Raw genomic sequence first — 126,376 nt, 5'->3', positions numbered from 1 at the left:
TGTTTCAAGAAGGTTTTGTTGTTGTTGCTGTTGTTGTTATCGTTATCGTTGTTGAATGTTTTATGTATTTTTGTCACCAAAGCTAAACAATAAGAATCTTGTTTCCAGAGTAGTGTAACTAGTCTTCACTGGTAGAACATACTTGTATGCTATAACATTTTTTTTCTAGTTTTTGTCAGGGTCATATCATGGTCAGCATTGATGTCTATTTAACAACTGAGATATTCCATTACCAAAACAAGTTCAGTTTTACTATATATATGTTTTAAGTTGAGTATGTGTAGATATCGGGACGGGGCTATTTGGCCATAGAAGATAAAAAATTGTCTCTGATTTAACTTTAATGACAGGATTTTGCCAAATTCAAACTTATTTGACTAATATGTTTATTTGCAATGCATTTGTATTTATAACTCGGTGGGTAAATGAAACAGGGATTTAGCCTCGGTGATTAAGTTTGCCTTTTCCTCCCCTGGCAACTGGCAGTATGCACCTAGAATCACCACATTTTTATATCATGTGATATGGCTTTCTCCTTGTATTTTATGGTGAAATGCCAAATAAACAAATAATAATAAAATAGTGCATTAATGATGTGGACTCTCTTACCCTCTCTGATTTCTCACACCAGCCTGATGTTATTTCTATTGAAGAAGTTTATTGCTGTTCATGTAACAGGTGCACTTTATCATGTGGTGTATCCTGCATTTACATGTGAGATGACACCTGTGTGATTAATCCAAAATCCTGATGGCTTATGTAATCAAATCTCACTGGTTTTACTTTGGCCTAGATATTGTAGGGTCTACTCACATTGTTGGACTGTATTTCAAGCACTGGTGTCATTTTCAGTTCCTGTGCAAATTTTTCCCACTTAATTGCATGGTACTGTCCTTTTCAGCTTCATTTTGGGCGAAATGATTTTGTTTCAGAATGCGCTCAGTAATACATACAAGAATCTTGTTACTTCAAACATAAAGACCCATTGAGAGTGTAGTCTTTGCCAGAAGTGGAAATAACTAATCCGAAGTGGCAGAAGATATTGCAACCATGCATATTAACAAAATTGGAAGGTAGCCAAGATTTTGTTTGTTTCCTTATTTGATGTAAAGCATATTGCCTACACATTTCTTCAAAATGAAATCTTGAAGAGACAGAACCTACAGCAGAGGAATTCAAACTAGGGTAGTCAAACTTCTTCCTTTGTTGTAGTGAATTGACAAATTTTGTATAATTTCAGCATATACTCTAACCTTAGGCTGCCTGAATTCTCCACTCCCAATAAATCTTTGGTAAATACGCTTATTTGACTGTACATCTTGAAATGCTTTTGATTGTGACTGTACATCTTCTCTTCACCCTTCAAGCTAGGTTTGTGTTTACATGACAATTTGCCCCCATGTGGGTAATTTATACGGCATGAGTCAAGTGAAAGTGAAGCCATGTGCGAGTGACAAGTTAGAGTCATTTCATTCTCAAAACCCATTGAAGAAACGAACCTTTATTAACTCCTGTCTGCCGGCAAGGCTGTCCCTGTATCAACTTCATTAAAAATGTCGACAATGAACACAATAAGCCGTTTGGATTGTGTGCGTTTCCCCATTCAAGGAATACCAGCGTGCAATGTGCAGTGTCTGAAATGCTGAGTACTGGTAAGGGTGGGATTTCACGGAGCACGCGAACGATTTGCGAAGGACGCGAATGACAAAATCCAACATTCGGAAAAGTTTTTCTCCGAATGTGTTCCGACAATGAAGCCGAAAACTATTCTTGCGCAATTTGTGCGAAGTTTCCACGACGTATGTGCGAATGTCGTGTGTATCATTGCTAAAGTACAGCATGTTACGTACACGAAGAACACGCGACGGAAATGCGAACAACGAAAAATGTTCAATAATCATAGGAGAAAATGTACCCAAGGAGAGGTGGAAGCTGTCTTGAGTTGATTTTTTTTTCTTTCCTCTATTTCTCCTTTCTTTTTCTCTCATTTCTCTATCGTGTGCTTGCCTACATTTTTTTCCTAGGACGTATCTCCACTAGTAGAGCATTTGATTTTTTTTTTTTGCAGTTCCTCCAACACATAATCTCTATAGTTCAAATGAAATTTTACATACTTTAGATTAATTTTAAGTGTTTTCTGCGATTTTTTTTTGTATATCAAACATTTCTTTCTCTTTGCTAGTCTTTAATTTCTTTTGTTAGTATAGTTGTTAATAATTGTTTGATGTTTAGATGTATGCTACGATTTTTATTTGTAGAAAACGTACAGGTCATACATCCCCCAAACGTGCGCTAAACGTTCGCGAGAATGTCTCAAAAGGTACGCGAACAGTTTGCGATTACGTCGTAAAATGATCGGAAAAACTTCGCAGATTTCGCGTAACATACGCGAGACATTCTCCAAAGTTTCGGAGTCTGTTTGGGGTTTCACGAACATTTTGCGAACATCGCGCGTGTCTTGCGAAGGTCTTGCGCATATGACGAGGCTTTAAAGACACTTTCGAGAACAATTCACGAGCAAATCACGACCAAGAGTGCGGAAAAGGTTCGCCAAAAATTTCAAACTTTTTTGAAATTCTCGCCGAAGTAAAAACGACATTCGCGAACAATTGACGACGCTTCCGAACCCTCACGTTCGTTTGGCGAACTTTTGCAGACTAAAATACGAATGCTGGATTTTGCCATTCGCGTCCTTCGCAAATCGTTCGCGTGCCCCGTGAAATCCCACCCTAAGTCTTACTTTGTTGTGATCTGTGAAGACTCTCTATCTACTGGCTCTGTTAATAGTGGGATTTGCTAAAATGCTTCATAAAAGATAACGAGTCTAAAAGCATGGGACTTTTAAGTAGTGGTTGGTAAGCAGAACTTGTGTTAGTGATAGTGTTTCATTCCACAATATAAAGTAATGTATTATTTTTCAATGATATTTAAACCAGGAAAAGATGTGTGTGTGTGTGTGTGTGTGTGTGTGTGTTTGCGTATGCATAATTATGCGATTTCACTCTTTCTCTCTCTCTCTCTTCGCTCTGAGACCACCAATTATACATTGTACGACCCCTTTGGATCAGCTGTGATGTTACTGGTTCACGTGGATTGCATCGTATGTACTGGTGTAAATAAAATAATAAGCGATATCAATTATATTCTGCTGTATGCTCCACACATTCTACCTCTCAGGTTTAATGCTGTTTTCATGAATTCATCTCGTGTGTATGTTTTTGTTTTTGTTTTGTTCTGTTTGTTTGTTTTTGGTTTTTTTCTTCGTGTGTGTGTGTGTGTGTGTGTGTGCGCGCACTTGCTTATGTGTTTGTACGCATGACCTTGTTCCATCATTTTTAGTGTAATCATTCTTTTGGATGTGCTGGGGGGGGGGGGTAGCTTTCCTGAGAGTAAAAAGTTGCATGTCTCGGGAACGTTGATGTGTTTTGTTTGTTCGTTTGTTTGTTTGTTTGTTTGTTTGTTTATTGGTGTGTGTGTTGTTGTCGTTGTTTTTAGGTTTTTGGAGGGCTGCATAGCCGGTTAGAAGTAGTCATGTCGCGATGGTTTTTCAGGTAGGATATGACAGGGTGTGTCCCATTTTACCAGAGCTTCCCCGAAATCAGTTATAACTCTCCCAAATCAATTATAAGTCCATAAATCAATCATACCTTATAAATTGATTATAAGTCAGTTTTATCAAAAGACTTATTGTTGAAATCAATTAAAACTTCAAATCAATTAAAACTTCAAATCAATTATAAGTCTCTTCGTAAAACGGAAACCCATGCTTGATTGAAAGTTATAATCGATTGTAAGTTGGTCAGAGTTATCATTCATTTCACTATCAGTCATATCTCCCGCTTTATAAAACAGGGCCTTGAGTTTTAACTCGCGCTTTCTCTCCCCTTTGAATGTTTGTCTGGTGTTTTGTTTTGTTTTTACGAAATGGATACCAATACAAGAATGTACACATGAAGTAATGCAATGTAATGCATGTGCGACACCTATATCTTTGACTTTCTCTCTCTCTCTCTCCCTCTCACGCACACACGCCCTCCCGCACACACACACTCACACACACACACACACACCTCTTTCAGTAATCTTTATTTGATTTCTGTATAATTTTACATGACAAAACATTAATCTTGAATGTATGCAACAGTATTTAGTCAACAGTGATTGATCAAACGAAAAACAATACATAATAACCCGAGAATCATAACATACATTACATCTTAACTTTGCCATCTAAAATACATTCTTACTCGTACGCACACACAAAAGAAAAAGGAAAAGAAAAAAAAAAAACACCTGACCTATCCCTTCCACCCCCTGTAGTTCTAGGGTATACCCGTTCACATCCCAACCCTATTATACACTTCAATAAATTACCTTTTATCGTAAAATTCCGTAATAATATTCATCCTACGTAGCCCTGTACTAATCAATGTAATCACAAATCATAGGCGCTAACAACGGAGAAGAAGAAGAAGAAAGTGTTAACAATAAGCCACAGAGAAAAATAAAAACCAAACTTACATTTGAACCACTACTATCTCCTTACAAAACCCCAGCCGCTCTCTCCCATTCAAATACATAAACTTTTAAACACTTTTTTCGCTAATTTTTTTTCTTCAAATATTCCAATTAATTGATAAATTAACATATTCCCACTTTATTAGATGCACACCTAATTTCCCTCTCGCAATTGCCAATATCATTTCCTCTTCAATACTTGCTAGTACTCTTTTCTGAATTGCGTTCAGAAGATGGTAAAATGCCAGTATTTCTTGACTTATAAATAATATATTTCAACAAAATAATTAACACACACACACACACACACACACACGCGCGCACACACACACACAACACATTTTATCTCTGTAATGAGCAATAACTTGGTGTCATTTCATACTTAAAGGGGAAATCCAGTCCAAATATAAATTAGTCTGATTAAAAAGAGTAAAATCTTACAAATTCAACAGTAGATATTTGACTGAAATCAGATGAAAAATAAGGAGGTTATGACATTTTGGAGTTTTGCTAATTTCTGCGAAACAGTTCTTATACAGTGGATACTCTCTTTAAAAAACCGAGTGAAAATTTTCACTCTTAAAGGAGTGAATACAAAAAAAGAGTGAACTTAGAGTGAAATTGGAGTGAATTTTGAGTGAAATTGTTCATTTTCACTCGTTTTAGAGTGACGTCAGGGATCACTCCAAAATCTTCGAGTGATCCCTGAGGTCACTCCAAAATGAGTGAATATGAATTTTTTCACTCGAAATTCACTCCAATTTCACTCTAAATTCACTTTTTTTGTATTCACTCCTTTTAAGAGTGAATATTTTCACTCGATTTTTTTAGAGAGTATGAATATGCAAATGAGTGAGCTATAACATGTCATAACCTCGCAATTTTCCATTGATCGTGTACAAAAAAAAAGTGACGAAAATTCAATTGTTCTGTCATTGAAGTCTGAAACATGATGTTATTCCTGGTTGAATAACTTCAGAACAGTGATCAGTTAGATATACATTTACATGTACCACGATTTGACTCTCAGGCATAATTGTGTTTGAATGAAAAACTGGAAATTTCAAACTTTTATGTACAAACTATATGGCAAGTTGTGAGGGGATGACATGCTCATTCTGCCATTTGCATATTCATATTGACCGTTCAAGAACTGTTTCATGAAAAATTAGCAAAACTTCAAATTGTCATAACTTTCTTATTTTTCACCCGATTTCGATCAGAATTCTAACGTTAAACTCGTAATATTCTACTCTTTCTTTTCAAACTAACTTATATTTGGATTGGATTTCCCCTTTAAAGCTGATCCACTACCTTCCGACGCCCGATCACAGTAAGGCAACCCGAGGCGCTGTGATGTAAACACATCCAAGTCATGACGTCACATGTGGCACCGAGTTTGAGTTTGAGTTCACGACCTCTCGACGATCCCCAGTCTAGGAACATCGCCAAGTGACCTATCACGCTTCTCTTTATTATATCGATGTAGCTGTCCTGAATAAGGAAAGGAGTATCACTCTGGGAATCCAAGGATTATACTAACGTAGATGAGAACAGAAGATCGGGTTCAGCGATACAGGTCGGGAAAGTTACAAAACAAGAACAAATTTATGGAAAGAGGGCGGAAGAGAAAGAGAAAAAAAAAAGATAGAGGGAGAGACAGGCAGAGCGAGGGAGAGAGATGGATGAAGACCTTATTTCATGTTCGAATTAAGGAACCTTCAGAATAAGAAACCGCATTTCATTTTCGACTCAACTAACCTTCAGAACATCGAACCTTCGAAATAAAGGCACAAAAAGTTCAGATTAACGAACCCTATTCATTTTCGGATTTACAACGAACCTTCAGAAAAACGAACCTTCGCAATAATCCAACAAAAATGCTCAGCTTAACGACCCTCTATAGGCAAAGGAAATTGTATGTTTCGGAATATCGAACCTTCGAATTGACGAACTTTATCTCCCTGTGTTTTTTGTTTTTTTCTCATTAACGAACCTTCATAATAACAAACATCACCCGCATGTAGTGATTGTACAGTAGCCGTGTCTGAGAGGCCATAGGCAAGCTTTACAAAGATGGTGTAAGCGGAAATATATTCGAAATGGTGTTGGCAAGCCCGGCACTGCGACGATATTTGAGAAATAGGTCCACGTACTGGCAGAAAAGGTCTGTCAATACGTCATACTGTGGTCCAAGCCGCATAATAAACGATGAGGGCTCTCGTGAGAACTCCTCCCCTACATCTCCCTGCTGCAATAGTCATCGATGTCACCCTATAGCAAACCACCCCTACCCCATTACCAATGCCTCCACAACTGGAAAAGTCTCCAAAGCAAACAGAAAAGGACCCTAACCGCCTGGATGGAGACATTGAGGCTGGGTTGTCAACCCCTCTTCCACCCCATTCTCCACTCCCCCCCCCCCCCCATAAAATGATCAACGAGCAGAAATCTCAGAATTAATAATGAATATTATTGTGCATCGTTCTCCTCACAATACAATATGACAGAACGCCAGCATAAGTATCAGACGAGCAAGCATTTAAGATATAAAGAAAGCCAGAGCAATGGATACATGCATTCATGTTGGAAATAAATATTGTAATAAGTGTAACTTGTTTTTATCTTGTTATCCACATAATACAGCTAGTATGTGACCATGGGTGATTAGTCATTTAGATAAAATTCAGCCAGGATCTGTTGAAAAAAAATCTTTATTAGATCAATGGACGATCTCTGAAACCGTGACTATTGGGGAGATGATAATGGGGTGACGACGACGATGATGATGATGATGACGAAGACGATGATTATTGATGGGTGAGTAGTGCTCAGAATTAAAGAAGAAATCCACTCTAAAATTTTATTGATTTCATAAAAAAGAGAACAATATTTCCTCCAGAACAGTGCAAATATAATGTGCTGTTCGCGCTGAATTGTTTTTGCAATTTCGGCTTCTCATACGTAGGCTAGTGTTAGCGCATCAAATGCAGCGATGATTGTGTGTCAAATGTATGCGCGCGCGCAATATATAGTAGTGTGATTTTCGGCCTTCCATAATGGGCTAGAAAGATGGCGCACGAACCGACGGTTTGCTCGTTCGTGAGTCTAGCCAAAATGCAGAAAATGTGTAAGATTATCTCACGATAGTCACAGAATTCCGGGTGGAAGTTCTTCCTCTGATGGTTCTGCGTAAGTTTACAATTATTACGTTGTTCACAGTTCTTGATAAAAGAGAATCTTAATGCTTTTTGCGTGTCCGGATATCATGAACGGTCTAGCGTAAGTGACGCTAGTGTAGGTTATGTACGGTGCATATTGATATAGCGTAGGATTGACAGCTTCGCATTGTGCATTGTACGTTGCGTGTAGAGTTACTGTAGTTGTAGCGTCGTAGATTCGCATTGGCTCTTTGTGTTATCACTTGGCCGTGAGCTGATATGATGTGTAGAGCAGTATTCAGAACTTGGTTTATATGGTGGTAATACATTCAGAATTAATTCACAACTCCTGTAAGACAGAATTTGATTTATACAGTTAAGCAACTCAGTTTGTTGAGTAATATTTCCAGGTGAAGATTCAAAAGTAGATATGAGGTTGGATTCGATATCAGTAATGATGAAGATTAGTGATAATTTTGCTGTGTGGACAGTTTCAGTCTAAATAATGCATTTGGACGTCAGGATGAATAAAAGACTGTCTTTTGTGTTTTTGTGTTTTGACATACGTGCTTTACGTATTACATTCATAAGTATGTGGTTTGATGTATGGTAGCGTACAGGCTGAAATATTACATTTTCATGTGATATGAAGTGTACGTTGTTAAGGCATCTTAAGCAGCTCTGGCTTAAGGGAAAGTATAATTTGCCTTGCTTAAATGTATGAAGGCAAGCGTAGTGCCACACATGTAGGCATATAATAGGTGATGTAAGTTATTTTGCATTTTCCATACAATTCTTTGCAACTTGCTGTATTATTTCACAGCTTGGGACAGGATCGCAATCAGAATGCATCCAGAAGGGCTAAGCTTCTAGGCTTGGAAGATCACAAGTCTGTAAGTCTGGTATAGGGTCTTTACATGCATATCACGGCCTCTAAATATTATTTTTCTTGTAGACATTGCAATAGAACATGAATATTGCTACAGTGTCACCTATAAAGTGTAATAACATTGATACAGTGTGACAGTGGATGGATAATGACATTATAAAGCTGCCATTTTATGATGTGTAGTGAATGCATGCATGCCGATACAAAATGTGTATGTATAATGATGCAGTACAAGATAGTGTACTATTGTTTGTTCACAAGAAGCAAACCTTTTTGTGTGTTAATGGAGCATTATATCCATATACATTCAATTTATTGTGATCCAAAGAAATGTATGTTTGATATATTCATACAGTGTATCATTCATTGTTTCATTTGCAGTTTTACCGTTCGTTCGTTCATCACATACATGCGCATACGCATTTGGGCTTGCGCATGCACAGCAAGAAGGAGAATTCAATAAAGACAAGAGTGCAACGTTCGACTCGACTGTCTGCAATTTTATTCTTGTTGTACATTGTGTGTACGGCGGTTAGCTGACTGGATAGGATCTAGTGCTACCGGTACCTAGAAATCTGAGGCCAGCATATATAATCAAAAGCGGAGAAGAAACAAGAAAGTTACGACATTTTGACATACCAACCTTTTTCGGAAAGCGCTTCTTGACCAGTCGTTATGAATATTCAACTCAGCAAGTTCTCATGTTCTCACAATTTCTTATATTGATTTCATATACTGAAATAAGAAAAATCTCATATTTCTGCTGTATAAATATAATACTTGCCGTAAAACCATCCAAAATAAAAAAAAACATTAATGTTAACTCTATATATTTTGGTATTGAAATATGCTTTTACCTGTACATGTATTAGCTAAAAATAACATTTGTTCCCGAATTTCATATATAACATACACGAAAAATTATGAGGGCATGACATCATCAACTTGCTTACTTGAATATTCATAAGGACTGGTCAAGAAATATTTTCCGAAGAAATGTGAAATTTCAAAATGTCATATCTTCCTTATTACAATTTTTATCCGATTTTTGTCGTTTCTGGAATGTTCTGGATTTTTCCTCTTACTTTTAGAGTTTATATACTTTGGGGCGGATTCCCTCTTTAAAGGACAGCACAATGATTGCAGGTGTATTTTGTTGCGAGAACTTTTGAATGTACACCGCATTTTATACACAACAAGTGGACGTGTTTAATGCCTTGTCCCGACATTCCTGTCTGAGGTTGACAGTGTCTCGGGTCATTTCCTTTTTATCTCCCTCTTTTCTTTGTCTGCAGGCCACACAGTGGGCATCCGTTATTGTCTATCAAACTGACAATTAAGTCACAGAGAGGCGAATAAGGTTAACTCCTGTATGTCTCCCAAAACAAAAACGAAACATGCGTGTACATGGGCGTCACCAGGGGGGGGTGCGTTGGGTGCGAACGCACCCCCTTCAGACTAAAAAAAAAAAAAAAAAAAAAAAAAAACTTCAGTCTGCGAGCGACCTCAACGCCGGACACTAAATGATTATTATTTTTTCTTATATTGTTTTTTTTTTTTGGTTGACATTTTTGCATCGGGGACAAAAAAAAAAAAAAAAAAAAAATCGTGGGCAAAAGCAATTCGCACCCCTGGTTCTGGCAGCACTGATTTTATACATAATTATCTACTAGTACAAGTGTATTCTATACAGTGTTGACTATATACATAGATTTTGGACATCCTTCCCATACTTGGTCACTTCGACGCCACCTCGCTGGTCATACCTCCCCCAGTCATGAACATAAACCGACACCCTTGACTACCAGTGGCGGATCCAGGGGGAGGGGCGCACCGGGCGTCCCCGCCCTCTCTTAATTTCCAAAGCGAAAAAGTATAGCTAATACAAATGGCAGTTTTTGGACTGTAAAATGTCAAAATTTTCAATCTCGCTCGCTGGCATTTAGTCGTAATGCCATTCTCCTGCCAGTAATTGCCGGCAGTTCCACCCGGTGCGCCCCCCCCCCCTTACTGCAAAGAATATAGCTACAAACGGCAGTTTTGAGTCTGTAAAATGTCACAATTTTCAAGCTCGCTCGCTCCGCTCGCTCGCATTTAAATTCTCCTAATATTGGTGCCAGTAATTGCCAGCAGTTGCGCCCGGTGCGCCCCCTCAATTTCGAAAGCAAAATAAAAAATATAGCATCAAACGGCAGTTTTTCTACTGTAAAATGTCAAAATTTTCAAGCCCGCTCTCTTCGCTCGCTCGCATTGAATCGTTATGCAATTCACCTGATGTTGCTGCCAGTAATTGCCAGCAGTTCCGCCCGGTGCGCCCCCTCCCTTTATTTCCAAAGCGAAAAAATATGGCTAAGAACGGCAGTTTTTGGACTGTAAAATGTAAAATTTTCAAGCTCACTCTCTTCGCTCACTCGCATTTAATCTTTATGCAATTCCCCTGATGTTACTGCCAGTAATTGTCTGCAGTTGCGCCCGGCGCACCCCCCCCCCCTTAATTTCCAAAGCAAAAAAATGGTTACAAACGGCAGTTTTTCTACTGTAAAATGTCAAAATTTTCAAGCTCGCTCTCTTCGCTCGCTCGCATTGAATCATTATGCAATTCACCTGTTGTTGCTGCCAGTAATTGCCAGCAGTTGCGCCCGGTGGCATGCGCTCCACCCCCCCTTAATTTCCAAAGCGAAATGATATGGCTAAGAACGGCAGTTTTTGGACTGTAAAATGTAAAATTTTCAAGCTCGCTCGCATTTAATCGTTATGCAATTCACCTGATGTTGCTGCCAGTAATTGCCAGCAGTTCCGCCCGGTGCGCCCCTCCCTTAATTTCCAAAGCGAAAAAATATGGCTAAGAACGGCAGTTTTTGGACTGTAAAATGTAAAATTTTCAAGCTCGCTCTCTTCGCTAGAGCGCATTTAATCTTTATGCAATTCCCCTGATGTTACTGTCAGTAATTGTCTGCAGTTGCGCCCGGTGCCCCCCCCCCCCTTAATTTCCAAAGCGAAAAAATATAGCTACAAACGGCAGTTTTTCTACTGTAAAATGTCAAAATTTTCAAGCTCGCTCTCTTCGCTCGCTCGCATTGAATCGTCATGCAATTCACCTGATGTTGCTGCCAGTAATTGCCAGCAGTTCCGCCGGTGGCATGCGCTCCACCCCCCCTTAATTTCCAAAGCGAAAAAAATATGGCTAAGAACGACAGTTTTTGGACTGTTAAATGTAAAATTTTCAAGCTCGCTCGCATTTAATCGTTATGCAATTCACTTGATGTTGCTGCCAGTAACTGCCAGCAGTTCCGCCCGATGCGCCCCCCTCCCTTGATTTCCAAAGCGAAAAAATATGGCTAAGAACGGCAGCTTTTGGACTGTAAAATGTACAATTTTCAAGCTCGCTCGCATTTAATCGTTATGCAGTTCACCTGATGTTACTGCCAGTAATTGCCAGCAGTTCCGCCCGGTGCCCCTCATCCCTTAATTTCCAAGAAGAAAATATATGGCTAAGAACGGCAGTTTTTGGACTGTAAAATGTAAAATTTTCAAGCTCGCTCGTTCCGCTCGCTCGAATGTAATCATTATGCTCTCCTGATATTGCTGCCATTATTTGCCAGCAGTTGCGCCCGATGCGCCCCCTTAAATTCTAAAGCGAAGAAATATAGCTACAAACGGCAGTTTGTTTGTTTTTTACTGTAAAATGTCAAAATTTTCAAGCTCGCTCGCTCGCTCGCATTTAATTGTTACGCAATTCTCCTGATGTTGCTGCCAGTAATTGCCAGCAGTTAGGCCCGGTGCGCCCCCCTCCCTTTATTTCCAAAGCGAAATAATATAGCAACAAACGGCAGGTTTTTTTTTTTTTTTTTTTTTTTACTGTAAAATGTCAAAATATTCAAGCTCGCACGCTCCGCTCGCTCGCATTTAATTGTTATGCCTTTCTCCTGATGTTGCTGCCAGTAATTGCCGGCAGTTGCGCCCGGTGTGCCCTCCCCCCCCCCCCTTTGTTTCCAAAGCGAAAAAATATAGCTCCAAGTGGTAGTTTTTCTACTGTAAAAGATGAAATCCTAGCTACGCCGGTGCCCTTTCCCCACTTGGTTTCCCTCAACAACAGTAAAAGTCTAGGGATTGAGAGCTTCCTATATTCCAAATGTCGGTCCAAAAAAAAAATCTCGTTACATTAGGGTCAAAACGCACCCCCCTTGAAAAAAAGCTGGTGACGCCCCTGAAGTGGTAGGTGACGCTGGTCGCTATTACTGTAGCATTTCATCATAGTAGATTGTTTTGAGGCAGATAAGATTGAACAGAAAGTATTTTCCAAAAAGAGATAGGAACTTGGAATTTGGCACAAATTTTTCCAATGTGTAATATTTTGCGATAAAAATAGTATACACACAAAATTCAAGATGGCGGTAATTAATCGAGGTTGTCGTTCAAGGCATTATTTACCACTAGTGCACGTAAAACAAAAACCCAGCTTTACTTAATTCCTCAAGCTAGTTCTGAACTGTGAGTTAGGGATAGAACAACTAATGTACAAACTTAAATCAGTATATTTAATGCTAAATATTGTTAGATGTACTAAATAGATCTGATAAGAATGTTTTTTTTTATATAATTCAAATTCAAATTCAAATTCAAATTCAAATACTAAATTGTTAACAGTTATCATGGTTATGGTTTCCTTGAAAAGAAATGGTGATATCTCCGTAATGTTTTAGGCTTTATTATGATTTTTTTACATGGTAGAATGTTTTGTAATACAACTAACGTGCACATACAAATCGAATTTGATATAGTGTGATATATATTTTTAATCTTCTTATCTCTCTGTCTATTACATGTAATGTTTCTATACATCCGAACGATATTGTACTAGTGTAAACCATATTGAGGGTTTTTTTTTTTTTTTTTGGGGGGGGGGGGGAAGCTCATTCCAGTGTTTGGGTAAGGCCCAATCTTTGATAAAAAAAGAAATGCTTCTGTATCAAAGATACTATATGCTTTTTTACTTGTATGTTACTCTGCTGTTGCAGAAACGTGAATGATGATGGTATATGTGTAATAATGTCTGATCCGTAGATGTCCTTGAAAGCCCTTCTGATCCGAACACCCCCCCCCCCCCAAAAAAAAAAAAAAAAAATCCGACCTGGCGGCAATTTCTCAACTTTGCTCTTAAATGTGTTGTGCGAAATTATTTTTCAGTATATTGTTCGAATAAAATTGTCCAAATTGATTATTCGTGCTGTATATTCACATTTACAAATAAGCATGCTGAAACTGTATTTACTGTTATCAGATTTTTCTTACATTGTTTTTGGGCTGATTTCATGTGGGTTATAGTGTCACAATTGATCTGAACTTATGCCATTGGTAGATGCTTTCCCATATTAGATATCAGGATTACTCGAGAGTGAAAATGTTCATTTTCATTTCTTTTAGAGTGACCTCGGGGATCACTCGAAGAGTAACGAGTGATCCCTAAGGCAGGGCTCGATACTTACGTTGGTCCGGTGGCCCGGGGCCACCAAAAACGCACGTCGGGCCACCAAAATGTCAGAAATGAAGAATTTGGTGGCCTGATCGGGCCACCAAAAATTGGTCGGATATTTGCCTTTGGGCCACCAAAAATAAAAGTTAGTGTGGAGCTCTGCCTAAGGTCACTCTAAAATGAGTGAAAATGAACATTTTCACTCATGAACATATGAACATGAAAATGAACATTTTCACTCAAAAGTCACTCCAATTTCACTCTAAATTCACCGTTTTCTGTTATTCACTCCTCACATCAAAAGTAAAAACTTCCACTCGATTTGTTTTTTGTTTTTCGGAGAGTAGAATGTCACTGGTTTTAAAAAATGTGTCCATAAAAACCTAAGACGGTTTAAGATATCATAGTAGACAAAATTGTATCAAAATCGAAATGATGCATTTAATTTGGCGCAATACACTATGTCAACTTTGATGGCTGTCATCTTGATTTTTTTTTTTGAGCGGTTGATCTAAATTGTGTCTTAAACTATCTATAACAAGATTGGTGCCAAGTTTCAAGCTACTACCTCTATTTGATTTTTTTTTTGCTTCATCTCATCTGCTTCAGAACAATCTTCTTTGAAATAATAGCGATCAGTATCACCTGAGCTACCACTTGATATGAAAAGTTAGTTTGCGGGCACAAACCCTTGTTTGTCAAAGAAAAAGTCTGCATTTGCCAAGACTACTACACACGCACTACTGGCGCTGCTACCAGCGCCAGTACCAGTGGTGCGTGTAGTAGTCTTGGCACGCGCAGACTTTTTTTATGACCAACAAGGTCTTGGTCACAACTAAAGTGGCCATTCTTACGTAGTGAGTTTTCAAGTTTGAGACATTATAAGTCCTGAACCAAAAATGGTACTGACCCCTAATTTTCTTCAAATATTAATTATATGTCAAACAAAATTCTTGAAACGTTTCAAGATAATCCTTTAGTCTTTCTCTGATTTATGCTGAATCAAGCATTTTCATGATTTTCCTTTTTTCAGAAAAATATCAAAAAATTAGTGTTTTTTCCTTAAAATCTCAATCCAGTTATCACAATAACCCACAAAAATGGTATCAACTTGTAGAAAATTTTATTCTCTTTCATATGACATCATATTTGTTGAAATCTGATGTTTCTATCAAATTCTATCATTTAAATAACAAATTCAGTAAATATGGCGGCCATCTTGGACGCCATCTTGGATTTGGAGGCTTTCGCAACAAATTTTTTGAGGTAGACCAGTGGAATGTTGTTTGTTACAATAAAAACTTGAAAATAAGCATGGTCTACTTAGTTTGTAGAGAGAGTGCAACTCGACCTCTGTTTTTAGCTTTTGGCCCCCCGGTTAACGTACAAGTATATCTTTATCTCTTATCTCAAGTGCTTCCACTTTTGCTGCGCCAACGTTTCCCCTTTGTATGAAATTCCATGTCTTCCTGTTTATATCATCCTTTGTATATTTCGTCGGCAGCAGATAAATTTTGGAGTAGCAAACCCGCGTGTAGTAAGCATGTTTCCATGCTCAAAATTTAACACAAACAGGGGGGGGGGGGGGGGAGTAATATTGATTAGAAAGAGTATGAGCTGTAGCATGCCTCACAAAGGAACTGCAGCATATATGTACACTTTGTCTATCTTATTTATCTATTTCTTTTTGTAGGCGCTTGAAAAGAGTGTTATATAATTATGTCGGGATCGGTAAGAGGGGGACAAGTCTTATATTCATAACCGTTGTAACTTCACGCTTAATAAGGCGAGTAAAAGTCAAGTTGCTCAACACCATGGAAGTCGCACATGAACTTTAACCACCGGCAAATATCATAATGATGAGGTGGGGAAATAATCATAGGACGGCTGATGAAAGATTAGAGCCCTATAGGACCCCTTTCCAGGAGGACGAAAACCATACTGGCAAAATATCTTAACAATCTCCAAGACCCCCCGAAAAAAAAAAAAAATCATGTTGATACGTTCTATAAGATCCTTGAGGACTGATACAGGGACCAAAAATTCTTCCCGATCTCTTATTATTAGCCCCTCTGTATCGTAGAGCACGGTCTCCAAAATGATTTCTAAGCAATTTCACTGACTTTTCTCGCTTTTTCACCGCTCTTTAGATGATCTCCCTCTCATTATTATTACTACCACTATAGGGCAGACAATAATTCTTCCAAATTGTTGCGTTTGATGAGGAATAACATGTTGAGAGATCATTGAAAGACTGGTGAGAGGCTTGAGCGCTTGTTGAGATACCACCGAGTATTCACTTGTAGTCAGCTTCCCTCACAAACCACAAAGTGACGGTCAGAATATGATGAATACCATTCTAATCATAAAAGCATTTCACTGAGAGATCATTGGGAACCACGAAAGACCTTGAAGATCACCGAGTAATGGTCTTTGAGAGATATCTAGAAATTTTTGTGGTCTCATAACAGTCTGCGTCTGTAGAAGAGGAGGGGAGGGGTAGGAACCTAGGTGTGGTTGTGCTGAAGGCTATGGTGGACCCGACATGTGAAACTGCTCGGTTGAAATGAGAAATTCATTAAGTCTTGGCATACATTTAGATTCAGGTTTAAAGGAACATATTCAACCGTTACTGAAATAGCGAATACAACGGACGACCGTACTTTCAAGTCCAGTGATTGCCTACATTTCTCTTATGAGGCTTATATTGTAGTATAGATGATCTGTTACAACATGCTGAAGCACGTCGGTTGTCTCGTCACATGACCCTTTTGTACTGCTTTATTTTGTTTGCTCGGATTTGCATGGATGTTTCTGTATCTCTGTGCGTGTGTGCGTGTGTGTGTGTGTGCGCGCGCGCGCGTCATCTTGTCCCATTGCTTTACTTGGACCTCTTCCTCTTATTTCTTCTGAATCGGAGTGCCCATTCGTTTACTTAAACTTACGTATGCAACTATTTTTTAGTTTACCTGAGCCGAAGAATCAAGTGAGCTATTGCCATCACTCTTCGATCGTCCGGCGCCCGTCATGCGTCGTGCGTCGTGCGTCGTGCGTCGTGCGTCGTGCGTAAACATTTTACATAATTATTCATTGTCTCGGAAACCCCACGACCGATTTTCACCAAACTTGGCAGGTAGCATACAGGTATAGCATTTTCATATTAAATGTGAAATTCTTACCAGGCATCACATACGCACTGAATAGGGCAAATTATTCACGAAGAATGGTAACTTTTAATAGGCTTCTGTTCTCATGTATAAGCTTGCGCTTCAAAGGCTTGCCTGACTTGGCAGGCATCACATAACCACTGAAGAGGGCAGACATGGGGCTCCTCAGTTTATTCAGCAATCTTTCTTGGTGAGAAAGTGCCTGATCTCAAGGCAGTGTGAGAGACGTCTTTTAAAATGCTTTCAGCGATGTTTAACAGACGTCAGGTGTACATTTTGGCCAACTGTGTATAAAAACTTTAGTAAGTACCGCAGAACAGGAACGAGCCACGACTTCATAAAAGGACGTCCAAGAAGTTGAAGATCAGTCTCCCTCTCTCTCTCTCTCTCTCTCTCTGTGTGTGTGCGCGCTCGCGCGTGTGCTTTTTGTGTGTGTGATTGACTGAGTGCGACTATGTGTGTATTTTGATATGGTTGTGGGGCATGATTAATTTTGTCTAGGACTGTCATTTGGATCTGCAAAGACCGAACTAAAAACACCAAGATTCCAACTGTTTTATCAAAACATCACATGAGCATTACTATACTTTAGCACAAGTTGGTTTTTGCACTCTCTTAAACAATATCTCCTGTTTATCTAAGCGTGAACATATACCACGCAAAAGTGATACCGAATGATTCAGGATGGCAGAACATGTATGATAAACCTTTTTTTGTTCCTGGGCTGGTTTTTAAATAAATGGAAAGTTTTTAAGTGTAAACTTTTTTGACTCACCTTGTATATTGCTTGATATTTATTTATTGTACGTATTTGGATTTACTTCCTTGTACCATACTAAGATATGCACCAATATGCTACTTCACACTCTTGTACAAATCATCATTGTTATTTTGTAATAATTTTGTTATTACTTTGATATAGAAAAACACTGATATGAAATAGAATGAACGATGAAGTTGTGTCCGGGATATGATCGAGTGCTATCGACTAACAGTCAAATAGTGAGCGAGTTTGGTCAAGTAGTGGTCAAAAGCAGTCGAGTTGTTCATCAAAACAAATCGAACCTGGATCAAGTTAATCGGGAACCAGTCGTGTCGTAGTCGAGTGTAAATCGGGTTGATCGGGAACTGATCCGCAGAAAAAAAAAAATCCATCCCGACAAACTAGATCTTTGTACGATCGTTTCTCCTTGGCGTTTCCCAATCACCTCGACCTCTACTCGATCAATACCCCCGATCGCTGTTCGATTGCTTGCCTTTTCGACCCGTACACAATTTGTTTTGACATGTCAAAAATTATTGTGTAAATAGGAAGCTGGGCCTGACGACAAAGGTTGATCGACTCCGATCGCCCTTGACGAGCGAGAATGGAGAGGGCAAATCCCGCTCTAGATACCACAACGGATTGAAGGTTGAGGTGGGCGGGAAGATACAAAGACTTCCCCTCCAAGGAGCACACAAGCAACACATTTTATTCATATTGTCTTTTACATGTCATCTGTATACATGTATTGTGTTAAAAGGTTGTTTGTAATTCATTCGCCTAGAAAATGTGTACATAAGATTCTGATATCAAAGACATTGTGATAAGAAATGTCAATGCTTCTGTGTTTCCTATCAAACTTATTTGTTAGTGGGGAAAAGAAAAAAAAAAAGGGTCTCGCTTCATGAGAAATGTTAAGGGTAACAATAGGGATGGAGGATCCCGCTCTATACAACAACGGATGGCAAGGTTGAGGTGGGCAGGAAGTACAAAGACCTCCCCTCCAAGGAGCAGAAATAATTGTATACTATTGTCTTTTTAATGCCATCTGCAAAGATGTATTTTGTTGAGAAGTTTTTGTTAATTCATTCCGAGATAAAGGTATACATACGAATTCCGACAATAATAAAGCATCGTGACAAGAAATGTGAACAGTATGTGTGCGAATATTGTTTCCTAATAAATTTATTAGTTAGTGGGGAAAAGAAAAAGTCTCCCTTCATGGGGGTTACATGATATTTGCTCCTGAGACAATTGCTCCCATGAAATATCTGCACGCTGAGCCAAACATAAACTCTACCTACAAATACAACCCTAACCCTAATCCTCACATCACCTAAACCTAAAACCCTATCACAACCCGAACCTTAACTCTAAGAGACCGGAGGAATTGCCGCAGGAGCCAATGTCGTGTCACCCTTCATGGGAGACGTCAAGGGTGACAATGGGGAGGGAAGGTCCCGCTCCATAGCACAACACTGTTGTTATTTGCGTTAAAAAAGTGTGTTTTTCTGTTTGTATGGCGGCATCGGCTGATGATATCTTATAGCATTGATTTGAAAGTCAATCAATAAAGATTATTGAAAGAAAAGTGTGCATGTGTTTGTGTGAATGACTGAGTGCGACTATGAGTGTATTTTGATATGGTTGTGGGCAACGGCGTAAATCCGTACTGAGGAGTGGGGGGATGGTCACCATCACGATTACAAGCCCATAACCGGACCGGCGCAGCCTTGGGGGGGGGGGGGGGGGGGAGAGAGCTTGGTGCCCCCCCCCCCCCCCACACACACACACGCACACTTTACAAGGATCGGATGTCCCACTCTTTTGCATAAAAAATATGAAGACTTTTTGTTCTTGTTGTTGCTTTTTTTCTTTTTTGTCACATGACTTGCGGCGGAAAATCAGACCTTAAAAGTATGAAGACATTTTTGTTTTTGAAATATCTGTGAGAGAGAGCGGAGCGACCGGGTTAACGGGGGGAGGGTGTGTATGGGGGGGGGGGTGTATCCCTCTCCCACACGAGGAAGATTTTGCATTTTCAGACCTGAAATTCAGCGATCTGGTGCACACTTTTGGTGAAATTTCTGTTTGTTTTTTCTTTAAAAAAGCAATAGAAAATGAAATATTCACAATATATTATTGAATGACTAAATCGTGGTATTTCAGCTCTTGCTCCGCCTGTGCGACATCACTGCGAAGGCCTACTAAATAGTGGGGCCTATCACCGGCGTATTTATATACAGGATTTGATCTTGGGGGAGCGGTTATGAGATCGTGAGGGAGCGAAGCAAGCGAGGGGGGGGGGGGAGGGTATGGTAGGGGGGTTTCTCCCTCCCACGGTGAAATCTTTTTACATTGAAAATTTTGACATTTTACAGTCCAAAAACTGCCGTTTGTAGCTATATTCTTCGCTTTGGAAATTAAGGGGGGGCACACCGTGCGCAACTGCTGTCAATCACTGGCAGCAACATCAGGAGAATGGCATAGCGATTAAATGCGAGCGAGCGGAGCGAGCGAGCTTGACAATTTTGACATAATGCTTTTACATGTTAAAAACTGCCGTTTGTAGCTATTCGCTTTGGAAATCAAGGGGGGCCGCACCGGGCGCAACTGCTGTCAATCACTGGCAGCAACATCAGGAGAATGGTATAGCGATTAAATGTGAGCGAGCGGAGCGAGCGAGCTTGAAAATTTTGACATTTTACAGTCCAAAAACTGCTGTTTGTGGCTGTATTTTTTTGCTTCGGAAATTAAGGGGGGGGGCGCACCGGGTGCAACTGCTGGCAAATACTGGCAGCAACATCAGGAGAATGGCATAACAATTAAATGCGAGCGAGTGAAGCGAGCGAGCTTGAAAATTTGACATTTTACAGTCCCAAAAACTGCAGCTTTTGGCTGTATTTTTTCGCTTTGGAAATTAAGGGGGGCGCACCGGGCGCAACTACTGGCAGTTACTAGTACTGGCAGAAACATCAGGGGAATGGCATAATGATTGAATACGAGCGAGCGAAGCGAGTGAGCTTGAAAATTTTGACTTTTTACAGTCCCAAAACTGTCGTTTGTAGCTGTATTTTTCGCTTTGGAAATTAAGGGGGGGGGGGGGTGCGCACCGGGCACAACTGCTGGCAATTACTGGCAGCATGCAACATCAGGAGAATGGCATAAGGATTAAACGAAAGCGAGCGAGTTTGAAAATGTTGACATTTTATATACAGTCCCCAAACTGTCGTATGTGGCTGTATTTTTTCGCTTTGGAAATTAAGGGGGGGGGGGGGACACACCGGGCGCAACTGCCGGCAATTACTGGCAGTAACATCAGGAGAATGGCATAATGATTAAATGCGAGCGAGCGAAGCGAGTGAGCTTGAAAATTTTGACATTTTACAGTCCCAAAACTGCCGTTTGTAGCTATATTTTCGCTTTGGAAATTAAGGGGGGCGCATCGGGCGAAAACTGCTGGCAATTACTAGCTGTAACATCAGGAGAATGGCATAATTATTAAATGCGAGCGAGCGAAGCGAGAGAGCTTCAAAATTTTGACATTGTACAGTCCAAACACTGCCGTTTGTAGCTATATTTTTCGCTTTGGAAATTAAGGGGGGCGCGCCGGGCGCAACTGCTGCCATTCACTGGCAGCAGCATCAGGAGAATGGCATAGCGATTAAATGCGAGCGAGCGGAGCGAGCGAGCTTGAAAATTTGAACATTTTACACTCCAAACACTACCGTTTGTAGCTATATTTTTCGCTTTTGTTTGTCCCACTTTTATGGGGAACCCCCCCCCCCCCCTCCATCGACGCCTCTGCATATGAAAGGGATCCTGTATAGCGGAGCTTTTGCATGTTTATGATTGCAATACAACGATCTGGTGCGTAGTTCTGGCGATATTTCGACAATTTTCCATTAAGAAAGTTCGAGATTTGTCCTCATCTCGGGAATTGCTTGGGGGATGAATGATTTGTCTGCCTAAACACTTCCGTAGGGGCGGGGCAAATGCCCCTTTGCACCCCCTCCCCCCCCCCCCCCCCGATAGATTCGACGCCCCTGATCTTCCCTGGGTATGCTCATAGATGTATCCTGACTGAGTCACCAGTCACTGTCGTTTCTCAGGAATGATTCAGGAAATGGAGGGGGTTCAATTATGGCGATATAGTTTTTGTTATTGTTTGTTTGTTTGTTTGTTTGTTTTCGTACATATTTTGCAGATGGTCCCCAGTTACTCGCGTCATAGCATGTTTACATATTGGCCTATACTATTTGACGTTGTCAACGTCTGAGCCATACTCCTTACAGTGTATGTCGATGTTACTTTCTTCGCGAGCGAGCGAAGCGAGCGAGCGCTTGAGAGAATTATGTATATATTTTCCTACAAGATAGAATACTGTTCAGCTCTGTTACCTGTCTGAAGGCCGGCGTACAAACGTCATGCAATATGCCAAAATTTATACAATCACATTTCTGCTTCCTCCATTTTTTTTTTCAAAATTCAGGGGGGGGGGGGGGATGATTGTACAGGCCATCCCCCCCTCCTCCATTTCAGGGGGGGGGGGATATATCCCCCCCATCCCCCCCCCCCCGGGATTTACGCCCATGGTTGTGGGGCATGATTATTTTGTCTAGGACTGTCATTTGGATCTGCAAAGACTGAACTAAAAACACCAAGATTCCAACTGTTTTATCAAAACATCACATACTGTATTTTAGCGCAAGTCAATTTTTGCACTCTCTTGAACAACGTCTCCTGTTTATCTAAGCGTGAACATATACAACACAAAAATGATACCGAATAATTCAGGATAAACCACTCTCAGAACAAGCCGTTGGTTCATGGCTGTTTTTTTAATAAATAGCACGATTTCAAGTGTAAACCTTTCTTTTTTGACACACCTTTTATATTGTTTGATATTCATTTATTGTACGTATTTGGATTTACTTCATTGTCCCATACTATAATAATATGCACCAATATGCTACTTCACATTCTTGTACAAATCGTCATTGCCATTTTATAATCATTTTGTATTATTCGGATATGGAAAATAACTGATATAAAAGGAAATGATCTCTGAAGTTGTGCCCAGTATGTGATCGAGTATGTGAACTAGTAAGCGAGATTGGTCAAGCAGTGGTCAAAAGCAGTCGCGTAGCGATCGTCAGTCGAGTTGTTCATCAAAAGAGATCGAACCTGGATCGAGTTAATCGGGAACCAGTCGAGTATAGATCGGATTGATCGGGAGCTGATCAGTAGAAACAAAAAATCCATCCCGACCCAACTAGATCTTTGTACGATGGTTTCCCCTTGGCGTTTCACAATCAGCTCGACCTCTTCTTGATCAATACCCGATCGCTGTTCGATTGTTTGCCTTCTCAACCCCTACACAATGTTTTTGTTAGTTTGTTTTGTTGGGGGTTTTTTCTACATGCAAATTGTTGTGTAGGAAGCTGGACCTGCCGATCAAGGTTGATCGACTCCGATCGCCCTTGCCGAGCGAGAATAGAGAGGGCGAATCCCGCTCTTACAACGGATTGAAGGTCGAGAAGATACAAAGACTCCCTCTCCAAGGAGTAGACAATCACACATTTTTTATTTTCTATTGTCTTCTTCATGTTATCTGTAAACACGTGCTGTGTTGAAAGGTTGTTGGTAATTCATTCGCCTGGAAAATGTGGACATAAAATTCTAACATCAAAGACATCGTGATTGGAAATGTCAATACCTCTGTGTTTCCTATCAAACTTATTTGTTAGTGGGGAAAAGAAAAAAAAAGTCTCGCTTCATGAGAAATGTTTAGGGTGACAATAGAGATGGAGGATCCTGCTCTATACAACAACAGATGGCAAGGTTGAGGTGGGCGGGAAGTACAAAGACCTCCCCTCCAAGGAGCAGAAATAATTGTTTACTATTGTCTTTTCAATGCCATCTGCAAATATGTATTTTGTTGAGAAGTTTTTGTTAATTCATTCCGAGATAAAGGTATACATACGAATTCCGACAATTAAAAGCATCGTGATAAGATATGTAAGCAGTCTGACAGTATGTGCGAATGTTGTTTCCTACTAAACTTATATTAGTTAGTGGGGAAAAGAAATGTCACCCTTCATGGGGGTTCCATGATATTTGCTCCTGAGACAATTGTTCCCATAAAATATCTGCACACTAATCCAAACATAAACTCTACCCACAAACATAACCCTAACCTTAATCCCCCTATCAGGCTAAACCTAAAACCCTATCACGACCCTAATTCTAATCCTACTCCTCACATCAAACTAAACCTAAAACCCTATCCCAAACCTAATCCTAATCCTCACACCAAGCTAAACCTAAACCCTATCACAACCCTAACCCTAAAACCAAGTCCTTGGAGAAAATAAGACTGGAGGAATTGTCGCAGCAGCCAATGTCGTGTCATCCTTCATGGGAGACGTCAAGGGTGACAATGGGGAGGAAAGATCAAAACTCGATACCGTAACGGATACCAAGGTCGAGGTGAACGGGAAGTACAAAGACCTCAAGGAGTAGACAAACATTATTTTCTATTGTGTTTTCCATGCCGGTTACAAACATGTATTGTGCTGAAATGTTGTTGTTACTTCATTCGGAGATAAAGGTGCATAATAAAGATTCCGACGTTCAAAGCATCAGTCTGAGAAATGTAAACAGTATGTGTGAATGCTTATGTTTCCTGTTAAACTTGTTTGTAAGTGGGGAAAAGAAAAGAGAAGTTTCGCTTCATGGGAGACGTCAAGGGTGACAATAGGGAAGGAAGATCCCGCTTCATAGCACAACGGATGGCAAGGTTGAGGTGGGCGGGAAGTACAAAGACTCCTCTCGATCCAAGGAGCAGAAAGACACACATTATAAGTTTCTATGGTCTTTTTCGTGCCATCTTGATACAGTATCTGAAAAACGATTTATTCTTTTTCCTCGGTCAACCATACCTTCGGTATTTGGCAGTGTAGTACACCGTACCTCGCTCGACCTTTACATTGTAATTGACACAGACGTTTGATTTTGACGTATGTAATTTCTTGTTTGTTTGTTTTTTGTGTTTTGTTCTTTACCCCTCCCCCCCCCCCCTTCAAGGAGCAGACAAACACACATAGTAATTTTCTATTGTCTTTTTCTTATGCCATGCATCTGTAAACATGTATTGTGTTGAAGAAAAGTTGGTAACTTATTCGCAGGTAAAATGTGTACATAGAAATTCTGAAATTAGAAACACCAGTTTGAGAAATGTAAACAGTATGTACGAATGCTTCTGTTTCCTACAAAATGTATTTGTTAGTGGGGAAAAGAAAAGAAAAGAAAAGAAAGGTCTTTCGAAAAATATTAGGGTGACAATGGGGAGGGAAGATCTTGCTCTAGACAACAAGGGATAACAAGGTCGAGGTGGGCGGGAAGAACAAAGACCTCCCCTCCAAGGGGCAGACAATCACACATAATTATTTCTATTATCTTTTTCACGCCATGTGTAAAAATGTATTGTGTTTAAATGTTGTTGTTAGTTCATTCCCTAGGTAAAATGTATACAAAAATTCCGACGTTAAAAGAATCAGTTTGATAAAAGTAAACAGTATGTGCCAATGCTTCGATGTTCCTGTTAAACTTATTTGTTAGTGGGAAAAGAAAAGAAAAGTCTCGCTTCATTATAGGAGACGTCAGGGGTGACAATGGGGGGGGGGGGGGGAGATCCTGCTCTATACCACAGGATGTCGAGGTCGAGGTGGGCGGGAAGTACAAAGACCTCCCCTTCAAGGAGCAGACAATCACATGATTATTTTATATTGTCTTTTTCATGCCGTCTTCATATCTACAAAGTTTTCCTCGGTCAACAATACCTTTTGTACTTGGCATTCTAGTGCAATGTAGGCCTACCTACAGACCTCGTTTTACCTTTACATTGTAATTAAAAACAGGCGTTTGACTTTGACGCATGCAAATTCGTATACTGCTGGACGATCATTGCAATAGCATTCCGTGCTGCTACTTTGGACTTGCTCAGTAAGAAGACAGCACAAATCTACCACTTGCAGATGAAACAAAAACACAGCTATAGTGCTTCAAAATAGTTCTAAAATGTGAGTTAAGGATTGAAATAACCAGTATAAAAAAACTTAATCAGTATAATCAATGTTAAGTACTGTTGAATATACAAAATGTGAACAATAGCTATGATAAAGTTGGCTCTAGACTAAACCGTCTACAGTTATGGTTTATTTAAAAAATAGCGATATTTCCTTATATTTTAGGCTTCATCGCAATTTTTTTATGTGGTAGGATGTACATATGCATCAAATGTGACAACTCGAACATTTTTAAATCACTGTTCCCAGTGGTAAAAAGTACCTTTAAACTCTTATTCTTTGATTTTTTTTTTTTCGTTTATATGTTAGCAGAAAGAAACGAAGGCAAACTCCACAACCTCAGGATTTTGCTTTCATGTAGTACTCAAAACACGCACAATTAATGTAACACCACACACATCACATAATTTTTTTTTTACATCCAAGAGTATTTTACGATAACACCCAAACACTTGTTGTTTCCACCACTGGGTAGGCCTACTCTCAGTTCTCGTTGTAGTTGTAAATATACTCTCGAATAAATGGTGATTGTGAACAAGACAGAATTTTCAATCGTGTGAGCTGCGATCGCCAGTACTTCTGCCCGCTACGTGCTAACAAAAAGAAAAAAAATAAAATAAATGAGTCATTCCCGAAAGTGCGAAATGTGGACCGTTGGGAGAAAGTCGACGGTCATCTGTAGGACCTAATAATTGTTCGTCTGCATTGATGTCTTTCTGTGTCTACAGATGGTGCTGACCCTTTTCACGGCCAATAACTTGCCGTTTTTTAATCTTTTAATACCTAGGAATGTTTCGTGTTTTATCAGGGATGATACATACTGGGACCTCGTACTTGTTTATCACGCGTCTGTGCTCCACCCACAAGATGTATTCAGCTTCTTCTGGTTGGCAGCGATTCGGTCACAATTATTGCACTGACAATGAGCCATAGGCATAAAATTAGCAATTGTTCGCAAGCAAAAGCTTTTGCCAGCAAGCACAAGCAACTGCTTGCTGCCAGAAAATAGTTGCTTACAGATGCAGTATTTGCTAAAAAAACATGCAGAGAACAAACCTTTTACTTGTTATTGCTAGCAGTTGCTCACGTTGTTGTTGTTGTTGTTTTAAAAACTCTGTTATACCAGCTTAAGCTTTTGCTTAACTGGGGCATTTGCATTAAAGCTTCATTTTATATGTTTGAAAGAGAAAAACCAAAGATGTACAGGAGTAGAATGAATGAAACAGAATCATATATTGTTCAAGAATCGTATCGGGAATGATTTCGATTCAACAAGGAACAAGAAGAACCATTAGTTGTTGGCACACAAAAAGAGAAGGATGTCGGTGGAGAGCATGATGAAGTCTACAACCCATGACCTGGCGGATCCGGGCTCCCAAGTCAGCCAGTGTGTGTGTGTGTGTGTGTGTGTGTGTGTGTGTGTGCATGTGTGTGTGTGCGTGCGTGTGTGCGTGTTTGCGTGTGTGTGTTTGAATTTTTGTTTGTATGAATGCCTTGATGATTTTAACGAAAATTGTAATATTTCGGTCAAGAGTAGAAAATAACTTGTCCTCGAGGGAAAAGATACAGAAAATTTTTTGGATTTTATAGGAGAGGAAAAGAAAATTGCGGTAAAATCAGGCAAGCTTGGGTTTCATTTGCAAAAATGGGAACTGAAGATCTTTTTAGAGATAGGTTAATTCAACGATTTTTATTCCCATGGTTGGTAGGGATAGATGTACAGATTGCTGGTCTGAATTATATATTTTGATTATCATTTTCATTTTTTTTTCCCACGTCAGACGTACGGCCAGTTTCGGCTTCTGGTGTAAGTCTATGAATGAGGCAACCATAATTATCATGGTTATAACTTTTATTTTTTTTCAACTTTTCAAATTTTCATACTTTCCATAAAGTGGTAGCCTGAGAATCCAAGGTTTGACCAATCACAACTCCGTCTTTACCTTAATGGTATATATCGACAAGCACATGTCGACAAGCAGAAGCATGAGCTGTAAATTTTCTGATGTGCTTGCAATACTTAGCATTATATCCCCCAAGAAGGATAGGTTGTCAAAGGAGCGCCTACAAGCACAAGTGATCTGTCAACTTTCAGAGATATCCGTGTAAGGACCGCAAAGGGACCCAGTTGCCTCCGTACTCTTCCTTGATGTCCGTGTTAGCTCCGTATACGATTCCGGTGTGTTGGTCCGCGGTGCTATCTTGTCTGATCGTGTCGACACCGTACTTGTCCGTGTAGACTCCGTATTATTTTGTCCGCATGGACACCCAGTTGGGATCGTATCTGTTGTAATAGTGGACAGATTCAATGATGAACAAATATACAGTTGTTTAAAGATAAATTTGTAACAACTTTAATCCACAATTAATAACGAACGTCATGGTAATGACTGCTGCTCTGACCGTATCACTCAATAATAGAATACATATCATATACATACATTTTTGATAAAATATGTAGTGCGCTCATTATACAACAGTTTTTACACCGGCATCGAGAGGAAAGTCGTGATGTCACACCTCAGAACACCAAAGATTACGATCCGTGATGATCCGTAAAGCGATCCCTGGAAGTGTAAGGGGCTTTACCAGTAAGCAATTTATGACCAGCTATGCACCCTCGCCCCCCCCCCCCCCTCCTCCCCACATAAATGCAAAGCAAAGCAAAACAAAACAAACATAACGCCGAAAAGGTCTGGCCTTATCGCCATCGTATAACACACAGCCTGCATTTGTAGAGGCTGGCCTATTCATTTGGCCATTTTCATTGAAGATCTCATCATTTCAGGGAGACATTCAATGTTCCTTCATGTTGCACTCAAACTTGGAAAAAGTGCGATCTGTCATAGTGATCTTTAAAGTTCATGTGCTCAGTCATGAATGACATTTGTCTACATAATTAGGTACCAATGGAAAAAGGAAGAGCTCCTTTCCTCAAAACCAACATTGAGCTCTCCATAGCTAACAGATATGAAATAGCAGCCCTCCAAAGTTAGATCCCCCTTTTTTAAACGCGCTGTTGTTATCCATCTGTGCATTATGTATCAGTATAATGTACTAATGGCAGTTGAATACGACATCCACCCCAAAAGTAAATAAACTTCAAAGAGAAAGATATTCCCTACAGAATGATACTAAAGTGACAAAAATCAGGTACGAAATAAAGGAAGTTATGACATTTCGAAATTTCACATTTTTTTTCCCGGAAAACATTTCTTGACCAGTTTTATGAATATTCAAATGAGCGAGTTGATGATGTCATGCCCTAACAATTTTTCATGTATGATATATACGAAATTCGGAAAATTTGTCATTTTTAGCTGATACAAGTAAAAGCATGTTCCCATACAAAGATATATATCACAGTTTACATTGTTCTTTTTTCTTTTGGGTGGTTGTTAAGACGAGTTTTATACTTATACAGCTGAAATATGTGATTTTTGTCATTTCTGTATTTGATATGAATAAGAAACTGTGAGAGCATGACATCGTCAACATGCTGCATGGGCGTCACCAGGGGGGGTGCGTTGGGTGCGAACGCACCCCCTTCAGACTAAAAAAAAAAAAAAAAAAAAAAAAAAAACTTCAGTCTGCGAGCGACCTCAACGCCGGACACTAAATGATTATTATTTTTTCTTATATTGTTTTTTTTTTTTGGTTGACATTTTTGCATCGGGGACAAAAAAAAAAAAAAAAAAAATCGTGGGCAAAAGCAATTCGCACCCCTGGTTCTGGCAGCACTGATTTTATACATAATTATCTACTAGTACAAGTGTATTCTATACAGTGTTGACTATATACATAGATTTTGGACATCCTTCCCATACTTGGTCACTTCGACGCCACCTCGCTGGTCATACCTCCCCCAGTCATGAACATAAACCGACACCCTTGACTACCAGTGGCGGATCCAGGGGGAGGGGCGCACCGGGCGTCCCCGCCCTCTCTTAATTTCCAAAGCGAAAAAGTATAGCTAATACAAATGGCAGTTTTTGGACTGTAAAATGTCAAAATTTTCAATCTCGCTCGCTGGCATTTAGTCGTAATGCCATTCTCCTGCCAGTAATTGCCGGCAGTTCCACCCGGTGCGCCCCCCCCCCCTTACTGCAAAGAATATAGCTACAAACGGCAGTTTTGAGTCTGTAAAATGTCACAATTTTCAAGCTCGCTCGCTCCGCTCGCTCGCATTTAAATTCTCCTAATATTGGTGCCAGTAATTGCCAGCAGTTGCGCCCGGTGCGCCCCCTCAATTTCGAAAGCAAAATAAAAAATATAGCATCAAACGGCAGTTTTTCTACTGTAAAATGTCAAAATTTTCAAGCCCGCTCTCTTCGCTCGCTCGCATTGAATCGTTATGCAATTCACCTGATGTTGCTGCCAGTAATTGCCAGCAGTTCCGCCCGGTGCGCCCCCTCCCTTTATTTCCAAAGCGAAAAAATATGGCTAAGAACGGCAGTTTTTGGACTGTAAAATGTAAAATTTTCAAGCTCACTCTCTTCGCTCACTCGCATTTAATCTTTATGCAATTCCCCTGATGTTACTGCCAGTAATTGTCTGCAGTTGCGCCCGGCGCACCCCCCCCCCTTAATTTCCAAAGCAAAAAAATGGTTACAAACGGCAGTTTTTCTACTGTAAAATGTCAAAATTTTCAAGCTCGCTCTCTTCGCTCGCTCGCATTGAATCATTATGCAATTCACCTGTTGTTGCTGCCAGTAATTGCCAGCAGTTGCGCCCGGTGGCATGCGCTCCACCCCCCCTTAATTTCCAAAGCGAAATGATATGGCTAAGAACGGCAGTTTTTGGACTGTAAAATGTAAAATTTTCAAGCTCGCTCGCATTTAATCGTTATGCAATTCACCTGATGTTGCTGCCAGTAATTGCCAGCAGTTCCGCCCGGTGCGCCCCTCCCTTAATTTCCAAAGCGAAAAAATATGGCTAAGAACGGCAGTTTTTGGACTGTAAAATGTAAAATTTTCAAGCTCGCTCTCTTCGCTAGAGCGCATTTAATCTTTATGCAATTCCCCTGATGTTACTGTCAGTAATTGTCTGCAGTTGCGCCCGGTGCCCCCCCCCCTTAATTTCCAAAGCGAAAAAATATAGCTACAAACGGCAGTTTTTCTACTGTAAAATGTCAAAATTTTCAAGCTCGCTCTCTTCGCTCGCTCGCATTGAATCGTCATGCAATTCACCTGATGTTGCTGCCAGTAATTGCCAGCAGTTCCGCCGGTGGCATGCGCTCCACCCCCCCCCCTTAATTTCCAAAGCGAAAAAAATATGGCTAAGAACGACAGTTTTTGGACTGTTAAATGTAAAATTTTCAAGCTCGCTCGCATTTAATCGTTATGCAATTCACTTGATGTTGCTGCCAGTAACTGCCAGCAGTTCCGCCCGATGCGCCCCCCTCCCTTGATTTCCAAAGCGAAAAAATATGGCTAAGAACGGCAGCTTTTGGACTGTAAAATGTACAATTTTCAAGCTCGCTCGCATTTAATCGTTATGCAGTTCACCTGATGTTACTGCCAGTAATTGCCAGCAGTTCCGCCCGGTGCCCCTCATCCCTTAATTTCCAAGAAGAAAATATATGGCTAAGAACGGCAGTTTTTGGACTGTAAAATGTAAAATTTTCAAGCTCGCTCGTTCCGCTCGCTCGAATGTAATCATTATGCTCTCCTGATATTGCTGCCATTATTTGCCAGCAGTTGCGCCCGATGCGCCCCCTTAAATTCTAAAGCGAAGAAATATAGCTACAAACGGCAGTTTGTTTGTTTTTTACTGTAAAATGTCAAAATTTTCAAGCTCGCTCGCTCGCTCGCATTTAATTGTTACGCAATTCTCCTGATGTTGCTGCCAGTAATTGCCAGCAGTTAGGCCCGGTGCGCCCCCCTCCCTTTATTTCCAAAGCGAAATAATATAGCAACAAACGGCAGGTTTGTTTGTTTTTTTTTTTTTTACTGTAAAATGTCAAAATATTCAAGCTCGCACGCTCCGCTCGCTCGCATTTAATTGTTATGCCTTTCTCCTGATGTTGCTGCCAGTAATTGCCGGCAGTTGCGCCCGGTGTGCCCTCCCCCCCCCCCCCCTTTGTTTCCAAAGCGAAAAAATATAGCTCCAAGTGGTAGTTTTTCTACTGTAAAAGATGAAATCCTAGCTACGCCGGTGCCCTTTCCCCACTTGGTTTCCCTCAACAACAGTAAAAGTCTAGGGATTGAGAGCTTCCTATATTCCAAATGTCGGTCCAAAAAAAAAAATCTCGTTACATTAGGGTCAAAACGCACCCACCTTGAAAAAAAGCTGGTGACGCCCCTGTGCTGATTTGAATATTCATAAGGACTGGTCAAAATGTTTTCCGAAAAAATTGCGAAATTTCAAAATGTCATAATTCTAATCCAATTTTTGTCATTTTTATATCGTTCCGTAGGGTATACTTTTCTCTTTCTTTTTATTTATCTATTTATTTATTTTTGGGAGGATTTTCCCTTTAAATGTACAACGTCTTCAATGGTATTAGTCGTTTGCTTCTAAATGTTGCATACTCTAATCTAACCCTTATCTAACCCTTATCCGGATATCTCCATTATCCGTAAGCGATCTCGCCGTGATTTTTTTTTTCCAATCTAATAATTACGGGGAAAAGGGGGATTCTAAACTCAGACAAAATTTCAGCACGAACTCCCATGAATTACATATTATTCCCAATATAATTAACTTACATTCACATCAAATCTTTATCTAAATAACATGCATTCAGACATTTACCACAACCAAATTACAGCAAGAACATGGACAGAAAACTTTTCATTAAATCAGGGCACGGTACAAGCGATCGTTCATTCAGCAAATTATCAGACAATTCTAAACGCAGACGATGTGATAAGGATGTGACATGTTCACTCAAAATTGATACATGCATGCATGTAGTTATACCATTGGGTATGCAGCTGCGTGTATTAAACATTGAGTCTTCCATATCCGGCCAAATCCCTTATCCGGATGAGTGGCCGGTCCCGACATGTCCGGATAGGAGAGGACGGACTGTATTAGGCATCGATGAAATGAAAGTATCGTTAAAGAGAGGATCCCAGTAATCTTTTTCATGAAATTGTATCAAGCTCAAATTCACCTTCTCTTATCCTTGTCTCTGTCCCTGTAATTGCTCCTCCAGTTGAACATCATAATATTATAGGACGTCATTTGTCCTTCGTCATCATTTCGTCATCATCTCATCCACTGTCACTGAGTGCTTGTTTACCTTTTGACAATGTATACCTAAGCAATATGAGTCCAGTAACCGCGCGTCTCTGAGCGTGCTCGTTGTCTATGCTGAGTGTTATTGATCAGTTTGAAGTCAGACGTGACAATTTTCGTCACCAGTTTGCGCTCCGTCGTTCAAGATGCAGCTATATAAGGACTTTCAGTATGCGAGAAACACGTCTATAAACAATTGGTTACTTGGTAAGTACAGGAGAATATTTTGAATAGCCCTCATAATTTACTAGCCGAGGTCGTAGCCCTTTTATTGCCGGACTGAATTTCTCTCAACTCCTTCGAATAGACAGTGTTTAATTCAAGCCAATGCAATTACTTTTGTCTCGCTTTTTTCAAAAGAACATTGAACGTGAGTGCATACCTCGTAAATACATTGTTTTGCTCACAAACCTGATCTAAATGATATCAACCAGATTGTATACATTTCCTATGTCAGCCTAACGAAAAAAAAAAGTGATGTTTTGAGAATAATGATTATATTTTGCTCCATGATGTAAAATATGGTTTACTCCGAAGATATTTTATATGAAGATTATATTCTTCTGTTTCAGGCTCATTTCAGTCTACTTTAATCTTAGTTTGAGAAGGCGTTTTCCCTATAACTATGCTTAAGACAGCTCTTCTCCGTGTATAAGAGATGTTTTAACTTTGGGTCAGTTTTACCAAGGAGGTATGAGAGCACTCTCATACCTCCTTGGTTTTACTTTATGACCTCACGTTGCACAATTCCAAAACGTAGACAATTGACCAGTCAGGCTTTGAGCCCCCGATGGAGGACTTGGGGAGGGGAATTTCAACTACATGCCGATTCATGTATCTTAGAATAAGAGGAATTAAATCAAATCTAATTAAACTTAAATCGAAGATCAAATTAAATCTAATTAAATTAAATCGAAGATCAAATTAAAATCGAGACCAAACTTTGAACCTTGACTAGATAATCCCTGAAGCAGCTCTTTCCGAACTAAACTGGGATGAAAATGTGCTGTGACAGTAGGTGATGGCGCAGTTGTATAGCATTCTAAATTTGTTATAAAAACAGTGATGTGCACACTGAAAACTCTGCTATAAAGTTACACATTTCAAATTGAAGACTGGACAGTACACTATGAAGTACTTACAACACTGTCCAATGTATGTCATGACAAGTGAAAATGATCCAGTAATTTTCAAGTCTGATCGGCTGCTGGCATACTTTTTCCCTCCGATGTTTTATTATAGGCTGTTTGAATTAGGCCAGTTCGGAGTTCTGCGCATTGAGCAGAAGGATGTCGACATATTATTGAGGCACAGAGTTACAATGAGCAGTGTCATGGACAGCATCCGAATGGTTCCTTTACGTTGCAGCAAAAGAACATTTGTGAACTTTCAAGGGAGTTTTTTTTAACATTAAGTTGGATTCCGTTAGTGGGTAAAATGTCCAGCTTTATAACACTTCTGTTTCGATGGTTTTAGAATTCGGGGTCATCCTTAACTGCGAACTGGTCTATTGTTGGTGTTTGCTGCGTGTCATAGATGGTGTTGCGAATTCAAAATAACCAACTATTAGGGAAGGGAGAAAGATACTGGTGGCACAACAACATGTCACACATCTCTGACAACAAACAAATCAGCACCACCATACCACACTTAAGTAACAACAAAACTTTATTCATTGCAACTGACGGAAGAATTTCATGAATTTGAAAAACTTCATTCCTCCCCTCGCCTCAAACGCCTTCGTCCCCAGTCTCGATCCATGTTCTTCTCAACGTGGGCTCAACAGGCCACACCCACTTTGCACAAATGCATATTCATGACATAACTTAGAGTATAGTAAATACTCCTTTCTTTGCCCTTTCTTGCCCTTTGTATCCAGTGGAAAACGCGCTCTAAAAATGTCTACTACTATTATCATTATTTCCTCCTTTCAATCAGACGTTTTTATGTGTTTTTACTTGTATGTTGTAACGTTCGACAACAGCCTCAAAAGACATCCATCCAAAATGAATTGAGTATCGTTATTTTCGTAACCTCTTCCATGAAACATAAATAACTGAACGGTTGAAATGAATGTTGCAAGTTATAGACGAAAAAAGCGTCTGGCGTCATAACTTGAGGAGGATCTGAGCGGTGCTATTCATGAAAAACACGAAGAGTATTCCAGACTGGGATGTGTCAGCTGCCCAGCCATCCCCGACGGATGCGGGGTGTTCGCCCGGAGGCGATGCCCTGCGAAGGGGTTAGTAGCCTACTCTGACCACGTAGACATACGTGATTAGACTTCGATGAGGTTTTGTGTATATTGTGCACGTATGGAGACAAGAAGAAAGAATTGAAAAAAAAAACATAAAAAGAAAGAAGAAGAAAGAATGGATGATGTTTGTTGCTGGAGCATTAAAGTTAGATATCGGATGGCAACTGTTTTTGCAATCATGATTGTGTTTTCCCGATTAGATACAAATTTCTGACAAAGGTATACCTGTGCACACACATTGCGAAAAGATTCCAATTTATGATAATCTATTATGAATTTCATGTTCTGTTTAGAACTGTAACAACAGACGGCCATAGAATGATAACTGATAACAACCATTATATTAAATTAATTTTGTATCTTTAATAGCAATCACTTTCTGCGGTAATGCACCGTGGCAATATATGAAAATGATTTTATTCACTCACAGGCCATTCTGGAAATTTAGTAGACATTAATCAGGTTTAGTAATACAGTGGCATGGATTGATGTATTTCCAAACTTTCAGGATGAATCATGCTAGTTAATGCTTATAGAGTATTACGGTAGAGATTGTAATAAAGTGATTTGGATCCGCCTTTCAATAGGATTGTTATTAAAGTGTCGAAACGCAGCAAAAGCGCACAGACTTTGTTAGATTAATGAGATGATCACTGCCAGCATGCAGCCATAACCCATCTCCTACTCGTGCTGCGAATCAAGAGGAAAATATCTATCGATTCGCTTCATACTCACCGTATGATTATGATATCGGACTAATGCAAATAGTTCAGAATCAATCCTTTACCAATCGCCAATGGGTCGCGTATTCTCCAGTGATTGAAGTCCCAAACGACCGGTATTTCTTTGGCTGGAGGAGGCATTTATGTTGCCTAATTTCTCAGCGCTCTGTAGTGTAACTTTCCTCCATTAATTCCATTTGTTTCGTTATGTCTTTACAAGACTAGTCACATCATCAAAACTATTGATTATCGCTGTATCATAACTCACCGCTCAGTATTGATGTTTCGTACATTTGATTTTTGTTGTTGTTGTTGTTGTTGTTACCTTCTTCCATGTCTGTTGTACGGAATGCGTACACTGACATAAACTCTTTTATTGGCAAACGGAACAACTGAAGTATAAAGTTGACGAGAAGCACTTTAGGAGAGGGAGAACCTTCCCCAAGACCATGGGGCTTTACCTTTGCCATAGAATTTTAGACGATTCCTTGAGATAGATAGATAGATAGATAGATAGATAGATAGATAGATAAATGAATAAATAGATAGATAAATAAATAAATAAATAAATAAATAAATAAATAATGAATAAATAAATGGATCTCGGCGATGATCCCCATCATCATCAAAAATCTTATTACCACCTCCCTTTGTTGTCAAAATCAGTTCATAATTTTCCCAGTAATATTGCTGATAGACGATACAAGTTCAAAAGGTCAATGAACCATATACATATAATAATCACTTTAATCACAAATTGTGATATGCAGGCGAGACATCGCTTGGCGTTTGCCTTGTGTATTTGCTAAATCAGAAATTGGTTGACATGGTGACCATCTTTGCATCTCATTATTGATTTAGGCCTATATGACAAGTGAAGTGCCCTAGGGATGAGTTTTTGCTTTCCCCATCCTTTATTTCTGTATGTAATTATATTTTAGTGAATTTATCAGTGAAACAGGCGTGTGTTTGATTATAATGATTATATATGGCATGATTTTAGTGATGATCCTGAAAATGGTGTCAGTTAATACATTATAAGCCAAAGAAAAATAAATGATATATATTATGTAAATAGTTTTTGTTTCAGTTGTAAATGTCGGGCTAATCTATCACGTTCTCATGGGAAGATTTCCATTGCGGACAATAAAGTAATCAATCAATCAATCAAAGAAACTTACTAACATATTACTAATAAAAAACAAAACAAATGAACAAACAAACAAACAAACACTGGCAAAGAGACAACACCCATGCATGGTATAGAAGAATACCCCTTCACCAAACTATCTGCTCACCTGTCTGAATCTGTATAGTGCTATGCTTCAATGTTATGAATAAAGCAATGGAATAACTATTTGACAAGTACTAGTAACTGAACTCAAAGTCTAACTTCGTTCTCCCAGTTGTCACGGGTTTTATGTACAACTACGAGAAATGACAATAAAATGCGTATATTGTATAATAATATATCGATACAGTGAGAGAGGATTGTCGCACTATATAATTATATATATAATGTGTACATTCAAAGATGTGTGTATATATGCCTATATATATATATATATATATATATATACATACAATGTGTGTATAATAATAAATTGACTCATCTTATTTACGATGCTTGCAAAATAACTCACGTGCATGGAGTTTACTGATATTTACATGTGTACATGCAATGTAATATTTTTATTTGTTTTATTCGCAGCTATACTCTTATTGTTTTTGTTTTTACCAGATTCAGATTCATAAATCACTGATTCCTGAAGGGGCAAAATATTTTAATAAAATGGTGGCACACAGGAATGAGTGTGTGTGTGTGTGTGTGTGTGTGTGTGTTTGTGTGGTTTTGTGTGTGTCTTTGGCAGTCATATTAGTTTCGTGAGTCATTCTTTTAATGAAATGATGGGCTCTCGACTTGATAGTTGTTCAAGAAATCTTTCCCATTGCACTTTAAAGATTGATGCTTTCACTAATTGTATTATAACGTTTGAAACCCATGTGGTGCATGACAATTAGGGAGACACGATCCTCTGTAGGTCTATGAATGGGCGAAAGAAATTGAAGTGGGACTCCTGAAATTTCAAACTTGCCGCAGGAATACAGTCGATAATGACAGAACCATATGATTTCTCGAAGGGACTTGTCGGGAATGCAGTGATCATTACAGGCCTAGAAGCACTTGTCAAGCGCTTTCAAAAGAAAGTACAGCTTTCATGCCGCAGTTTGAGCGAAGATGATACGCCAGGAATACCAGGGCTGATGTCGAAAACAAAAGCTGCTTGGGAACATGCATACCGAAACGCATTTTCTGCTTGTAGATTCCATGCAGCAGCAAGCTAAGCTGAGCGTGCAATCACGATGTTTTTGTAACCTCATTTATGACTCGTGTATTATAATACTTTTAATGGTAATACCACACCTGTCATTTTGAAGTAAATTCTTCTTGTTGTTGCTGTCTTATGTATTTTGGCTGTACTATGCTGACATAAAAATGTGATCAATTAACACTTCAAATCTTATCACTTTCCCCCTTTTACATATAGACCAGTTTCTACATACACACTCTCACACGCGTGAACTATAAAATCCAAACATATTAAAGTGATATAAAAAAAGGTTTCATACCAATTCAAATTCCATGCACAAACTTTCACTCCAACTTAATAGACCACGTGAAATGCTCACCAAGCTCAATAAACAAACCGAATGACTCATCATGGAAATATTATGGATAATAATCATGACACTTTTAATTGAAACTAATACTACTATTCCATACCAACAATCTGTATAGCTATAATGATCGCTTGATTGACAACAGCATGCGGAAAAGCAGAGAAAAATATACAATTTAGCATATCATACATGACATACATATCCTTTTTATGGAGACACCACTGTATTGGAATATGTGAGAGAAACTTCTAGAATATGTACTGAGGTGACCTCTTCTACCTTTTTTTTTTGCGTGTTTTGTTTTAATGCGTTAATCTGCGAGATGGTAATGCGGGTACAACCGAAAGGCCAATTTGTCCTTTATTATGCTATTTGATTTCACGAAGCAGATTTATTTGACTTTTTTCTTAAGCGTTGGACATGTAAGGCACTTTGAGGAGAATAACGGCTGCTTTCTAGGACTACAGAGTACATAGGCGGAATCCTGATGTAAGCTTGAAAAACTCTCGGCTACACTTCGGCTTACAATAAATGGTAAGTGTTCAATTATTCAATTGTTTGATCTCTGCTAGATTCAAATGCAACTGAACACGGACATTCAGAAACACGAAGTGACATCAGATTTACACGACCTGTCAAACAAAACAAACCAAGAGAGCAATTACTAGAAAAATCTCTCAAACAAGCCGTAGTGCGCGGCAGTTATAGTTGGAGTAAAATCTATATAACACGTCTCCATGTTGAAGTAAACTGTGCTTTATAGCAAACTGTGCAACCTGGTAAGTGTGCACCAACAAGGTTCAGCAACCGTCATTGGATAGACTATTGAGCAGAGAAATGACGGACAGAGACGTGAACTGCTTTTAGATCTAATCGGGAGATGTTTGTCAGAATGGCAAGTTTTCAATATTTGGGGGGGGGGGGTTGTATTGTAAATATTTATTACTGAAATACTTAGAAATGGATGAAACTTTCACCTAATCATCCTAACAAATTCAATCGAACCCTCATCACAGAAAGAAAAGGTTTCCTATTTGGACTCACTTTTTTCCTCCTCTACAAGAGTTAAGTTTTCTTTTTTTTTTTCATTAAGCATGCTATGAAAGTAAAGCTGCAGCAGCACGCGATGATTTTGAAGACAAAGAAATGTCAGCAGGGGGAAATTACGTTCAAATGTCAGTAAAAAACCCAAATAAAATTGACAAATTGTCTGACAAGTGACGGAGTCATCTTCATGGAAAGATCCAAACAAACTGTCCCCAGTCTTGTGACATTCGGAATTTTTCAAGGAAATGTGCTTCATGCTAATCATATTCCGAAAGACGTTTATCTTAACTTAATCATTTCTCATTACTTAACAGTGGTGTATCTTAACCAAAATCACCAAAAAGAAAGAAAATGATAATATACAATTGAGTGATCTTCAAGATGTACAAAAACCCAAACAAACTTAACTACCAATCCAATTGATTACAAACATAGTATGAACCATGCGACTAATCTAACAGATTTAATTTATATACGGAGACCACGATATGTTTGTAATTATGTATGCATTTTGTTCAATGAGATTTCATTGCATTTTTCTGTTAAGAATAATATTTATGATTTGTTGTCATTTTCGGGATACATTTTTCTCATAATAATCTTCCATATGACATTTGCATGTGAACGCCAAGAGTGAAATAGAAGTGTTAGCTACCTTCCAAATTGACAACATTCAAGTCAATAGCTGGTGGGCTATATATGCGTGACCATTTCACTCAACTACTCAACTACAGGCTGGCGGGGAATTTGGCAAAGGACTTACGTCTAGCCCGTGAAGGCTCACCGACTGTCCCTGCCCCAGGTGCCAGCAAATTGCGACGTGATGAGGAAATTATTATCGAATCAAGGGGATGATTTTTTTTTTACCAAGGCTTGATTAAAGTGAGAATAGGAAAAGAGAATGGGAGAATCGAAGAGAAGTAAAGGCAGAGAAGAAAATCACTATAATCACGGGAAGCTTAAAATAAGAATAAACGTACAATTAGGAAAATACACAATAATACACTCGTTTAAATACAACCGTAGAACCATTACCATAATTACCGTTTATGTAAACGTGGATTACAAAGGCAAAGTAGTTGTTTTCGCGAAGCGGCTTAAAGAGCACTAATGTTAGATTATCATCGAGAACGTCAAAGTTGAAACAGAGTTGGGATCATCACCAGTGACAGTCGATCATAGAATCGGATTTGTTTCTTCGCAGTCTCTCGCATAATTACGATTTAGGAGCAAACATGCTAAATTCATAAATCTAACGCTAAAATGAATTGAGAAAACCGCTCCTCTTTTTATCTACCAAGAATATAAAGAGGGGAGAAAAGATGGATGCAAATGTCGTTGGCCAGTGACTTAATGCCAGCGAATGTATAAAAAGCATAACTCAATAGGAAAATCTGTACTGAATCTATCTAATCACAGATGAAAAAAAAAATGCGTTAACTACCGAGGATAACCAAACGTTTGTTCACAAGCATCGTCTTTTTCGCACGCATATATACACAAGAAGCCAATCTAATGATTATCATTTTTCAAAAGAGAAGGAATAAGTCCCGAAACCTACAACTGTAAGTCAAACTTCAATTGCTATGGGCAATGGTAACGCCCTATACAACTAAAATAGAACCTAATTAAGGATACATTACACTTTTACCTATTCATTAAAAAAAGTAATCATTGTTATATTGTTGACATAGATTACACTGGAATCATTCCTCGATATATGCAAGGTTTTGAGATCTGATATCTAGCGATATTCCCATTAAATTCCCAATAGCATTTCCCAAGAACTCCATTAGATCTTCTATTACATTTACATAAACCAAATGCATCTTAATAAGGTAATGTTACTGACTTATGAGTCAGAGACAAAAGTAATTAGAGATAAAGGAAGTTGATTAGATAACATACTCAACACCAACATTATAGATTTCCACGCAAACAACATGAAAATAGATAATGCATCTGACACGGTAAAGAATTGTGAAATAAAGGTATCTTCTGTGGCTGTTTTTTTGTTTGTTGTTGTTGTTGGTTTTTTGTTTTTTTGCTGCGTTGTTGTTGGGATCGATTCAACGCTTCCATCAATAACTCAAGTGGTTACAACACACAAAATACACACAAGCAAATCAATATCTATGTTGATGTACACAATGACGTTTCCGGGCCTTTGTACTAGAGGCATGACGTTTTCGAGTGATTTAGAATGGCAGCTCTTGTTTGGTATCAATCTCATATCCCGTTTGTTTGTTTGTTTTTTTCGTCCTGATGTTGACATATATGTGTTTTATTTCTGTTATCAAAGCAGGTTCATGAAGTAAGGAAAGACATTGCATAATTATGCGAACTACAAGGAGTTATCTCCACGATAATCATTACACACTTGGTTCAAACTATGGGATCAGGGATGACTTGATAACTTGTCAGCTGTGAAAACAAACTTCGGTTTGTGTATTTTCTTTCCAATTCCTTTTAGGTCAAGCCAGATAAGTAAGGCGTGTGCATTACGGTGACGACATTTATCCTCAGTAAGGATTTCCGCGCTTTAGTTTGTCTCACGCAAAACTGAAACCTTTTGATAAATTTTACTTTCAATTATCTATCAATATCTAAGGAAAGAAAGGTGTACACAGTGCCTGACTTTCTTATACTTGGTATCGATATGTCAAAGTATCTCTGTTGATCATTGAGATAAGTACACTGATTTGCATATTTCCGTTTATCTGCTTGCTTTCCAAGATGAGTTGCACACGAAATAAAAAATAAAAACACACACATACACAAACAAAGAGATATGCAACCATCTTACAAGAAAAACATGGCCTTTGTTTTTACTCTTCGAAGTAAATGGAACCATTATCATTATAATATAATTACAGCAACTTGTAAATAAAAAGCCTGAATATTCACTATTACTAGTGTTTTAGATCTTTAGTGTTCTAATGTTATCATTAATTCATTAACCATTAGGGGGAAATTAAACTAGAGACTTGTTTATACGTCAGCTCACTTACTGTTACTTCAAGTATCGCCATTTATTTATAAAATGGGCACTTTGTTCGAGCAGATATAGTGTTCTTATCATCACATCATGATTGTTTTAATCCGTTTATGTTGTTTCCCCCAAGATTATCTCCAGAATTTTACATGAGGAGGGGATGTAATGAATACCTTATTCCTTTGCCACATCATGGGAATCTTGTAATCCATCAGCGGGTCATGATAGCGTCGAGGCCGTCCCAATGAATTAATAAAAGTAACGCATGTACTGGCGGAATCACAATGTACTTAAACGTGCATAACCAGGTAAGTCGGGTCGTGAAAAGCTAATCACGGCACCCTATTTGACACAGATGGTTCAACCATTACACGCTAAATCCATTTAAACAGAACAGAAAAGCAAACAGGCAACAAAATGAAGGGAATTAGTTCTTACTTGAATCTGGGAAAATTAGAATGAATGGGAGTCCATTATGATTTCTTGCATTTTTTTTCTTTAGTTTGTTGAGCTGTTTGTTTGTTTTTTTTTCGTTTCCTTAAAGAAGGGGGAACTTAAAATCCGCACTTTTTCTACAAACAAGCTACTCCAGCAATTAGCAAGATCCAGATTGTGGATGTCTCACTCCGTTTTATACATGTTATATAACAAATATTACACACAAACAATATGTACATGCAATATATATATATATATATATATATATATATATATGTATATATGTATATATATATACAACATATTGTTTGCGTGTGATATATTTGGGGTTCTATTTTAATTCATGTGATTACGAACAGCAATTCCTTTACCTATTTGATTTTAGAAATTCCTCTCGTCTCGTCTGAAAGACAAATAAAAATATCAATTCAAAACTCTTTGCGCTGATTGGAACTAGCAAACTGTGTGGTTCTAAAATGAGATGGTGCCGTTTTTCTAGGCCTCGAGTTGCTTGCTCTCTCTTTCTCTCGGTTGAAATGAGTTGACGAGATGACATCACGACGAGGTGTCCTTGTAGAGCTATAAGGAACTCTCAATCTCCGCAAGTTGGATCAACTGGAGGGGGGGGGGGGGGGGGGGAGGAGAGTGACGGTCCGGTAAGGGGTGTGGAAAAAATAGAAAATAGAAGAAAACATTTGATTTTTCATTTCATTGTATTTTCCATATCCAAGTAATATATTTCTTTCAGTTCATTTCATTTTATTTTCCATATCCGAACAATACAAAATTATTGCAAATTATCACAAATTATTACAAATGATTTCAAACAAGAATGGCGCCAAATAAAAGTAATGTTAAGGAGAAACGGTAAGTGATATGTCAGAAAAAGCAGAATGGCAGGGGAAAAGAGGAAAGAGAGAGAGAGAAAGAAAGAAAGAAAAGATAAAAGTTAATAAGTTAATAAGGCAATCTAATTTGATTACGATAGAATGAAAATTATCCATACCATTATATTTTCAATGTAGTCGGCTTGAATCAAGGAATATTCTTTACCACGTCTGGTCACCTTTTCTAATTGCATAATAATGTATATTAAGGTTCCTCAAATACTTTCGAAGGAAGACGCCCAGCTCCATCTTTGGAATGATTTATATTAAGGTTATCAAGTAAGAGAACCTCGTTCTTGTATCTATAATCGAAACAAAGTTCATTTTAATGAAACCGCTAGATTGCTTTTTTTCTCTAATTACCGCCTCAACATGCCTCCATCATATTTATATGGGGATAGCATGGCGTAATAAAGTCTTTTCATACTGAATTAATGATCGCACAGACCCAAGACACCTTCAATAAAAGATGACGTTCTCCATATATATCACGGTGAAACGTGAACAGTGCAATTGAGAGAGACGTTGACCTAGATCAGAAGGTGGAGCCCGAAGGCTGTGACGGTAATTGTGTGTGTGTGTGTGTGTGTGTGTGTGTGTGTGTGTACGATATGTGTGTGTATTTGTTTGTGTGTCTTGCTCGTGTGTGTTGTGTCAGCAACCACCTGAAAATTGAGAAACGCATTTTCCGTCCTTTAAGAGTGTGTTTAGACAGATAACCTAGAAATTAAATGCAAGAATGACAAACTAATAGTCGACACAATCAGCATGGTTTTGATCGTGAGCAATGTACTGTGTATGTTATTACCAAACCATGCTCCCAACGTGCTTTGTTTTAGAGTAATAAGAAAATACATGTTAGACGGAGAAACAATATCAATAACACCCTTTCCATTGATATACCGTATCCTCCCCCAAAAACAAAACAAAACAAAACAAAACAAAACAACGGGACCCTCCGCAACGATAACTTTAAAATCGTGAATCAATCAAAATACAATTTCAGGGTATGAAACTATAACTTGTTACCCACATCTTCCAGAAAACCCTATCCGATCTGCTTCTGTGGTCAAAGAGAAATGAGGAGTTTTGTAGAGCATGTCAGAATCCCTTCCTTCCAAGTTCTGTCCATTGTGTTCACACATTAATATGCAGTTCCAGGATTATCCAAGTGCTGAACTTGAAAGAATCAGACCCATAACATGCTGTACAATAATCCACAGTTCTCTGTAACTACTTAACCAAATTGTTTGGGATTTCCTGCAAAATAAAGGTAAGAGATATTTTTAGACCCTGAAGTAGCATTCAGATAGTTTTATCATATTGGAAGTTATTAATGCGAAAATCTAATCGTATTTTTTTTTTTTTTTTTTTTTTTTTAGGGGAGGGGGGACATACTGTACAGGTGTACTGATATTGATGTGATGTTTCATCTGGATTAGGGATCCAGCCATCAATGTGCATCGCGTCACAGAAAACAGGTGGATTCCTTTAACTCTGCGTGTTTTTAAAAGCCGAATCAAGATCTAAATAATGACCATGTCACAAGTTTGAATGGCTTTGCTTTACCATGTCTTTTGCTATACGTATACATAACGTATACAATATAAGTACGTATATAATATGTATATATGTATATGTATATATATATATATATATATATATATATAATATAGGCATATTCGAGAATTCGAGTGCGTTTAGGATCATCCACAAAGAGAATGAATATGATAATGGTTTGATGATCAATTTTTACCCAAGTATAGCCACATTCATACGCAATGACTCACTGAGAAAAACTTCTAACGAATTCCATTAAAATTAATCACCAGAAAAATGGCGTTATACTTTCCCTCCCAACAATGTTTACCTCACTCACCATGAAATATCTGAACAGACAAAACAAGCACACACAAAAAACCCAGAAATACATAAGTGATCTTCATGGTATAATTTTGATCATGAACTAGGCCTACGAGCCGATATCAAGTTTCGTCTTTCTTCTTCATCGTACAAAAGGCGACAGTGTGTTTGCGTGTTGCACTAAGTACGCAATCTTGTATCGATCAAGGAAGTATACTGATCAATATGTTTGAAAAAGAGATTTAGTCTGTATCTATATCATAGAGGAATTCCCAATTTCTGTCCAGTTATGATAACGATAAAACAGACCATTATAAAAAAAACCAGTTGAAACAGAGTTCTTAAATATACTGTTTGGGGCTTTAGAGTATGGCTTTTAAACGACGTTATTTAAACAATCTGTTCCATGTGAAGAATTGGTCGTCAATAAATCATTCTAAATCTTAAACTTTCAATAAAGAATTGGTTTTATTCGACGAAAACATGAATGATTACCCCCATTTTAAAGAGATGAAAAGAATCCGAAAAGAAAAAAAAAGTCTTGAAGAAGAACAACCTTTCCATCTTATTTCATCAAGAGTGTTTTTATTTGGTTCTCTGCTTTGAGTAGATATGAATGAATTCTTCATCGTAATCCGGCGTGAAATACACGCGGGCATCATATGAAACGAAACATTTTCTGTGTGGCAAATGATGGAAGCAATTTTAAAGCTTAATGGTGTAAAAACAGAATAGAGCTTATATGACTAAGAAGAAACTGAGGAAAATCCGATAAAAGGTGAGGATAGTATGCGAGAGATTTTTCCTGAGCGAGAGTTGCTCTAAAGAGTTTTTTTTTTACGTTGTTTTCTCCCACGTTTACGCCACAAAGCAAATAAGTGGAGATTATTTTGTGCGAGAAGGTGTCGACAATTTCGAGAAAAAGGTCCGAGTTTGTACGAATACGTAAGTTCAGATTTTTAAACATGCATTTCAAATCGATTTTTGACAAACCCGTCAAGATTCATTGAGCGTTTGGCCCCGGTGTCTCCAGCAACCACTGTGTACAGAAATATATGGTACAATGAAATTACTTTTTCTTTTCATGCAATCCAAATGTTCAATTTAGTCGCAAAAAACAACATCACATTAACATGCATTTTTCTTTCTCTCTTCCCCGTTACTGTTTACAGATAAAATAGTTCTTTTGGCTTCTCGTCATAGGTTCGAATTATGGGCACACTGGGACATTTTGCTCAATTTGAAAATTGCTCTGTAGAGATGGTCATGTCGATGCTTTTTACATCATCTCTTGCAGAGCTGTCCTTGAAAAGATGTGACAGAGAGATATTAAGATGACATATTTGGTACTTATTGTGTTTGCAGTGCGATTTCTGCCGGATGTATCAGCGATTAGCACTGTTTGGCCAATAATGATTGGCTACTTTCTCTTTGTTCAAAATATTTCCAAGTGCAGTGGGCGTGGAAAATGGTTTGCTCCTTAGAGCAAAAATAAACAAAGTCAGCACGTGTCACAAAAGTCATCGCAATAATCAGCTCAAATAATGTGGGTATAATTTATCAATCCTCAATCCTCTGTAAAATAGCTCCTATCAGGGTGGAAAATGTTGAATACATCCTAACATATAATGATTTTAATAATAATGATGATGATAATGATACATTATATTTGTAACGCGCTTAGATGGGGTTGTTTGCGTGTACTCAAAACAACGAAAACGGCAAAGAACACGCTGACATTCTATTTTGAAGCCAAGAATAACACTCCCTCACAACAACAACAACGACGACGACAACAACAACAACAACAACAACAACAAGCAAACAAACAAACAAACAAAACCAGAATTCACTTCCTTTAAAGAGATCATATTGGTCGTCATCCTTTCAAGGCAGTAAACATGATTTTGCCTGACGCATATAGAATGATTTCATCGATTTCCATGCAGATATGAGAATGCTTGCTACACACACACACACACACACACACACACACACACACACACACACACACAAACACACGTCTAAACGGCTCCACTGTTCAACCGGTGGGCCGTGAAGCTTTTTCAGGTGGGCCATGCACGATGTCGGTCAAAAAACAAACAACACAGATTTTAAAAATATTTGCATTTTATCAAACTGGTCCTCCAATGAGAGAGCCGAAGTGGACCTCGGGTTAAAAAAAAAACCAAACAAACAAAATACAAAACAAAACAAAACAAAACAAAAACAAAAACTGAGAAATTAAGATAGGGTATGCATGCAGTTAGGTACATTCATCAATCGTCCCATAGAAACATTGTCCATCCGATAAGAATATGATCTCTGAAACAAAAGAGTTGCTCACCGGAGGAAAAAAAAAAACACATTACACTTCTATTACCTATACCTATACCCTTACACCTTAACTTACAGCACCAGCCTCACAGAATCAAATTTTTCTTGCGGCTCTATATGTCCTCATATTTCCTCATACCTCTTTGCTTTTTTTTAAAAAGATATCTACCTTATTAATAGGTAAAGTGTGAAAAGTGTTAAGAAAATAGTTCACGATCTTTGTACTTTTAGCACTATCAACTAAGTAATTTTCTGATTTTCTTTATTTTTTAAATCAGAATTTATTCATTCTATTCTTTCTTCAATGTGAAATACGCGTAAGATTCTGAGTAAAAATTGGGTATTTTGATGAGGTCATATTACAGAACTTACCCAAGGAATCGCTAAGTTAAATTAAAGTTAAACATAAATAGACATAAGCGTAAGTTATTAAAAGTGACAACTTCGCGTCTCTTCAAAAAGTAATGGTGATCATATCGCACTCGTGTAATGTTCGTTATTCCGAAGGTCCGTTAATCCGAAGATGAAAGAAGGATGGTTATTCCGAAACTTATTTCCCTATACCTTGATGTTCATAATTCGAAATGTAGGGTCCTTAATCAAACTATCTATGGTGTTACTCCGAAGGTTCGTTATCCGAAAATGAATAAGATTTTTTTCAAAAATGAAATAAGGTCGTTATTCCGAAGGTTTGTTAATCCGAACATGAAATGAGGTCAGTTATTCCAGAGATTTGTTCATCTGGAAAAGGAATAAGGTCCATTAATCCGAATATGAAAAGAATGTGCATATAACGAACCTTTGGAATTACAAATCTTCTTTAGTTTTCGTATTAGCAAACCTTCGGAATAACGAACCGTATATCATTTTCAAATTTTCGAACCTTTGGAATTATGAACCTTCGAAATAATGAACCTTAATTCATATTGATATTAAAAAGTCCTCGGAATAGCAAACCTTTAGAATAACGAATTGTAGCTATCGCAATCTCTTTATATGAATAATGAAATGTTGTCATATCACCTGGCAGTTTTTTCCGCCATGAAAAAAACCCCAAAGACTTCAGACTCTCTGCTGAAATGATATGATACATTTTCAACAACTTAACAAGAATATCTTACCTCCATAAATTACCCATGAAAAGAGTAAGCAGAGAAATTACTGCAATAACCATAGCAATGCTGCATGCTATAGTTATGGTACTTATGGTACGTATGGTACTTAAGATAATGGCATAATTTTGTAAACGTGTCTACCAATCTTGGTTAAATTGTTACTTCTCGAATATCCATATAAAGTTGACGTTCCAAACAACATTCATCCTACTGATGATAGTGACATATGACGTTTTTCTTTGTTTCATATAATGTATATATAAATATATGTGTATATATATATGTATATATATACATATACATATATTATATAATTATCTATCTATATATATATATATATATATATATATATATATATATATATTCAAGAAGTACTTTTACTTATAAAAGCAGCGGCAACTTTTAATACCTGATTTTTTTTGTTTTGTGCGTGCGTGTGTGTGTGTGTGTGGTCATGTCAGTGTAAATCGATAAATAACAAGGGAAAAAAAGTAAACCTTTTCGCCAACCCATTCTTTGATCATTACGTACCTTGTAAAATAGAACAGGATGATTTGCATCATAATAACTTTTCCCTTGGCCTTTAATCTTCACCAAGCTATGTGTAAGATTCGTTGGATTGTGTCCGGGGGGCAGGGATTATACCTATCTCTCACATCGCTGATCCTATCGACAGAGAGAGAGAGCTCGCCCAGAAACGAGATGATCCTCCAAACCGCGCTAAAGTGGTTGGCATTTTACACAAGAGGAGCCCCAATTACCAGATTTTCCTTGTCTCAAAAAATTCAGGAAAATGCAAATTGTGATGAAAGCACTCAAGCAAACAAACAATAAATATATATATTTTTGTTTATGTGTGTCATTTTTTTTTTTATCAAGGATTTGTGTAAAGGCAACGAAAGGAATTCTGTTTTATAAATGGTTCAGCAATGGTCAGTGCAAGACAGAGGGAGAACAGATGTATTAAGAAATATAACCGGCAGATACATTAAAAAAGTGCACAAAAGAGTACACATGACATAACTTTGTTAGGTGACAAATAAAAAGAAGAAGAGAGAAACAGATAAAAAAATGAATCAATCAGTATAATTATATAATATACACGTAATAGATCCTGCACCCCTCTCCCAAACACACATGGAGCCCTACACACTCAAAAAACGTTTAGCTGCCCTTGATTTTTTATGTACACCTATAACACCACATTGATACCAGAACCAATTACCATTTCTGCCGGATGTAGCTTATACAGCCACATTTTGTATCACCTCCTCTAAAGCCTACTATGAGCACCAAAGCCACCTTATTACTGCTAACTACCAGTTACCACTGTTGTTCTATTGACGGTCAGCCCTTTTCTCTCAGGTAATGAGATGTTATGTGAGCTACCACTACATGATTACACGAGTCTTACTACAACATTATGTACTACTTCAATATCTGCTGATTTCCCCTGTGCCACTTCGTCCGCTGTCTTTTGCTTCCTCACAAAACCAGCCGATAAACTTACCATTCCCCTGAGTGTGAAGTCTCGCAAAATGGATTGTGTTAATCATGTTTCGTTATGTGACATCATCAGGAGCAAGTTAAGAGGAATAAGACTTGCAGAATGCACATGCTACAAAACGTTTTTTTTTTTTTTTTTTTTTTTGGGGGGGGGAGATTATTGACTAATGAAATTGATCCCAATTTAAGGCACATTTGAGAAAACAACAACAACGACAACAGCAACAAATGAAAATAAGAGGGAGTGACCGCCCGTAAAGGGATTGGACTATCACGTCTATAGATATCGTTTTGGACTTTTGATGGAAAACATTGTCGTTCACAACCTTATTGAAATGTGCACGGCATTTATTCAGTCCGATACCAGCCGAGGAGATTATGAAGTGCCAATGCGCTGCGACTTGTCGGCTTTTTTGTTTTTTGTTTTTGTTACCGAATGCATCAATCCTTGCTATGCTTTTATCATAGCGACCAAGAGAGTCTGCTGTTGAAGAAGGTAGAGCACTATCACATTACAGAAATTCTGCCGATCACCAATGTTTTAATTTGTCCAATAAAACAATAATTTTGCTTCTGACAAGGCCCCAAACATTCAAGGCCTGAGGCCTTCCCAGATATGGTAACATTATATTAGCATCATGTCAGTTATCAAATGCCAAAACGGAACACGAATTAATTTTGTTTTTAATATTGATTAATTTTATTATGATTTATAACTAATATTGTTTTTAGAGTGATCCACGTCCTACAAGCTCCACTTTTCAGTAGATCACTCTTTTCCATTGCTATATTTACTTTTTGTCCCCATTGCCAAATGTTCATTTTTTATTTCATAATCATTCTTGCATATTATTATATTTGTATAATAAGCCAGTTCGGAGCTAGCTCATGGGCACATTGGTCCGAATGACCTTTCTTTTTTTTTCAGTCGGTTAGAGGCACTCCGATCATTTTTGAGCGACATAATACCTAAACTTTGCGTAACAAATATTATGGAATTCATTGAACCTGTCCAAACAAAGAATGAACTTGCGTAGACCAGACGACTAGAATGATTCATAAATTAACACTTGAGAATGCATCCATTTCATTATTTTGCTTTGAATGTATTAACAATCTCTTTCTATTGATATTGCCAAATACCACTTTTGACGTCAGGTGGATGTGCTGGCAAACAGCATTTATAAGGATTACATGAATAATCATTACATCACAGATGCTACTCCCCAGTGAATTTAAAAACCAACATGCTTGTTGGTATGAATAACCTTTCTTCTGCTCATGCGTAAAGTGGAACTGCGAACTGGCTTATTGTAAAACATGTAGTTTGTATTATGTATTTCTTTTGGTTGGCTGGAAGTACAGTAAAATTAAATTGAAAAATTGAATTGAAACATAATAAAGCCTTACAAGGAATCATTCAATGACATTCTTTCAGTGTAAATTTGAGAGCGGTATTTGACCGTAGGTTCATAATTATTTGTCCACGTACTCCAGATTTGATGAGAGGTTTATGATTTACTAGTTTTCTGTAGTATCTTTAAAGCAGAAATTTATAGAGAATCTAGAAATATGACAAGTTTGATATCTACGGAAACTTTACCCCCAAACTGTTTTTGAGATTGAAAAAACACCCAATTTCCATGACCACGTAGCTCCGTTCGCTACAAGAAACATCGGATTTGAGCGACGTCACCAATGTGTATGAGCTGATTTGCCGTACGGCTATATGAGACCCGCTCTGGCAAAACCCGAAACTTCTCAGCAAATGTGATTTCGCGCTACAGCCCGAAAAAGGTCAAAAAATGACCTCAGGGACCAAATTGACATTTTGGTATCACGTTGTAGGGGAAATTTTCTAGTTTCTGATTGATATCAAACACATTTCGAAATACAACCTACAAAATGTGGAATTTTGAAGAGAAAAGTGGGATGTCAATCTCAAAAGTTGGCCAAAATCTTACGTCTAAAGACCATATCCCCCTTCGCTTACGGCGAAAATGACTGTTGTTTTGGCGATCGTGTCTTAGATATTCTGCGTTGAACTCTGACACATTTGGTACCTACAGAAACCTCTACCTCTGCTTATTCCAAATATGGTCATGGCATGATGTCATGCTACTCACTTTCATTCATAAATTCGTCTGAAACATGCGTAAGTTTATTCAAATCGTCTCCCAGACGCGTAAACAGCCTTGTTACCAAGACACTTGAACGAATTACGTGCAACCTACGTGTTATACTATTGGGATCGCTGCAGCAGCGGTGCATGCTTGCATGCAACACGTGTATCGTGACTGCTGCTCAGCACCGAAATGATGCAGTTTCCCGCTTTGTTAGACTGTTTTTTTAACAAGTTGAGGTAGAAATTAGAATTTAAACCAACACACAAGAGAAAAAGAAGGTCACATTTATCTAACAAACTTTCATCATGCCATTTCGAAGAAGAATCAAGCTGAAATCACGGCATCAAGGAATACCTCTTCACTGCCGATTCTGCTGGTACTGTTGTGCGTACACCTGATCACGGCGATCGCGAATCTTGAGCTGATTACGGTAGGTTTTGTGCTTTTCAAACGTCGTATTTCCGTAAATTTATGGGTGTAAAAATGATTTCCAATCAATTACAGCTCTTTGACTTAGTTATCATCCTTCATGAGTATTTAAGATTACCTCAGCAATACGCAATTCCCCCACAATGATCGATTTGTTGTGTCAATAATAACAGCAAATTGTGGCTGTACGAAGGAACAGCTGATCACGGCGATCGTGAATCTTGAGCTGATTACGGTAGGTTTTATGCTTTTCAAACGTATTTCCGTAAATTTATGGGTGCAAAAATGATTTCCAATCAATTACAGCTCTTTGACTTAGTTATCATCCTTTATGAGTATGTAAGATTACCTCAGCTATACGCAATTCCCCCACAATGATCGATGTGTTGTGTCAATAAGAACAGCAAATTGTGGCTGTACGAAGGAACAGCTGATCACGGCGATCGTGAATCTTGAGCTGACGACAGGTTTTGTGCTTTTAAAACTTTGTTTTTCCGTAAATTTATGGGAGTAAAAAATGATTCCAATGAACACAAACAAACAAACAATTTCACGACGTAAATAGTTTTGGCGGACGATTTATTCTAGATTGACAACAAATTACACACCAATTTCCTGAAAAGTGTACACAGTTTGCCTATAGATACGTAAATCCCACTGGGTTGCATACACATTTGGTGACGTCGCAGATTTGGCACTTTTCGTAGCCGTATCGAACTTTTTCCAGTGCTCAAATTTGGTAAAAATAAAGATTCTTACATTCAAAGCAGAGACAACTTTATTGCATGATTTATGTCAGAAATTAATCAAAATAACATTAAATGATAGAAAACAGTTTTATATGATATTATTTCCTATAAATGTCTTCTTTAACAGTAATCAAATGTCTTACTGATCCACCAGATAACGGATATTTCAGATCAGTCGTCGTGTATATTGTGATTTTTGTTTGTTTATTTTTTAGCAAGGGTGAATAAGAATTGCAAATTGATCGAGTTGTATCTTTATCTAAATGTTACCCACATCCTTTGCGACAGATCTGCACTGGACAGCCGATTTTGCACTTTGTGAATCAAATACTGTGTGAATGAAGGAGTAATCCCATCTACATGATTGAACGTCTTAGTGATTAGCGTATTCTTTATATTCGAAATAAGAATTTATTTCCGTGATACCGAGATGATCAGAGTACTTGCCTGAATACGTGTATACATGGCCTAGAAAATTATAAAGACTGACCCGCTTGACCACAATCACAATTAGTAGTTCACCAGGCCTATAAAAAGTATTAGACATACTGTCTTCATATCATACCAGCTGTCAGGGTGCTCCAGGAAACGATGTCTATTTTCATGATTAGCTGTGCAAAGTCATATCCCCAACAATTTTGGGCATACAGGGTATCTATACCTTTAACACAGTGAAGTATAAAAGCAAAGGTTCTTTCCGCGCCCGACAATGAGACTTGGTAGGGAGGAGTACTGCCTAATCCACTCATCAGCTCCCAGTATATGTAGTTCATATGTCGGCTTAATCAAACAGACTGCATGAAGGACTCTCCTTAGTTGTATTTTCTTTTTAACTGTGAAAATTCAAAATCTATACTGAAAAGGGCAACCATACAGGGCGTCGTAACTACCAAACCGAAAACTAAGAAATGAACCAATCAAATTTCATAATATGAAATTTGCTTAATCTATATATTATATAGATTAAGCGTTAACTATCCCGGTTAATATACCATACCATGAACTGTGCTCATTTACAAATTACAATTTGACACGTTGATCAACAAGAATGACAGAATATTCATTAAAAAATATGAAAAGCGGACACCAACAACAGCAAAACTCAGGTCGAGCAAGCAGGCGCACATAGAACACAAAGAAGAATGATAAAGAATATATATGAAAATATAGACGTAATAAACGAGTTATCTGAGAGCGATGGATTATGCAACGGTAATAACAATAATCATACCGCGAAAGGAATTGACTACAGTTAAAATCATTACCCGTTCAAAACTAGGAAATTTCATAGCAACAATGTCGAGTCGATTGGCACACAATGAATGCAATTACGGAGACGAGATGATGGAATGAGACGCATTCAGAGAGAGAGAGAGAGAGAGAGAGAGAGAGCAGGAGAGAAATAATTATATAGACAGAGAGTGAGAAAAGGAGGGAGACGAAAGAAGAGCGAGAAAATGAATGAATGGGCCACAAAGTGCGCACTTGTATGTAATTGCAACCAAGAGCGTAATTATCTAAAATGGAACCACATTGGTTACAAGGTATCTGTCATCATCAATATCACAAGTGAGAATGATCTTAGACCCTGATCTCTCATACTCAATGAGTAAGACTGGACTTCATTAGTGTAGTAGTAATGCGGATTTCTGATCTTTGTTTAGACTTATAATGGCAATTTCAAACATTTCATTTTTTTCTTTCTTTGTATGAGGAGGTATACCATGGTATTACCGTTTGTTTTTTTGCTGTTTGCTGTATGCTGTTTCCAGATGATGTATCTGATTCAAAATATGTTCCCCCGCATTCGGTGTTTAAAGATGCTACCTTCATTAAGTAAAAATATTTTCTTTGGTCTCGATAGTATCATGTAGTAAAAAATAACCTTATTGTATGGTTCCACGAAAGTGTCTAGAACGAGGATGAAACTATGAAGATACTGCTTTATAGCAGAAAGTTATGGAAAAAAGTATGAATGACTTTTCAACTCTATCAGGTCTTTCAGGTCTTTCTTTTTCGTTTTTTTTTTAAAGTATTGATTTAAAAAAAAAAATCTCAGAATGTCCTTGAGGATAAACGGAAAGCAGACAAGCCGGCCACGTGCCAGTCACTTGAAAAATACATGCCAGTCACTTGAAAAAGACATGCCATTCAAATTATTCATGAAAAAAGATATTCCTGCTCAATTGCATTCTCGGCATCGTTTATACAGTCCTTTGTAAGAGAAAGCAATTATCCTGGTGATAATGCGTTTTGAGAGTGCGGTTTTACAGGTGGGTCTCGTATGCATTATGCCACGGCATTCATAGTTTATTGACATCTACTTTGAGAAGATAACTCCAAGACTGATATATTGCAATGCATTTGAAAAATCAGTGGAATGCAAACGTTGTCGGTGATGACAAAGGATTGATGTCGCAAATTGGAAAATAGGAAGACAAAAAATCATCAATAAATTTCCTCCATACTGATTGGATTGATGTCTAAACATGACGCGACAAATTTCATAATTCGTATGATAATTTTTGAAACACGTGTCTGTCTCTCTCATACTGACATCGTGGAATATTATGGCTGACATAGCTATTAATACAAGTATGGTTATTCTAGGAAATTTGAAGACTTTTTTGAGGGTTCACTGTGGGAAATTTTTTTTTCAATGGTGTGCATATATTTATTATGGTGGGTTTAGATAGTAAATATTTATCATTCTGAATGAAAACGCAAATAAACATACATCGTGTGCATAGTACTGTCGGGACACTTTTTTTCGACAGGAAACGTCATTCAATATGTATCAAATGTTATTGAATTCTGTTAAATGAATTCCACAGCAACATATTTAGAGACACAACTCCAACGACAAGGCGGTGATGGTGCTGATGCTTTTCACGGGGTCCTGTACCCAATATACTAAGATAGACCTAAAATTTACAGGGTAAATAGATTTTATCTATACATTATACAATTGCTTGGTTTAACGTGGCTTTTTTTTTGGGGGGGGGATTTTAGTGGCCGTATACTGCAGATGGCAGCTATTTAAGGCAGGTTGGACTATACATGTATACGTATGCATAAACGCCCACGCACACGAATTAACACGTATTGCACATTGGTGTACTTAAAAGGAATTCTACTCAGCAAGGAATCAAAATCTGAAGTCCTGTTGACGCGAACATCTTGGGATGATTTTTCCCCACATATACTCTGTCAAAGAAAAACAGATACTCTAAAAACACACAGATTTACTTTACAACCACTTCAAACAATTTCAGTGACTACTTTTGAAATCTAGTATTAAAAGACATAGGCTCTACTCTCAAGAAATCAAAATTTAAAAAAGAAATGAAAATGGAAAGTTCTGACATAAAAGTATAGGCCTATTATGCTCTCACAGTATCAATCTTAACCATGTAGGGTTTTGTGTGGTACAAACGTTCCAGAAACTACACTACGTACTGTTGGAAACAGCTTTAGATATGACTTGTCAGCGATTCTTGGAGAAAAATCAAAGTGGATGTGATGGACAAACATTTTGTAAAATGATTGTTGGAGTGATCGCTCCATCGTCAATGAGTGATCTTATCCACACACACACACATACACACACACGACAATGTGATATAAATGTACACACATGCATACAATTCAATTACTGTTATTATGATGCATTTGTACACTCACCAAAAAAAGAAAGAAAATGCGTTTTCAAGTTTAGATTTCTCATGGAATATTTGGCTGAAAGCTAATGTATTATATACCATATTGAAGGTAATTTATTTGGCTATCAACCTGGTAGATCATCAAAAAGGGAAATTTTACGCATGAGTGAACACCATTGTTTTTCTCTTCCAGGGCACAAAAGTAAAAATTGCAAAACTGAACAATTTGCCATTCATGAGTATGTGCTCTTCCATAGAATAAGAACAAACAAAAAATTCCACACAAAAAGAAACATGAATTAAGTTGCAAAAATAAACCTTTGATCTCTATGATATCTTTAAAGACCAAAAGATCAATGAAGGCTAAAAATAAAGGGGGAAAATAAAGCATCTTATGTCAAATCTATATTCAAATGAAATGAGAGAAGTAATAATTAACAAAAATGGTAGAAATTTGAGGGTTTTTTTTTTTCAAATTTGGAAATTGTAAATAATGTTCGGTTCTTGAAATTGTCACATGGATTCTTAAATCACTAGATTGAAAGAAAATCATCTGCTCATTTGACCATCTTTATGCTTATTATTCCCTTTGTCATTTGAAGTTTGACTTGACAGAAAATTTTTGTTTTTTCCCCTTAGTTTCCCACTTTGTTTTCTTAGAGGTTATAAAGAGATAAAGAGAACAAAAAACTTATTTTTCCTATTTTATTCATGTCTCTCAATGTGGTAAACTGGTCTTTTGTTGTCAATGTTATCGTAAAGGGCATTTGCAAATAAAAGAGAACTTGTCAATTTTTGCATTTTTAATTTTGTGCCTTGGAGGACAAAATCGAATGTGCTTACTCATGCGTAAAGTTTTTTCTAATTAAGCTGTTATCTTAATAGGCAATTAAATTACCTTTAATATGGTATATAATACATGGATTTTTATAAAGATCTTCCATGAAAAATATGACCTCGAAAAAGTGTTTACTTTCTTTTTTTGCTGAGTGTATATCCTTTCATTCACACAAACATTCTAAATGTCCAATGATCATAACGATAATGATTAGCAGAAGTATTAAGTTTGTCATTCACAAAAACAGACCTTGAAAAAACACACTTAAAATAAATAAATGAACAAACAAACAAATGCAAAGAACTGCAAATAATCGCATTGATATTATAGTCTTGAGCATGGCCGTATTGCCCGAGAGCCCGTTAGTTTTTTCAAATGCTACCTACGATTTTTTTTTTTTCATCTGGCAAATTTAGGCGGGAATGATCGTCGAACTTCTGGGATGGGTGGGTGTTCTTGTTTCCAAAACATGCGGACTCCTTCTGATCTCGGAGGAGTACAGTTGACGTACATCGCTCGCTAACGCTGCCTAGATTGATGTACATCCCTGGCATCATTTAACATCATTATGTGTCCAGACGTATTAATGTCATTTATTACTTTGAAATGATTATATCAATTCTAGGAATTTAAATGCAATCTGCTTATGAATAATGCAGCATAATGACGGTGAATTTACTGGTTCCCAAATATCCGCGCTTTCGAGACACTCGCAAACCCGTATATAGACTGCTCGATCAATATGTAATGTTGCTCGTTCCTGTTCCATAATGTATACACGCTTAAGATAACCTGCCAAAAGTACGTTCGTCTTTGTAGTATGCGATAGGTATGACTTATACTGGTATCAGCGATATCAGAGCATCACCGAAAATGGATGTATGTTTTCTCTTGAGACAAACGCTTTCGTTTTCAGTAGTTTCGTTTCAACTGACTCCCCATGTCATATGATTACAATTGAGGCTTTAATCTGTCTCAGAAGTGGGCCTTTGTTTCGGTTTTTCAATTTTCAAAGGAGATTTACAGCAAAATAATAATTGTTTCAAGTGACATCGATCATGTCGATGATATGTAATCAGACGCTGTCTTCAAATTAATGAAATTCTTCCGTCGAGATGTTTTCATTGCAACTGCATCAGTCGCAAAAGAAGCTGTCTGTTATTCATTGAAAGCATGCACGTTATAATCGTGAGCAGCTTATTTTATAGTCATCCGAATTGTTGCTCTATACCCACAAGGCGTGATAAGGTATGATTCTGACGATGCTTACGAAAAATTACTTGTCATAAATATGATTTAGACCAGAAGAAAATACTTTTGAGATTTAGATTCTATCAACTTATGAGTTATAAAGTCAATTTCTTACAGGAGGGGGAGGGGTGCTTTTGGGGTTATTTTTTCGTCTAAAAATCAACTTCAATAAATAGATATTGACATTTAAAGTCAGGTAGAATGAATGTGAGAGTAGAGGTTCTGTTGTTGATGCAGTTAATTGTATACTTAGTAGTGATGAATGAATATTACTGTAAAGGGATTGTCAGTAAAAATAAAAGGTAATAGTGAAAAAAATATGCGGTATATGAATTGTGATCTATGTTTGGTGAAATAATTGATCAGAATGTAAGGATTACGGAATTGATGTAAAGGTATCGTGTATTTGTTTTGTGCATTTTGTTTTCAGTGATGAAGAATAAAATATTCTTTAAAACAAAAAACAAAACAGAACAAAAATTAACTGGGATATTTCTTTTCATCCATTCTATGAGGTATCCGAGAATGACTCTGTTTAGCATCTACTCAGATATTATTTTGCAGACCATTCAAAATATAGTTCCCTTTAGGTGCTGATCCGTCAACGAATCTGAAAAATGGCTGAATGAACTCATAAGGCCCAACTCCGACCTGGTCATAATCACAATAATTGATTGCAACTCTCTATCATTGCAGATGATTCCAGCCAAGGCTGATTTCAGCTGCCCGTTTCAAACAAGATGAAAATAGAAAAAGTGCTAACTCACTATACGCAGGAGGCAAACAATGAGCGTCCCACGCCGTAAGAGGAATTATCTTTTCAGCCCCTTCGAGCCCATCTCTAATAAGTGAGTTTTAAAGAAGCTGCACCATTAGACCGATCATCTCCTCAAGCTAAAGCTTGCGAGGCGATTTTTCTGTGATATTTAGATTGATAACACTGATCTCGCTTTCGACACAAGGTAAACAACCTCTCACTGTATCCTCTTCATATCATTCTCTTTTGTGTGACTAACTCATCCCGTTTTATTCGTCTTCCCACTTTCGTGCAGTGGATCTGCAACATCCTTGCCCCAACTCTTCTTTCTTCGCTCGATTGAAATGAAACAGAATGCTACGGCTTATTATTTCCAACAGGATTTTCCATTTTCAGTTGCATAGGCCTATATAGGTTCGATGTGCGGTGCTACCAATCTTTCCTCTCAAATATCACCCGTACTTGAGTTTTCACTAAAATGCAGTATTTACCCTACAGTATCTTTAAATTTAACAACTGAGTACATTTTTAAATTCTCAGATTGTAGTCACCATGAACAATTACACTGTTTCGATATTATTTTATAGCAGGGGAACGTATGGCAATGAGGTATTGACGGAGCCAATATTATTATCTCTTCGAGTCAGGGAACTACCCAAATGATATACATGACAACAACCCCAGGCATATAAAAAAGGGGAAATGCACCTGAGACATTGAGGCATTTTTCTTGGCAACTTTCTCTTCTGCATCTCGTATGAATCCATATGTCTTAATAAGTTCAAATTTATTCATACTGCAAACAAAATAATGCAGAGTTATACTTGTTAATCGCATTATAACATGGGAAAAAACACTTATCCACTGGTTTCTTCCTAAACTCCGCTGACATGAAAAGACGTGCTAATGAAAATGTAGATGTAAGAAAATGAAAAATTTAACATAATAATGACTTAATGAAGGAGGTGAAACCGATAATGATTTTAAACAAAATGAGACCGAGTTCAAAATATAACAAGCATGCATTAAAAAGACCCGTATGTGATAATGTTTTCGACGTTTCAAATTAGAATTTCGCCAAGTGATAGTTACATTTCTTTAAAAGAAATTCCGTCCAAAGTAGCGCAGGAAATCTATGCGAAATGAATGCAGAGCACTATAGATGATACCAGAAACGTTTGGCTCATTGACTGTACGTGCATGCGAATGAATGGGTAGATTGAAAGTCATATTAGTTCAGCTTTGGGGCAAAGTAGTGTATGCTAGTGCTCAAGTAAATTACACGATATTACAGGACATTGGAAATGGAAAATATTTATTAATCCTCAATCAGATTTTCCGCATGAAACTGCGTAGATTTCGTTCTGGAAATCACAGGACGCCTATCGTAAAAGAAAGATTTATAAACATTGAGAGAAATAATCGTTTGTGTGCTGTTTGTGTACCTTACATGTCAAAGGTGATGTGTTTCATTATCGATTTTTCTGCCCATCATTCGAGAAACAAAAGGAATTACATGTAAAGAAATACTACATTCAACACAAAAAATGTGTACGAATTATTTGATACGACAAATACACATACGCTAACTAACTTGGCGACATTTTGTAAAGCTATAATGTGTCAGTTTTGATTTGTTTGTTTATCAGTAGTATAAGTTTTTCTATCATCTATTCTTATGCTACATGTTGCTGTTTAAAACTCTTCATAACTTTTCGCTTTTTGTTTGTTTTTGTTTTGTTTTGCAATATTTTCACAATTTATCTACTTTGACATCATTCAGCTTTACTGGTGCCTTTTGATATTTTACTTTTCCGCCTCACATGCATTTACATTAAGATTTTGTTTTCATTATGTGTAGAATCCAATACATCTTTCTCAGCTATTCTAAAATATCATTGATATTGGTTACATTATTGTAAATATCATTGTAAACAAGCTTCTTGAAATGAATGGTTGATTTCCTAATATCCTAAAAAAGGATGACAAACTGTCACATTTTATATGTAAATATGTCTTTGTGTTATACTCTTTGTCAGCTTATCAGGAGCTCCCTGACAATCATGAAATAAAACAAAAGATCCAATGTATCATTCAAATGCGTAGACGTAGACATAAACCAACCATCCTGTTTACGTTGCCTCCGACGATACGCATCGTTTACTCTGTATTCACCACGTTTTGTACATTAGATTGATTGAAAATACTGAGTATATGTCCATGGCTGTACGCGGGATTTTTTTTCGGGGGGGGGGGGGGGGGCAAGAGCATGTTTAATAATGTATCGAGAGAGCAGAGAGGACACGCAAGCGAGGAAGCATGGCGACCGAACAAGGGGGAGGGAGTAATTTTGCCTTTATACAATGAAATTCACCCTCCTGGTGCCCACTTTTTCTGAAGTATGTTCCGCCCGCTTGTACGTCTTTGACTTTGTACTAATTTTATGGAGGTGAAAAAAGAGAGGGGGTGGGGGAGGGCGAATTCTCCTTCCACACAAGGAAGGTTTTCATATATAATTAGAATAGAAGTTCAACGACCTGGTACACACCTTTGTTGGAATATTTAGAAATTCAGTGGAAACAGTAAGAGAAAATATATTCAGAGACAATGTAAATGGCTAAATTGTGGTATATGTCACTTCTTTTTCTGTGTTTGCGTCACCATTGCGAACTGAAAGTATAGAGGTGGATCGAGCAGGGTAGAGTGTTGAAAGAGGGGATACCCCCTTACTGATCAAATTGCAACTGATTAACAAACTGCCCTACATCGACGTAAATAAGCACCGACTTAATCAGTGTTTCAGTAGTAGCCATGATAAGATAATCATGGGCATACATACTCGCGCTGGGTTCGAACCAACGATCTCCTGATTACCGGATAGGCGGCACATCCACTGGACCACCGAGCTGTCGCCCGACAGCCAGTGCTGGTTCTCATTCATACAGCACGCATCGAGTACTGCATATTTTATTCAAATTGATAAAATTGTGAGTTTAGTTATTTCTATTACAACTGTCGTGCTTTGCGCCTTTTTTATCATGGCTACCCCTAAAACACCGATTGATTCGGTGTTTATTCATGTCGACGGTTAATATTAGCAATGATTAAAAGATTGGCATAGATTGGAATAGATTTGTCAATCGTAAGAATTCATTAATTGAATACTGGTCAAATCATTTGAAAATCATACATCAGAGTAAAAAAAAAAAAAAGGAGAAGTGTGGTTTGAAAGTTTCGGGAGGGGAGAAGAATTGCCCTCTCACACCCGCTGCCTACCGCCATGCAATGTTTACTTCCTATGTATAAAATGTAAAGTATAAGCAACAGGGGTCTTAAACTTACCGTGTATATTTTTCTCCTCCATGCCGCGGGTAGGCTGTCCACAATTTCTTCAAGACTGAGCTGCTCGGGGGTGTCGTTATCGTTGTAGCCTTCATCGAGTTTTTGAATGAGATTCCCCATCTCCGACGATTGCTGGATAATAGAGAGAGGAATTGAGGACATCAGTCTTGTTATTTTTCAACTTGTTGCCATCATGAAAAGTTTGGTCAGCAGTTCGTGGAGTCATCAAGATGTGCTGGCAGAGACTGGTGTCTAGCACCTGTTAATACTTTTATACATTCTGCATGGTCGTTTTGTATAGCAAACTTGATTTTGGCGTGACGGAAAGCTAGCGGTCATTTTGAAATCTCATACATCGGCAAGTGAGAGAGAGAGAAACAGAGAGAGACTACAAACTATTCAGCAATCTGTATGACAGAACACAAATCGATTGCACTTCTACGAAAATTCTAGAAGGAAAATTGCACAGCTTCACCTTTTGCACGTGGTTAAACGATACTTTACAACTCTTTATGTGCAGTTTACACATCGAAAAAGAACACAATCAAAGCAGGATTTTATTGAAACCATATTTGTCATGCATAGATTGTCTTGCTAAAATGATTACTGATCTGTATGTGTTATGTCTCCTTAACGTACTAGGTATTCGTGAAAATTTCGCGAGTTTGTTTGTATCATCTTACGGTGAATCTTTGGTTTAACAGGCACGAGTGGTGAAGGAATTCCACGAGCTCGACACGAGCTGTATATGATCCACGAGCTAGACACGAGGCAAATAAGGCCCAAGAGCTCGACATTACATCGTGGGCTTAATTTACGTTGTGTCGAGTTCGTGGACCTTATTTGCTTTTACTGTCTAGCTCGTGGGCCTGTACTGTACTTACTGTCTGTCGTGAGCCTGTGTCACTCGGTGTCTAGTCGTGTTGTGGCGTGTATGACTCGTGGGTGTATGACTCGTGGGTGCATGGATCATGAACTTTTTTTCTTTTTTCAATGTCTAGCTCGAGGGCCGTATGACTCATGCTCGTCTCAAGACGATTTACAAAGTTTTTGTTATGTCGCTTCCATCTATGATCTACTAATTGCTTGCTCACGATGTAACTTAGCAATGTTATGTCATCTTGCAAGACACGCAATGCAGCTAAATTAATGTGTTTTCACTGTATAATCAAAATACTGTCTAGAAAGACTGATGATACACAATGTCCCTTCAATCACTGCGATGTGTTCACATAACTTGCACGTATACGCACGAGGGCATTGAACGTTGGTTGATATCAACGACACGATCCATGTACTATTTTCCAATGAAAACAACATACCAAATGTAACTTGATCTTATTCAATTCATTATTCACTTTACTTCATCACTCAAAAGGAGCCACTATCACCATGTAATTTCATGATCTATGTCCACATTTCATTTACTACCATTACCTGGGGCATTAATTAGATTTCAAATTAGTTTTAATGATTTAAAGAACGGTTGAAGTGCATGCATGGGCTGACGAACGAGCTGGAACTACTGATATCGGAGATCAGAGGCAGGGACGCAAGGATGTGTTAAAGCCACGTAGTCTGAGTCAAGGCAATTCCTATTGCGACCAAATCAAACAGTACATTCTCTAGGGTGATATTCACTTGAATATTGCACGAGAAAGTGACTGTTCGTCTGAAAGAAATAATCCCAATAGGGTCCCACCTAGAGCAGTGGAGATACACATATTCTTACATGTTTAATATAACAATGACAAAAAGAAAATAGGTGTAAAATGAGGTGTAAAAATGTCGTTTACGTATTGATTATATAATACCCTTTCGCAACTATCTGGGTTACGCTTTGTAATGCGGAGTAGTAATGTGTATGCCTGTGTGGGTGTATGAAAATATGTAATGAATGTGCCAAAGTTTTTGCCAAAAGGAGGTGTACGCTGCATGTAAGGGGTAAAAATGTCGAGTGTGGTTAAGAGTGTAATTGCATCCGTCTCTATCTGCATTTATGAATGTTTTAATGTCTAACGGTTTTTATTGTTATATTTGTGTTTTGGAAACAAGAGTTGTGAAACGAATAAGCAATAGTACAACGTTATCATATCACTATACCTGGTCAGTAATGTAAGATGTCAATGTCACCTTTTTTTTTTTCTTCTCTCTCTTCAAGTTTACTATTTTTTCTTCCTCTCATTATACTGGCCAGGTTTATGGTCGCTTACTTGAATGTGTTTGTTCATCTTTAAAGGTACAACCCTGTGAATGCATACCATGTGCACTAGTCCACATCATGTGATTATAAACACACTCTAAATGAGCTAAAAAGGGGAAGGTGCAAACATGCATTGTCAGCTTGGGTGTAGAAGCAAGTGTATCCATAACGCCGGTATTCGTTTACGAATCGATTACATAATACCCAAACGCAGGTTGCGATATGCAATGCGGAGTATATACATGTGTATGCTTCTGTGGGAGTATGAAAATATGTGATGCATGTGCCAAAGTTTTTGCCAAAGGGAGATGTACGGTCTATGTGAGGTGTAAAAATGTCGAGTGTGTTCAAAAGTGTTCAAGTGTTCAAAATCTGTTTTTATCTGTATTACATGAATGTTTTAATGTCTGACGGTTTTTTAATGTTATATCTGTGCTTTGGAAATTGAGTTATGAAATGAATAAGCAATGTTATGTTATTATATGACTATATATGTTCTGTCATGTAAGTTGTGGGTTTTTTTTATAAGTGCGGTGATATTGTTTTGATATGTTGTATTACTGTGTAAACTACCTCAATTCGGCCTTGTTAGGCTGCCATGGTAGTTATCTTTTAAACCATGAATAAATAAATAAATAAATAAATAAATAAATAAATAAATAAATAAACATTATTCTCACTGGTGTGTCATTTGGCCTGTGTTTTGTCTTGAGCAATGTTAGCGTGATTAAAGTCATTTATGGGGTAGTTGTTACAATGATGATGGTAGCGATAGTAATATCACTGTCATTCACTATCATCAGTATACGGAAAAACAGAGCTGTCAATAAAGTCATCAATTCAACTATTACTGTTCATTTTTTCTGACAACTATCGCTCTCATTGTCATAATTCATATATCGTGAGTATAGGCCCTACACACATTATGAATGAAACTATGAAACATTTGTTACGTTGGGGTAATATACATATGTATGAATTATATATATATATTATGTAAATATTATATACATATATTATATATATATATGTTATATATATGTGTATATATATATATATATATATATATATATATATATATATATAAATATATATATATATAGAGAGAGAGAGAGAGAGAAGAACGAGAGTTAAAGGAAAGTGTAAACGAAGAGTTAGCGGCTTTTACTGAAGTATATTCATGTTCCAAATCCACCCACAATCATTCTTGCTTACGTCACTTGTTCCCCCCCCCCCCCCATAGGATACTAGTAGGGGAAAGCTTCAATTGCGTGCTTCAAAACTTGGTTGCACCTTGCAAAATCCGAAGACTCTAAAACAATGTCAGGTATGATGTCACGGTAAAATGTTCCCACGGCCTCTCATACTACTAAAGGGATAGATTATATAGAACATCTTGTGTGTACAAGTTACCTCAGAGATGTAATACAGTATCTCTCCATATAATAGTTATCTCCACAACACACACCTAATTCCGTGTGGGTTAACATCGAGACGTAAAAGCTCGTGGTGGTATTTCCCACCGTGCACTCTTTTACGCTGAAAGGGGCATCAGTTACCTTTTATATTCACGGTTCGTTCAACATTCTGTGTACTTGGGGCTCGTGACAAGATTGGATTATGATGCAAGTTCTCAAGTTATCGGCAGAAACGATTTTATCTAATTTAACATCAGGTTTATCTCACGTTATCGTGTCCCAGATCAAATATAGGACACACTGCTCTCAAGTACGTAGGCACACACTCTATAGCATTAAAGAGCTAGAGGTGTGGCGCCCTTTTAGCGCGGGAGGTGACAAACAGGGAAACTTAAAGCCTACAATGAACGATTGTGCATGCTAGCGGAGGGCCGGATGTCGCACTTGCCTAAAACGAGCGCCATAAAACACGTGGGAATTGTAACGGTAATAAAGAATGGTTTTCGACTTGCAGCAATCGACTAACACAATTTTGTATTTGCACGCACCATGCACCTAATTGTGCCTGTGACGGAGATACAAAAGAATGCATTCCAAGCAAGTGAATCAAATTTGTAGCAAATGATTTTGTTCAGATTTTATTTCTTCTTTGTATACTTTGAGCGCCAGGTTAATGTCAACACGGGTTCTTTGTTGGTTTGGACTTCTTTGTTTGACAGCGTAAGGTTAGACAATGCTGACGATAGGGTACGGGACACGTCATTTACCTAACAAATATGTAGAATGTACACTTAAACATGAAAAATATGTCATTTCATTAAAGATATTCGCGAAGAGTAAAGTAAAAAGGAAAAAGGCAAAATGTAGAGCAGATACACGGGCACACATGCTAATTGAAATGGTAAACGCTTAGTGCTAGCACGTACGATAAACACATCTCCATTAGTACCGTTTGTATCTTCCACTGAGTACCTCTAATGACATGAAGCTATTCGTGATCACACCAGCAATATCTGCCATATCATTTTTCGCGAGGTCCCCTTATCCCCTCCCGCGGCAGGAGCCTGCACAGGCGTGATGATACAGCCTTAGCCGCCTTTTAGCACCTAGTGGGAAGAAGGGCGGGAATGGTATGGGGAGGGGACTGGATGCGACTGAGGGAAGTCTATTTCTGCCAGAGGTGAAGGTCCGAATATTAGATTAGGGAATAGGCCTACATGTGAACACTTTATTTGTGTGTGTATGTGTGTGTGTGTGTGGGGGGGGGGGGGTGTTTTCTTTCTCGTAATCGTATTGGAGCCAACATGATGTATATAGGAGTAAGAAATTCGTTTTGAAATTATTTTACTTGAAGTTTTCAAAACGTGAACAATGATTATGATTAAGCTACTAATGATTTAATTCAAGATACATTATTCAGTCTGTTTTCTCAAACTTTACGAGTTTACGTATTTAGTTTAAATGTAATGCTTGTGACTCGCGTTGAGATATCCTTCCTCGGACATCGAATCCAACATCAAAATAATGCCTTACAAGTGCCGATCCTTGTCACACACAATTTTTTCCTTATTCTCAACAGAGAATTTATTCGAGAATATTGCAACTGCTCAAAGTTACTTAACAATAAAACAAAGTAGATATTTTATTCATTGGTGCTGCCTGATCAGAACGTAAAAAAGTGCATGCAAATAACAACAGTACAAAATGATGACATTTCACCTCATGATTAAGATTTACAAAGCAAGTACACAAAAACTAGTAAGAAAATAGGGAAGGCGAGAATGAAAAATAAGATTAATATAAATTTCAGATACATTATGTATTCACTTTTCATTTGTCTAAATCAAGCAGACGCGAAAAAAGAAGAAATCATTGATGCTTTACTGCACAATCTTTTAACCCTCCCTAGCCCATCTCTGCCCATCACTTTGTTCATGCAGAAGATACAAGCTGCATAAAATATCAATGAGGTAATTTTCTTTCGGTGTTTACCGTCCCAACAGTCAATATTCCCTCTCTAAGGGAAACTCCCACACACGCAATACACAGATAAGCATACACTATGTACACGGTGGAAATGTATGGTTCGTACACCTGATCTAAACTATGGATCTGGACATTGTAAATTAGATCGCAGCTTAAATCGTATTAGCCCTCTTTTGCCCCCCTGGACATAAACTCTGAAACTGCCTAGAACACGTCATAACCCAAAAATTGGGAGAATACAGCTGGTATTTTATATTTCTTGAAATCGGATGATTATTTTTCAATATTATTGTAAAAGTCATTTACGAAACTGGAGCTCCCCCGGGCGCGCGCTGTTTCCGAGATGTTGCGACGTTGAACATGGTAGGTGTAAATATTGTGTCTCACGCCACATCGCACATTTGGATCTGCATCACATTAAAAAGAATAAGCTGGGACAGAACCCTCTTTCCCACCCACACAACTGTGATATTATTTTACAAAGTTAGCATTGACTAGCATTAATTTCAAAATGACATAATGAAATTCGAAATAGAAAGTGTCCTAATTCATGAAAGTCAAATGACAGCATAAATTCAATTGTTTGTAGACTCTTATGTCCTGGAGAATAAAACAAACCAATGAATAGAAAAAAGAAAGAAAGAATTATACGTTTAAAAGAACCTAAAATGCTTGAGAGCGGAGGCTTACGTATAGAACCTAGCCTCGTCCCAAAATGTATTTCCTTATTTTCCTATTGTCACCAAATGTAGCAAAATCAACCTGATGACGCCGCCTATGAAAAACAGAGAGGACAGCCATATAAATAGCTTAATGTGCTAAAAGGAATAGTGTGAAAATGATTCGGGATAAAAATGTCAGCCGTAAAGATATCAGGGGTATGTCAAGGTTAAAGTTTGACCCTTGAGATCTTGACCTGTGACATTCTTACCCGTGACATATTTCCCCACTGGCACTCTTTCTTCCGCCATCTATACTGCTGACTTTTTATTTTGTCTCTCACATTATTTTGTACCCCTAACATTCTTACCTCTGACATTTTACCACTGGCAATTAATTGAAATTTTTATTCCTGACATATTGGGTGCACGTCACGAGACCGACACCCACGAGTCATACAGCCCGCGAGTCATACAGCTCACAAGTCATACAGCCCATGAGTTACACAGCTCACGAGTCATACAGCCCATTAGTTCGACACTAAGCTAACAAGGCCCACGAGACCGACACATTAAACCCCGTGTTGTATCATTCTGTCGAACTCGTGGGCTGTTTTTACCTAGTGTCGTACTCATGGGCTGTATGACTCATGAGCTGTATGACTCATGGACCTCTTTTCAATGTCGAACTCGTGGGCTGTATGACTCGTGGGTGTCGGTCTTGTAGAATGACCCCATGATTCACCCCTGACATTTTTCTCTGACATTTTCACCCCTGACACTTTTATCCATGACATTTTACCTCTGACATTTTACCTGACATCGTTATAATGTAATGTAGAATAGAGAATACTCGCCTGCAGTATATCTTTGAGCGAGTCTCCGCTCTCTGAGATGTCCATGGCTCTCTCTGTAAGAAACAAGTAAGAATCATAAAATATGTTACGTAAAACACACGAAAGTTTTTACATTACATTACATTATACCTACATTCTTTTATTCATGACAATCATAAATTCAAGATTAAGGTAGAATTTAAACACAAAGATTTGTTCAAAAAATATCATTCCCGAAAAATGATAAAAATCATTATATAGAATTTTATGATCACCACACTCAAGCCACATCAAATGTTGGTTTTGTTTTGTTTTAATTTGTTTTGTTTTGTTTCGTTTCGTTTTTTTTTTTTAGGGGGGTTCTCTCACTTTGGGTTCAGTAAATACTTAACCAAGAGGGATTGTTGAAATTTATAATTCACATGATTCATTACAGTCATGAAGTTTTATAAGTCAATGAATTCAAAACCTTACGAAATACTTCTTTTTGGATATTCTTTTCCTTCCGGTTCAGTAAATACCACATAACTGTTGGTAATCCAAGCTTACATCTTCCCATTCTGATACTGCTGTTTTATCAGAAAGGTGAATTGTTGTTGTCATATTTGCTGCACAGTAATTTGTTTGTCAATTCAAGTTATCATAAATAAATTGTTTGCACTGGAAATGTGGGTTTTTCCTTGTAGGTATTAAGTGCATTGCGCGAAAAGTAATGTGTTTTTCGCCAAGTCAATGCGGGTGCACGTCACGAGACCGACACCCACGAGTCATACAGCCCACGAGTTATAAAGCTCACAAGTCATACAGTCCATGAGTTATACAGCTCACGAGTCATACAGCCCATGAGTTCGACACTAAACTAACAAGGCCCACGAGACCGACACATTAAGACCCGTGTTGTATCTGTCGAACTCGTGGGCTGTTTTTATCTATAAAATGTCGAACTCATGGGCTGCATGACTCGGGGGCTGTATGACTCATGGACCTCTTTTCAATGTCGAACTCGTGGGCTGTATGACTCGTGGGTGTCAGTCTTGTGGGATGAAACCCCGTCAAGGCATGCACAGACATGATGTTAGAGCATGACACCATTCACGATATACTCACTGCCTGATTGATGAATCCTGGCACATCGTATCCAACACTCTATAAAAGAAAATACAAACATTTATGGAAAATACATTATATACATACATACATACATACATACATACATACATAATGAAGACGAACAGGTGTTAAAGGACAAGTCCACCTTTATATACTATGTGGATTGAGTGAATGCAGCAATATTAGTAGAACACATCAGTGAAAGTTTGGGGGAAATCGGACAATCCGTTCAAAAGTTATGAATTTTTAAAGTATCTGCGTAGTCACTGCTGGATGAGAAGACTACTTAAGTGTATGATGTCATATGCGTACAAACATATAAAGAAAATAAAAAGAGAATTTTACAAAAATTCACTTTTTGAATAAAGTGCACATTTCTTCGACTTGTTACTGACATATATTAAGGGTAATATTATTCCCCCTGCCTTCTGAAAGAGAGAAGTCAGGTGTTCTTTTGTTATGCGAGAAAAGTGAAAATATGTTGAATATTTTCTTTATTCTTTCTTTATATCGTTGTACTCATGTGACATCACAAGCTATAGTAGTCTTCTCATCCAGCCTTGAGTGAGCAGAAACTTCAAAAATTCATAACTTTTGAACGGATTGTCCGATTTTCCTCAAACTCTCAACGATGTGCTCTACTAATATTGCTGCATTCACTCAACCCACATGTCTATGAAGGTGAACTTGTCCTTTAACGAAGTTTTCAGCGTGGTATAAGTCAAATAAATTCACAGTATTACAGACCTGAATCACAAAGATCAGAATTCTTTTATTTCTCATGTGTCATTACAATTTTCTTAACTACTGATATCAAAATAAGTGATCACCTCATACTGGCCCAGTACAAATCATATTGTGATTTGACGCTGTTAAAGTATCTAACATTTTTTTTTTCAAAAAACAAACAACCAAACAAACAACTTTGATCGTATGCAACACTCAATGTGTACTAATGATAATGTATTATGTTATTTATTTCAATTACTCCTAAATTTTCAACATTTTAACGCCTTCTGGGTTACTCACTTTGACCGATGATAGAATTAAATGTGGCATAGTCTTAGGGCGAAATTACGACCTATCTCTTCGCCCACTCATTCGTCATACTCAGCAATGAGTGCACGCACACTGAAAATCCCACAATCATGCACATACCGCTGTAAAAACCAATATATTCTTAAAGCAGTCTTTACGGTATGTCACCCCCTGCCTGCTCCATTCTTCCTTATATTGGAGAGAAGGAAGCATAAAAACATAAAACGTAAACTCTTACAATAACCATCGAAACATGTTGAAATGAATGTTGACGAAAGGTACTTTTTAACTAATAACAATACACACATACGTTAGAATTATCAATATGATAATGATGATAATTCACAATATTTGTACAAGCGTGTATCTCATAAAATTTCTCTATTTGTATCGCTGAGAAGAAGAGAAAGAGGAAAGAAGAAGGTACAGTTTCAGAATGTTCAGACATAAATAACGATTAACACCTGCATTATATATGCTAAACCATGATACTATTGAATGAACAAATGATTTTTTAATATGGATTTGAATTTTTCTGTTGGGTTAGTTTGTTTTATGCATTCAGGTAGATTATTTCACAACGGAGAGGATGCTGACTGCAAAGATCATGAACCGTTAGATTGGGTATTGGTAGGAGGAACTAGAAGGAGTGATTCGTTGTGGATTACAAATTCCGGGAGGATGTGTATTCCGTTATAAGCTGTTAAAGATAGATTATATTCACATTCTGGATTAAGAGAGTCGAAAATGATGATAAAAAAATCTTTGGAGCTGTGATTCAGCATTCAGAAAGCGGGCGCTATATTTTTGAGGAGTTTCCTCAGCTGGCTTATCTAATATTTTACGTTCACATTAACATCCGCCCTGCTGAAAAAAACACAGTGTTCCACTTTGTGAAACACTTATGTAAAACGAAACACTTATGTAAAACACAGTGTGAACACATTGTGAACGCAGCGTGTAATTTCCTCACACTGTTAATTTCGAACATTTTGATCTTGTGGAACACATCGTGAATCATCAATTCACAGTGTGAAGCAGGAACTATGTGAACACTGTGTGAAAAACCACACCACAGTGTGAAATCCTCTTCACACTGGTAAATTTGAGTGTTTTCACCATAACCGACTATGTGAACACATTGCGAACACAATGTGGGGCACTGTGTTCTTTCCAGCAGGCCATCAATATCGCTTCATCCATTTCCGGGTGGATTTTAGTTCACTTTTAACTTCTACTAAAGTAATTACAATGTCACATATGGGTATGCTCTTGATAATTACAAAAACACAAAGAGAATGAGATGGAGAGAAAAAAAAACACTCACCTCTGTCATTTCCACAATTGCATCCGGCCGACACTGAAAAAAATGAAAACAAAACAATAACAAGGGTAACTTAAAACATACATGTTTACAAGCAGACAGACAGACACACACACATACAAGTACACACGCACAGATCTGCCCCCTCCCCCCCTCCCCCCCCTCCCCCCCAAAAAACATTAAAAAACAACAACACAAAAACGCGCATTTACAATCAGGTGACAGACTTACACACAAATATCGGGAGACTTGTTCAATCACAATTGCTTATAACATCGATACACAGTTCAGTTCATTTAAGTGGTTGCTCAGATATAGTGTGCCTGCCCTTGTCATTCCCTTAAAAATTTACTTGTGGCTTCGCATAACATGATAATACTGGCATGATTGGTAATACGTATAGACATATTATACACATACATACATCAGGTGTTTCATTTCTTTGTTCTTCTTTGTTTCCTTCGAACTCTACTCATCCCAATATTTCAAGAGACAAAATAGGTTAATGCGCGCTCTATCATCGTGTTTATCTTAGATTAAAGGTAGATATGTTTGACCAGAATGAAAGTCACTGCTAGCGATTAGTTATCACATCTATATTACAGCTTGAATAACTACTGAAAATTACTCAAGAAATAGGGCAATAAATTAAAGTCCAAATGTCCTAGCTCTCTTCACTGCTCTGTTGGCACGTCCATCTACATAGTTGGCCACGTGTAGAACAAACCATCATAAAGAGATTTTTTCCCTCATACTTTTTTTTTCTCTCGTAAGATATTATCGGGTCTTCACTGGCCTAAATGAAAGTTTATTTTGTTCAGGTTCCTCTTCACAAAGAAAGAGTGGATGAATAATGTAATTTATTTTGTATGATTTCTCATGTGAAAGTCGTCTTTTGATAGACATATATATATATATATATATATATATATATATATATATATGAACATGTTGCGAATTCGCGTATTAGCTCCAATATAACGAAGAATCAAGAAATAAACCAGTAATGCATTATTTCGCCAATATATAAGAAAGAATGAGTTTATTGAGCAACTCAAATTTTCGGTGGCCTCCATCTTCTTCAGGAGTCTCGACGGGGAATGTCAATGCCATTATGTATATATGATATTATATCGTATGTATATCGACATCTTGTCTAGAAGAGGCAGAAGAGTACATCCATGTAGTGCTTAAATTTATCTTAGGATTCAGAACTAAGGCTTCTGTTGTCACTCAATGTTGTGTTGTTGGTCAAAATTCTAAATGCCCATTTTTTCATGAGCGCCAAATTTGCACATCGTTTACAAGCGTTAGGGCCCTTGCTATCGCCATCGCCATTACCTTTCAAGGATGATGGGGGGGGGGGGGGGGTCATTTCATGAAGTGTTTTGTCGGATTTTCTTTTTTTTTTGACAAATATAGCTTGTAATAGCTTGTCTCAGAAAACGGTTCATGAAATGCCCCGCAGGAATTTACACGAAAAAAAAAAAAACAAACAATTTTATGATAACCTCTTTCTGAAAGTGTACTGTCCATGAAATCTTACTGATAGCAAAAACCATAAATAAGCAAAAAAAAAAAAAAAAAAAAAAAGAAGAAGAAGAAAGAAAATGAAAAATGAAGCTAAACAAAACAAAGATTTGCAAAGACGTTCAGACATTGTGGAGAGACGCTACGGGCAAATTAAATCCCGTGCGGAAGCGTGCAATGCGTTCACCTCGAAACATATCCCACTAGAAAGCTGGCATACAATCGCATGAAAGACAAAAATGGAAGAAGAAATCACTGGGTATCAAGGTCTTCCGAAATGCAACCAAGAATCAGCATGTCATAGTGACGTTAGTGCTCTACAGCAAGCATCATCATTCACCAAAGGTTGTACTATTGATTCTTGATTATCCTCGCTGCGCCACAATCCCTGTTAGGTTTCTTTCTTTTTTTCAAGTCTTGGATGTAGCCTTTTCCTTTTTGTCTGGTCACATCCTTTCTGAAACGATTGTTTCACATGCGATATACGATTGTTTCACATGCGATATACCCTTTAAGACCTTTCTTCTTGGTTGTCACTATTTCGTAAGCTCATCGGCACGATATGTGTGATAGGCCAATGTATGACAGGTGTCTCACCATCGAGAACTTCCTTTTTTTCTAGTGGTTTCTAATATTGTCTTCTACCGTTTTGTTGTAGGTGAAATTTCATCTGGAGAAAACGGGATCCACCTAAAACTATAATGCATCTCCATATGGATGTAACCACTCAAGTATTATAGTCTCGATGTCTTTTTTGTTTCCTGCAACGCTCAGGAGGTCTTCCAGTTAATATCTACATCTATTACAATTCTTGCTTTCGTACGTGGGTGTTCGATGATCCTTCCCATTATGATACAGCCACTCACACATTTAACTCTCATTCAAACAACCATGACGGCAATGTCTTAATATGCACGATGAGACCCAGTCACACCGCTGATGTTTCGCACTTCACCGGTTCTACTTTCGATAAACTACTCTATCAGGAACCCAATATCGTTACTGCAACAGCTAATTGAAACCTAAAGTTCCAAGAAAGTTCAAGATGCCGTCATGCTGGGAAAGAAAGTCAGAGAATTGATGGCGAGGGGGGGGGGGGGGGGGGATAGAGGGGGAGGGAGGGAGCAGGATGGTTCCGCACTGAATACTGAGAGCAAAAGGTCGCTAATGGTTCACTGTGTGACAAAGTAAAGGTGATTGATAGACAGATAGATAGAGTTACATGATAATCTGGAATGTTACAGATGGATAGATAGATAGATAGATAGATAGACAGACAGACATAGAGACAAAGAGATAAAAGGGGAATTGATAAAGTAATGGACAGAGAGAGAGAGAGAGAGAGCGAGAGAGAGGGAGTATACTGGTAATTGCAGACACAGCAAGTAAACCCACGCTGCACAAGAAGAGAAAACTAAAGCAAATCCATTAAAAAGCAACTAGTAATGACACTGCCTTGTACCAGGTGAAAGGAGAAAGGGGAACTACATCTCACTTTCCTGTGACGCAGTACTTCTAAAGGGAGATGAGATGAAGTGTCAATTCACCCTTTTCACCTCCCAGATTGCACTTTTTGAGGCATAAGAACTAATTGAAGCAGAACCAAAATCACTTTATTGTCTCCGGCCAGAAACGCGACAAAGTTCTACGCTAATAGCTACAGTTTTGGTTGCTGTTGTTTTTGTGTGATTATGACACGTTTTCCACCGGGTTGTAATGCTTAAGGTGTTCTACACCTTATATTTCCTTTCTTTCTTTCCTTTGATACCAAACAACAAGTTCGTCGTGCTGTAGAAAATAGCCATTTGCCACTGATGCTACAAGGAAAGTAAAAAAAAAAACACTCTTTAAAAGGAAAGTGAGCTGTCACATTTCAAATTCTTAAAAGGACTGTGTGCTACCGATAATATGACTAATTTGAATGAGTCGTTTCCCGTCTGGTTGTTCATTTCTGGTTTGGGGGCAAAGTTCACGTGACAGATAACCATTACTTATCCCTGTTTATCATCACGCCCTTAAAGTAAAACAAACAAAATTGATTACATTTACAGGTTATAACATTCATTGTCATATTATGTTGTAGCACACAAATCAACGTGTGTGGTTTTTTTAGGGGGGGGGTGAAAATTTGTATCAAACTTGACTTGGTTTAACTGTTAAACCCGTTGTTTACCATTGAGGTGTGTTTGTTTTAACATTTGCGACATTAGCAGACCAAAATTTTGAATTCAATTCGTTTTTACTCATTCTCAGAGGATCAAAAAGTGAGTTTTCAATGTTGTGTCAAATATCATTAGTCTTAATTCACTCACTTTCAAAGGCAAACTAAACATTATTATATCTAAACGAATATCCGGTGAGTAAAAAGGAAGAAGAAGAAGAACAAAAGAGCCAACTTGTTCGCTCAGGATTCTATGAGCATGGTGAAGGGGATGAGCTAAGACCGAGTAAGAGAAAGAACTGCGAAGAAAAGATGAGAAAACATATAGCAGGAGTTACGAAATGAGAGGAGGATAACCTGATACGTGGAAGTGTACAGGGAGGGCGAGAGGAAAGAGTTTGAAAAGCTTCAGGGAATGGGCTGGTGTGTAACTCGAATCTTTGCCCAAAGAGTCAGTCACCCCCGCTGGAAATCGCTCTCCTCATCATGGACCGACCGAATACCACCAGAAAGCTGTGACGTAAGCATGACATCGATAAATCTACGAGGTCTGTCATATTCATAGCACTACACACACACATACACACACACACACACACTTTTAAGCTTTATGATGTTCTTTATTTGAATTTCTTTCGATATCAGGTCAACGTTAAAACATTGATATGAACAAAAATAAGCAGCTGTATTCTTCTCTCTAGTGCTGCTAAATATATATATATATATATATTTTACGTAGAGTACAATGTATTTTGTGGTGGTTTTTTTGTTGTTGCAAATCATACCATGTATAAAAAAATGACATAAAGTTGTGCATGACTCTCAGAAAAAGCTATCTTGATCTAATTAATCAAGCCAATCCATATCTGCCTCATTACACAAAAACTGCTGCTGAATCACTTTTTTTTTACATACGTTATTTTTTTTTTACAAAGCGTATTCTCTATACCAAAATTATATCAAATTCTGCATAGCTCTTAGAGAAAAAGCTATCTTGATCAAATTAATCAATATCTGCTTCATTACACACACACACACACACACAATCACTTAGATATACACACATACAGAATTTTAAACAATGTACATGTCACAGGGGACTTTCCTCTGAATGTGGGGAACGAAAGTCCTCCCTGCGACTGGGATCTTTTCTATAGTCAAAGGTTGACTTTCTCTAAATGCAGCAGATTGTTAGCAGACCATTCACTCATTCAACTCTTTCGACTTGTGCAACTAATGTGCCTCGAAATAAATAGCCAATCACACAGTGTCCTTACAATATAACAATCAATAAGATTTATTATACTGGTCTCAAATTGTGGTCGTTTACAATAATAACACAGTACAAACTTGAATACAGATATCCAATTCCACTTGATCTTGAGCTTGGTTGCTCTGCTCGGTGGTTTATTCTAGAAGCTCCCGTGCTTGGTTGCTCTAGGTTGTCGACGATGCCCTGCCTGAAGTAGCGGGTCGTCTCCCCTGACTTCTGGTCCTCTCTGGAACCCTAAACTTGGTCCTCGCTGGAACCCTAAACGGTGGCTCTCTCCCTGGAACCCTAAACACCAACAGTTGTTGGTGTTTACACTCGAATCCTCCTAGATTCTCTGCTGGACGGTCAGGCTGTCCAAGCCGAAATGCAACAATCCCTGAATCACACTGATTCCAAATAACACTCTGCTACTCTAACTTCGCAATCTCGAAGTACCGTAGCCTGGTCCTGAGTGTTCCGCAAATAATGTGGCATCTGAATTTTATGCCCAAACACTGCATATTTATACATTTGTTGGACCATAGGTCTCCATGTAAACTTAATTAACTGAAGTCAAGTGACTTCCTAGAAAGTTTTCATAGAAGTCCTGCCCCCTTTTCTTATTGGTTGGCGTTTTCTGTCTGTCAAAACTTTCCTGAGTATCTCATTTTGCATTGGTCAAGCCCCTGCTTGACGTCATCTCTTCCTGTCCACGGAAACCCAAATTCTTTGAAGTGGTCCTGTTTTGACCTAGCTAGAAACTTGTGTTTGACGTCGTGAATGACGTCCACATACCAGATAGTATGATGCATACTACCAGGGATACCCTTTCCTCGTGTGTTGACGTCATGTAGGGTTTACTCATCCCCAAAACATTTAATTCCAAATCACTCTCTTACTTTGATTGTGCATCGCAACATCTCCTTATATGGTTGTTTTGATGCAAGCTTCTGTCTTTAAAGCTGCACTTCTATTGTAACCATTGCCATAACATCAATTTCTTACATGAGCTACATAATAAACATTAGTACAATGAGACAAATTATTACGTGACAAATACAAAATATGTCATATCATGACAGTACATATGAATGTAAATATCAATACATTCAAATATAGCTGCAAGAAAATTAAGGTGGATGGCTAAAAAAAAGAAAAAAGAAATTTGACATTGATTATAAAAAGCTCGATTTATGTAATATTTAATTATCTCTTGTCTGAATTCAAATGTCTATACATAGGAGTAATCAAAATTAGGAACCATCAAAATGACAAAATCCACCATGAAGCAATTCTATCGGACCATGATAAAAGCTCAGCATAAACCGTCTGGCTAAGGAAAGAAGAAAAAAAAACAGGTAATGTCTGATTCGTGATCGAACAATCTACCTGTCTATCTATCAGAGCAGAATCATGAAAGGTTATATATTTGGAAGCCATGTTTGAAATGAGCAGGAAAATGTGTCAGTTCCTCGTATCATCTTCCCAAAAGTGTTGAAATTTCCTCACCCCCTGCGATATTCTGTCCCCATACCAATAAATAGCAATTTGCTTGCATTACGAATAAAGGCAAGCATGATCAGAGTGCTTGTGTATGCCGATCGATTTCCAAATGGAACCACGTGGCGAGAATGAATGGCATAGATACCATTTATCATGATTGTGAAGTGCTTCAAAGAAACAGAAAACACAACACGCTCGATTCCCTGTGGATATGACAAGAAGGTTCGTATAATAAGTGGCAAAGATGAATTCGAGACATATGTGGTTATGTCAGATTTATTGGAACGCTGTTGGTACGATGTCAATAATTTATTTGGAACATTGTGAATTATGGCATTCTGCCGTATATAAAGGAATAGAATGATGATACGAGAGAGTGACAAACAGAAAGAGAATGGACTAGACTGAAAGAAGTTCAAGTGAATACCATATACCACCTTGGCTTCACAGTTTATTTTGTCTTTCTGTTCTATTTCGATATATGAAGAATATGTATATTCCTTCTTTTCTTTTTACTGCATGAAGTGTTTTGTACACTGAAGTCTTATATCATTTGTTGAAAATGAAAATGAATAAATGACATGAAAAGAAAAATAAAATACGAGAACAACACACTGAACACTTTAGCGAAGTAAATAAGCAAATATCGGCATTAATTTCTTGAATAAAAATTACGGATATGACACAACTCAGGGGCGGATTCACGATTTCTGTAAAGGGGGGGGGGGCGCAACTAATATTTCTGGTGCCACTTCCGGGTCTCATTTCATTTTTTAATTTTTATTTCTTTTGCTTTTAACGAAAAAATAAAGGGGGAGGGACGTGCTTCGGGTACGCTCCCCTCTGGATCCACCACTGCAACTGACAGGGACAGAGGCTTCACAATCAGTTTGACCTCTTCTGGTCAGAAAAAAAATACGAATACAAATACAAATACAGAGAGTCCTGACCTTGAAATCTTCGACCTTCAATCACGTGACCGGCTCCCCTCATTAGACACCTCAATTTGTTTTCACGCTCTTCTTAATAAAGGAACCATAAATGATAACTTATCATTAAGGACACCTCAATTTGTTTGTCTGTTTTTTTTTTTTTTTTTTTTTTTTTTGGGGGGGGGGGGTTGCGCTTGTCTTAATAAAGGAACCATAAAAGGGAGCTTGTGTTTGCGGGGAAGACAAGTCAGAAGGAAAAAAAAAACGTTTCGCAAATAATTTTGCATTCCATCCATAAATATGGTCAATATAAAGAGCAATTTTGGCAGGAAATCGAATGCTCGCACTCATTTCAGAGTAGAGGCATCTATAAAATTGACGCAGTTCTTGTATTAACATCACAACCTACAGTCAATATCAACAAAAACAGCTGCAAAGAACCTTCAAATCTTAAATTGGCTTGGTATCGGAAAACAAAATTAGTTATCCGTTTGAAATTCTCTCTTGTTGCATTTCCAAGAATTCATAATTGGGTGTTTTGAGGGGAAATTGATAAAGACGAATCAAATAATCACCAAAATTTAGAGCTAACGTCAAACATGTCTTAAGACTGTGACACCTATTGAGACGGCAGACTGACTGAGTCTGCCACGTGACTGTTACGTAAATTTACATGGGAATCCTCAGTATTCAATTTGTATTTGGTATCTATGTGAACCAAAGACTTTCTCCTTGCTTTTATAGAATAGCAGCAACACCAACCAAAGCTACCACCTTCTGCCCTGAGTAATTTGTAATGATAACGCGCTCTTTTTGTTATGAATAATGGTCTTCACAGAAGTATCCAAAAAGTACATGAATTTACTTCAAAATGCAGAATATCAAGCGGCGTTACAGTATCTTAACCACTAAAGACGAGAACGCACAACTACGCCACTTTATTGTGCCCGTCACGTTTCCACTGTAGCTAAAAAAAAAAATGATCAAGGAATTAAATTGTATAGTATTTACTTATCTGGGGCATTTGTTAAAACATGCGAAGTGGCAGAAATTTTAATCATATCGCATGGCGATTGGCTGAACTATTCTTTTTCCTACCAAAAGAACACATATTGGATAACTTTTATATTAATAAGCAGTTCTGCCCGATCTTTCTTTACGCCGTTCACGCGTAGTTAAAGAATGATCCCACACGACTTTGGCTCTTACACACAACCCTCTCGGAGCAGAGACAAAGGATGTAAAAAGGACAACTCGAAAACGATGGACCGTTGATTACGAATTACTCATTGGTTAATTCATGGACCTCATTTCATTTCCGAAGATGATCAGAAATTCCTCACTACGGTGTAACGACACATTTTTCCGCCTTCTTCGCCGTACATCTCCAAAACGTGCCGGATAGCCCAGCGCACCAGGAAGGCAAAAGAAGTGCGGACTGCACGGAAAGCTATCCGGGAGCCAGCTCGGGGAGACATACATCCCTGCCGCGCAGAGGGGATAATTAACGGGCAAGGAAAAAGGAGTCAGCGGTGGTGTTGATTTTACTCAATGTGTGTGAGGAGAGGGACGACAGGAGGATCGCCGCCAGTTTTAAAGTCGGTTAGCGTTATCAGGAAGTACGATCTGCTCGACGGATCGATCTCGGCAAGGGAGGATGAAGTTAAACGTTTAATCGAAGACGACACAATTAAGTCTTCGGGTCCAAAGTACAGCGGTAACATACACGCCAAGTCAACCCCTGTAACGTATATATTTCCTCTAAATTGTATATTCTAGCCCTTTTCCGTTATAGTTTCGTTGGTTTCGAAAACTCCTCGGAGTTCTCTGCGACTTTACTTCAAGCATTCACATATAAATATCAAAAGTGGCATTGCATACGTATGCATTATTTGTTATATGCGATTATACATTCATTCGCACATATTATTTAGCAGTACTCTTTATAGTGTGCTGTACTTCTTTACTTTTTACCTGTATACTTTGCATTATGCATCTCCTTTTGTTCAATGGAAATAAAGAAAATGAATTGAAAGTGGTGATGAAACCAACGATCTGACCTCACTTAACTGATTTACGAATTATGATGACATTATTGGAGGTTGTAATTTTGTAATTGTAATTGTAATATCATGCATGGGATGTCGTCATTTTCGCATCTTAGAATAGATCAAGGTATACCAGCAGTTGGATGATCGCTTGTGGAGCTTGTCAATTATCAGTATTTCTGCTTTTGTTCTCACGTATAAGATATTATTCATATCACACACACACAAAAAAAAACAACTTTAAGACGAAAGCATTACAGCTGGGGAAACCATCGTTCATCAGTCATTATGTGAACATGATGATATCGCCGCCATATGGAATGTTTAATGATTTGAAATGTTTCACTTGATGAGCAAGATTGATGAATCGTCTGGGCGTTATATGGAATGCAGCATATTCATAACATTCATGAATGATAATGCTTTATAATCATGGGCGGATCCAGGAATTCTGTAAAGAGGGGGCGCCTTTACAAAATGAAAGGGGGGAAGCACGCACCCCTCCCCCATTTGTTCTTTTTATCTATTTTGTTTTTACAAAAAATAAAGGGGGGGGGGGGCGCCCGGTGCGGTTCTCCCTGGATCTACCACTGATAATTCAATCATTACTAACCCTTTCTTTCATTGCAACGTTGGCGTAACAGCAGGGTGTAGAAAGATGAATGATGTGAGTCATATCAAACGAAATAAGAACTCCCGTCAGTCATACATACAATGTACAAACGTAAATTGATACACGCACATAAAGTATTGCTCAAAAACAGCATTCTCATTTCCCAGTTCCTTTTGCTCATAATCATGTCTCAAATGTCAGAAGCAATGATAAACATATAATCCACTCTGCTAATGTCGTTATTCCGGAAATGTAATGGATTTCATCTATTTTTGGCTGTGTAGATAATGCCTTATGAGATGTGTAAATATTCTCCCGATGACGTATAACTATACCAGTGAGCCCGCTTAAAGGATGAGTGCCTTTCCACGCCCACAAGCCTTACATGTCTTCTTTTTTTGTTGTTGATAACTTTGAATGCAATCTGACGTTATTGATTGAAAATTGAGACTGCAAACCAGACGACACATAGGCACGTGAAACGTTTGAGGAAAAGAATTAAAATGAAAATGCAAGAGTATGATTAGGTGAGAATGGACAGTATCACGATAAAAGAGAGGAAGAAAATACATAGGACAGTAGAATATAGTAGAGAGATGATTTTCTGTTTTCTTAAGAATGTGAGAAAAGCCATAAGAAAAATGGAGCCGAATATGCAGAATCATATGGGTACAGGCAATTTTATATAAATGTACATTATGTTTTTAGCTAAGTTAAAGAAAAAAAAAACACAATATGGCAAAGTACTAGAAAGATGAGGCGTACAAAAAATATCAACGCTACTGTAAAAGACTTATTGTCCATTGGTAGCTAAGTACCCCCCCCCCCATGGGAGTTATAATTATGCTTTTAAATTTCCCTCGTATAAAACTAACATCAAAAAGTGCGATAATTGGGTGTTATTTTTGCAAATGTTTCATAGCCTTAGATCACTAAAGCCATTACGGGTCCCCAAAAATCGTCTTATGTAGTCAGGTCTTAATTATCCTAAGTTGGTCAGGATATTGTAAACGGTGTATCGTGTATCTTTTCGTTGTCTCAAACAACAACCATAGGACAAAATACCACGAACAATTTGCGTGGCATTGGACTAGATAAGTACTCTGTAATTGGTGCGAACAAAACGAACCTCACGTATTCATATAGTCATTTTTGCTCGTTTGTTTCTACTCTAGAAGATATTGAATCTTCTTAGTCATTAGGAGCTGATTTTATTCTACTTCTTCCCTTTTCGAATGGTATGATGAAAGCAATGACCCTCAAACAAATCATATCATGCCTACATCATGAAATTAAATCAGAAGTAAATGTCGGCAAAACTGCGATCTGTGAAGGCCACTAAAAGAAACGAGGTAATAAAGAAAGGAATGAGAGACAGAGAAAGATAGATTGAGATGGTAAAGGGAAAATAAAGATTTTATTCACGAAAGTTCATAGAAGGGAACGCAGCCATTTCTCACATTCCCACACAATGCCAAGAATTCCATGTTATGTGGGTCATCCCGACAGTTTTCTAATTTGGTGTTGCTGAATTGATGGGTAGGAAAAGTAATGAAGAAGATTTTTCATTTTCATGGTAAGCCATACCCCCCGACGCTCCTATGCGATTTATCCGCTCGTGACTCGAGCGCTAAAAAGGCCCCGTTCAGACCGTGGAGGAAATTGCTTCTAGACAGCTGAAGATATAATGGCCAGCCAGTCTAATAGTTTGAAGTTCATTCAACCTCGGAAGAATTTTGTTCGAAAAGTGCCGATCCCGGCAAGAAATGATCTGACTTGACGCCTCGTGAGGAACACACATTTTTTTTTTATCAAATAAGAAAAGAGAGGAAGAGAGAGGCAGATATGAAATAAATAAACTTCCGTACTCCCTCTCTCCCAGAAGAAGGCATTCTGACAAGACGGCGAAAGGGCATTTAGAAATGACTGGATCATATTTCACATACTAAGTCAGGCTGTAGTCAAAGAAGTATGTCCGAGAAGATGTTTTTATCAAATCATTTTAAAACTCTTCTCTATGCGTCGCAATGTGATAGCAGTGGATTTTTCCTTCGAGTATATAGATACACTCCTTTCAATCAAGTAAGCAAAAAGACAACAACGACTTTAGTAACTATAGAACATTGAATCCTTATAGACGTATTATTACCGCCATTCTTTCCCAGTTGAATCTCAATTATCAATGCAGAGGGATAGATGTTGTTATTACAAGTGTGAAATCATTTCATATTCCACAATGAATAAAGTATAATGTTTCATTGAATATTTAACGCTATGCTTCATTGCTGTCTCATAAGCGTCGTTGGAAAATCAAAAGGGTACTCAAAGCACATACCACAAAGTCGAGAAGGGAGGAGTGGAACAACTACTAGAAGGACACCAATCTTGTCTATCCCCTTATAAGCCCATATATAGCCATATGATTGATACGTTGACAAGATGTTTTATTCAAGCCTGCAGTAAGAAACAGATTCTCCCACGGCGCGAACATGCTGTACTTCAGTAACTTCATTTCCGATATGCCCTTTGACTAGTCTATCTTTCTCAATGTTTCCTGAATCTTATTAGAAAAAGAATCATCAAAATTATTAGAACAGTGAGACGTCAATTTACAGTGTTAATAATACGGCATGTTCTATAACGTTGATATGTCGATAAATTGAGAGCCAAATCTTAAGTGACTTTCATGGTATTCCAAGACTCAAATGTTTTAGAACATCACAGTCGAAGCATCTGACTATATTTCAACCCGTGCATTAAAGCTTGATTGAGGACAATAGCTAAATCTACTTCCCTTTAAAAAGATGGCATAGTTCTGATTGAGATTGGGGTTCAGATTTTAACTTTTTGCGCGAAAATTTGATATCACTTATGAAATATTAAAAGACATACAATTCTAAGAAGAATTCAAAGTTGTTGTTCTTTTATGAGAATCGGTTTTTAAGTGGCTGAAGTATCCAATAACAAAGTAAAACAAAGCGGTCCTGATAAAAGGCGGGTCCCACCTTTTATTGGACCTTTTTGGTGTTTGTTTGTTGTTTTTTTTTTTGGTATATCTCAGCCATTTCAAAACCAATCTTTATCAAATAAACTTTGAACTTCTCATAGAATTAGATGCTCTTCATATATTTCATAAGAGGTTTCTCATTATCTCGCAAAAAAAAGTTGAAAACCGGAATCCTCATCTCAACCAAAGCTTCACAATCCCTTTAACATGGTGTGCTACTATGTTTCAATGACTATATACAAACGTAAATGCTTCTTGGGGATAATAGTTAGAATTTGATTGCTGTTTTTTCAAACACTATATGGTCGCTGTCATTTTGATGGCTGTCGTTTCATGCAAACGTGTCACCTTACTGAAGTTCAAGGTCCGTTAAAGTAACATCCGTCGTTCATTATGTTTATATGCATCAGAAAATCACTGAAGATATGATTCATGTGAATATACTATTTTTATGAATTTGAAATTGAGGATTCACACTGCTCAAGGTCCATGCAGATCATCATAATCTTATAGGGAGACGAAAAGACGTCTGAAAAGAGCTGTGTTTAAAGCATGCTAGACGAAGGAGGAGTTAACGGACTCTTGGCTTCAAATTACACCCTTGTTATTTGATCGTCTTATATATTATATCTCCCAAACAGGAAGAATTCGATTAAAATCACTAACGCGTCGCTGGTCCTCACGCACGAGACCGTCCGTCCTGGAGTGAGCCCTGTTTGCTTTCCACCACCGATTGGTTTACCGAGGCATCAAAAGCGATTCCCTCATTGACACAATCTCTTCACGACCAAGGGCGAATGAATTCAACTGTCTCACCATCCATATACTAGCCACACAAATTCGCTGATAGGTGTAAACTCTCGTGGCTGCCAAATAATCAGCGAGCATGTAATAAGGTGCAGTCCACCTTGACTGAAGTTCTACGACGTCCAATTTATGTTGGTGGTTCATAGGTGTACACGTGTACACGTTCATGTCTCTTTCTTGTCTTACCGACCCAAACAATGTATATGTATATGTATTATATATATGTTTATATATATAATGGAAGAGAGAGAGAGAGAGAGAGAGAGATGTGCGCAGAAGAGCGTTGAGAGGACAGGGAAAGATGAGAGTCTTTGGAAGAGTAGAGAAAAAGAGATAAATTGCAGTACAAAGAAGGCCATCAGCGAGAGAGAGAGAGAGAGCGGCGTAGGAGACAAAAAAGGCCAGAAAAAGAGTGTCAGAAAGACATCCTAAAAATGCACGATTAATCAGTACATTAGCGTTACATCTAGTCCTCACTTTGTCAATTCCCCATAAATAAGGCAAGGGGGAAAAAAACAAGAATAAATCATGTTTATCTATGCGTATAGTAGAGAGTGAACGGACGCAGAAAGGCCAACCGCTCCTTCCAGCATTTCGCTATCTGCAAACCAATTCATCCCGACTATCGATCTGCTATCGATAACGACAGCCTCTTTCATTGAAGAGATCGAGTGCTTGGGTCCATTTTAACACGATGACGTCATGTACAGGCCTATGAATCAAACCGGTGAGCGAGTTGTTAGTATAACGAAAAAGGTTCTATCGCTGCGTAGAATAATGTTTCCGAAACCAGTCGATAATGCATATTCACATCGATTCGTTTGTTTTTTACCGCGGTATTCTTTTTTTTTTCCTTTGAACTGCACCAGAGATTTCAGTAACTCTAAATGTACCTCAGCACACAGCACAGGCACACGGAGTGTTTTGATATTTTGTGCAACCAAAATATGTTTTGAATGAATATGATGTTTAATAAAAGGTGCAAAGGCATCAAATGAAGTGCAATACAAAAAAAAAAAAAACCATTAACACAAAATTATAAGCAGAGAGAGAAAAGAATCCTAAATGCTAGAAAATATGAACAGAAAAAGCCTTTGGCTCATAAAAAGTGGTGCAGGTTAAAATGCCTCATACCACCCAATTAAAGTTTTATGATTATGATCATGCAATTCTGTTCTTTCTAACCCAATGTGATAATCACTCTGTTCATTACATTGTTACAACAGTAACTTTGTTCTATTACTTATTTTGGGAAATATGAGAAACAATAGATTAAACTAAAGTGGAAGACATAAGATTGAAAGGCGCTGACTGAACGGACAACGATTCTAAGCTTCATTTCGATTATGTGAGGGACTTCATGTCAACACGCACTTGTTCATATCATATAGCGAGTTTTAGCGGCCAAGCCGTGAAAATGGGCTTCAATACAACCCCCTCCCCCTCAACAAAAATTAACAAATAAATAGATAAAATGTTATCTATAAGTCAGCGAATTTTCGTTCTCTCAAAAGATGGAATAGAAATGGCTCGCTAATCAGTGCTCAAACAGAGGCATCGATTTTATTGGATGTATCTCAAATCACTCTCGGTTCATTGAAGAATAAACTTTTATTCCACTCGTGGTCAATTCACGACAGAAGTTTGCCAGACTGTTGAGATGTTATAGCCGAGAATGAATGAATACAGGTAAACATTTCGAGAACGTTTGTCACAAAACAGCGACGATAGAAGCTGTAGGTTTGCCGTTCGAGCCTGGAAAAAAAATGATAAAAAGGCGATGATATGACGGGAAGGGATGACAGGGCGAGTTGGAGATATTACCTACGCAAATCTCAGGAATTCGGATGACAGCAGCTGTCAGTTTACAGAACACAACAGAGACAAGCGGTATATACAAGTAATGACTCGGGGATAATATCGAGAAACAACAATGTGTAAGACAGGTAGATATAGATCTTTTAGCACTTTAGTTTAATGAGGTAAAGATTATGCTCTCAAAAAAGCCAAAAAAAAAAAAAAAAACGATACAAGGAGTTATTTGGATAGATAAAAAGAACACGTCGTGGCATTTACATAATGCACATATGAGTGAAAGCTATCATTGAAATGGAAGTCGGTGATGAGAAGTGGTAAAGAAAACACACACACACATGAGTTTCCTAGCAACAAGCAGAGTAAGCTTGGTGAATGCATGCATCACTTGCAGCGTTCTGAGGTAGATAGTTGGTTATTAGCGGATGATCAGTTTGCTAAAGAGGACTGGAGACAAAATGCTGTACCATGGTGTTTTCAATCACACATGCTGTGACAGTATAAACTAAACGTGAAGAACCTGAGGAACATTTCTTTTTGAATATCTCCTAAAGCCTTGAGAGTTATGAAGTGATGTTAACAGAAATGAGTCGAACTTCCATGCACTCAGCATTTCTGCTGTTCATGTTATAATGAATTGGCAGCGTCAAATATCAGCAAAACTTTTCCCTTTTTTGGTCATGACAAAATTTAGTTGACAGTCAACTGTATTCCCTCTATCCGTGCCTTCCTCTCTCCCACCCCCTCCCTCCCTCGCTCTCTTTCTCTCTCTTTCTGTTTCATTCACTTTCTTTTTCTTATTTTCTATCTCTCTGGCTGACTATATTGATTTGGCGGGCTACTGTTCCGTAATATTGATAAAGCGATTTCTATATCCATGAATAACCAAGTGAATGTGGTTTTGTCAAAGTCGGCGTACTGTCGGTATAAAGCTGAACCTTTTACATCGCGTGAATGCCAGGTTTGTCAAATCAATGGGTAAATCAATTGATTTGACCTGTTTCTCGATGTGAAATAAAGGGTGAAGCCTGTTCGTACCATGTACGGAGGAATCTTAAGCCTGCTGTATTAGCTATCCGCGTTTCTCCATAACAGACATAAGTCATAATTTTAAATGTAAGCACTGGGATTTCTGTCGTATTGACGTGACTTCAGCAATGGCTGTCAAGGTTGGTTTTCACTTTAACTACAACGGTATGATGGCGAATTATCGTTCTTCCTCTCCGAAATCAAGATAAGAATGATAAAGTGATCCCAGGGTTTTAATGCAACGCCTGAGGAAGAAAACATACTGGAATAAATCTCATTCTGCGAGCAAACAAATTGAAATGATATCTATTATGACGGGTAATTGTAGATGGTATGTTAACTGACATGCCTAACTATGTCGTGCTGCATTTGAAACTTAAAAAAAACACCGTTATTTCATAGCTTCTAGGAATTTTTTAGCACAGCTTGCTTTTACTGACATAGATAGAATTGACGTTTCTCTCAGTCATGGTAGATTGGTTCAGCGAATCTAATCCTGTATTTCTGAAATGATTCCAAATTCAATGGAACTACCACTCTGGATAGCTATCGTTTTCTCATTGAAGGGAGCCAAGCTGATGTCAAGTTGCATGATTCATGTTGGAGAAGAACGGCATGTATAAAACGTCGTTGTCTTTGTCGAAAGTATATTGCCCTAACAAAACAGAGCCTTACCGTTCTTTTTTTTCTCCTAGATTGATATTACACGTAAAATTCCACTCTTAGTATTTCAGACCAAAAGATATACGACACATTGCGGCTACTGCTGAAATTCTTTGCTGACACGTGTATGTTTGGTATAGCTGCTAAAAAGCAGAACATGCTACCAAGCACTCATGTCTGAAACGCATCATGCTAATGGGTAGCATTGCTATAGTGTAAATTGAAGTCCTCCTTAATGTCATTTAGTTTCCACCTCCACATGGCACATGATAAAAGGAGGGGCAAAAGATTGAAGTTGAAACGTAGGTTGTACCTTTATACATGAAAGATTCATCGACTGTAACTGAATCTAAGCCTTTTAAGGGAAGCACGAATTGTATTATCATATATATTCACGTCGTGGAAAACCGGGGAACTGGAGAACTGGCCGACGTATCCCATTTAGAGCAGCTGAATAAAAGAGCAGAAAATGTGGTGAATGAAATTATTGGCAAATTATGAGCTCCTTGAAAAATGCACTTATGCCGAGAGTGGTCGGTGAGTGGTTCTATTACATGTCTGTGGAGTGCAACTGTGCACAAGAGGAAATGAGTAATAAGTCGAAAACCTGAACTAGACATGCAGAACAGTTGTTTAGGCAGATAAAAAGACCTTTATGAGGGCAATAACTATTGATACTGCCAACTAATTCTTGGTGTGGTATGATAAAGGTAATGTATTTATATTATGCGAACACTGTTATCCTTTTTTTTTAATCAATCATATAACGTATCAATCATATAAGTTCGTTATGTGATTGAGACGGGACTGATTTTTGTGTATATTTCATTTGTTCTGTCTGGGAAGTGTGGTCAGAATTTATGATGGAACTTTGTATTGCTACACATTTATAGACACAAAAAGACTTCTTTCACTTAGAGTTTATTTTGAGTAAGCACCAAACACAATCACCTTCCGGGAGAAAGCCAAAGATAAGTTCCACAAGAGAAATCGACGCCCAATTATACAACGCAGACAGCCGATTTAAGATGCCAGCACGTGGATAAAGACATATATATATATATATATATATATATATATATATATATATATATATATATATATGTCTGTGTGTGTGTGTGTGCGTGTGTGTGTGTGTGTGTGTGTGTGTATGTGTGTGTGTGTGATTGACCGACATTCTGAATTTCTGTTCATCTTCACCCTGACTTGTATGCACTATTACCATTGGTGACAGCCCGCTCACCTGGGTTAACGTGCTTTACGGAACGACAGAAAATGCTAGTGATATTATGATAATGTTTGCATTTTCATTGTCATTTTGTTGTTATCTTTCTTTATTCATGACGGTTTCAATCATACGGTCAACACTTTGAAAACCCCAATCACGTGTCCCCTGCTATAGGTATACGATATCAAAACGACAAATTGGCATTGTTTCACCTCATTTTCCTCGTTCCTTGAATATGATTGTATTATATGCTATGACATTAGTACGACCACCTTTACGAGCTTTACCGCGTGTCATGATTCGCTACACTCGACCGCACACTCACGATTCCCTAAGCCGCCTATATACATCGATCAAATTCATCGCCCGGCTCCCGCGGAATATACCACCGCTGACACTTGCCTCCATGGAGCATCATCCTCTTGCCTTGTCCCAATATTTAGTTACCGCCTCTCGATGTATCAATGGCAACATTGTGACTATCGCCACCTTACTTCTTCCCCCCAAATGTTAATATCATTAGTGACAGCGGAGCTCTTCAATTAACCTACTATGTACACTTAAGGAAAAGTAAACAGACATCTTTGGCAAATTTGTATAATCCAAAATAAATCGGATTCAGGGAAGGAGAGGAAGAGAGAGAGAAGGGGGGGGGGAGGGAGAGGGAGAGAGAGGGGGATGGTGAGAGTGGGAGAAAAGGTCGACCGCAAACGGTAGTCGCTGTGACAAGGACAGCCATAATGAAAGCAGTGTTACGTCAAACTGCCCCAACACTGTTTTCCCCGGCGAAATACTCAGAGAGGTTGATAAGAAATATTCACTCTTGTATTGCATTCATGCATTCAGTAATTCTAGCACCATAGCAGCATAGAACCTGAAACGTGCAATGATATCATATTCATGGGGGGGGGGGGGGGGCGCTTAGTTAGACAGGGTATAAGAGTGAAAGTACTTTCTTTGAAAAATTTCGGTTACATTTTTTTAAGCGGACCAGTGATTTGCACTTGGTAAAGATCGATTCAAAGTGAGAATCCAAGTAACAGAGGAATGGGAGTAATTTGATTTATCTTTTTCATAATTAGGAATGGATTCAGGTCAATAAGAAGTCTATTAGATATAGTGTTCTTAATTACATGTAATCATAAAAAAAAGTATATACAAGGGGCCCGCCCAATTTAAATTTACGAGAAATATATAAATAAGCGCAATCTTTCCATTTAGACATTTTGATTACGCCTCTTTATTGCTTATTACTTGTTGTCTTACTGATGCAAACGAAAAAAGAAAATTGTAGTTGTCTTTTTATAAACAGTAATTAGTAGGCAAGTTTGACATTAAGGGAAAAGATGAACGGCGAAGAAAATCTGTGAAAGATGTTTTATAGCTGTAGAAATTAATCAAATAAATTTCTCGGAGATAAATACAAATGAAAGAGGGGAAGAATGCGAGAGGGAGGGGTTTTGAGGATGGAAAAAGAAAGAGAGAGAGAGAGAGAGGAAGGAAATTTGTTAATTATCTTTCAACTTACATAAGCACAAACTTATTACATGAGTTCGTATATAGCGTGAAAGCGCATGTACAGATATTTGGAAAGTGGACCGGTTTTTTGCGTATTTTTAAATCAATAGTCGTATTGTGGAAAAGACTTGATTTTACAGCGGAGGTCCCGAGTTCGAATCGCATGCTCATGCGTCCTTGAACAAGATATTTTATCCGTAATATCCTTCTCGACCAAGGCTTATAAATGGATGGATACCTGGCAATATTAGGGTAATTATAGTGGTAGGGCCTTCTGGTAGAGCGGCCGCAATGCTGAAGATGTTATCCTGAATGTTATATAAACATCATTATCAAAATCATACTTGCTATTCTCATTGTTAGTTCATGTTTAATCATCGGCAGGTTACAACTATTATTGTTTCAAAAGTTTTGATATCAACCGTGTTGGTGATAACCTAAGCAGGAGGTTGTCGATTTCAAAAATGCTCTGATGACCACTCTCTATAAATTGAGTCATTGATCCACCATACGTGTGCTTTGTACGTGAATCAATGAGTTCACGTTTGCAAGACTCGGCGATTACCTACCTGAAACTCTGTGCTGTTTTTTAAATCGCAAACTACCATTGAGTCCGCAGAGAAATGAGTGGACAAAGAATAAGAATTGTTTGAAAGTTGGGATCGAGATTTTTTTTAAAGTCTAGTATCTAGAGGATCTGAACTCTGAATTTGACGCTAAACATCGAATCTAGATCCAAATGAGGACGAATTGCTGGAATCCCAACGCTTGTCAGAGGTAATACGAGCTTGGAACCACGCTGATTTGACCAAAGCGGAGTCTCTCCTCTGCCTGATAGTTGCTATTCACTCCAGAATATAAAGCTAACTGCTTCTATCGCAAGGATGATTCTTCAGATCTGGTAGTAGTAAAAAGCGAGTCATATTTTTGCACTACAGGGAAGAGAGAGAGAGAGGGAGGAGAGATGAAGAGATGGGGAGAAAGGGAGAGAGGGAGATCAATTAGCAATACAAAATATTCATATCTTCCATCCGCCTCGACCCGTGCATTCCTGCCGTGCATCTACCACATGCACCAGAAGCATTGTTACACTTCGGAGCGATTGGGAAGCGGACTCGATTAAAGTGCATGATTTCCACGAGTAAAAGGAAGAAGAAGGAGAAGAAGCTGATTAAATATACCCCTAATACTAATTCCATTTGCCAAGAAGAGAGGATAGCTGCTACCTGGCGGTTATAATCGTGGAGAAAAGTAAGACGTTGGGAAGAAAATGGAAAGCTTAGTCTTGAGATCTCCAACTCTACATCATACCGCCATAAATGCCAGACCATTTTTTTTTTCACGCTGAGGGGGGCAAAGAAGAGAAACTACTCACAATACCTGCTGGGGGCTGACATATAATTACTCAAATGGTTTATCGAGAACGGAGTCGACATATATAAGTGCACAGTGGACAAGGGCTAAGAGGAGAAAAAAAACTTGGTACGTCTGAGCTGGATACAGATGTAGCATGAAAGGTAGTCCGTGTTTGATCGATATTCTACTTTGCAAGAGGGTGAATATTGGAACGACATCACAGAAGAAACTGTTCAATTTTCTTTCGCTAATTCGCTGTGTAATTTGTTCTTTTTTTTTCATTTCATTTTCACATTGTGTAACGTGTACAGTACAGTGTATCCTTTGTAATGTTCATCTCTGGTTTTTGTTTCATGTTTGTGATGTTAATGATATGTATCCTATATTCTTTACCTGGTCGAATAAATAATAATAATAATAATTGTAATTTCCACGTAAACCTAAGATCTTTGCTGTGGACTTTCCAGTTTATGGACTATTTTGGGCAATGCGAACGACGGATTTCTGTCCTTGGCTTTATTTGTGTTTCATCTTGACTGTAATCTTGTACTTCGGTTTGAACAGAAATGTTAACAAATAAATTTCTTCCAGGTGTGAAAATTTTCTTTCGCCTGTGCTTAAACTGTAAAATTTGAAGAAGTTATGTATTGTCTGCTTCAAAATATTTCGTAAGCAACCTCATGACCTTCAATAGCTACACTCGATGATCCTTTCAGCTTATTGGTAATTACTTTTTCTACTTATTACAATCATCAAAATGAGCTCGTGACGTAAGCAAATACTTCCGGATTTCTCACTGGGACTGACGCCCCCAGTCAGTGCCAGTGTTTGGAGTAGGTCAGCCATAGTGGTTATGGTGACGTCTTCATCAGCTCCGTGTACAGACGCTGCTGTGGGGGGGGGGGGGGGGGGATTGGGGGTAGGGGATCGATGCAGAGCCTGGTGTCGAAAAGGTTTCAAAGCGAAGTAGTGACCTTTTGCCACCAATCAATCAAGCCAGCCATTAAGTGAACGGATTTAGTCACAGTCACTACAACCCCATGAATGTATATTGTAAACATTGCCATTTGCCATTTACTATTTGCACCCTGCGCGTTACAGGAACTGTGACAGGGTCCGTTTAAATTTTACCATATACACGTTGCCGCTGCGGCAAATCTGACAAAATACGTTCACTTGACTAGTATAAAGACAATTGTATGCTATATATCTTTAATTGACACGTACTTGCAGTTATGCTACTGAAAATTTGAAATTTTGAAAATTGATGAGACATGGATAGTTTGCGTCAAATTGAATAACGAAAATGATTTATTTCCCGCTATCAAACATGTTTGTTTTTTTTTTGTCAGATCCTGTCGCACTAACATACTTTATCTGGTATAAAAATTAAGGCTTTGTGACTTGACAGTGAAAATAGGAAGACTGTTATTATTACACTAAAACCAAACAATACCATTTTTTCATGCATACAGAGTTCGCACTATAAACACGTGACGAATATGCAAATGCAATTTATTATGAATGTTTAGGAAATATTTTCGTAATCGGTTGAATTTCTTTCTTGAATGATCTGAAATTAAAAAAAAGGACCAGACATGTTATGTTCAAAATTGCAATAGATATTTTCCCCGGTTATACTTATTAGAAGCAAAACAAACAAAACAAACAAACAAACAAACAAACAAACAAATAGACAGACCCAACTCATTCATTTTCATCTAAAGCTTTTCCTACATTGGCAACTTTGCAAAACTAACGTGTAAGGAATATCGCTCATCTTCTTGACGAAACTTTCCAAGATATGAGAAAAATGAGAGTAGAAGAGGTAAAGTTAGCTAAAATGGCCATTTTGTTATATACAGAAAGAGTAAGCGGTAATTCTGTGATATTGGCGTACAGGTCAATGTTTGTGATTACCATAACGTGTCAGGGTGATACATGTAAGAAAATGTAATCAACTGCATTCCTTCACCAAAAGTTCATAACAGATATTTACGATTATAATTAAGAGCATTACGATCAATAAATTTTTGTTCTAATGTTATTCGTGTATCACAAGCTGAACTTAAATCGCCTTGCAAACATGCCGCGTCACGTAAGAAATATGAAGAACGAGTTAGCACCACCAAGTAAGGTGGAAAAGAAAAGTCAATATCCTCTCTCATTGTGGGTGTATATACGTTAAGTAATGAAAGCTGTGCTGGGGCGGAGATGTGCACGGCAAGGTTTAATTGTCATTTCCATTACGACACAGGGGAAAAGGTAAAAGGGATTTCTGAATCAGAACGCTGTCTTGCCAAACTGTGTGTGTGTAAAATTTTCAGTGTCAGTATATCAGCAGAATTGTATGATGTACGTAATTGTATCGTCCTAATATCATTCATGTTCAATTGCTTGATTTTTGAACTTTTTTTTACACGTGTATAAATGTGTAAATATATCATTATCGCTGCGTGACTGTGATCACTATATTCTCTTTGCAACAGAAATAGTCACTCTTCATGTATATAGTACTATAAGGGCATCACTAAAACCTATAAGGAAATGGAAGTCACAGATTTGAATTTTGATAATATTCACAAAGAAAGCAAGACGAATGCAGAATATTGTATCTATGGACGTCAAACAGTTACCATATCACGATACATGAATGACGCATCATTCTTTCTTTCGGCTCCAATACGGTATAATAGCACACAAAGCTTTTCTCACAGCATCAACCATTAAAAAGAAGAAATGAAATGAAAATAAATGATATGAAAGGAAAACCAAGCACACAAGAACTTGGTAAGTGTCCTTTTAAGAAATAAGGGAGATATCTAGGGATTTGTTTCCTTTTTCCCCGGTTTCCGTGCGGGATAGGAGATGGTCTTCCTCTCACACGGCATATACTGTTCTTGAGTGAAATAAAAAAAAAAAGATACCCCATTCACTCGTAAGATTGATGTATTCCCAAGCGCTCCACCCATGCGATTGAGGCGACGGATCGTGAAAGTGGTTGACTAGAAGAGGTCGCAATGTGGAGCTGGTTGCATCTTCTGCTCTGACCCAGGAGAATTAAGGCGACCTCCTCGTATATAATTCAGACACCGAGGCGGCCAATTAATGTGGTCGGGGAAAAAAAAAGAATAACTACACACATACATAGCCATATACAAACAGACAGACAGGTATATAGACACATGCGCAGATGTGGACAAAAGATACAATGGTTTCTCAAATGAATCCTGAACAATTACAGGCGTTTACCAATGAATTAGATTGTCTTCTCTGCGGCGAGCATTCATGACGAATTGGGCAATTGTCGTAACAACAAAGATGATATCCAAAAAGCGGTTAACATGGATAGTTGTTAATATATCATTAATTTTGTATTACACGGATTGCTATTCAAAAGAAAAATCATCATTTGACTGCATAAAGATTGGTATATTCCTGATGTCTCTTGTTTCATTTCAACACGATAAGTTAAACCATTTTGAATTACTCGTATTAAACTTAATCATCGGGGTTAAAGTCCAGCTCTGAAAGCAGGGAAGTGCTATCTTCCTACCGGGGAGGTGTTGACAAAAGACGGAGACCACGCCCACTGCTTCCACACCTCCAAAGTGTCCCCCCCCCCCCCCCCCCACCTGTTGCCAGGAGACTGGTCATGCTTCTGGGGATACTATTTCACTCTCTCCCTTCTTTCTATATCTTTTGCATGCTTTTCCTGTGTTTTCCTTCTCTTTTCCCTTTTCTTTCCCTCCAAAATATACAGACACACAAGCCAACGTTCTCTCTCTTTCTCATACAGGCACTCACAGGCTGAAGCAACGCGCACGCACACACTGTTACCTCTTTGTTTTATCTCTCTCCCCCCCCCCCCTCCCCCCTCTTTCTTCTTCGACCCTCTCCCTCTTCCCACTCTCTCTTTCCCACACACACACACACATTGTCATACAAGAGTGAAAGAGGCTTCCAGTCAGAACTCGATCGATCGGAGGCGGACGTACAAAGGCAGCGGAAGGCACGCCAGCCTGCGGGTGGCACAGCGGCGCAATGGGAGCAGATAACCATTACTGTGGCAGACCAGAAATCGGCCTACCGGGAATCTTATGTGTCGCGAAAAGGATGTTGAGGGGAATTAAAACGACACTGCTACAAGATGATAATTTGCACAAGTGCCTTTCTGTTGCTGTGCAGAAGTAATAGTATTTTAAGTGAAGAGCCTCTTTCGGTTCGTTACGAATGATTGATCAGCAATTTGCAGGAGGTAGGCTAGACTATTAAACTATTATGGAATCAACTTATAATAGATCAAGGGAGCATTATGGATGTTTCATAGAGGTGTTATTCCATTTTATTGTCAAGAAATGATTTGATCAACACTTAGACTGTGAACATTAAGTTTGATGAGAGACAAATTGCCTCAAATCTTTGAAAAAGGCATAAAACTTTAATATCATGTTGATCTGAGGACCACTTTCTTACCCATTAATATTGATTGCATGCACAAACCTGTCATTATGCTGGGTCAACTCCCCCCCCCCCCCCTCCCCCGCCTTGGCAATACAAGCATCTTTTACAAATTACCGAGTTAATAATGTCATGTAGTGCTCCTTTGAGTTACACCTTGTTCTTTTTCTCACATTATTAAGTCAATTATCATTTGCCCCTTCCATGCATGCCCCGCCAGATTTTAGTCATATCCTTTTACCTTGGTATGGCTTAACCTTTAAGCTATACCCTCTTAAGTGTCACAGAAAGCAAGACAGGGTGCAGCTACCAATTCTTGGCCTTTTCCTCTCATGCGCTCTGAGGCATCATGACGTCACTTCTATGCCTTGGATATCAGTCGCGATACCTCCACCAAGGAGCCAAGCAGGCAAGAATCATTTTATCGCAGTCATGAGAGTACAGAATTTGGATTTAGGCACTTTTTTAACAAGCCGCCCTTTGATGACGAGATTGTGAATGACATTGGGGTTAGAAAGGCCCGGAATTTTGGAGGAAACTGGAGGCACCGGTCGATGCCTTGGCACTTGGTGGACATTTCCAAGCTCTAACCCCTCTCGAGACCGCCATCTGAACATGCCAATGATATAGTATTTCAAGCAGGTCACTTGTGGTGCTGATAGAGTTAATAGAAGTGGGGACTTTGGACCCTACGGGTTACATGCCTAATTTTGGTCTTGCTGGCATGAATACGAGAACACGTATTGATATCTGATCCATCTCTTTCCCTCTGGTTTGTCAATTCCCAACGCCAGCATGCATTTCTAGCCGAATTCCTTTCTCTGAACAAGCTGCCCTTTGACAGGTGGCCAGAAAAGATACAAGCATCCACGCAACTGAACTTGAAGCAAAAAAAAAAAAAATTGACAAAAAAAAAATCTCTAAACATCCGGTCAAAGTAGAAGTGTGAAAGGAAGGGTGATGAATTATTGAGGCATTTTACTCAAATGAAATATCTATTGTTTCATTTGGGATTTTTGTTCCATGCATAGTTTGACAGGCAAACACACACACACACACACACACACACACACGCATACGAAAACACACACAAAAATAAGACTCCCGTGAATGTCATATAGGCATTTCACATTCATGTTCTTATCATCCGTCACAATCATATGATATTAACTTGTTGCTTGGTAAAATTTTTCGACTTCTGTTAAGATGTTCCGAATGTACTCCATACTCAGCCATTCATAGTCGAAACCTAACCCAGAAATTACTATGTATTGCATTTGTGAGCATATAAACTGCATGATTTTGTCGATTACACCTAACCCATTTTTTCCATAAAATCTTCCCTGGATATATTCTAATGGAGAAACAAAATTGCTTCGCATCCTTCCGACAAGCCTCTACACCTCGCATCCGATCCTGTTCTTAAAAACCCTCTCATCGGATCTATTGGAAACCATATGACCAGCTTGGATTCCTAGACTCCTAGCACAGTCTTTTTTTTCCCCCACTCCCTTCTGGCGCTCGTTCTGTACATAAAGATGTATTGCGGACAATGCTGGATCTCTCAACCGCTTTACACCTCCCACTTTTTATTCCAGAGTGGCTCTTTCTGATAGATTTTCCAGCATTTGTCTAGTTTGGCCCTGAAGCTGAGAGCACGTCAGGTTAAAACAAGTTCCTACATGCTACTGACAAAAGCAACACAAATGGTATTTTCTGCTTTCAGTCTTATTTTTGAAAAGAAAAAAATTAACAACCACAACAGCCAAACAAACGTTTAGTATATTATGGGAACGACCTCTTGGAAACTTATGACGTTACTTCAGAAACGAAGAGCCATGCTCTTGAAAGGGGGGGGGGATATATTGACAAGCTTCTTGATTTTCGATGATTTACTATGTATTTTCATTTTTTCAGCCCAGTACAAAACACAACTAGAGTCAAACGTCTCTAGTATAGCATGTATTGTAAATAATGTCAATTCAAGCTATCGCTGACCTTTATCTGTAATATTTCAGCTGATTTTGGGAGAGCGGCATTGCCAATGTTAATCAAGTAATTGATATGTAAATGGGAAAGAATGCTATTCACCAGAAGTGAAGTCATAGTCTATATCAGTTTAATTTCCGTACACACAGAGGGAGCTCTGTCAGGATTCTTTTTTTCCTTGGGAAATACAATGCAAGAATAGTAAAAGGAAGAGTGATATCGTAAAACAAAAGAGAATATACACGTAAGACACCAATATCATCCATTCTTTGTTACGATTCATCAATGTCAGTTGAGGTATTGATATTGTTGGCGCGAGTTGATCTGAGTTGATCTGGCAAGACTAGCATCGGGAGGTTTCTATCACCCCATCCCCTTTCTCTCTCTCTCTCTCTCTCTCTCTCTCTCCCTCTTTCTCTTTCCACACCATTTATTCCACGAGTTTCATGTTGGATCCCCTTGTTTTATTAGGGTTATCCAAGCTATTGGTTGCCAAACAGTCAGGGTTTGTGTTCATTGTTGCCAATCGTTCTGCATGGAAATTAAGAAATACCGCATTTATGTGATAATATACATGTACTACAGATATGATACAACGAAAACTGTTGAAATTGTGAAAAAATACCCATATAACTGTGTAATGTCGTATTTGTATTGACAATTTAAATGAAATTGCTAAAAATTGATGTAATTGTAGAGCATACCATAGACAGAATAAATCAAATCAAATCAAATCAAATAAGAGATAAATTTGCTAACTTCCTTTCACCCAAACTATCTAACTTCTGTCCTAGTAAAGCCTTATAGCATCTTAACTTTTGTCTTTAATTCGGGTAAATAGAAAGGGTATAACGATCATTTGTAACTGATGTCGTTTTATTTTTGCATTTGGCTTGGCTTCCTATTCAGAAATTCAATTCCCACCAAGATAGAACGATCTAGAGATGTAAAATATTTTTCAAATTGTATTTTCGGTTGTCTTTGTCCAACCAAGAGATACATTGGATCTTCATTTTTCTACCAGTTATCTCACAGGCCAATTTTGTCTGTTTTGCTTGCTGCGTTTACATATTACACTAGGTCTACTGCGAACGGTCGTAAAAGAGAGCCAACAATGGTTACTATGTTGATATCTTCAGTAGATAGCATGTAGCAAGTCTTCGATGAAACTGCTTTATTTGCGGTCATTCTTAAACACACGCCTTGCGACAGCCCTCAGATACTCTGATACAAATACATAAACAAATGGACCGGTATCCAACATAATGCCCATGAGATATGACCAGAATTCTTAAAGAATGTGAATGAAAGAAAAAAGCTCATGTTGCTCTAGGCTACTAAGATATAACCCAAGGAGCGAATAGCGACTTTTTGCAGTTTCGTGGAGACAACCACGTAGAGGGAAAAGAGAAGGTGGAGTCACATAGCGTATCCTCGCAATGATGATAAAGCCATTCCTTAAGGCATGCGTACAAAATAGATCGCAAACTTGTCTATCGAGTCGAGGAGACCAATAATAATAGATCAATATACAAGACTTATTGATGGACGTCGCATACATTTCAAAGAATAAAAAAGGGAAAAGAAAAAACGGATTAAAAGGCGGATATGAAAAAAAGTTGATTTGCGGAGCGGCATTTTTCCCTCCTTCCCTTCGAGAGAGACTGAGTAACAGCTTACCATGGTGAAAGAAAATTCCGTGTATTTCAGCGGCAAAGTCAAATTTGTCAGACTAATTACTCAGTTTTGTCTTAAAGCCCCAAATGTGACCTTCATGTAGACTGACAGTTATATTCTAAGTAAATTTAGACATTGAGCCCTTCAATTTTCTGACCGTGAGCCATGGTAGCCTTTTAGAAAAATGGCTTCTATTCACTTGTCTAGCCGTATGGGCTGGTGTGAATATATATATATATATATATATATATATATATATATATATATATCTCTGTGTGTGTGTGTGTGTGTGTAACGTATACATCATAATTTACATAATTGATCAAACAAAGATCATTCAGATGCCAGCACCATTATTCCATTAGGGATGGAAAACTGTCATATGGGTTGGGAAGAACTACACAAACAACATGCAGATATCCACATTTGGTTAGAACTGAAATGGTCAAAAATTTAAACATGACTTTAATGATGGAAATGGTAAGTGTGCATTTGTGAAGCAAGTACGCGCATAGCATACTCAAGTACACGTATATCAGTGGTTGCCATTTTGAAAAATGGCTTCCATGACTTTCCTTTGCAAATTTCAAGAGGGTCTGGTCTTAATCCACATATTATATTGAAGAATAGTATAGTATTTATGTGTGCCAAATAGGGCGGTTCATTGTAACATAATGATACTGATAATGATAGTTATAAGATTATAGTATATAATACAAACTTATTTTGTTGTACTACTAAAGAAACGAGTTATGATGTTCTTTACACCACAGTCGATGTAACGCTGATATTATCTTTCTTCTTTCTTCCCGTCATTTCATCCATCAAACCTTGTTGCGGAGAGATAAGTAATGATGTAACGAACAATTAAGAGAGAGCTAGCATGTCTGTACAGCATCAAGTTAATTCATTTTGATAGTTTTAATGACACAGAAGGTCAGGTCGCTTTTACTCTACCTTGCGCCTTTTCTTGACTCAGCCTTGAACGTTATTGCATACGCCACATTGCGACAATGTGAACACTGCTATTGTTTTGTTGACCATTGTTGACGGGCCATGGAAATAATTATGGTAATCATATTCCGAGGAACGCTCTTCATAGCGGCATGATATCAATTTAGGAGATTAAATCTCCCACAGTCTTTCACTCATTTAGAACCTCCCATTCATTCCGAATTTTAAATTTTTGAATTACTTGGAAAATGAAGCAACTGATGCTGAAAAACGAACAGGCGTTTAACTTTTTTCGCTTGGTTTCCATTCCATTGTTAAATTAATCGCTGCCGCAGTATTACGAACGGGCCGTATATGTCTGTTTTTGATATTTTTCCCATTCCGAAAGTACTATTTCACCATGAATATGTATCACTGATATGGACGCACACACACACACACACACACACACAAAAACATATATATATATATATATATATATATATATATATATATATATATACGGTGCATATCAAGGTTGAAGTCATCAGGAACTCGCGCACAAAATACTTTTTGGGCCAATTACTTTGTGAGGGCCAAGCAATAATGGTGATTGGGGGCATGCTTCAGTGAGTACAAATGTCAAAGTCCTTGTATAGCTGGGGACACCTTGAAAGAAATGCCACATCTCCACCAATTTCATTATGACATGATACTTGTTTCCAGTTCATCTTATCACAAAATAGAGAGAAGCCAAAAATTGCTATTCACGTACACGGAAACAATTATGTTTATGAGGAAAGAGTAAATGTAAAGTTCAATCTTCCGTGTCCCAGTAGTCAGGCAGATGTTGCTATCATCTCATTTTTCTGCCTTCATCTGCTTTTATCATATTTGAATTAGTCGACGAAGCTAAATCTCGCGACATAAAATACCAATCACAGTAAAACTAAAGGGAAACTTGTCAAAAGGAAAAACTTCGAAATAGCTATCAAATGTACCAATTTTCATTTGTGCTTATGGTAATTCGTTCATCAGAAGATGGTAAAGATTAGCGAAAATCGTTTTTATCTGATATCCATACTTGATTCGAGAACACTCTATTGAACTGAATGATAAAGTTGTGAGTGGATTTATAACCGAATGTTGCTTATACGGAAGGGGTAAACAATAATACAAAAAACATCTTGAAAGATATTTCTTCATGATTCTGGTGAAAATAAGTCAGATGTGGTGTGTTTTCGAACAAAATCTGTCCAATATACCCTCTTCGACAGTTTTATGTTTTGCATTTGGTGATGAAAGAGGTGATATAAACAGACAACGTGTCATCAAGAGGAATGTAATGAATACAATGAGTGAATAAGTGATGCATTAAGATCTTGAAAATATTTCTCAAAGTTAGAAAGGAAACGAATCGATTTGTGGTGAAGAGAAACCGCTTCTCTTGCGCTCTTGAACGTTTAGATGGCATTTCGGACTCCCCCGCAGAGCAGACTCCTCCACTGATTTCGGAGGGGAATATCTTATGCGCAATATCACCACCTTGTTTTACTGTTACTTATTTGATAGAAGTTATCCACGAATCGAAGAAGTTTGTTGATGTTACAAAACGTTACCTGGCTTGTTGTTATCGACCCCACCCCCCCCTCCCCCCCCCCCCAAAAAAAAAAATCAACAAAATGAAACAAACGAACAGTGTCGCAACTGCCTAGCAACAGCTTAGCCTAGCAACACTTGGGTTTGAACAGTAACTTTACGTTTAATGGTCGAGTAGTTGTCGCTGTCATGATATGATACTTAAGAACTTAACACTTGCTTATTACTCTGGTGACGTAATGAAAAGAAAATGCATTTGCTCCACTCTATGCATGCACTAGTCTGACAGGCAGATTATAATTGCAATTTTCCGACAGGCTTCCTAATGACACATTAAAGCGTAAACACGAGAACAGAGATGCGAGTGTATCAAGAGATCTTAATGGGATACGGGTAGCGGCCCCGGGCAACATCATAGCAAAGTGACCGCGAGGGGGTCGATACAACAGTTGGAAACCCCACCTGTAAAGATTGTCACTTCATATTCTTGAGACCTGCACTCTTTCAAACTAGATATACATTGCAGTCTTAATAGAAATTTGACTGTGATAAAAAAATAGTAACAGATCAGTTTCCTTGTATATGACAACTCTAGTGGAGTATTAGCTGACATTCAGCATCACTCAGATCTAATCTTCATTTTCTTTTGTCTATTCAAATACATAGATCTCTTCAACATATCTACGGAATTAAAGAAAAAATTGTAATCAGGATACTACTGGCTACAACATGCCTATGTCTACCGAATTTTCGAGGCAAACTATTCCATGTCACACATCTTCGTCACTAAAGAGGCAAATCTATGGTAATCCAACAACATTTCACCACAGATTTTAACATTCATGGACTTGCATGGTAACCCGTAAAATGTAAGCTGCTGTAACACGTACTTCGGAAATCTCTGCTCTCTTTACTGGTTCAATGAATATATCATATGCATACCTGACACGAGGAGCAGAAAGGTTAAGAGCCATGTCATCGGAATCAGCGTTGATTTAGCCATGATCAAAGGTTTGCAGTTCTGACGAAGAGAGCTCCCGAGGTTCTTAGTAACAGGTGGTTAGCATTCCAGAAGCAAAGAAATCTCCAAGAGTGCTGTGTCTCCGGCTCCGGACTTTCGAAACAATCCGCGACTTGGTTGGAATAAAAATGGTCCTTTCGAACTTTAGTTCCTCACAAACAGGGAAATACACCAACAGCTTATCGGAAGTTTTGCTATTACTTTATGTTCCTGTTTTTCGTCAGAAAAAAAGTCATAAAAATCATGTACAGTTTGCCTGAAGTTTTTCTCTCAATCGCCACTTAAATCGGTATTGTTTCGAAGGAGGGTTTATCGGTCTGGCGCTGATCGATTTGAATGACGGCGTACACTACGCGCGAATCAAAGAAAGGTGTCGTCTGCCCACGTTCGATGTCTTTGCTTGTCATATGTCTGTGGAACGCCCGCCGAGATCACCATGGCATGTGGACAGAACGACGCTTTGCGTGCTACGCAATCCGTGAAATGAGTACACTGGTTCGGCGCGGCCTCACTTATAAATGCTTAAATCAATTTCAAAGAACATTCCAAACATGTACCATCGGGTAGTTTGGAAGCTTCACTGCTTATACCATGAAATCCGCCAGAATGAATACCCACATTCTTTACGTATTTTCAAGAAGGAGTAGACTACCGAAATAGCCCAGTGATTCAGGCAGTCAATATTTCATTTGATTTAGCCCTTGTTGTTCAAAAGATGTTCTCTCTCTCTCTCTCTCTCTCTCTCAAAATGCAGATACACTATTTACATTCAGTTGTTCATAAGGATACGACACACCCACATACTGTCTCTCCCTATCTATCTTTCGCATCCACACCCTTGCATGCGAACACACACACACACACACACACACACACACACACACACACATATGTGAGCACACACATGCATAATTTTACACACGTTTCTTGCATGGTGCCTGTTAATAAAAGTGTTTTTATGCCCTGAACGGAAGAAAAAAAATTAAGATCAAGTTTAGGACAAATACGTTAAGCTTCCGACTGAAAAGAGCATAACCATTTGCTAAAACAAGTCACCGGCTTAAACACATGCACTGTACATACATACACACAAACATACATAGGAATAGACCAAAAATATTTCTCCTTTCATCAGCATTCATGTAATGGTATAATCCTCACCATGAGTTATATTGCTCTTTACATCTTTCCGTTTCGAAATCCAAGTAAGCTTGTCGAGAGACAGCTCTCTATGTATAGAAACATACACAATATTACTTAAGATTCGTATAGAGTCAAACAATCTTTGATAATTTTTACACCTGGCATCCATCCATACCACAGCAAGAGGAAAAATGAATGTGGAACTAAAGATATTTTTGACCTGCAGGAGTACCACAAATAACACTCGGGGACTGGGTCACATACTAACAAATGGTGGAGAACGGAACCATTTCGATTTGGAACCATTTACACGTTCTCAGCGGAACTATTTTGCGAGAACCATGGGATGAAAACCATTTAAGAACCTTTTTTAAGAGTGTAGTCTCTTATGATATAATACTTGTATCTCGGAGTCATTGGCCTATTTTTTCTCTCTTCCCATCCTCACACACACACACACACACACACACACACACACACACACACACACACACACACACACACACACACACACACACACAAGCACACACACAAGTATGCACAAAGACGCACACACCTATTTTTATAGGGACAAACTTAAAATGCTGTTGAGATCTGTAGGCAAACACACCTAATAGATCAGGAAAGATCCGACTTTATTGCATATTGCACTTTACGCTGTTTACTCAAAGCACCGTTCTCGTCATGACCAAGTCTCCTTGTAGCAATATAACGTATTAGTATCTACACATTTGCTGTACTTTTATAGGGTGATTCTCGACTCCAAGCCCAAAGTTGACTCCTTCCTACCAGAGTGAAATCAAATAAACACAACACACGTATAAACATAAAATCGAAGTAAAAAAAAAGTTAAGAAAAATGAGTTTTCACTGTTTGATTAAAAAAAAAGTTTATCAGAGACAATTTCAAAATTACACAAAAGTTAGTAACAGTAATGATGTCATTTCCTCAAAAATATATCCCTATATGGCCCTGTACATAAGTCGTTAAAACTTTTGATTTCATTTTATATGAAATCACGAAGAAATTTAACCTTGCTTCCATTTCAATAATTGAAGTATTGAAATGACTCAGCATAAAAAGTAGTTGAGGGAAGGGATTTTGTGTTTTTACAACCGTTCTTCAAACATGCAAACTAAAGGGGAAATGGGATCGTGACAAACATTTTATTTTCCAAATCTAATGATGCTTGCACAATTCTGGATGTTTATGTGCATAGTTCGTTTTAGAAAATATGAATGTAAGGTGGATTTTCTCCACAGTATGCAAGCCTGTTGAGGGATTTTTAACACGCACACAACTGATATAAACAATTGATACACAACTCACACACATACACACACAGAAAAAGGTTGTATAGAAAAAAAAATCAGGCGATTGTCGGCCGGCGGCGTCCGTTTTTACAAGCATAACACTTGTCAAGAGACCACTTTTAACAGATTTGTTTGGAAATCCCTCACATATCCTACTAACGATTGAGCCGAGGAGGAGTGAGAGAATTCATTAATGAACCAACAGTGTGCCATCTACAAAATATACTCTTTCAAATATTCGAGGGATGTGGCAAAAGCGATTTGAAAATCTAACCAGTCGATGCCGCTCTGGCAAAGAGAGAAAATGTTCTTTACATTTGGACAACAAAACTAAAACAAAGAATGATGAATAAATGAATATGAGAACTCTCCAGATACCCGCTCTCTATCTTGACTGACGAAAGATGTACAATGATAACCCGCATGAAAAAATATCAGGAAATCTGATTACACAGACAAACTTCGTAGTTTTATGTAAAGAGAGTAAATAATCCAATACAAGCCTACTCCGAGTAACTTTTGTTTGTTTTCTTCTTTTTTTTTTAGCATTATTGTCGTTATAATATTAGCAATGATTTCATGATAATTGATATTGATGATGGGGGCTGTAAGTTGATCACGTTTGGGAAATGATACAGAGCCCCATGTCTTGAAATGTTTGATTTCTACACACCGGTCTATACATTTCCTACAAGTAGGGGGAAAACCTCTGTTGACGAACGCTGATACCTTCGTCATCTGTATATGCAACTTTTCCATAGCTGCTCACCGCAAGTTCAACAGTGATCGACATCGATCTGCGAGGCTAATTTGTGGCTGGGTAGGAAGCCCGCCCTCTGGAGAGAGAAACTGGGATGAAAACTTCGGGAGGAATTTTAGGCTCACAAGTCAAATCTCCCGATGGCCTCATCTCTCTTTTAGAACTGAACAAAAGAAAGTTTTCAGTAAACACAATATCCAGGGGCGTCACCAGCTTTTTTTCAAGGGGGGTGCGTTTTTGACACTAAATGTTTACGAAATTTTTTGGACAGACATTTGAAATATAGGAAGCTCTCAATCCCTATAACTTTTACTGTTTTTTGAGGGAAACCAAGCGGGGAAAGGGCACCGGCGCGCCGGTAGCAAGGATTTCATCTTGGGGGGAGGGGGGGTAGTATGCGAGCGAGCGGAGCGAGCGAGCTTGAAAATTTTGACATTTTACAGTCCAAAAACTGCCGTTTGTAGCCATATTTTTTTTGCTTTGTAAATTAAGGGGGGGGGGCGCACCGGGCGCAACTGCTGGCAATTACTGGCAGCAACATCAGGTGAATGGCATAATAATTAAATGCGAGCGAGCAAAGAGAGCGAGCTTGGAAATTTTGACATTTTACAGTCCAAAAACTACCATTTGGAGCCATATCTTTTCGCTTTGGAAATACAGGAGGGGTGGGGGCGCAACGGGCGCAACTGCCGGTAATTACTGGCAGCAACATCAGGAGAATTGCATAACAATTAAATGCGAGCGAGCGAGCGAGCGAGCTTGAAAATTTTGACATTTTACATCAGTCCCCAAACTGCCGTTTGTAGCCATATTTTTTTGCTTTGGAAATTAAGGGGGGGGGGCGCACCGGGCCCAACTGCTGGCAATTACTGGCAGCAACATCAGGTGAATGGCATAACAATTAAATGCGAGCGAGCGGAGAGAGCGAGCTTGAAAATTTTGACATTTTACAGTCCCAAAACTGCCATTTGGAGCCATATTTTTTCGCTTTGAAAATAAAGGAGGTGGGGGGGGGGGGGGGGACGCACCGGGCGCAACTGCCGGCAATTACTGGCAGCAACATCAGGAAAATTGCGTAACAATTAAATGCGAGCAAGCGAGCTTGAAAATTTTGACATTTTACAGTAAAAATCAAACAAACTGCCGTTTGTAGCTATATTTCTTCGCTTTAGAATTTAAGGGGGCGCATCGGGCGCAACTGCTGGCAAATACTGGCAGCAATATCAGGAGAGCATAATGATTACATTCGAGCGAGCGGAACGAGCGAGCTTGAAAATATTACATTTTACAGTCCAAAAACTGCCGTTCTTTTCTTAGCCATATTTTTTCGCTTTGGAAATTAATGGGGGGGGGGGGGGGGAGGGGCACCGGGCGGAACTGCTGACAATTACGGGCAGCAACATCAGGTGAATTGTATAACGATTAAATGCGAGCGAGAGAAGAGAGCGAGCTTGAAAATTTACATTATACAGTCCCCAAACTGCCGTTCTTAGCCATATTTTTTTTTTCGCTTTGGAAATTAAGGGGGGGGGGGGGCGCACCGGGCGCAACTGCAGGCAATTACTGGCAGCAACATCAGAAGAATTGCATAGAGATTAAATGCGAGCGAACGGAGCGAGCGAGCTTGAAAATTTTGACATTTTGCAGTCCCCAAATTGCCGTTTGTAGCTATATTTTCTTGCTTTGGAAATTAAGGGGGGGGGGGGTCGCACCAGGCGCAACTGCCGGCAATTACTGGCAGCAACTTCATGAGAATGGCATTACGACTAAATGCGAGCGAGAGGAGCGAGCGAGCTTGAAAATTTTGACATTTTACTGTCCAAAAACTGCCATTTGAAGCTATATTATTTTGTTGGTTTTTTTTTTCGCTTTGGAAATTAAAGGGGGGGGGGACGCCCCGTGCGCCCGGTGCGCCCGGTGCGCCCGGTGCGCCCGGTGCGCCCCTCTCCCTGGATCCGCCACTGGTAGTCAAGGGTGTGGGTTTATGTTCATGACTGGGGGAGGTATGACCAGCGAGGTGACGTCGAAGTGACCAAGCGGGGAAAGGATGTCCAAAATCTGCACTTTAGAGCATCCCCTAAACTAATTGTGCGTGTTTGTGTGTGTGTGTACTATATGTACATGGAAAAGTTAGGAATTAGCCCAGGTCAAGTCTTTTTATTGGCAATGCAAGACATTTTTACATAGACTAGTATGTAAAGCAACACTGCAAAATCAATGATCTACCTTTGATACAACGAAGCGTAAGGTACAAAGGTGTACATTCTACATCACAAAAGTCATTGCGCAACATTGTAGCGACTCTTCGTTCGGATGTACTGAGTACACTGCGCACATCCTGCTTATATGCAGAGTGCCAACCAGAAATTATTATTATTATTATTATTATTATTATTATTATTATTATTATTATTATTATTATTATTATTATTTATAGTGCGCTTTTCCCACAAGGCCCAAAGCGCTTACAATCAATTAAAAACATGTACGACAGTATGTATAATTGGATAAATGTGATATATACAGCTACGAACTAGTTGCTACTGAAAAGATGTGTTTTCAAGGCTTTTTTAACACACTGACTGATGGAGACTGTCTAACGGTAAGTGGTAAATTGTTCCAGTGCTTTGAAGCAGACACAATGTCCTATCACGCTGAATCACAATCTTTTGTCGGGTCCGGGCTTTTTGAACAATGTTTCACACTATATACCTATTTAATTATGGTTAAAAGAAATCATAAGATAGAAAAATATCTTATTTCTTGATCACCCTTTCATTCAAAAGCAGATTACTAACACTTCAATTACTATTTCGGTAAGTCTTTTTTTTTTACCAGCGGATTGGGAGGGGGCGCACCCCCCCCCCCTCCGTATAGTTACGCCACTGCTTTTGGGTGAAATAATTGGACAGATTTCATGAATTCTAACAAAAAAGCAAGAAAATCTTCTCATTTCGGGAATTACTAATTATGGGGGGTGCAAAATTAAAATATGCTTGCCCCTCCAATATTTTATGGGAGTAACTTTTTGTTTCTCTGTCAAAAAAAAAAAAGATAAGAAAATTTTCTCGTCTCTGGAATTATGGAGGGGGGGGGGTGGGCAAAATGATATGCTTGCCCCTCCATTTTTTTTCATCTTTTTTTAATGAGGCTAAGGCTTGCTCTTGGGCTGGCAATATGGATTGGTCAGAAGTAACGTACATAGACCCTACATACTTGTAAGTATATAGCACACGTACATGCAAACGTGTATAAGTGCTCTGTATCGTACGGATGTACAGTACGGTCGATAAATAGTAAACGCTGTAGAATACTAATAGATATGTATAAAATCAGTGCTGCCAGAACCAGGGGTGCGAATTGATTGTGTGTGTGTGTGTGTGTGTGTGTGTGTGTGTGTCCCTGGTGCAAAATACCCAAAAAAAAAATAGAAAAGAGTAATTATTATTATTTTTTTTTTAAGGATCTGAAGGGGGTGCGTTCGCACCCAACGCACCCCCCCTGGTGACGCCCATGAATATCATATTTACATAGTTTTCAGCTGAAATAATATCATGTGCATATTAAATTCTTCTGAATAACACGTCTTCACATCAAGTGGGGAGCATATATATTAATATATATATATATATATATATATATATATATATATATATATATATATATATATATATATATTCAATCTTAAGCCGTTGACTCAGAAAACACTGGGATCACGCAAACGATGAGATAGATATGGGGACAAGTTTTTTTTTTTCCCCCTAGGTTGAATGATGTAACCCCTGAATTACTTTTTTCTGATCCTGAAAGAGTAAAACATTGGTGCTTTCTTTTCTTTTCTTCCTTTGGTAAAGTTTCTTCAAGCAAATAACTATGAAATTGGCAAAGATATAATAGCCCATCCATTAATGGATAAATGTTAAATCTTAATTTTAAATCTTTATATACTTATCAGCTCTCCACGACATAAATCCTTCAACATTGTTCTTGACAGCCTGGATTGTCGAAATATAGGGTATTACCATTAACACATAACCTTGAATAATTATGCCTTTCCTCTGGCAAAGCTCAGAAACAATTTTACCTGGTTTATTTTTTCGTTCGCATTAGCAAACTCGTCGGCCCAAATCTTCTAGATCCTGGCCATAGAGCTAGTGATCTTCTTCCACTATCATACTAATGGTTTAATGTCGATTCGCTGGTATTATGGGGGGGGGGGATCGATGCAGGAATTCCTTGGCGTGGGAGCGATAAGGCGAGCAAGAAGCCGAAATCATTCACCCAATGTACTCATTCATTCATTAATTCTTTTATTCATTCATTCATTCATTCATTCATTCATTCATTCATTCATTCATTCATTCATTCATTCATTCATTTATTCTTTCTTTCATTCATATTCATTCATTCATTCATTCATTCATTCATTCATTCATTCATTCATCAAACAATCACCAAATAGGTGGTCAAGAAATGCATAACTGCGAAAATGAATTAATCTATAAATGAATCGATCTATCAATTACTGAGTGAATGAACACGAAGTGAAGGTACTTCATGCTCTGTACCCTGCGACATGAACTTTGTCTAATGAGAAGTCACGTGTCTACGCCTGTGACCGTTTAGCAGACAAAAGGGAAAACGTATGATCCTGGGCTCCGCACACCGAACACGGTGACAGCAACGGTCTGGTTTTTTTTTTTTTCTACTGTGCGGCGAAAGGAACCATGTTTGGTTCTGTCACAATATCGCAACCTCGATAATGATTTTGTTACAAAAAAGAAATCTTCAACTGGTGATTTCTTGCTCTTTATTTTAGCATAAGAGTATTTTCTTTTGTGATTTTGTACCAAAATCATTGATGAACAGAACAAGACATGGTTCCCTTTGGCGCGCCACAAAAACAAAAACAAAAAAACAAAAACAAACAAACAAACAAACAAACAAATAAACAAACAAAAAACAGACCGTTGCCGTCACCGTGTTCGGTGTGCTGAGGCCTTTACCATGAACATTGTTTTCTTTGATATTTTTCTTTTTTTTTCTTTAATACTATCATAGGACGTCGAAGGCAAGCCTGATAACAACCTTAGATGTTAGTGGGGAAAAACGATGAGAGAAGCGTTCAGAGCAAAATGAAATTTACAATAGATAGAAAGTATGAGGGTCGTCTACACTGGCAGAAAACACCGAGTTTTCGAAAACCCGTTTTTCGTGTGAAGTGTACATGCATCGTGTGAAGTGTACATGCAACTGCCAAACCCTCAACCCCCCCCCCCCCCACACACACACACAAAATAGACTAATAGCATGTTTGGGTTGTTGCTCTTTGTTTAAGTTACGCTTGCCCACTACCGACCAAAAAGCCTGATTCTAATCAAAATAGATTTAATTAAAAAAACATGTTTGTTTGTATTTTTCCATTGTTGGGTTTTGCCAGTGTAAAGGGAATTTGGCTTATCGATCAACCTTTTATTCTGGCAGAAAAACCATACGTCCCTTAGTCATTGCATAGATAACTTTATTCCCACCTGTCGTATATGTCAAACTATCCTATTTTTGTTTGTTTGTTTTTAAATGTCGATAGGGCAACAATGGGGATAGACTGGAACAAAAAAAAATGCAGATAATCATGATTAAAGATAAAACATCGTTTGGTTTCAGCCCACGAACCACTGAAATTAAGGTCTCCCCAATCCCTTTATTGGTCGCAGCAGGTAAAGTTTGATAAGCAGGTATCATTACCAATACTAAGCGTAGCAGCCCCTTTCACTACGATCCATATAATGAGTTTTGCCGTCAATTATTCATACCATCGCAGATCAACCGACGGAGACCGGCCGACCATGTGTGACGCTCCACCCGTCCTAGTATATCATGGACATCCTTAAGAGGTGTCTGCTAATTTATCTTCGATTTGAAACCACCATGAAGTATGGGAGAGAGAGAGAGAGGAAGAGAGGGGGGAAGAGACGGGGAGGGATAGAGAGAATGAGCAGAGGAAAAGTGTGAAGCAGACGGATAGATGGATCAATTGATAAATAATGAAAATGACGTGTGTAGATAGGCTGATGCATTGATAAAATGAAATAATTATGTCTGCCACCTGCAGTACCTTTGCTACAAGACTAAATGGTCGAAATTGGAAGCCTTGCTTCTAGGCTGTTGTGGCCAATTTTCATGTTAAAGGTATGTAATATTTGTTTTGAAACTTTAATTTGCTATCATTGTAAGTATACACAGATGTTCTACTCCTTGGAGAGTTGCATGATGATACAAAACAAAAAGTTGATGTGGATGAATCAAATCAACTGAACATTAATGATTGACATATAAGACAGCTCACCAGTGTTTCAGAGTAATGTTCTTTTTGTCGATACAGGATGGTAGACATTAATTTGCAAGTCCACCAGAAATGTAAGATTTCTTATACATTAAAACTTAGATGGAGCAACCCTTACATTACAGTAACTGTTCATATCGCGTGGAATATATTGGAGATGTGGACGAGGTACATGTATACAAGAAATACTAATCAGAGACAGAGAAAGATGAATGGGGAATGAGGAAAAATGTATGACAACCTTTAATAGAACCGCCGGGCAAGAGGTACAGACAAAGAATAATACCTGTATTAAAGGGAAGCCCCAGAGGATTTTTATAATTTTACACCATGCAGTACGATAAATCGACAGCTCCATTGCATAGATTTGTGGAATCTATCATGGGCCCTGAGCAGAGAAACCGATACTTTGAAAACCTAAAACAAATCACACTGAGCAAGGACGATGACATAGGAGCCTCATATAATACTGTGCCAGAAATGTAGCAGTGTAATTCCGTTACAAAACCAGTTGCTTAAAAAACAAGTTCACCTGTGTAGAATGTACGCATGCTTTCTTCCTTTGTTCTGCTTCCATGAGCAATGAGCCCCTACTCATGCATTCTTAACGTGAAGCTGCCATGTCATCATCCTAATTCATTGTGATTTGTTATGATTTTGAAAACATTCCTATTCTTCATCTCAATCACTAAAAATTCTGAAACTTTGTGCCCAGTATAAACATTGATTCACAGTTGATCAAATGTAAAAGTCTGAAAATCATCTGGAGTTCTCCTTTATGTGTAGCCATTCTTAAACGCGCGACCTGTTGAATCTTGCCTGGACGCCTCTTTTGGACGAGGAGCCCAGACGACGCCCTCTCAAATCTTACCTCGGTGGTTTCTTTAACGAAGAGAAGGTGAGACAGCTACTGATGAAAAAATCGCCAAGGTGCCAAGGCGCCAAGACGTCCTGTTGCCTTGGCGACATTATTCAACAAGTCACCTTCTCGCATCGCATAAGCCTCGGATACCACAGTTATCGATGAGGGCGCAGTTTCGATCGTCATTCACTTTCAAGATAAGTCATCTCCTTTGGTTGTTGTCATAGTGTATGAGAGAGAGAGAGAGAGAGAGAGCGGGAGAGAGGATGTGTGTGTGTGTGTGTGTGTGTGTGTGTGTGTGTGTGTGTTTGTGTGTGTGTGTTTGTGCGTGTGTGTGTGTGTGTGAGAGTGTGTGTGTGTCTGCGCGCTCTTTTAAATCACAGCTACATAAACGTTGCTGTTGCATGTTCCATCTGCGCAAGATCTTGTTTGGGGTCGCATGTACTTCGTTTTAAATCACAAACACAGAGAATGCCGCTGAGTGTCGTCTTCGGAGCGCAACAGCGTGGCTCAATTACCATCCGCGTTTTTAGTTACACATGGATGCATGGTTCACCTTCTTAGGTCCCATCAAAGGGTATCATGCAACGCTTCAGCGTGACCAAAAAGACTATTTAGGGAAAAAAATCCAGAAGGCGGTAATTGTAGATGATTATAATACATTGAACGATCTACATGGTTGTAAGGATAATAAATGTTACGAAGTGGGTGATTTATCTATGAAATGCAATAATGCCCTTATATCGTTGCACAATAAAAAAAAATCAACCAGCGATATACCCTAATACAATGGACTCATGTATACATATATACGTCTCATATTGAACTAGTAAATATAGGATGAAATCTATAATATTCATTATAGTTTCGGGTGGTTCATCTCTTCTTGATTAAGGATGGTTGGTTTCACGCCTTCTATTTCAGGAACAGTGAAGTAAAAGTGTATACCTGCTGCTGCTGCTGCTACTATACTACTACTACTGCTGCTGCTGCTACTACTACTACTACTACTATACTACTTCTTCTACTTCTACTACTACTACTACCACTACTACTACTACTATACTGTTGTTGTTAGATCATTATACTAATGTTGTTGTTGTTAATGATAATGCAACAATAATAAGGATGTCTATAACAAAAATCGGATCAATGCTTCTTTTCTACGCTACCACATGCTGCTGCCACTGCTGCTACTAGTACTGAATATTTCTTTCAAAAAATGTGTCAGGTTGTCACTGCAAAGCTGTCGGATTTATGCGTGAAATGATAAGCAGATACCTCAAATGGGACGTCCGATTAAGATTTTTCTTTCAGCTGTATCTAAGTCAGTCAGTGTACCTTTTTTTTCCAATGGAAAAGCCGTTAAACTGTGTTAAAAACCTGAAAAAGACGTGTTTCATACTTCAGAGCTTTATTCTCAACCTATTACAATATACCTGTGTTGCCAAAAAAGAAAGAAAGATAGAAAAGCAAATAGAAAATCAGAATTTCAGAAGAACACAAAGGATGATTGTTGTTTGGGTTCACAGAGATGCAACTTATTTGGCCTCTAACAACCCAATCACCAAACTTCAGCCCCCCCCCCCCCCCCCGCCGCACCCACTTATGTAACGAGAAAGATATGCGACGTATTAGTGTGAATCATCGTTGGTTATCGTCCTGGTTTGTTTTGTCCCTTTTAAAAAAAAGGGTCACCCTCCTTCTTTTTCTATATCTGCTTTTTGAAAAATCATTGTCTGTTGCGTAGTGTTGCGATTTTTCTTGAAAAAATTAGAGCGGTATCCTTAATCTACACCCCTCAAATGGAGCAAGGAGTCCTTATCGGATTTGTCGAGCGTGTTTAGATGACAATGGAGCTTATCAAAGGAGATGAGATTCACAGCTCAATATTCTGTGGGTGGAAACTTGAACTAAAGAAATAGGCGTTGGCGCTTCTCAGAGTAAAGATAATATTTAATCATATGCTTGAATCGAAAGTAAGAAAACACATAAAGCGGTGCGTGTAACAGCGAAGAACAACAGGTTACTTATAGATCAAAATATTTCTCCTTCAAATATCACAAAAGCACGAGACATTGAAAAATCGAGAGGTTACCAAACAATGTTTACGTTATAGCGTCTCCATAAATAACTTGTTTGTTTCCATCCTTACCAAATGGATTTGGGGGATTCCAGGACTACTAGTATTTGAAATCTAAAGAAACACCATTTTGGTAGGTCTCTCCAGACACAATGATAATAATGTAAATGGTAATCAGGGAATGCCTCTCTCATTCTCATTATCTCCCCCTCTCTCTCTGTCTGTCTATCTCTTTTTTTTCTCTCTCTTAACAAATCTCCTACAATAAAGTGACAATTTTTGCCCGCTAGAGCTGATGTCTATATTTCTATGCGGTAATTGACAATTGGTGAACAAACGAGGGGAAAAATTAAGAAACGACAATTTGATAAAGCAAAGATTGACGCTTTTCTGGCAATCGCCCTGTGTCTCTCTGACCACTCCGATTATCAACCGGACTGATGTCATTACGTGGTCAGTCTTTCAGCTCTCCCCCCCCCTTTTTTTTCTCTCGGCGGTCAAGGTTCTTTTACCGAGCTCTCCTACGATCAGTAGGTAGACCAGGGAGGCGGAACTATAAATAATGTTCATACATACATTTCATACGCACACGCACGTAATGCGTTTATCTTTAAATTGACGGGGATGCACGAAAGCCCTGAACACTTTCATGGAATTACAACGATGAATCTACGAGCTTGGGTTACTACACCCGAAAATGAAGCGAATCACTGTACCGTGCAATTTGCTTCACAAATTAAGTTAACTTTGCCCATTATGTGTAATTAATCAAACAAACCAATCGTACCCAATATACACTAGAGAGAATCTTTAAAAAATATATGATAACCCAACTTAATAAGCCGTCATTGTTTTCTGAGTGCCCATGACTGTGTGACGGGAATAGGACCGGTAAGTAATTAGCAAATGATGAGAAGCAGATCTGCTAGATTGGTTGAACTCATCAAGCTCTAATATAAATCATACCGTAAAGTAAATCCACCGTATTACATGAGGAAGCTGCTTGATGCAGCCGCAGATTAGAATAAAATTGGACAGATAGTCTAATGTAAGTTTGGACTATCTAAATGATACTATTTACAATTATTTGGCATCCTATTGTTGGTTTGTGTGACGTATCTTCCTTAATGATATTCATTTATTTTAGAGATGATTGAATGGAAAAAAAATTCTAGTAATTTGCAAAGAATCTATTCATATCCATTAATCACATAATATTCATAGGAACCTAATGTTTTTGATTTATTATGTGGTAATTGAATGAAAATCAAAAACCTATGATTTTTTTTTTCAACAAAAAAAATACTCTAATACCTCTCCTCTCTCACTGCTCTCCTTTCCTTCGGTAATTCTTCCATTTCTCTTTCCTTCTATTTTGTGCTGCTTACCATTCTCCGACGTTTCTTCTCTCACGGTTTTCCTCCCTTTCTCTATTCTTTATATTTAGTTTCTCTTCAATATCACCGTTAAGAAAGTACGTGTCGGAAATATCTAGATGTTTACTCTCAATTTGTTCGTAATACATGCGTAATAGAGTTCGTAACTTATGTAATGCTCAAGCAATTTATTTTTCCATGAGTTTGTCCGATCTGTGCATGTCATGACTTGTTTGTCATTTGTTTTCGGCTGGATGGCAATCATATTTTTTTTTCTAACTAGTAAAGAAAATATCATCTCTATCTGTTCATTTGTATCCGTATCTGAATGTTATTCTACTTCTTTTGTATAGGTGATCAAATAAATTGACATCGCTGTTTTGCAGAGGGGTCAGAGTGTAAAACACAATGCTTCTTGACTTGGGTTAAGTGGATTTATTTCCTTGTGCATCATCATCACTCATTCCTGACTCAAGATACAAATCATCATGTAAGCGAAATAAAGTATAGCTCTTTTGTGTTCAATAATGATACGAAAAACAGAAGCGATGCATCAAGCAAACATGGCAAAGGGCTACAAATTTTATTGTCTCAGACTTTTACTTCTACTGCTACTTCTAATGCAACTAATGAAAATAATGTTAAGTATAACGATCATGGTAATGATAATGAAGATAATACGAAAGCGAGAATAATGATAATGGTTATAAAGCAATAACAATAATAATCACACTGGTGAAAATGATTTACTTTATTGATAATGATAGTGATGACATTGATATGGTAGCAAAGCAATGATAAGCAGGGTGTCTAACCCGGTGAAGTGTTCCCACCCCACATCCAACTGGACCCCATGGAAGACCAGCTTAGTGTAGCTGAATATGGGCTATCCAGCCATCTTCACAGATGGAAAATGAACAACAACAACAACAACAAGAACAACAACAATAATACCACAAAAGACAAGAGTATTATCTTGTAGATGTGCGTCCGTATGTGTGCATGTATGTGTGTATTACTCTGTCTGTCATTTTTTTTTTGCTACCGTTTAAGGAAATTTGGTTGTTTTTTTTTTTTGCAATTACATTTTTTCTCTATGAGGGGACTGCATTCTACAAGCTCTGCTTTTTAGCAGTCCCCTCCATTTCCAGCAATATTGTTTATGCATTTACCACAGTGACGTAACAGTTATTTGTATCTCTTTTGATAATTTACCTGTATCTCTTTTACAATGTTATTCTGTTCATCGCATTGTGGTACTGATTTCATGACGTCTGTGTATATGAGCCTTTTTTGTATTTCTTATTATTTGTATTCTGGAAGTGAAATAAACCAACTTGAACTTGAACTTAAACTAAACGTAAGAAGGTCATCGGTTTAGGTACTTCTCGGGTTTACCATCGACCTCGGAATACGATGTGCAACAAGTACACGATAGAAGGGGGGGGGGGGGTGTGGTGGGGTGGTGAGGACCGGATGTGGATGTGTCCATTCAATAGTTGAATGTAGTGACGTCAGACTTATGCGTGTGTACGTGTGACGTGTGGGTGGAAACTTATTCTCCTCGTCCCATGCGCCTTGCATCCAAAGAATCAACACTGATGACACCCACAAACTCTTTGACGTAGGTGGGTTGAATTAAACAATTAAAACCTCGCGATTTCTATTCAAGATATCATTAAGGACTTTCGGAAGAAGATAAACATGATAACCCTTCCTTCAAGCAACATGTCACTCTTCTTCTTTTCAGATCGAATTTTATCGATGAAACAGTTTTTAGTTCTAAAACGGGTATAAAATTTACATCGGTAGGATTTTTTCTTCTTTTACAAAGCATATATGGCGTCCTCAGTGCAAAGAAAGAGAGAAGGAGAGAGAAATTAAATTAATCTTGATGCTAAAAGTGAGTTGCAAATGACTTGAGATGCTAAGAAATTTATATGATTCAAAAAAAATTGTTGAATCACTATTTGACCAAATGATGACTTGATGAAAAAGAGGCATGTGAATGATGCGTCTTGTGGGATGTTATCTTGATGGAAATTAATCGTAGCCTAGATCTAGCAATGATAATGCATTCTCTTTCACAAGTGAGGTAAATGACTCATTTACATTTTTTTTTCTCGAATAGGCGACGAACCTTGAAAATAGGTACCCGGCAACTCGAATATCTCTATTTACTGCGCAAATCGTTGAGATTCTTTCCTACTAAAGTGGCAACTTGAGTAGCGACGGATAACCAAGATTATAAGCGACTTTATCACTTGATAAGGTAGGACATAGTCTTGTAATGATAGCGTTGCCGTTCTATTCTTGCCATTAACATTCAGTGTTATTACCGTCATTGCTTTTAAATGTACAATTACTTTTATCATTACATTAATTTCCGATGAAATTATTGTCGTTATAAGTTGTCATTATCATCATTAGTCTATTCTACGATTTCATGTCGATATCACGATCGTCATTTCCCTTGACTCTACAAGTTTAGTACTCCTCCAACCCCTAGTTTCACGCCCCAGTCCAATTCTATTCGCTGCCAACAGTCGACGTAAACACGGTAAAAGGGTCGGTCATAATGCATGGTGGGGCAAGGGTTGTGGGAAATTAGCACTTTGGAAGCGTCGGCCGTCAATAACTAACTTCGTTCTCTCGTTTTGCGTCACGGTTCCATCAATGCCGGTTATTTGGCTGCCGGACTTGTCTAACGTTGCACCCATCCGATACGGACGTTTGACGGCTTTTTGAGGCCTATTTCGCGGACACAGGGAAAGTGCAGTGTATAATACGTACAGCTATTTTTTATGCCCTTCAGTTTCTTCGAATTGTATATTTTGTTGAACGCCATTGACCTTATAAGTTATTCACGATTTGGTGTTCTCTGTTTCTTGGAATGCGCATATATACATATGCATAATATATGTATACAGGTATATATATACATATATATATATATATATATATATGAGAATTTCAGAGGAGATAACAGAATAAGTCGTGAATATATCACCGAAAATCGTCATCTAGTATTCCTGAAAAATATAAAAAGATAATTTTCACACCGACAGGGACTTGATGACATACCACACTGTCTTTAGGAGAGATGTAAGGAAGAAAATTTCTCAAACGCAATTTTGGAACAGTATATTGCTTTGAGAGGAAGGTATGGCTCAACAAGTTGTCCCTGAATATATGACCCTGCAAAAACACAAAAACAAACAAAAGCAAAACAAAAAAGCATAGGGAAGTTTGAATTGACAGAGATATAGGAATAAAGTATCTGTATGCCTGCCTTTATCATTTTCATTTTCTATCATTAATGAACACAAATAATCATCGAGTGTTGATGATCGGTCACTTAACTCATCAACACTCCTGTGGGCCTGCTAGCGCGAAGTGTGATAGCTGTTCTCATCATTTCGACTCTGTTACCTGCCACGCTTATGTGTCCTCTCTCCTTAACTAAGTTAAATAGATGAATATATATATATATATATAGCGAAAACTTTGAGCAAAGAAAAGTTTTCGCTATTTATTATTACAATTGTTTCTGGTCAGTTTTTCCTTCCTTGTTTATATATATATATATATATATATATATATATATATATATAGGGGGATGATTAAGAATATCATTGACTGTTTGGTATAAAGATAGTTCAAGGTGAATGGCATCAAAGAAGAAAAGACGACCATGCATATTGTAAAAGTTTGTATCCCTCACGAATGAAAACATTTTGAAGAAAGGATAACTTTTTTTAATTGTACAAATTTCATTTTTTCCAAAGATAATGTCACATAGTATTACAAGTTTCTCCCCTATTCTCTCCTTCTCTATTGATTTCGTCATCTTTTTCCTTTCCTCTTTCCATGTCTAACCCAGTAGGGTCGGTGATTGATATAAGTGGCAACGTGTTGTGCAAAGCGCTGATGTCATTTAAGTTGTCCTCAATAATGACACCATAATTAGATAATGAGTCATTGCGTGTCTACAATCTCTATACAGCTTTCATCATCGCCCTGAGCAACATCAATTTCCTGGCAACTTGTTACATATTTATCTGCCCCTTAAATCATTTACGGTCAGGAAGACAAACCGTCACCTTCCATGGAGAATTTAATAGTAATTCAGTTGAGCTCGGTAGCGCACTCGCGTATGCCTGGCGGTGTCTCGATGGGGTGACAAGCTGCGGCCAAGCAGTGAAGCGTGCGAAACATGACTCAGACCGCCTCGTCCATTTGTATATTTGTTCATCTCTTAATGAGATCGTAAATTATCTTAATGGCTCCTAATACGGAGCTTGTAGGGGAAAAAAGCGAGATGAGTCTTTTATTTCTTTCAATTTTGAGTCCGACACGCCTTTCCTTGTCATTTTCGCTCTGGTGATCTGATGTTTGTTTAATACAGAAGATCGTTGAATAATCGTTCATGGTAATTTAGGAAGTTACTTGCAATTCACATAGGAAATGA

The 126,376-nt window shown here is 38.2% G+C and overlaps 1 protein-coding gene across 1 annotated transcript; it reads right to left on the bottom strand.

Annotated features, from left to right (window-relative positions):
* Positions 1–43,784: 43,784 nt before the first annotated feature.
* Positions 43,785–108,490, bottom strand: LOC139726693 (uncharacterized). The gene is made up of 6 exons (XM_071637677.1): positions 107,947–108,490; positions 74,887–74,919; positions 72,519–72,557; positions 71,433–71,485; positions 64,310–64,441; positions 43,785–44,062 (listed from the first exon to the last, which is right to left on the bottom strand). The coding sequence occupies exons 1-6, from the start codon at positions 108,005–108,007 to the stop codon at positions 44,027–44,029; spliced, it is 354 nt and encodes a 117-aa protein (XP_071493778.1). The 5' UTR covers positions 108,008–108,490; the 3' UTR covers positions 43,785–44,026.
* Positions 108,491–126,376: the final 17,886 nt, after the last annotated feature.

This window comes from Diadema antillarum, unplaced genomic scaffold, assembly GCF_040938485.1.
Source record: "Diadema antillarum isolate AM-2024a unplaced genomic scaffold, OU_Dant_1.0 seq00000097_RagTag, whole genome shotgun sequence".
Classification (NCBI taxonomy): domain Eukaryota; kingdom Metazoa; phylum Echinodermata; class Echinoidea; order Diadematoida; family Diadematidae; genus Diadema; species Diadema antillarum.
This window is presented reverse-complemented; position numbering and strand designations above follow the sequence as displayed.

Coding starts and splice junctions, on each gene's coding strand:
- LOC139726693 (XM_071637677.1), bottom strand. CDS start 108,007: ATGGCTAAATCAACGCTGATTCCGATGACATGGCTCTTAACCTTTCTG. Junction 72,558..74,886: donor CAATTGTGGAAATGACAGAG/GTGAGTGTTTTT, acceptor TTTCTTTTATAG/AGTGTTGGATACGATGTGCC. Junction 71,486..72,518: donor CAGGATTCATCAATCAGGCA/GTGAGTATATCG, acceptor TGTTTCTTACAG/AGAGAGCCATGGACATCTCA.